The following is a 144,179-nucleotide window of genomic DNA, read 5'->3' as shown; positions in this document are numbered from 1 at the left end:
TGAAAGCTATATACTTAATAATACCAGCAGGATTTCTAGATAAACTGACACTCTATATGATTACCTAACTTTTAGAAATGAAAGGAACAGGAAACTAAAGCAATGCCACAGCTCCAACTTCCAGAAAGGATAAGAAACAAAAATGAGTTGGTATCCACTAGTTACTGCATACTGTTGAAGCTTACTGGCTGCTAGAGTGCAAGCAGAGTAATTTCAAAATGTAACCACATTCAACAGACTCCATATTTAATGAAGAGTTACATTTACACATACTAGAGAGGAGCGCCTGGATGGCTCAGTCGGTTAAGTGTCTGACTCTTGAATTCAGCTCTGATCATGATCTCCGGTCGTGGGATCAAGCCCCACAGCGGGCTCTGTACTCAGCCGGGAGCCTGCTTGAGGATTCTCTCTCTTTCTTGCTCTCTCTCTCTCTCCCTCCACCCCTCCCCCCCACTCACGCAGGCACATGCACGTGTGCTCTCTCTCTCCATCTAGAATAAATAAATCTTTAATAAATAAATACACTATACTAGTGAAATGGTAGATGTGAGTCAAAACATATAGTAATAAATGAAGTTTTTAGAGGTGTACGAGAGTGCCAAAAAATTTTTTTCACCTTTACTACATAAGCCCTTTTATGATAATATACAGCTTAAGGCTGATCTTCATTCTTTCATAAACAACATGATAGAGCAATGTCTTCAAGGAAATGTCCACTTTCTCTAGATTATAATTTAAATCGTTCAAGATATCATCTCATAAATGCAAATTTTATCATGCTTTATGTGAAGATACCACCTAATCCTATCTTTCCCCCCACTTATTCCTATTTTGTGCCTTGAATCTGGTCTATATTTTTTCCCCACTTATTCCCATTTTATGCCTTGAAATAGTCTATTTCTTCCTACTCTTAGAAGGATTCTTTCCCATGCCTAAGCATTATATAATTTGAACAGTATTTATGAGTCATAAAAAAAGAAAAAATTAAACATTACATATTACACTGATAGCATAAAAATGAGGTTTACCACAGAAAAATGAGGTTCCTTACCTTTAACTCGTTCTATTACTTTTGGTCTCTGTGGTTTAGACTTAGGAGATGGAGAATTAAATCGGAGATATGGTCCTTTTTTAAGAGTGCTGCGATGGCCTTGATAAATTGGTTTTCCATAAATTTGTAACAAATAATCCTCATCTTGTACCACTGTGGTTGCTTTTAAAAATCCCTAGGTACACAAAGTTATTCAACTCACCAAAGAAATAGTCATCGAACACACCTCAATTTTCTAAAGCCTTCTTTTGCCAGCTTAAGTAATATAATAAGAATTATCAGGTCAGAAAAGTCCTCTATTTTAAATGACTCTTAAATTCTAGATATAATTTTCAAACCGTAGCTTTAATGTTTTATGGTTTTCAAAAACATGAAAGATAAATGCAAAAATCATCCACTCAAAAAACATAAAGGTTCTTATACTACTAAGCATATTTTCAGCACCAAAAAGTAAGGCTTAAACACATTTTATATACCTATTATATTCAATCACAGTAATATAACATAAATCAAGTCTTTAAATGATTTTCTACATTCCTGATCTCACCTTCAATCATAGTCTAAATGCTACAATAAGGTAGCGTTTATTGACAATTACTAAGTGCTCAGCACTGAATTAGATACTTTATTAATGTGCCCAACAATTGTTATTATTATTAAGAAAGTTATTAAGAAAGTTACAGCCTAATTATGGCACCCAAAAACATACCCTCCACAGCATCTAGTACCAAACCTCACAATCACTAGGCACTAGATGTATTTGTTAAACAGAAAAATAAACAAAAAATATGTATATTCACATATATACATACAAAGATGAAATACAATTTGAGTAGCACAAACTAGAGAATCTAATTTTTGGACTAGACGATCTCTAGATATACCTACTATAACTAAAATATTATAATTCTAAGTGTAGAGATCTCAGAAGAAAGAAATTATGTATTTTGTGCACTGCTTTCCACATTATGAATTCCCAAAACTCTAAATATCAATAGTTTAAAGATAGTTTACATTTATATAGTCCTTCATATTTTAAAACATTTTCATATTCACTTCATTATTTATAGCTTAAAGGAAATGAAATAATTAATTATAATGCAACCTTCATGTCACAAAACCACAGTAGGCTCTTACTTCTTTTCTCTCTTTCTGTAGGTTTGAAGTAGGCATGCTCCTCATGGGTGGATTTCTAAAATGCTCCTCTTTTTGTTTTTGAGAATGTTTTCTTTGAATTACTGAATTATTGACTGTTTTGTCTTGCATGTTAGTTTTAATATCTTTACTCATATTCTGAGCTTTCTTGGTCCTTTGATTCTTTTGATCAAATCTCTTTTGTTCGTAATCTTTTCTTGCCAGTTCATCCTTAACATAATCAAAATTTAAATTACTTAAAACATATCCAAGTAATGCTTTCATATCTAAAGTATTAGAATTTATTTTCTGCTATTATAGAAATATACTTTAGCAGTCTTAAATGCTTTGTAAATAAATTATATTGGCTTACATATGAATAAAAACTCCCTGGAAGAATAAACAATAACTAAAAAGATTAGTGCCTTATGGAACAGGGTGAATAAGAAATAGTTGACGAGGTACAAGAGTAGGGGGGCAATTTTTCATTATAAATCTTACATTTTTTGAATGTTTGAATCATAGGACTAGAGTAAATATTCAAAAAGTTAAATTAAAAAAATAAATTTCAAAAAGTAAACAATTTTGTAATAAAACTCTGTAATAAATATTTATAAATTAAAACAGCTTGAAGATTTAAACAAACATACTTTGTAATGAATTCACAGTAATAGAGTAACATAGAGTGCCAGTTGTCTGCAGAGGCAAAACTAATCTCCAAGTCTTCTGACTATTTAATTTTTTTTTTTTTTTGGTGCATCACATTGTAGATAATAACATTTCTTCATAACATTAGAGCTATATATTCTTAAACAACAAAGTTTAAAAATACATTTTAGTGTTTATTGCTGTGGAAAGCGAACTGACACACTGTCTTGCTACCATTGTGAGGAAGCACATACACACAACTTATAGTCAGAAAAAATTGGTTTTCATCTTTGCACCCAAAGATGAAAATACCAGGCTTACTTTGTCAAGTTCTACTCCCACAAATGTATACATTTTAAGAATTTCTTTAAACTACTGACCCTCGAATAACAACTCTCCTAGATTTTTGCAATGCTAATTTCTGAAGATCCACCATGAGCTTTGGGATGTGAGAAAGTGGTACTTTTTCCATCTGGATCTATAAACTTAGTAACCTTAGAAATCCTGTGGGGTATTTTCCCCTTTAAATAACTTTGGTGTTTTTACTTTGGCAAGCCAATGCTTCTAAAGCTGCAGTCTTGAAATGTTTTTTAGGTATATTTTTTTCTTCTCTAAATGCTTTGGCTAAATTTTCTTTCAAATTACTCATATTTTAGTTATTGTCCAACAATTTGCCACATAAGACCATGATTATGAGAAGAAGCACTTGCTACGTAGAATGAAACCCATTACTAAGTAAAGAGTAACAAAATAAAATGAAAAATTCTAAGTAGACTTATACATAAGGGATATTTTAAGAGTAAGTATGACACTTAGAAATTATCTCTTGAGAATTCTCTTAATTCTGTTTTTTCCAACACCTACCTGAATTTCTGCAGAAATAGTTTTAATCCACTCATCCACTGTCTTTCTGATCCGGATCTTCTCTGACATCTCTCTACAAAAGAGAGAAAAAGAATTGTCTTGAATTAGTATTTAATGTTCTGAGAATAGGACCTAGATCAGGACTCTTATCTAGTTTTGAACCTACTGTGTAACCCAACGGCCTTCATCTGAAAAGGAAAAACCAATATTACTAGTTTTCATCAAATGCTTGAAGGATGTTTGAATAGATCCCAGAAGATATATACCAAAGAGAGAAAAAAAATTTTTTTAAATTTAAACCCGTAAAAAGTAACAGCAACATATATATTTAAATTCTAACTTTATAGTGAGTTCACATTGTCATAGGAAATAAACTTTTCAAAACACTGAAACACATTAAGCAAAATGAAGCATACAGAAAAACAATTAAGAAAGCGTATCCTGTGGCACCTGGGTGGCACAGTTGTTAAGCGTCTGCCTTCGGCTCAGGGCATGATCCCAGTGTTCTGGGATCGAGCCCCGCATCAGGCTCCCCTGCTGGGAGCCTGCTTCTTCCTCTCCCACTCCCCCTGCTTGTGTTCCCTCTCTCACTGGCTGTCTCTCTCTGTGTCAAATAAACAAATAAAATCTTTAAAAAAAAAAAAAAAAAGAAAGCCTATCCAACTGGCAGTTTCATAAATAACCTTGGGATGCCAACATCCTCTCTTACCTGTTAGTAGACAGAGCATTGATAAACGAATACATGGCAGCTCCATCTTTTGCACGAATAATAGCTTCCAAGTTTTCTTCAAGGACTTTTTTATTGTTTTGTACTCCTCTCAAAATCTTCTCAGCATCTTTTAAGATGGATCTTTTATTAGTTGTTTGAAGCTTAATGGAATTCTGTGGAAGATCAGCAAGCCTTGACATAATCAGAGATTCTTTTGGCTTAAAAGAAAAAAAGGCAAGAACGTTACCATGTACAGTTCATACTAATTATTTTAATGCAAACAAGAGCTATTACTATAGTTGGGGCCATATACTATGCCAGTATGTTCTAAAGACTCAATTTGTCAAATTGAAGAGCTATAAAACAGTACTTGGCTGATGGTAACTACACTTATTATGGTCAGCATTTCATAATGTGTATTTGTTGAACCTATGTTGTACACCTGAAACTAATATAATATTGTATGTCAACTATACTTCAATTAAAAATTAAAATTAAAAAATAAAGTTGGCAATTAAGGTTTCTTCCCATTTAGAAGTACTAATGTGAATGTTAAGTGAAATAGGGCTGGGAAGTCCATAGAAGTGCTGGGCAGTCCAGTGGCCAATAAACGTTATTATCTGGGAAAGAAAGCTAAAACAATATAAGAGCAAGTTGGCTCTAGGTAGGCATGACAGACATTTTGGACAGATAAACAGGGTCATTCATAGTTCTCTTTCCCCTTTTTCTCCTCTCCAATAGAAACTGGAGAGCTAACAGTGACCAAGGAGCCATGAGTAGAGATCACTTAGTGAGGGCTTCTGGAAAAGTTTTGTAAAGAGAACAGACTAGGTTGACATGTCTTTTTTAGTATTTTGTCTTCATCCTTCTGCTTGCTTTCTGTCCTGATAACTCCATATTTCTTCATAATTTTTACCTTTACTAATCATCATCAATTTTAATATCCTATTTCCACTTTACCTGGAGTATGCCATTTGTTTCTTTCCTCTTTTGGCCAGGGTCATGAAGAAAATCATCAGATCTCTGTACAGTAAGTTTAGCTGCTCCTAGTTCTTCACAGGAAGGAAATCTTTGAGAGGATAAAGTGTCAATGCTATGAAAGATTTAAAAATAAAGTTTCTTAAATTGTCATAAATTCAGTAAACATTTCAATACATAAATCTGATACCTTCTTAGTTATACAGTACTAAATGGTGTATTATTAAACTGTACAATGAAATTAATCAGTTAACATAGTACTAGAAGTACTAGCCTCAGCAATCAGACAACAAAAAGAAACATGCGAATTGGCAAAGAAGAAGTCAAATTCTCACTCTTTGCAGATGCTATGATACTTTATGTGGAAAATCCAAAAGACTCCACCCCAAAACTGCTAGAACTCCTACATGAATTGAGCAAAGTGGCAGGATATAAAATCAATGCACAGAAATCAGTTGCATTTCTATACACAAACAACAAGACAGAAAAAAGAGAAATTAAGGAGTCAATCCCATTTACAATTGCCCCCAAACCATAAGATACCTAGGAATAAACCAACCAAAGAGGCAAATGATCTGTACTCAGAAAACTATAGAATGCTCATGAAAGAAATTGAGGAAGACACAAAGAAATGGAAAAACGTTCCATGTTCACAGACTGGAAGAACAAATACTGTTAAAATGTCTATGCTACCTAGAGCAACCTACACATTTAATGCAATCCCTACCAAAATACCATCAACTTTTTTCACAGAAATGGAACAAAAAATCCTAAAATTTGTATGGAACCAAAAAAGACCCCGAATAGCCAAAGGAATGTTAGAAATGAAAACCAAAGCTGGTGGCATCACAGTGCTGGACTTCAAGCTCTATTACAAAGCTGTAATCATTAAGACAGTATGGTACTGGCATAAAAACAGACACATAGATAAATGGAACAGAACAGAGAACCCAGAAATGGACCCTCAACTGTATGGTCAACTAATCTTCGACAAAGCAGGAAAGAATATCTAATGGAAAAAAGACAGTCTCTTCAACAAATGGTGCTGGGAAAATTGGACAGACACATGCAGAAGAATGAAACTGAACCATTTCCTTACACCATACACCTGAAAGACCTAAATGTTAGACAGAAATCCATCAAAATCCTGGAGGAGAACACATGCAGCAATCTTTTTGACCTCGGCCACAGCAACTTTTTCCTAGACACATTGCCAAAGTCAAGGGAAGCTAGGACAAAAATGAACTATTGGGACTTCATCAAGATAAAAAGCTTTTGCACAGCAAAGGAAACAGTGAACAAAACCAAAAGACAATCAACAGAATGGGAGAAGATATTTGCAAATGACATATCAGATAAAGGGCTAGTATTCAAAATCTATAAAGAACGTATTAAACTCAACACCCAAGGAACAAATAATCCAATCAAGAAATGGGCAGAAGACGTGAACAGACATTTCGGCAAAGAAGACATCCAAATGGCCAAGAGACACATGAAAAAGTGCTCAACAACACTTGGCATCAGGGAAATACAAATCAAAACCACAATGAGATACCACCTCACACCAGTCAGAATGGCTAAAATTAACAAATCAGGAAATGAAAGCTGTTGGTGAGGATGCAGAGAGGGGGAACCCTCCTACACTGCTGGTGGGATTGCAAGTTGGTGCAGCCACTCTGGAAAGCAGTATGGAGGTTCTTCAAAAAGTTGAAAATAGAGCTACCCCATGGCCCAGCAATTGCACTACTGGGTATTTACCCCAAAGATACAAACAGAGTGATCCGAAGGGGCAACTGCACCCTAATGTTTATAGCAGCAATGTCCACAATAGCCAAACTATGGAAATAGCCCAGCTGTCCATCGACAGATTAATGGACAAAGAAGATGTGGTACATATATACAATGGAATATTATGCAGCCATCAAAAAATTGAAATCTTGCCATTTGCAACGACGTGGATGGAACTAGAGGGTATTATGCTAAGCGAAATAAGTCAATCAGAGAAAGACAACTATCATATGACCTCACTGATATGTGGAATTTGAGAAACAGGGCAGAGGATGATAGAGAAAGAGAGGAAAAATGAAGCAAGATGAAACCAGAGAGGGAGACAAACCATAAGAAACTCTTTTTTTTTTTTTTTAAAGATTTTATTTATTTACTTGACAGAGATAGAGACAGCCAGCGAGAGAGGGAACACAAGCAGGGGGAGTGGGAGAGGAAGAAGCAGGCCCATAGCGGAGGAGCCTGATGTGGGGCTCGATCCCATAACGCCGGGATCACGCCCTGAGCCGAAGGCAGACGCTTAACCGCTGTGCCACCCAGGCGCCCCAAACCATAAGAAACTCTTAATCTCAGGAAACAAACTGAGGGTTGCTGGAGTGGAGGGGCGGTGTGAGGGATGGGGTGACTGGGTGATGGACATTGGGGAGGGTATGTGTTGTCGTGAGCACTGTGTATTGTTTAAGACTGAAGAATCACAGATCTGTACCCCTGAAACAATACATTTACATGTTAATTTAAAAAATAAAAAATAAAAAAATTAAATAAACAATGGAAGAAAAAATTGAGTGTAGGAAAAAAAAGAAATTAATCAGGTAAGTGATTAAATACATCTAACACAGAAAATTACAAGATACAAAATTATTCTAACCAGACTAGGTTAGGCATAGTAGGAAAAGAGCAGAAAAAGGTTTTGTTTTCAAGAAGAGAACACCCAGAAGCTCTTCTAGAAGAGTGGAGTAAGAACCTCTAAAAATCCACTCCTCCATAAAAGCAAAGAGAACACTAGCAAAAATGGTCAAAATCAGCTTTTTCAGAACTCTGGAAATGAAAGGCTTCCAACAACTCAAGGGATATCAAATCAAGAAAATGACTGACTTTCAGTAAGAACAGCATGCTTTATGGCATTTTTAATTTGCCTCACTCCAAGAACCCTTTTCCCAACTCCGTGGCAACCTTGAAAATTACCACCTTCACAACCCTTGTAGCTATGAAAACCAAGAGCCTGACAACTGCTCGAAAGGGCAGAACAGGTTTGGAGCTCCTCAAAAAGTCCCATTCACAGGGTCTCTCTTCATTTGACCTGACTCAGAGCTAGCTCAGTGAGAAACCCTAACCACTGGTCAATTTTTGTAAATAGCAGCAAGTGTTTAACATCGCAGTTGCCTATAGCAGTTGAGGCAAACAAGAGGGATGCCAATAAACTAAAACTCGGGGGAATGAGATGTCCATGGTGGAGCTTTGAAAAGCCCTAACACATTAGTGGGGATCTAGAATGCCATGTGCATGTACAGGGTTCTGTGAATGCCCAAGCAAGATCTGAGAAAAGCCTAATCTCTCATGTCTGGCTGACATTGAGGCTCTGTGCAAGTTGGAAGTTAAGATTAAGACAGACGTATAGGGGCACCTGGGTGGCTCAGTCGTTAAGCGTCTGCCTTCGGCTCAGGGCGTGATCCCGGCATTCTGGGATCGAGCCCCACATCAGGCTCCTCCGCTGGAAGCCTGCTTCTTCCTCTCCCACTCCCCGTGCTTGTGTTCCCTCTCTCGCTGGCTGTCTCTACCTCTGTCAAATAAATAAAAACTCTTTAAAAAAAAAAAAAAGAGAGACTTATAAAGTGCCAGAGCACTGAAGGTGTGCCCCAATACCATACATCCATTCATGCACACGCGTGTGCTCACACACACGTGCACACACACACACACAGCCCCTTGACACTCAGAGAGAGACTTACAGGTTCAAGGTAGTTAAGCTCTTTCTAATCATTAGCAGACTTAGCTCACCAAATAGAGACCTACCACACATGACAAAGAACACACACTTTACAGAACTCGTCCAGGGAAGTCACTAAACAAACAGCAACAACACATCCTAGGGGATAGAAGAATCTGATTTCCAGAGTTGCTCAGCAGGGAGTCTGCTTCTCCCTCTTTCTCTGCCCTTCCCCCTGCTCATGTTCTCTCTCTTGCTCACCCTCTTTCTCTCTGAATAAATAAAATCTTTAAAAAAAAAAAGAATGACAAGCAAAAAAAAAAAATTATATATTTGAGAGAGAGAAGCAGAGGAAGAGGAATCTCCAACAGTCCATACTGAGTGCAGAGCCTGACATGAGGCTTGATCTCACAACCCTGAGATCATGACATGAGCAGAAACCAAGAGCCAGATGCTCAACAAACTAAGCCACCCAGATGCCCCTCAAAAATTCTATATCCAGCAAAACTACCCTTTAAAAGTAGAAATAGACACATAGATCAATAGAATAGAGAGTCCAGAAATAAGCCCACACTTATATAGTCAATTAATCTATGATAAAAGAGGGCACTTGGGTGGCTCAGTTGGTTAAAGGTCTTCCTTCAGCTCAGGTTGTGATCTCAGGGTCCTGGGATCAAGCCCTACATCCAGCTCCCTGCTCAGCAGGGAGCCTGCTTCTCCTTCTGCCCCTCCCCCTGCTCATGCTTTCCCTCTCTCTCTCTCAACTAAATAAATTTTTTTTAAAAAGCATAAGAATATTCAATGGGGAAAAGACAGTCTTCAACAAATAGTGCTGGGAAAATTGGACAGCTACATGCAAAAAAACGAAACTGCACCACTTCTTATACCATACACAAAAATAAACTCAAGATGGATTAAAGACCTAAATATGAGACCTAAAACCATAAAGCCCCTAAAAGAAAACATAGGCAGTAATCTGTCTGATATTGGCTTTAGCAACGTTTTTCTAGATATGTCTCCTGAAGCGAGGGAAACAACAGCAAAAAAATACTACTGGGACTATACTAAAATAAAAAGCTTTTGCACAGTGAAGGAAACCATCAACAAAATGAAAAGGCAACCTACTGAACGGGAGAAGATATTTGCAAATGATATATAAGTGGTTAATAGCCAAAATGTAAGAATTTATACAACTGTCAAAAGAAAAAGAAAAAAAGAACTTATGCAACTCAACGCTTTAAAAAATGGGCAGAGGACCTAAACAGACATTTTTCCAAGGAAGACATACAGATGGCCAACAGACACATGAAAAGATGCTCAACATGACTAATCATTAGGGAAATGCAAACCAAAACCACAATGAGATTATCATGTTACACCAGTCAAAATGGCTTGTATCAAAAAGACAGGAAATAACAAAAGTTGGTGAGGACATGGAGAAAAAGGGACTCTTATACACCGTTGCTAGCAAAGTAAACTGGTGCAGTCACTGTGGAAAACAGTATGAAAGTTCTTCAAAAACTTAAAAGTAGAAATACCATACAATCCAAATTTACTCAAAGGGGAAAAAACCTCTAATTTGAAGATATGTGCACCCCTATGTTTACTGCAGCATTATTTACAATAGCCAAGATGTGGAAGCAACCTAAGAGTCCATCAATAGATGAATGGATAAAGAAGATATGAGATACATACACACACACACACACAATGGAATACTGCTGAGCCATAAAAGAGAATGAAATCTTGCCATTTGCAACAACATGGATGGACCTACAGGGTACTCTGCTAAGTGAAATGAGTCAGACAGAGAAAAACAAATACCATACGATTTCACTTATATGTGGAATCTAAAAAACAAAACAAATCAGCAAATCAACAAAGCAGAAACAGACCCATCAATACAGGGAACAAACTGGTGATTGCCAGAGGGGAGGGAAGCGGGGGGATGGGCAAAAAGGGGTGAATGGGAGAGAAAGGTACAGGTTTCCAATTACGGAATGAATAAATCATGGGGATGAAAGGTATAGCTCAAGGATGGAGTCAATAGTATTGTAGCAGCATAGTATGGTGACAGACTATAGTTACACTTGTGCTTAGGAGAATATAACATATAGAACTGCTGAATCACTACGCTGTACACCTAAAACTCATATAACACTGTGTTTCCACATTACTTAAAAATTTTAAAAAAAAGTAAAGGATGAATTAAAACAGTCCTCGGTAAACAAAATAGAGAATTCATCACTAGCAGAAATACCCTGAAGGAAATACCAAAGGGAATCCCTGGGTGGGGGGGGGTTGATGGAGGAAGGTGGCTGGGGGATGGGCTAAATCGGTGATGGGGATTAAGGAGGCCACTTGTTATGATGAGCACTGGGTGTTATATGTAAGGGATGAATTCTGAATTCTACTCCTGAAACCAATATTACACTGTATGTTAACAGCTAGAATTTAAATAAAAATTTGGGGGGGGAGGGAGGAGTCCTTCAAGGTTAAATAAAAGGATACTAGAAGTTAACTTGAATACATATGAAAAAATAAAGAGTACTGGTAAAGGTTAACTATATATAGGTCAATATAAAAACAGTCTAAAATGTATTTTTGTTTATAACTCTTTTCTTCTCCTATCTGATTTAAAAGACAACTGCATATAGCGATAATTACCAAGCTGTATAGATGGGCTTATAATATATAACAATAGAATATGTATTATAATAACAGAAAGAAAGGGGAAGGGAAGAAGCTATATCGGAACAAAGTTTGTGAATCTTATTGAAATTAAATTGGTATCAATCCAAACTAGATTATTTTAAATTAAGATATTAATTATAATCCCTAGGGAATCACTCAGAAAACAACTCAAAAAGTATAGTAAAAGAAACAAGAAGATTAATGTCTACTTAATATAAAAGAAGACAAAATGGAGAAATAGTGGAATAAAAAAATACCTAAGACATATAGAAAACATATAGCAACAAGGCAGACATAAATCTTTTATCAGTAATTAAAGTCAAATGGCCTGAAACTGTAGTCTTCACATGAAAATACTAAAAATGTGGCTTACTTTTAGTTTTTATTGTCAAACTTTCCATGCCATTCAAGACAGATAAAAGTATTATGACCTAGATGTACTTGATTTTTTAAAAACTATGAATGTAAAATTTCAGGCATACACAAAAGTAGAAAGAATAGTATGATGAGCTCCATATACTCCTATTTACATTAATCATTAACTTGTGGCTATCCTCATTCCATCCCTACTCTCAACACAGTTTCCTCTATCCTGCATTGGATTATTTTTGAAGCAAATCTCAAATATCATTTCAGCAGAAATAAATAATCCGGGAGCGCCTGGATGGCTCAGTTGGTTAAGCGTCCAACTCTTAATTTTGGCTCAGGTCAGGATCTCAGGGGCATGAGATGGAGCCCCTCTGTGGGATCCATGCTGGGGGTGGAGCCTGCTTAAGATTTTCTCTCTCCCTCTGTCCATCCCCTCCCCCCACCTCACACACACCTTCTCTCTCTCTAAAAAAATAAATAAAAATAAAAATAAATAATCTGCATTCATGAGAAATAATCTGCATTTTGAAAAATTAAGATACAGTCATTCTATAATTACAGTAAAGGGGTAGATATATTAGCAGCAGAAAATAGTAAATCTAGGATAACTTTTTTTTTTAAAGATTTTATTTATTTATTTGAGAGTGACAGAGAGCAAGAGAGAGAGAGAGTGTGTGTGCACACAAGTGGCGGTGAGGGGCAGAGGGAGAGGGAGAAGCAAACTCCCTCTGAGCAGGCAGCTGGATGCGGGGCTTGATCCCAGGACTCTGAGATCATGACCTGAGCAGAAGATGCCTAACCGACTAAGCCACGCAGGCGCCCTCTAAGATAACTTTTAAAAGCAATGCTATACATTTATCAAAATTCCTAAAGATATTTTAGAAATGTAAACAAAGCTCTTTCTTTTTTTTTTTTTTTTTTTTAAGATTTATTTGAGAGAGAGAGAGAGAGGGAGTGAGAGAGACAGCACGAGTTCAGGGGGAGGCAGGGAGAAAAAGGCTCCTGGCTGAGCAGGGAGCCAGAAACAGAACTCCATCCCAGGACCCCGGGATCATGACCTGAGCAGAAGGCAGACGCTTAACTGACTGAGGCACCCAGGCGGCCCTAAACAAAGCTCTTTTCAATATAGCTTTTATTCCAATCTCTTGTTTTTTACCTGTCTCTCTCCTCAGGATTCCATCCTACTTTTGACCAACTTAGTAAGGTTTTATCTGAAGGTTCACTTTTTCTTGTCAAAGATTCATGGTTATTCAAAATCTGTTCCAATAGTCTTACATTTCCTGCAATAAAAGAAATATAGTACCATTTTTCAAGCACTAATTCATTTCTTTTTTATATAATAGCTCACATATATTAGTCGATTAGCTTCCTGGGATAATTATCTATCTACTCAATTCAATCTGTAATGTAAGTTTTAAATACACTCACCAAATAAAACCAGATATTTATAACTCATGAAAACTATACTAGTAAAATTTTAGGCCTGAATTTATTTCCATCACGTAAAAAAGGAATTTGATGAGACATGTCATCATCACAAAGCCCAGTAAATTGCATGATTTTTATCAATAGTTAAAGGGAAGTTTGTTTCTTTACAGCAACTGTTAGTTAAATCTCCCCTTTAACCTCGTCTTTAACGAGGTTACATAATAACCTTTATCTTTAGGTGAGGTTGGTTTGTTTATTAAAGATTTTAGTATCCTTAAAACTCTTTAAATGCATACAAAATAAGACTCAAATGCATTTAAGTGATTCCAAGAATAAAAGCTTATATTAGGGGCGCCTGGGTAGTGCAGTCGTTAAGCATCTGCCTTCGGCTCAGGGCGTGATCCTGGTGATCTGGGATCGAGTCCCACATCAGGCTCCTCCGCTGGGAGCCTGTTTCTTCCTCTCCCACTCCCCCTGCTGTGTTCCCTCTCTCGCTGGCTGTCTCTCTGTCACATAAATAAATAAAAAAAATCTTTAAAAAAAAGAAAGCTTATATTTAACACTTTCACTTACTTTTACTAGAAGGGCTTTAAGGGTCTGTAACAAATTATTACTTCAGGTCACTTATAAAAATTCTTGTTCCCTATTAAACAGCTAATACTGTAACACTTTTTTCCAACTGAACACAATAATAAATGTTAAATTTCTCTGAGTTTTACTACTGAAATTCATACCTAAAAACAATATAAGGAAACATGCTCTAAAATGATCAGTCTTGGGGCGCCTGGGTGGCACAGCGGTTAAGCGTCTGCCTTAGGCTCAGGGCGTGATCCTGGCGTTATGGGATCGAGCCCCACATCAGGCTCCTCCGCTAGGAGCCTGCTTCTTCCTCTCCCACTCCCCCTGCTTGTGTTCCCTCTCTCGCTGGCTGTCTCTATCTCTGTCGAATAAATAAATAAAATCTTTAAAAAAAAATAAATAAAATGATCAGTCTTACCTTTAGCAAAGCATTATTTTTTATTAATAACAAAACTTGTTCATTAAAGGCTTAAGTAATAACCTATAGAAAATAATCAGAATAATTATATCTATACCTCCACCTCTTTCTGCAAAGAACCTAAACAAGCTTGATTTGCCCAGTAAGTATCATTTAAAGAAAAATACTAAAAACAGAGATCCTACGTTAGTTACTACTAGGCACAGAAGAGAATAATAAATCAGGAGTATGGAAATCTGTTCCTAATTTGAGGTAGTCCTAATAAAAGTAGTAGATGCTAGTTATGATTGCTCTATTACCTGTATGACCTGACATCTCCATATTTTCTTTTTCTTCTTTAGGATTTTCCCTCTTTGATATTTTATCATCCTTTGAAACAGGTATAGGAGCAAACCTGCGAGGTGCTGGTGTCTCCAACGGAGATTTCTGTTTATCAAAACCCGTATCTTCAACCTCTCTAGAAGGTGCTTTAACAGAAAACAAAAAAAATAAATAAATTCAATTTATTTAAAAAAAAAAAACTAATTTGTAGAGTGTTACTCTTCCCTATATTTTAGAAATAAAACTAAAATTATATAGGATATACAAATTAACAAGTACATAGAAATAACTCTACCCTCACCAGAAATCAAAATATAGGCTATAAAAATTTTACACTTACAGCTAATAAACAAGAAAGAAAATCAACATGACAATATTCAGTGCTATTTAAGCTGTGGTGAAAATGGTATAGCCAGACACTACTCATGGCAATGAAAACCAATAAAACCATTTGGCACTAAGTATAGGAAGTCTTAAAATCTTTATATATTTTGATCTAGTCATCTTACTCTTGGGAATTTATCCTAAGGAAATAACCTAGAAGAAAGAAAACATTAAATATATGATGATTTTATCACAGTATTATTTATAAAGAAAAAACCCTAAAATCTGCCTAAATGCCCAACACTAGGATAAATGCCTAACAAGTAAATTGTGACTATCCTTTCATCATTAAAAATTAATATTATGGGGGCACCTGGGTGGCTCAGTCAGTTAAGCGTCTGCCTTCAGCTCAGGTCATGATCCCAGAGTCCTGGGATCGAGCACTGCATCTGCTTGGAGGGGAGTCTGCTTGTCTGCCTCTCCCCTCTCCCCTCACTTATGCTTTCTTGCTCACTCTCTCTCAAATAAATAAAATCTTTTAAAAATTGATATTATGAAGATAATTATGTAGAACATGGGAAATACTTTTGATATGCTAGTAAACAAGCAGTACAAAATTATATTTATGCTAAATTGCAGTACATAAAAATAATATATGCCCAAGAAAAAGTATTCAAAAATAAAAAGTTTAACTGGTGGAAGTTTAAATTTACTCATTTTTCCCTTTTATTTCTTTTACTGTCACTAAGACATACAAGGAAACCAATTCGGTATACAACCAATAAAACATACATTTTTTTCCCTTAAAATTCAAATCTAAAAAACAAAATTATGAGCAAATAAGTCTTCGGAACTGAGTATGAAATAAGTGTCCACTTCTATTGAAAGCATATGGCTGGGTCATACTGAACCCTGAGTTGTGGCTGCAGCTCTGACAAACTCATCCTCAAGTCAGGTAACCCAGAGCAGACAAGTCATAACTTTCCTGTGCTTCATCTTCCTCCCTTTTCAACTTAAAAATTGATTCATGCCACTTTCACAGCAGTTTTGTAAGTACCACTCATTTGTGGAAAGACATAAAGCAACTTACAAGTATAAGGACGCTTCAATATGTCTATAATACAACAATGGTCTAACAAATCAAACGTTGGAGATATTGTACCACATGGATCTGGATATCATTAAAGGGATAGCCCTTGATTTTCATTAATTCATTCAATAATTTGGAAACACATTTATTCATTTGGGTTTTTTGCTTTTTTTTTTTTTAAGTAGGCTCCACACCCAGCGTGGAGCCCAGTGTGGGGCTTGAACTTACAACCCTGAGATCAAGACCTGAGCTGAGGTCAAGAGTTGGACACTCAACTGACTGAGTCACCAGGTGCTCCATTTATTCATTCATTTTAAATTCCGGAGGTTTAATACAAATACATTACGCATTCCTTTGTTACTATAAACAAAGATTTTAAGAATTCTATTAAAATAGGTAAACTTACATTACTAACTAAAAATAATTAAAAAGTTTATTACTGTACTCAGGCCATTTCTCTCCTCACAGAATCAAGAAGAGTGGAAAATACACAGTTTGTCAGAGAATTGGAAAATTGATTACAAGCATTGATACTAAGATGAGTAAAATTTTTCTAAACTTGTAAGTGCTTCTGACAATTTATGAAGGTTATTTATTAAAACCATAAAGTGGGACATGATCCCTAACTAGACTTAACAAGTCTTGAAACGACCTAAAAATTACTTAACCCAAAAGAAGAACTAATTTTATAAAAACAAAGACTTAGTCTTCTACTACCTAGTAAATAACTTTTGGCTGACATACTGTAAAGACAATTCATAGCTAACATTTTTCATTCACAGAGAACTACATATTTTTACCTTGTTTGGAAGCAAATGTGTTCTGTGAAGATAGATTACTGCTACCAAGATTAGAGAAGTCTGGTTTTACAGAATACTTTTCCATCGCTCTAGAAGGGGGTGGAGGAACAGGCTGAAAACCACTGGTCTTGAGCGCAGCACTAATGAAATGAGTCTGGAAGACATACAATTATTTTATTAATTTCAAATAACATTTAAAAGAGTTAGATGACAAACTACATTGAAATTTATTAGAAGACTTGAAAACAACGTATTAGATTTAATACATACATACATTACATGTAATTATCCACTGTACCAGTGATGCCACTGGGTTAAGCCTGGCTTAGTGGTGTGCCCTTGATCATTTTATTTAGCCATTCTAAACCTTGGTTTTTTCCTTTCTACTTCAGAGATGGCTTGGGGACTAGTGAGGCATGCTAGGAGATGACCAAAAAGAAGGGGTCCTACTCCTAGACCTCTACTTCAACCAGAGAACTTCAAACCAAAACTTCTCCTCTTTTACATCCTGGATGATTTTGTTTGAAGGAAAGCATTAAAAAACATTGCTAAGAGGCACTCAACTTTGTAGCAGCAATAATATATATGCATTTAGATACAAATGAGAGCTAAAATGACAACAATTTTCAGCACCATTTATTAAAGTATCTGGAATGTATATGTATCTTACCTAATAAAACTGATTTCAAAAGAGAATCTTATACGAGGTTAAAGGAAAACCTAAAAATATTCACAGTTTTACAGAAGTTTTAAAAATGTGTAGAGATCTCTCTACATAAAACAGATGGGACAGACTCAAACAAATTTCATTTCATTAATCATTTATTGAACTTCTAATATACCTAATATGTCACTAAAATTTCAACTTTCCCTGTAATCATAAGCTTTATAAGATGTCTACATTAGAAAAGATTCCGTTCTTCCAAACTCAGAAAGACAATAAATAATGGGTTTATTTATGAAAAAAAATGGATAAATGGCAGGCAGGCATATAGGACAAATAGGATCCTCTCCTGAAGAAATCAATGTGCTTTTCAAATGTGTCATCTCCTTTTACCCTGAAGAAAAAATAAATAAAATGTTTTCTAGATAAAGAAATCAAGGCTTAGGGGTGCCTGGGCGGCACAGCGGTTAAGCGTCTGCCTTCGGCTCAGGGCGTGATACCGGCGTTGTGGGAGCGAGCCCCACATCAGGATCTTCCGCTGTGGGCCTGCTTCTTCCTCTCCCACTCCCCCTGCTTGTGTTCCCTCTCTCGCTGGCTGTCTCTATCTCTGTCGAATAAATAAATAAAATCTTTAAAAAAAAAAAAAGAAATCAAGGCTCAGAAAAGCGTAGTTATTTGTAGACTGGGGACCTGCACTCTGACAGACCCACTTCTAGCTTCTCACGAGATACCATTCTGCACGCTGTATTTCAGTTGTGCATGGAGTACCTACTAAAACCTTACTTTGTGTGGCCATAACCATTCCAATAAAAATACTAACCTCAACCACATGGAAAGCTCAAGCCAAGCTCTATTAAGAGAGTTTTGAGAATTACAGAATATTAGTGTTCGCTCTGTGATAACATACTGAGCTATAATAAGCTCATTTTTATGTATTCTTCTGAACGTTATATTTTAATTTTTTAAAGTTTTAAAGTTGCACATTAATTAGAAAAAAATAAAAGCAAATTAAAATCTATGCATTTATAATGCTGGTCACTCACTCATTCCAAAAAAAGAAAAAAAAAAGTATATTGAGTACCTGAGTGCTGGCTACTCTCCCAGGACTTGGAAATTCCAAAATAAGTAAGAAACTGTACTACCAGTTCCTTCTAAAGGTAACTTTTCTTTTTATAATAGCCCAGTGCCTCATATTCAAAAGGCAATTAAAAGTGTTTATGCTTCTAATTAACTAAATGCAGAAGCACTATGTATGCCAAATGGTTCTCATCTCATCAGAATCATTAGAGCTTTCTATTCCCAGGCCGCATCTCAGACCTGCTGTCTGAATCTCTGAGAGGTACAAGCGTGTGTATTTTTATAAGGCTCTTCATGTGATTGTGATGCACGTTCTCAGGCTAACAACCACTGATATAAACAAGTCACTACAATGCAATATTAGCCCTTTCAAAATGGTATGAACAGAAATACCACAAAGAAGGAAAAGCTAACTCCATGGAAATGGCTTATAGAACTAATGGTATGTGAACTAGAATGTGCAGGGAGCGGTCTCCACATGCAGAGGAAGAATAATGAACTCAAAAATCATTATTTAAGGACAAAAACTGTTACAATGTAATGAGCTACTGCAATTGTCAACGAATATTAGCTTAGGGATTCAAGTGATAAAAGACCATGGGATGTGTCCTGGCTTTATTATAGATACCTGAATATCTATTTGTTGCTGTTGTAATTTTTCAAGATGCCTAATGTGCTGCTCCATAAACACATTCATTTGCTTTTCATGATCATGACAGTGTAGTTTCTCATGTTTATTCTGAATGCTTGTTTGCTGCTCTGTAACACGTTGTAACTGTTTATCAGCCTCCTGTAACTTATTGAGTAATTCTGTAACAGAATTAACTTTTGCTTCCAAATCACTCTGCACCTAAAACAATAAAATACCAAAAGACATAAAAAATATGCTCAATTACTACAAAGGTTGTTTAAAATGAATGATGATAAAAATGATCAAATTAGATTTTTATCCTCTAAATCTCTGATGATTTTATACTTTTTAGAATCACAGAAATAAAAAGCAGAAGATAGTTATCCTTAGATTTGCTTCTCTCATTAATAACACATTTGCAACAAAGAATTGTTATAATGCAGAAACATAAGACTTCATTGGTAATTAAAAAGAAGTAAATAACAAAACAAATTAGCTTTTGATACTCCATTAATCTCAGACTGAATTAGATCAGCAGCCTGGAGTCCCAGTCTTAGGTTGGCCACTTATTAGCTCTGGGACCTGTGCCTACTTTGAACCTGTTTCTCAGTTTTCCAACTGCAAACTGAGGGGTGGCACAGACGATCTCTGAGTTCCTTTCTAGTTCTAAAATAAAGACGACCCGTTGTCCCAGGTTGCCCGGGACTCAGGGTTCCCTGGATGCAATATTTTCAGGGCTGAAACCAGGCAGTCCTAGGTTCTCTAGCATTATCACAGCAGGAAGGGGGTACATCTCAACTCCTGAGAGGTAATATACAAGCACGAACAGGAAAACTCTTTCAAATTGAGAGCAACTAGAATGACCCTAGTCTACAGTTGGATACAACCATTTATAGACTCAGTTCCTAATAAGTATTTTTACATTTTACAAAGAAACTGCAAATATCTGGGGAGAAAATTGTACTTTTATCAGCGGGGCTGCCGTAGCAATGGCAGCTGCAGTTGCTGCAGCCACAGTTGTAGCTGAATCAACTCCACTGGGTGAAATTCTCGTCTCCTCCGTAGCAGCGTCCTTTTCTGGGCCTGCGTCTTCTAAAAGCTGCACCTTTACTTCCTTAAAAACAGGCATGTTTTGAGCTCTGTAAATAAAAAAGGAACACAAATACATTCAGTAAGCCACACTGAGCCATTTCAAGAAGCACCTGCAGTGATAATCTGCTGATGGTGGGTTTTCTTGATTTTTTAAAATATTAAATCACTTGGTTTTCCATATCAGGATCTAATCAGTCATTTGGTTAATGAAATCTATGAAAGGTCACTAGCCACTACAGAAATAAGAAGATAATTCCTGGAAGGCTGTGACATTTCAGAAAGTAAGACTCGCACATATGAAAAAGACGTGGGCACAATTACAAAGACATATAATCAAGAAGTACAAATGTAAAACTTGCAGAAAATGTTCTAAGAACGCAAGTACCAAGTTTCACTTCCAAAGGAAGACAACCTAAGAGAAATTGTTAAAACTGCTAAAACATTATGTGTTTTTAAATTCTAGCTCATTTAGATTTAATAAATGTCACAGAGTTTGTTAAAACAGGGCATAAAACACAGGTTGAAGCAGCCTGGATTAAAAATGAGAGCAAATGCATACATACTTACAATGAGGAGTTTAAGTAAATACTAAGAAAAAAGGGGAAAATAGATTCAGTTTTGTTATATATTTGCCCTAAAACAAAACAGAACAACAACAAAAAAAAAACCACCACTAACAAAAACAATGAAAGGAAGCAGATACAACTGCAGAGTCCCTAGGTAAGTCTAAGTAAGATCTGATGGAATACCCTCCATGTCTAGCTGCTGGATTTCTAAGACCCAGAGCAGCTCTTAAACTTACTCCTCTTTGATATTTCCTCATTTCTACTAAGAGCATCATTTTTCTCTGTCTCAAAATTTTGAAGTTATCTTGAATGACTTTTCCATTCTCCACTTCTCACACCTAACTGAGTCACCAGGTTTTGTCAATTATTTCATCACAATTGCAGGAATGGTGTCACAGAACTACAGAGGCAAGGGGAACCCAAGAGGCCACCTATCCTAACTTCCTAATTTGATGGATGAAGACACTGAGGTCCACAGAGATAACAGGATTTTTACTTGACCAAAGTCACAGACCCAGTAAGGCACAGTTGGCTTATGATTCCTAGAGATCGTCCCACAACACCTAGCTCTCTCAGAATAGTACTTTTCCCTTCATGCTTCTGCCTCGAAAGGAAAGGAAAGGAAAGGAAAGGAAAGGAAAGGAAAGGAAAGGAAAGGAAAGGAAAGGAAAGGAAGAAGGAAGGAAGGAAGGAAGGAAGGAAGGAAGGAAGGAAGGAAAAAGAAAGAAAAGAAGGAAAAGAAAGAAAGAAAATTTCACCATCTCTCTCTTTTTTTTTAAGATTTTATTTATTTATTTGATAGAGACACAGTGAAAGAGGGAACACAAGCAGGGGTAGTGGGAGAGGAAGAAGCAACCTCCCAGCAGAGGAGCCTGATGCGGGACTCGATCCCAGGGATCCAGGATCACACCCTGAGCCGAAGGCAGACGCTTAACGACTGAGCCACCCAGGCACCCCAAACTTCACCATCACTTGCCAACTATTTCATTCTTGCAGATTTTACTCGTTCAGAAACTTTCCAAACACATTTCTCCACCATTCAAAAATCTAAAATTGTTCCTTCGAGACAACTGAGTAAGCTAAGTTCTTGTTTGACCGTGCACACACACCGTCCTCTGTCCTTGCCCTAGCTTCCTATGTACACCGATTACTTCACAGACAGGTTCTCAGGAGTCACACTCCTACTCACTGGCTACACCACACCCTTCCAACAGCTGACTCCAGGCTTTTTCTCATTGTTCTCTCAACCTTCTTCCACTCAACTTACTATATATCCTTCTTCTTTAAGATCCAACACAAGCCTTTTTCAATAAATCTATCTTTAAACACTTCCAATTGATCTCTCCCTTCAATGACTCCTTTTGCTTTTACTGCCTATAATACACAACTGAGGTTTAGAAGCAGCCCCCTCCCATGGTTTAAATGTCTGTACAGAACAGCTTCATAATATACTAAATGCAATGTTGCTTCCTATCACAGTTCTAATCACTCATTCTTCCATATATGTCCATATTCTCTCCCCAACTAAGCTCTAAGCAACCTGGGTTGGTGGGTAAGGGGCAGGGAAGGGGGATTTCTTTTATGCCAAACAGCAACTAAGGAAGAATTAAGCACAGCAGGCACTCATTATATATCTAACTGATTAAGTGGCATATTAAGAAAATATAATTCAGATATTCCTATCTTGCAGTATTCCTCTCCAAAGTCTGAATGTGAGTTACCCTCTAAGATCGATCATTCTACATTAATACACTAAGTTGACCAACAAGAGAAATAACATTGTAAGACTAGACATCAACTTAATAGGCTTTAAAATTTTTTTTTCCAATTATCAAATTAAATGCTCAATGTAACAAATATTATATATATAAATGCTCAATATAACAAATATACACTTAGAAGTGTAAAGAACTGGGAAAATATGCAACTCTCTCATTCAGAAAAATTATTTCTTCTATTTTTTTTTTTTTTAGAATTGTTTCTTATTCTTAAATCCTCTGAAACTGGCAATTAGACCAACACTATGCAGAAACTGCCCTCACCAAGGCCAGTAATAATTTTTGCTTAATTCAATGGATATTTTTCAGTCCTTATCTTTCTTTACCTCTGAGCAGCCTATCAAACTTAGAACTTCATTCCCCTTGGCTTTGTTAACACGAAACCTCTCCATCTCCGGATAAACTGAGTAGCATTTAGAAGCTTGCTTGCTTTTCTGCATAGTTCTTAAAGGTTTGGTTTTCTTAATGTCCTACTCTATGCCATCTTTCTTTTCACTCTCACTGAGTCACTTCAACTGTTCCCAGAGGTCAGACTACCATTTATATACTACTTCTAAACATCTAGATTCCTAGCTTAGACTTTTTGTGAATTTGACCTTTACATTCAATTTCCTACTGGACATTTTTTACCTTGATATCTCATAGATACCTCAAACCCCTGTATATGTCCAAAATGAAATTTATTCCAAGAATTCTTTCCCAAGGATTTCCTTTCTCAGCGAATACTACAACTGACCATGCATTTATACAAGCCAAAAATCTGGGATTCATCTTTAGCTCCTTCTTCTCTCAGACCAAATCACCAGTTCTGTCAATTCTATCTCTATCTTCCAAAACCGTCTACTCCTCTCCAAACCAGCATGTTTCCCACCCTCATTCCACCACCCTCCAATGTACTGAGGACCAACTGAATTCCTCTCAAAGAGATCACCCCCAAACTTGTAGCCAGTTGGTTTCCTGGACTATAGGCCAGTCCTCTTCCAATTCGTCTTTTGAGATTGCTATCTGAATGAGCCCTTTAAGAAATATATATCATACTTTAACATTTTAAGATGATTTGCCCTTTCTCTCCTTTAAAGAAGTTTGTAACCTAGCCCCTTGCTTCCTCTCCATCCACATGTAAGGATATCCTACCCTCTTTTAGACACTCTGGCCAGATTCTTCATTACTCAGACTCTGGTCTATTACTTTTTATTACTATAGCTTTAGAGCATATTATATCAAATAGGACAAATTCTCCATCATTCTAGTTTTTCCCCCAAAATTAGCTATTCTGTGTGTATTCTCTAAGTATGTATTCTTAACATTATATATATATACCCCCCCCCAACTGTATGTCCTTCCAGGTGAATTTTAGAATCACTTTGCCAAATTCCATCTACCATTCTCTAAAACCAATAAATTCAAGTGACACTGACTACAGCAAAATCTCTTGAGACATAGACTGTCTTTTAACCCAACATGAGAGTCATTTTCATGTTTCTGATTCAATTATTCTCTACACTGCAATCACCTTCTCAAGACCCTTCCTAGTTTGTTTTTAATTCTGTTCATTCATGCTGAAATGGGGAAAGAGGGGTAGTTTCACAGTTACCTCTCACTGTCCATTTGTTTATGAACAACTTCTCCCTCCCTGATCTGAGAGTTCTGAGAGGTCTCAGAGATTTCCATTCAGAGAGTTCTGCCTTGAAGGCAAGTTGGTAAGCAGGTCACCTGCATGGAAGTGGTACTCATTTTCGGTCCAAATGAGTCAGATGTAATCTGCAATTTTTGGTTCAACTGCAGAATTTGAGAGACTGCGCCACTCCTCATGTCATTACTTTTGCTTTCTTTTATATATTTATAAAACCCAGCATACAATTTACCATCCAAATTCCTCTCCTAACTGCCATATCACATATTGGGAATTGTAGGCTGAACAAAGGTAAAAAAGAAAAATATGATGAGGCCAAACAACCAGCTCTTAAACTCTAGCTGGCTCAGATCACACCCTTGTGATTTAGAGACAGTATTTATTTTTGTTAGTCCAATGCTTCCCAGAGTGTAATATGTTTGTCACAGACAATTGTACGTGGAAAAATAATTTTTGTATTTTAATAGCTGTATATTATTTTAATTGTTTTATTTACAAAATGATTTTCCATTTACTGAAGTAATATAAAATTTCCTTTTTGAATATAATGAGAGTTCAAGATTAAGTAAAAATTTTACTTATTTTCTAAGGGGCCTTCCAGACTGCTCAAGTTTGGGAGCAGAATACATTTAGTCTAAGAATGATCTCATCCCATCTCTGCTAATGATAAAAATAATAAAAATTGCCTCCAGAGTAGTGGAGACACATGCTTATCATAGTGCTGTTGTTAGGGTTTTGTATTTCATTGGTACTTAAGATAAACTTGGGAGGGACAATTTAGATAGAGCAGCAGCCATGGTCTCCCTTCATTACACCCAGATGCTAATCTTGTCCCTTTCTTAAATCTCGACCAGGAAAAGTCAAAATGTCCTTAGATAGTAAATAATAAGTATTATGTATTTGGAACTACTTGACCATTGTTACAGGTAGCATAGTGAAGTGATTAAGAGAGGAAACTCTAAAGGCAAACTGCCTAGGTCTGAATCCCAGCCCAGTGAATACTTGCTAAATGACCTTGGGAAAATCAATCTCTGTGTGCCTCAATTTCCTCATCTATAAAATGGGGATTCTATAAAATTGGGATGTGATGGAATCTACTTCATTGGATTTTATGAGTATTAAATGAGTTAATACATATGAAATCCTGAGAACAGTACCTCTTCTATAATAATTGTTCACAGCTATTGAGTATTTTATACATATCCAGCACTATGAAAAATGCTTTACACATATTTCACACATTGAAAAGAAGGTTTTTCCTATGTCCAAAGTGTAAGTGAAGCTAATTTTAGAGAACCATATAAAAACATAAGCAATGGCCCCCTATTTTCTGTAAATGAAACTTACTTTTGCTTTAAAACTGCTCTTAGAGCATCCTTCTGTCCCATGGTGTACCGAGAAATAAAGATGTCATTTGCTGCAAAATTAAGACACAAAATATGTATCAGATTCCTAAAAATTTTGTTAAATTTTAATAAGCTATCCCAAAACAGCTTTTTAAACTAAGAGAATGTTTAGGAATTCAGCAATAAGATTTCTCAATTTAAAAAAAAATGCAAGGAACTGGGGCACTAGGGTGGCTCAGTGAGTTAAGCATCCAACTCTTGATTTCAGCTCAGGTCATGATCTCAGGGTTGTGAGATCGAGTCTTGTGACACGCTCTGCACTGGGCATAGAGCCTGCTTGAAGTTCTCTCTCTCCCTCTCCCTCTGCCCTTCCCCCTCCTCCCTCTCTTTAAAAAAAAAGTGCAAGGAACAAATTAAATGATCAAATAATTGTCATAACCCTAGACCCTAGGGGGAAAAAATGTATCAAAAACACCTGGGGCTAAATTGGAGACATTCTGCTCAAACTCAAAAGAGAAAATTGCTTAGATAAAAATAAAACTACATTAAAAAGTCACTAAGTAAATTTCCTCAAAGCATATTTTTAATCTATTATCTTACCAAAGACCACTCAAAACTTGAATTCAGAGTTTATGAATTTTTTTATAAATATTTAACACCAAACTTATGGAACAGGTTAGTAATAATAAAATTACTTTTATGATTGCAAATCTTTTTCTGGATTTTAAAGATTCCATTAATAGCTTAATTTGGAAGGAAAAACTAATTAAAATAAAATAATCAAAATAATAAGAAAAAAGCTATGTCTGTTTAATAAATGTCTTTTAAAAAAATCAGTGAATGTCTTAAAATGTAAAAATCTAAAATCCTATCCTTACAAAGAAAACCGTGACACATAAAACATAAATGAACCACGAAGACATGTTAAGTGAAATAAGTCAATCATAAAACTAGACTTGGGGGGAAATGGAGAGTTAGTATTTAATGAGTATAGAGTTCCGACTGGGGAAGATAAAAAAGGTCTGGAAATGGATGGTGGTGATACCTGCATAATGTGAATATACTAATACCACAGAACTATGCACTTAAAGTGGTAAATTTCCTTATGTATATTTTACCACAGTAAAAAAAAACAAAACTATTCTTTTACCTTTTTTTCTGTTGCTATCTTCCAGTTTATCCAAAGGCAATCCTTGCACTGCAACATCTTTAGAAAAATCCTTTGGGATATGAAAGGAAAAATGAAAGGCTAAAAAACCTTTATGATTTATTACTTACCAAGTACCATTTACTACCTATGTGACTGTTGTGTTCCACGAGGGCAGTCCTGTGTGCTTTTACATCCTTAATTCCCAGAACCACTACAATGCTTAGGTATCTTGAAGGTACTCAAAGATTTGTTGAATGAGTGAGTAAATGAACAAGCAAACAATTGTGGCCCTAAATTCAAACTCAAATCTCAATTTGCCACTTCTAGCACAACAAGTCATATAACAGAGTCATGTAACAATACAGTTGCTACAGTTTAGTGTGAAAATGTGATTCATTTTGAATCAAGTGGAGTGCATAAGGATGGTCAACACATGGCACAACAACACAAACAGAGCATTCTTTATTCCTGAGCTCAAAATATAGTCTCAGATGGCTTCTCTATAGGCAAACAGCTTTCTGCTCACATGTGTAACCCTAGATTTCATTTCTAAGATTCTATTCAGTGCTAAGACACTATGACGTTTTAAGTACTAGGTTCATTCAACACTGCTCTTCACCTTCCTTAGACACATCTCTTTTTTTTTTCCCCTAAATCAGAAAAGGGTAAAGAGAAAATCATAAAAGGAAGGTGATCAGGCTATCCCCTGACAAACAAGTGTTAACTTCCTAAAAACAGTCCATGAGACTAACAATACAATAAAATGCATTTGGGACATTAATACAAAGACTTCCTACAAATGAGTAAGAAAAAATACAGCATATAAATATGTAACTCACAAAAGAATAAAGATGGCAATATACATGGAAAAAATGTTCCCCTCAGTAATAATACAATACAAAATAAAACAAGATGCTTTCTTTACCTATCAAAATGGCAAAGTGGTTTTTTTGTTGTTGTTGTTGTTGTTTTGTCTAATTCTAATGTCTTGTATTGGTAAAGTTAGGAGAAAATAATACCACTAATTCTGCTCATGATCTTGCTGAAGAATGTATACTGAAATAGTCTTTCCAGAAGTAATCATATAATAGCATAACCATCTGGGAAATTATTTAGATAGTGGAATCCAAATACCATTAATTATTAAATAAGGCATACCCAAAAAAGAAACAAAAACACCAACCCAAAGGCTAAGCATTTACGCAAGGACCAAGTACAGCATGTAATTACAAATTTTTATTGTGAATTTTTTGCAAAGTTGGTAAGTGAACAGTTTTCATTCTTAGTTTACCAGCTTCAATTTTCAAGATATTATATTATGAAACTCTCTTAAGACTTGTTAAGTTGACAATCTATAGTCAACATTACGATTAGTGGTCAAAATCTAATTAGACTGCATGAACGAAATGTATTTTTTCATCAAATATTTTCAGCATTATAAAGATCTAGATGAGAATTTCATGTTACTATTTCTTAAAGACCCCTCAAAAAAACCACACAAAAGACCTTACAATAGCTTGAATGACATATAATCACACCTCACTTTTTAAAAATGATGTTGTTACTGTTTCTTTACCTTTCCCTAACAGTATGTTAAGTCTCTGGTCTAGAACACCATTTCCTTAGGCAACAGCAGAGTTTCTTTTCCATAACAATATTTCTCTCAGTGTTCAACATCTTAGTAATAAGTATTTTTGATTCTACAGAAGACTTTTTATTTAGTGTCTCAAATACTGTTCACGTCACAATTGTATGTAAAATATTTCTCTTGAAAAGTGAAATTTAAGCAAAAATAAGGCCTGTCGTTCATCAAACATAATTTAAGAACATATTACTCAACAATACTGAAAAGTTTAACATGAACATAATTAAGAATTCTTTTGCTTACACTTTCTGACACAATAGAATTTTCCAGTGGAGGCTGCCGATAGTTTCTAGCAGAAGTCAAGTCTGATGAACCTAACAAAACAAAGGCATCAATTTTAGTGATTTTAAAATCAGAACCGTATTTTTGGAAACTGTACAGGCATGACTCAAGAACTATAAACTCCATATTAATGCAAAACCTAACCTAAACTAGAAGCCACTTTTCATGCAAAAAACTTAAACTGTAATTAAAATATATCCTGATGAAGGTTTTACAGCTGGTATTTTGGAAAATAAGGATCAACACTGACAAACGAGATAAATGTTTTAAAGTAAATCATTAAAATGTTGGATTTGGACAAACTACGGACAGAATCATTTGCCAGGAATAAAATATGTACATGATATAAAAGCAGGCCTTTACTATGCCGCACCCCCCCCCAAAAGCAGTGTTATATACTCATTTTTTTGCTTTTGCACATATATTCATTAATTTGATGCTTCTGATCATTAACGAAATGGGCAAAGCATATGTTTTCTTCATTTTTACTGGAGAGACAGGTTAAGTGAATTGGAACATACTATGCCAAACTGAATAACACTATCCGAACAGAAGGTAGAGCGTTTGGTAAAAAGCCCTACTGATGTACTATAAACACATCATACTAGTTAAGTGCATCCATCACAGATGTGAACAAGAACAATGTGCAAAAACCACACAAAGAAAAAGCACAGAAGTGTTTCATTCATTCCACCTATTCGATATGATTCGATTAGACTGTGCTAGCCATTTTCCCAGGGAAAAGTGTCAGCTTTCAAACATCTATACAAACTAGATGTATCTTATGTTTGAGAATTTAAACATTAAAAATCCTCTAAATTTTGAAACGCAAAAACCGAAATGAAAATAAAGACTAAAGATTTACAAGTGAAAGCTATTCAGAGTCACATACCACGTAACTTTCCATTCAAGCTAGCCTCGGTTCTAACAGGAAGACGTTTATTTGCAGACAACGCTGAAGGAACACAGGGCAACTCATCTTTCAGCAAAGTCAAATTACCTCCCTGATTTGGAGAAACTACCTCACGAAGTCTCCTCGCTGGTATTTTAACCCTTTTTTTCTTCTCCGGGCTAAACTCAGAGCCTTTCATATTATTGGTAACAAAATTAGTCCCACAGTTCTGAATAGAAGAATTTCTTCTGGGTCCATTAAACTTCAGAACAAAATTTTCACCGCTTTGAGGACTTGAGGGAGAAAGAACGAGGGAGTACAATAAAGAAAATGTGAATTTCAAGTGATTTTAAAACATACAGTCATCAACCTTTAAATAAAACAATGTCTAAACAGACTATCCACAAAGCTAGAAATTTCAATTTGGTATTTAATCCAAAACTAGAGACAACTTGAACATCATATTTACCCATTAATCCCACTCAGTCCATTAACGCACACGCCAATGAATCTGAGAATGGGGATGACAAAAGAATGGCCGCATGAGCAATAATAACCTTAACACAGAGCACCCCCAAAGCCAAGAGCTGGCAGTGCAAAACCAAACAGATGTGGAGGCGGGGTTAAGATCTGTTGAGAAGCAGGAGTCAAGCACGTAAAACTGAAATGCTTTTTTTTTTTAATCACCCATATAAGAAGCTTAATAGCTTTCTTCAGCCAAAGAGTCTTACACACCCCTCCAGACGCAACCATCGGACACCTAAATTCACCCCTCTGCGTCTCCCGAACGCTCGGCAACCCCGCAGTCACAGGTATAACCTGACAACAGCTTCGGTTGCCCGCGGGTCAACACCCACTTCTCTTTAAGTCGGCCCTTGAGACACAACACGCATGCGCGCCGAGAAAATCATCCAAAACAACCAACCACACAGCTGAACGCCCTCTGGTGTTCTTCCATCCCTCTCCGGGTGGAAACAAACTCCCAATGTAAAACGTTTAAAACGTGCGAATCTGGTTTTATTTTTTTTAAGTAGTACATTGCCCCACAAGACCTCAACATTGAATGAAACTGGAAATTCTCATCGGAGGCCCGCATAGGTCCCGACCTAACTGGCAATACCACTCCTGTTGACTAGGGACTGTTTACAGTGTAGCTCCTGAAGACCGTTAGGGACCTGGGATTAAGTAAATTAGTTTTAGAAAAACTCTCGACAGATTCGGGTGGATGGTAGTGTAGAAGTCAAGAATAGAGACGACTAAGCATGCAATTACAAAACTTAATCCTTAGAGAATTTTAGAATTCACTGAAGATAGCGGTTTTTCCTCCAGAGTTCCTTGCGTTGTAACGAATCCGCGTCTTAAAGTCTAAGGGCTATGTGACATAGCCTCTCCCACGTGTTCTCTCCCATCCAGCGGCTGCGGCGCCCGCCCTGACCCAGACCCTCCGCCCCTAGGCTCGACTGGCAGCGCAGCCCCCCCAGCCTCGCACTGGTGTCGGATGCGAGAGCCTGTGTTTAAGTATGGTTTCTTTTCTCTGCCCTTAGAATCCCGGGTTCCCAGGCGGGGGGCAACAGGTTACGCTCCGGGAAGGTGGCGGGATCTCTGGGGGGGGGAGTTGCGGAGACCGGCAGCGCGTCCCAGAGAGGGTTTGGGAGCTGCCCAGGGACCGCATCACTGGGGCGAGGGTCGGAATTTGAACCTCTGAGCCATCCCCAATCCGGGTTTGGGGAGTCGGGGTCTTGTTTTGGGAAACTGAGTTAAATGTAAAGCATCCACGCGGTGACCTTGAGCTGACAGGAGACCCGCCTTTAACTGAAAAATCTTTAGACAATACCATGACCCCACACCCCTTATCTGATTTGCTGATTTTTGAGGACGCACTATTTAAACGTTTCCCTTCACGCATTACTAACGGTTTTTTTTTAATTAATCAAAACAAAAAATGTAATCTGCTGTTAAAGTTAAATAACAGTTTATTTCTGCATCTTATCTGTCTACTTTCATAGAAAAATTTTAAAAAGGACCTTAGGGGCTTAGCTTTGGAGAACCTTTTAATTATTCTTGATAACATTTCTGTCATTATTTCTTATGTCAGTTACATTTCTCTCTTCATTATTGGGCTCCTAGGTACCTGTTTGTTCACAATTTGTTTTATAATGTAGGTGAATTAAAAGATACAACAATGTCAGAGACTTTGAAGATAGCTTAACTCCCTTATTTTCTAGCTGAAACTTAAATATGAAAGAAAAGTGACCTTCCGTCTGTAGTCTGTAAGGTGTGAGGGTAGGCATAGAAACTTATTAAAATGACTTAAATAAATGATTTGATTTGGATCTTACAAACCCCTTTCATATCAGACCTGGGGTTAAAACCCAAGTAGTCTTGCCCCCATCTAGTCCAGTGCTCAGAGGCTCACCCTTCAGGCCTGGAAGCCATGCTTTAAAACCAAAAGCAGTAATCTTTCACAAATATTTTTTGCCCTGATTAGTAGTAAGCTGAGTTGGGGTTGCCAGTTAATCAGACATAATTCATTAAACCTGCTGCAGATAATCTAAAGCAAAGGGACATGTGCCAGAGCCCTATTTTGTATCAGACAAGTTCAGATCAATTTAGACATCTGACCTATCAAAGACAATGATAGCCCTGAAACAAAAAATATGGCTCACAAAATTTTCTTACATTTCTTTTGTGTTGCTGTTAACATCTTATTTACTTCCTCTTTCCCACTCTCATATCTCCATATATACATATATAAATAGATACTTTTTTTGCTGACTGGTTTGCAAGTAAGTTTCAGACATGACCTTTAACCCTAATTTCTTCAGCATGTATCTTCTTAAGAACAATCTATTACATAGCCACAGTAAGATTATCATACCTAATAAGGTAACATTCAGATTTCTCCAATTATCCCAAAAATGTCTTTATTTTTAACTCAGAAAAATTTTTTTTGATTCAAGGTCCAGAGTTCACACATTGTTTAGTTGTCATGACTCTTAGTCACTTAATCCAGAACAGCCTTTCTATCCCTTTCCTTTATGACTAACTTTTTAAAAAGACTAGTCTAGTTGTCTTACCAATTGTTCCACATTGTGGATTTTCCTAGTTATTCCTCATGATCAGAATCAGATCAGACACTTTTGGCAAGAATACTACATAGTTGATACTGTGTCTCTATTGGTTATGGTGATGATTGCCTATCTTTTCAATGTAAAGGGACTGTTTTCCTTTGGTAGTAACCTATGGAGATACTTTAAGACCATGGATATATCCTAATCCCCAACTACCTTTCACCCCGTAGTTTTATCATTCATTCATGATCCTTGCCTGAATCACAAGATTACCAATTACCAGTACCAGTCATGCAGAGACTAGGGTCGATTACTGTGATAATGGCCAAGGACATCAGAAAAATCACTTATTGTAAACTAAGTTTGAACAGTATTAGAAATTTGGCTCCAGACCTGGTACAAATCTGCATGTGATTCCAAAAAAGAAATGGAGGGCATCTCCCTTGTCACATCCTAGTCCTTTGGTTGTTTTGTTTTCAGAAATTTCTGGGAATTGTTTGTCCTTGTGTGTTTACCTAAACATACTACCTGGAAAGATTAGGATGTTAAGTACTTCTTAATACATATAACACATATGCTAAGGAATTGTAACCTCAGAATAGATTGAGGAAACTAATTTCATTAATTGAAAACAATTTAGCCAACAAGTTTAGATTTCATCAAATAGACTTAGAGCTTGAAGAGGCCTCTCAGTAGTTATATTGTAATCCCCTCATTTTTCAGGTAAGAAATCAGTCATTGGAGACATTGAAGCAAAGGTCGGACAACTAATTTTCCAGAACAAAAGGAAACTCATGCATCAGAAAAGGTTTGAATTGATGACTGATAAGATTTCTCTTTACTCTTAAGTTCACTAGTTTTATTATATATTTTGTTTGACACAAAAATAACTTAGCATTGTTATGATCATTCCCAAGACCTAAGCCAAAGATTCTAGAACTTTCTTACCCTTTCCTTCCCTCTGCAGGTTTCAGGGATATAACCATAAGATAACCTCTGATAGGATATTTGCTTCTACAATAACAAACATTTGCTGTAATAGCTGAAAACTAGGACTAAATCAAAGGGCAGCCACATTGCTTCTACCTGTTTTCACCATCAGGTGGTTTGTGTGGCTATTGGACTTTGTCAGTCAGCACAATTTAGTATTAAATAACTGTAAAATACAATGCCCCAAGACTTAAAAGACCCCAAACTAGCAACTAAATATGAAAATCATTCACTCAGTTATCTCCAATATTTTCTAGAAACAAGTGCTTATAATTAAGTATACCATAATCTTGATATTGGTGACTACAGAGAAGAGCTTTGGAGACTTAGACGGACTTGAGAAAACTGAATCAGTTGTAGGTCTGGGAAGATATTTGAAAAAAAAAAAACATATATATATATATATAATTGAATGACTAGAGAAAATCATAATGTTAACATAGGGGTATGGAATAGAACTATTTTTTTTCCAATTCTTAAATAGATTAGTCATAATATGATAAACTTTAAAGGAAGAGATATATACTATTAATGACTGTATATTAAAAATACCAAGAAAATATATATATATATTTTTTAGAGATTTTATTTATCCATTTATTTGAGAGAGAGAGAGAGAGAGCATGCACACAAGTGGGGGTAGGGGCAGAGGGAGGGAGAATCTGAAGCAGACTCCACACTCAGCACAGAGCCAGATACGGGGCTTGATCTCACAACCCTGAGATCATGACCTGAGCCAAAACCAAGAGTCTTAACACTCAACTGACTGAGCCACCCAGGCGCCCCCCCCCCAAGAAAATAATTTTTAAATAGAATTCATACCAAGAACATTTGGGGCACTTCTCATTTATTTGTTGTCAAAGACTTCCCAATAACAACCGTCATTTGTCACCATGAGTTGTATACTAAGGGGCAGGTGGGGTAGAGTCAGTACAGCGTTACCAGTCTCTGAAACTTAACATTTAAAGATTTCATACCTTCTGCCTTTCTGAACTCTAGTTAAAAAGTGATTATATATGAATTTTAACCTGAAGAAATAAAAGGATAGGAATAGGAAAAAGAACAGGATTTTGACACCACAATCAGTGAACATGCAAATTTCTAAGGTTTTTATAAGTAAGAAAATCAGATCTGTTTTCGTTTTTGGTGTAAGGTGTACAAACACCAGTATCCTGAAGTACAGTGAATGTACTATACAATTCAATAATTCAGAAGGCTCATGATCTTATGGATGAACTTTTGTCATTTCAGCTAGAGGCCTATTGTTCCGTAATATAGGTTTTATTGCCCTTGTATTTTTTTAATTTTACTTATTGTTACTTACTTAAATTCAGTTAATTAACATATAATAGTATTATTTGTTTCAGGGGTAGGGACTGTGATTCATCAATCTTACATAATACCCAATGCTCATTACAACACATACCCTCCCCAATGTCTATTACACAGTTACCCTATCCCTGGGCCCCCCCTCCTCTCCAGTAACCCTCAGTTTGTTTCCTATGATAAGAGTCTCTTATGGTTTGTCTCCCTCTCTGGTTTCTTTTTTTTTTTTTTTTTTTTTTTGGAGGGCATCCTGAAATTTATTTTTATTAACATATAATGTATTGTTTCAGGGGTACAGGTCTGTAATTCATCAGTCTTTCACAATACACAGCACTCACCACAACACATACCCTCCCCACTGTCCATCACCTAGCCACCCCATCCCTCCAACCCCCCCTCCACTCCAGCAACCCTCAGTTTGTTTCCTGAGGTTAAGAGTCTCCTTATGGTTTGTCTCTCTCTCTGGTTTCTTCTTGTTTCCTTTTTTTCCTGTGTTCCCCTATGATCCTTTGCCTTGTTTATTAAATTCCACATACCAGTGAGATCATATGATAATTCATTCTCTAATTGACTTATTTCACTTAGCATAATACCCTTTACTTCCATCTACATCATTGCAGATGGCAGTATTTCATTTTTTGATGGCTGCATAATATTCCATTGTATATATATATACACCACATCTAATTTATCCATTAATCTGTCTTTGGACATCTGGGCTCTTTCCATAGTTTGGCTATTGTCAACATTGCTGCTATAAACATTGGGGTGTGGGTGCCCCTTCAGATCGCTACATTTGTATCTTCAGGGTAACTGCCCTTGTATTTTTTAAGTTCCCACAAAACAGTGTTTCATTTAACACCTATTTTCACAAGTATTTGACCAGTTCTTGGATCTTTTCAGGCTGTTTTTTGAATGAGAAGCCAAAAGAACTCTAGTTCTGAGCGTTTGCTAACACTTAACTATACTGCCCACTGCATCTTGTTTTTCAGCAGGGATTAGACAGCTGGACAACTTCATTTTTTTTATATTAAACTTTTTATTTTGAAATTGTTATAGATTCACATTCAGTTGTAGGAAAAAATGTAGACATACCTTGTGCCTTTACCGAGTTTTCCACAGTGGTAACATATTACAAAACATCATACTATCACAATCCGGGTATTGATGATACAGTCAAGATACAGAACATTTCCATTACAGAAGTCTTTCATTTTGCCTTTTTATAGCAATACTCACTTCCCTCCTACCTATATCCCCTCCTTAACCCCTGACAATCACTAATATTCTCCATTTCTTTAATTTTGTCATTTCATGAATGTAATATAAATTATATAGTGTATAACATTTTGGAATTGCCTTTTTTTCACTCAGCATAATTCTCTAGAGATTTATCCAATTTTCATGCATCAATAACTCCTTCCTTTTTTATGGCTGAGTAGTATTCCATGGTACTGGTGTACCAGTTTCCATTCACCTACTGAAGAACATTTGGGTGGTTTCCAGTTTTTGACTGTTACAAAGAAAGCTTCCACATACATTCACGTACAGGTTTTTGTGTGACTATAAGTTTTCATTTCTCTGATAAATGCCAAGGAATACAATTACCGGGTCATATGGTAGTTACATATTTAACTTTCTAAGACACTGCCCAACTGTTTACTGGAGTAGCTATACGATTTTACATTACTACTAGGAATATCTGAGTGATCCAGTTTTTCCACATACTCACCAGCATTTGGTGTTGTCACTATAAATTGTAGTATTTTATGTTTACATTTAAGTTCCTGATCCATTTTGAGTTAATTTTTATATAAGTCATACATAAATGAGAGACTCAGTTTGAGGTTAAATTTTTTCTTTTGGATATACAATTGTTCTAGTACCATTTGATGAAAAGGCTATCCTTCATTTCATTGCTTTTGTCCCTTTACTAAAAATCAGTTGGGCATATTTGAATTCTGGGTTCTCTGTTCTTTTCCATTGATCTATGTGTCTGCTACTCCACCCATAGCACACAATACTGATTACTGTAGCTCTGTAATAAGTCTTTAAATCAGGTAGACTGATTTCCCTCATTTTATTATTCTTTTTTTAAAATTTGTTTTAGCTATTTTAGTCCCTTTGCTTTCTAATATAAATTTTAAAATAATCTCATCTATATTTACAAGAAGTCTTCCTGGGACCTTGATAGGAATTGCATTAAGCAATTAATTTTTTGTTATTTTTGGGAAACTGGACATCCTTTCTATGTTGAATTTTTCTGTCCATGAACACAGTAAGTCTCTCCGTTTATTTAGGTCTTTGATTTTTTTCATCAGCATTTTGTAGTTTTCAGCAGATAAGTCTTGTACATGCTTTGTTTGATTTATCCCTAAATTTTTTTTGAGTGATTAATGGTACTGTACTTTTCAGTGTCTTCAGTGTTCACTGCAAGTATATAGAGATAGAATTGATTTTTTGCATGCTTATCTTGTATCCTGTGACTTTCCTGAACTTACTAGTTCTAAGAGTTTCTTTGTAGATCCCTTGGGATTTTCTATGTTCACAATTATGTCATCTGCAAAGAGATACAATTTTATTTTCTTCCTTTACAGTCTGTGTGTCTTATTTCCTTTTCTTGCTTTACTGCACTGGGTAGAACTTCCAGCAGTATATTAAGAGTGGTAAGAGCAGATACCCTGCCTTGCTCATAATCTTAGGGGAAAATAGTGTTTCACCATTAACTACAGTTTTTTGTAGATGCTCATTATCAAGTTGAAGTTCTCTTTTCCTTATTTTCAGAGAGTTTTTATCATGAATGGGTGTTGAATTTGTCAAATGCTGTTTCCGTATCAATTGACATGATCTCATGATTTTTCTCCAAATACTTCACCAGTCCTCCATCTCTGGAGTAAACTCCACTTATTCAAGGTGTATAATTATTTTTATATATTGCTGAATTACATTTGCTATTATTTTGTCAAGGATTTTTATGTCTAATTTATGAGGATATTTTCTATAATTTTCTTCTGTGTACTGTGGTTTTGAGATTTAGATAATACTAAATTCATAAATAAGTTGTTATATTTCTATATATTGGAGTTGTTGTGCTATTATCCTTTTGATGTCTGCAGGGTCTATGGTGATATGTCGTGTTTCATTCCTTTAAATGATAATGTGATTTTTTTTTATTACTCTTGCTAGAGGTTTGTCTGTTATAATCTTTTCAAAGAACCAGCTCGTTGTTTTATTGACTTTTGTTGCACTTGTTTTCATTTTCATTAACTTCTGCTCTTTATAATTTCCTTCCTTCTACATGCTTTGGGTTTATTCTGTTCTTTTTCTAGGTGCTTGAAGTGAAAGTTTAGATTGTGAATTTGAGACCTTTATTTTTCTCTATTATATGCATTTAGTTGTCAGTTTTCCTCTTCACTCTGATTTAGCTGTGTCCCACCAATTTTGATGTGTTGTATTTGCAGTTTCATTCAGTTCAATAATTTTTTTTTCTTTGAGACTTCCTCTTTGACCCATGGATTACTTAGAAGTAGTTTATTTCCCAAATATTTGGAGATTTTCCTGTTATCTTTCTGTTAGGAGTTCCAGTTTGATTTTATTGTGGCCAGAGAACACATTCTGTATAATTTCAGTTCTTTTAAATTTGTTGAGGCTAGTTTTATGGCCCAGGATATATGGTTTATCCTGGTCTGTGTTCCATGGGCACTTGATAAAAATGTGTAATCTGTGCTGTTGGGTTAAATGTGGATTGTGGGTTGATAGTGGGTTTTTTTCTGTATCCTTGTAAATTTTCTTTCTAGTTCTATTGATTGTTGAGAGAAGAATGTTGAAGTCCTCAACTATATCTGTCTCTTTCTCCTTTCAGTTCTGCTCTGTGTATTTTGCAACTCTCTTGTGTTTGGTGCATATCCATTTAGGATTGCTATGTTTTCTTGGTAGATTAATCCTTAAAGTCCCTTTCTGTCTTGTAATTTCCTTTGCTCTGACATCTACTTTGTCTGGTATTAATATATCCACTATTTTCTTTTGATTGTTTGCATGATAGATCTTTTTCTCTCATTTTCAACCTGTCTGTATCATTATATTTGAAGTAAATTTCCTAGAGACATCATATAGTTGGTAATGTTTTTTAACCCATTCCACCAGTCTTTTTTAATTGATTATTGAGACCACTTATATTTAATGTAATTATTTATTAGGGCTTAAATTTGATATTTTTTATTTTCTGTTCTGTTTTTCTCTTTTTCTTGCCTCTCCATGGATTTCATGAATATATTTTGGAATTTCGATTTATCTATAGTATTTTTGAGTATGTTTCCTTATGTATCCTTTTTAGTGATTGTTCTAGGTACTATATGATACTTAAATACCTTATCACAGTCTAAAGGTGTCAACACCAGTTTCAGTGAAGTGTAGAAACCTTACCTCCTTGTACCTTCACCATATTTATTAATATACATTTAAAACAACATTAGACAGTTTTATTTTATAATTTTTGCTTCAACTGTCAAACAGGACACTTAAGAAGAGAAGGAAAGTGTATTGTACTTACTCATATTTGTTATTACTCTGTTTTTCCTCCTTCTTGATGTTCCAAGTCTCGTATTATCATTTCCTTTCTGTTTAGAACTTTAATTCTTCTTTTAGGGTAGGTCAGCTGGCAGCAAATTCTAGTTTCCTTCATTTGAGAATGTCTTGATTTCCCCTTCATTCCTGAAGTGTATTTTTTCTAGATACAGGTACTGGCTTGACTGACGTCATCCTAATTGTCTTCCCCCTGTAGGTAAGATGTCACTTTTTCACTTGCTACTTTCAAAAATTTTTGTCTTTAGTTTTTAGATGCTTGGCTGTGCTTTATCTTGATGTAGATTTCTTTGTGTTTATGCTCTTTGGCATTCATTCAGCTTCTCTTGGATCTATAAATTTATCTCTTTTGCCAAATTTGGGGAGTTTTCAGCCATTATTTCTTCAGTACTTTTACAGCCCTGCTCTTTTCTCCTCTTCTTCCAGGACTCTGTTGGAACAAATATTTGATCTTTTGTTACATTCATATAGGTTCCTGGTACTCTGTTCATTTTTTTCATTATATTTTTCTGTTACTCAATTCTATTTTCTATCTTCTGGTTTGTGGATTGCTTCCTCTGTCCCCCATTCTGCTATTGATGCTATCTGTTCAGTTTATTTTGGTTATTTAATTTTTCAGTTCTTAAGCTTTCCATTTGGTTCTTCTAATATCTTGTTTGTTTCAGGCATATTCGTAACTGCTCCTTGGGGTATTTTTTATAATAGCCGTTTTAAAATCTTTGTCAGATAATTCTGAATCTGTCATCTCAGTATTGGGTATATATTGTCTTTTTTCATTCAGTTTAAGATTTTCTTAGTCTTTGGTATGATGATTGATTTTTTTATTGGAACTTGGACATTTTGTGTATTGTGTTATGAGGCTCTAGATCTTGTTTAAATCTTCTTTTCTAGCTGGCGCCTTTTGCCACTGCTTCATTAGCAGAAGTAGCGGAGGGGGCATGCTACCTCATTACTACTAGGTGTAGGATAGAAGTCCAGGTGCCTCACCCTGTCACTTAAGGTGTATGGGAGGTGGTGTGCTCCTCATACTGCTGGGCAGGAGTAGGAATTACGGCTCTCTAGCAGGCCTCCATTAGTATCACCCTGGCTGAGAGGGACTGGAGTGCCTCATTACTGCTCCCCACGTGGTCTCCATTGACACCAGAAGAAGGTAGGTGAACTAATTACCATGGAACAGTAATGCAAGCCTTGAATCTCAAAGAGGCCTCCTTTGATACCACCCAGAGGGGAGAAAGAAAGGTACCTCATTACTGCCAATTGAGGTAGAAGTCCAGGCTCCTCATGCTGTTCCCACTGATGGTTGTTGGGGTGGGGGAGCCCTCATGAATGCCCACTAAGGATGAAAAGTCCCTGCTTCCTAATCTCCCTTCTCTGAATTGTGGGGGACTGAAAGTCTAGGCTCCTAACTTGGCTTATGTTGATGTGGGTGGATGGGGGGTGCAGGTCGCAGTGTTTTTGTTTGCCTGAAGTACACAGTCACTGTTTGAAAGTTTTCTATCTTATAGGCTTCCCTTTCCTGGCCCTTTGGCTAAAGAGGGCCAGCTTTGGGGAGATGGGGGGTTTTGACTGTGCCCATTGGCAACTGCAGATTGCTGGCTTCCTCAGCTCCAACTCTGTGATATAGAAGACAAAAAAGAGAGAAAAAGAGAAACTCCCCACTGTTTTGTTTCTCAGGTCCCAAGGGCCCTGGCCAATACACTTCCTTCTCTCCACCTTTTAGAGTCTTACAGGTATTTTATGTGTCATGTCCAGGGTTTTTAGTTGTACTTAGTTTGAAGAACAGGGAAAAACACATCTCTTGTTCCATCTTTCCAGAAGCACAAGTCCTAAAGTGCACTGTATAATATAGAATCTTCTGTCTCTTTGGTTAGTGGTATTTTTTTTTAAAGATTTTATTTATTCATTTGACAGAGAGAGAAACAGCCAGTGAGAGAGGGAACACAAGCAGGGGGAGTGGGAGCGGAAGAAGCAGGCTCCCAGCAAGGAGCCTGATGTGGGGCTCGATCCCAGAATGCCGGGATCACGCCCTGAGCCGAAGGCAGACGCTTAACGACTGCGCCACCCAGGTACCCCTGGTTAGTGGTATTTTATAACAGCACAGCAATACTTGAAAAATTGAGAGCTTCAGTTAATTGTTGGTATTTTTCAGGTAGTTTGTATGGTAAAAACATATGCAGTTGACCCTTAAACAACAACACAGGTTTGAACTATACCGGTCTACTTAAATGCAGATTTTTTACAGTACTGTACTAATGTCTTTTTCTTATGTGTATTTTTTTGTTTTTTTTGAGAGAGAGCGCATTATGGGGGGGGGCAGAGGGAGGGAGAATCTTAAGGAGACTCCCCACTGAGCATGGAGCTCCATGTGGGGCTCGATCCCACAGCCCATGAGATCATGACCTGAGCCGAAATCACAAGTCTGAGCTTAACCGACTGAGCCACCCAGGCGCCCCACATCAATGGTGTTTATTAACAATTAATAGAAACTTTGTATTTATGTAGAGATAGTAAAAGAATCATTATTATCACAGGTCAAAGTTACATTAGCAACCAGTGGAATAGTTAAACTTAAGTACTTGCAGGAAGACACCAGAGATCTCTTGGTTTCCCTTAGAACTCCACTAGGAATGAGGCTTTAGCAAGTAACCTTACAAGATAACAGAGCAAGCTGTCTTAAAACTGGAGACTTAGAGGGGGCCTTTGGGGCCCATAGCCAGCATTAAAAAATCTAATTCTGTAAACTGTAGGGTTCTTCGATGCCATTAATGACCCTGGGGGATTGTGAGGGGAGGGGGGAATATAATTACATACTCTGTTAGAAATTTATAAAAGAAGAACAGTAATTTCAGGTAAACTTTTCTTTTCATGAACTATTCTTGTTTTAATTACCTAACTCTTTACCTAGCCTAAAAATATTTGTTCATGGACTGACAAACTTTTTCTTAATTTTTAAATCAGGTGACTAATAAACATACCAATAGAATATGGCTGCACAAATACCAGAATCTGATCAGATAAAACAGGTAAGGTATTACAATTAACAAAAAAGAATTTTGCAAAAAATTTAAGGCATAACTGGGTGCAACCATGTCAGTCATTGATCTCACAAAATAACTTCATATTTCATTTCTAAAAATGAGCTTTAAATGATATGAAACATATTTATTTTTCAGATAATTTGACAGATACCCAGGAACGAATAAATATTCAGCTAGAAAACTGGACTATATTTTGTAGATCATACCATACAGGTCATATTATGCCCAACTGAGTCAGTGAAAGAACTGTTGATTTCAAGTATTACAGGGTATTTTCCCCAAATATAAAACATCAGTAATTAAAGTCTCAAAACATCTTTGTTTTAAAAAACCAAATATTAAAGTATGTTCTGATTTGTTCATAGTTTAAGGAATTTCTTGGAACCTACAATAAACTTACAGAAACCTGCTTTTTGGATTGCGTTAAAGACTTCACAACAAGAGAAGTGAAACCTGAAGAGGTATGAAAAGCGTTGCCCACTAAAAATTCTCTAAGCTTGTGGTAAACAATAGAAATGGGATGCCTCTAACCATTTTCCTTGTTCCTAGTTATTACAGGAGTTTGGGTTACTTAGTATGTTCCATTGCTCAGAGGAACTGAAGCAGTCAGGGACCCATGGGATTGAATTTAATGATCCCAAATTTAATAAGACAGTCATTTTTACTGTAACATGGCAGATTTTATTTTTATTTTATTTTTATTTTTTTGATCAGATGCCTAGGGCTTGCTGAATTACCATTCCGTAGCAAGGATTCTTGCTAAGTAGCTTTCAGTCAAGATGGCCTGGCTAGAGAAACTTGATATGGCTCTTCTATCTGATGCTGACAACTCAAGTTAATTTTGGAAAAAGCAGAGCTTGAATATAGGTGGACTCTGAAAACTCAATCCTATGAGAAATCTTAACTTTCAGTAGCCTCATCAAAACATCTATATATTGGCTAAAAGTGACATAAACTTCCTCCATTGTAAGATGTTGATCAACATTCATGCCAAGAACATATAACCAGCAATCAACAAGTCCTTGTTAAATAAATGACAAAGCTTGAAAAATGCTAAGTATAATATTGTTAAAAAGAAATGTTGAAAGTTAAGAACGTGTGGAATGGAGTTTCTCATAAAAAGGAACAAACTTACTCCTGGGCCTCTGTTTTAACAATCAGAATGAGGGCTGGAAAAGGCAGGGACATACCATTGTTTTTAGTGCTTACAAACTGGTAGGCATTCAGTATATATTAATTCTTATAAGTGGATAAAACTAAGAATTGAAAGCTATGGTCACTTGCTACTCATTCATACCATTTAGTTCTCATGTATGCAAAGAAAAGAAAAATACCCGTTGGTTGTTCATTTAGAATACGTGCACTTTTTAAAAATTAATAGTTCTTTGTTGCCTCTTGGATCTTCTCTTTTTATTTCTAGACCACCTGTTCCGAACATTGCTTACAGAAGTATTTAAAAATGACACAAAGAATATCCATGAGATTTCAGGAATATCATATTCAGCAGAATGAAGCCCTGGCAGCCAAAGCAGGACTTCTTGGACAACCACGATAGAGAAGTCCTGATGGATGGACTTTTGATGAAAGATTGCCAGCAGCTGTTGTGATGGAAATGAGGATTCGTCTGATAGAATCCCCTGAAAGCAGTAGCCACCACATTAAACTGTCTGTCATGATTTTGGCAAATGGAAACAACTGGAGAAACAAAATTGCTATTTACCGAGAATAATCAAAATAGGAGGTCTTATTGTTCAATGAAAATAATAAGATGCAACATTTGTTGAGGCCTTAAGATTCAGCAGCTTGGTAATTTCATTAGAAAAATAAACCATTGTTTCTTCAATTGTGACTGTTAATTTTAAAGCAAAATATGTGTCAATCATGTATGAGATAGAAACAATTTTTTATTACTAAAAGTTAAATAAATGGAAATACCACTGAGCAGTTGTTTATATTATATATAAAGTACCATAGTGTTCTGACTGGACTGTGGATACGTTGAAATGTTTTTCAATCACGATCATCCTCCAAGTATTCCTGTTCATTCATGTCTGCCTCAAATTGCTGGTAAATACATAAAATAGTTACTTGCTAATCATTTCAACGCACGATAGTTTCTTGCCTCCCTTCTTGTGTCAGGGTGGGCATTATACATTTGTGTCCTAGCCATATTTTTCATATGTCTACAGGAAACATCCCATCTGAGACTACCTGGGGAATGTGTAAGAGTTGACTATTATGCTCTAGTGGAGACTGTGTTTTGTTCAAAAGCTGAGTCCAATATGAATGACTCTGAGCCAGTCCAACATTATACAGTGTATTCTCAGCCGTGACATGTGATCAGTGCAATAAAAAGTGAACCGAAGTTAAAGTAGTGTCTTATGGCTAAATGAATCCTAAACAAATCCAAGCATCTGCAGGAAATTCTAGTTGATATAAAAATATACCAAGAAATTGGTAAATGTTAAGTAGACTAACACCCACTAGTAAATTGGCTTATGAGTGGATTTCATTTGGTATCAATCTAAACTTGCACTTAAGAGAACACTAATTTAAATTAGCCTATGTTTCCATTACCAAAGTGATTTCTATGTTTTGTCATATTTGAAGCCAAAAGAATTATTCTGCTTTGATAAATTATAGTTTTCTGTATTACATCTAATTTTTAAGGTATTACATCATTTAACTAACAATATCATTTAACTTACAGGCCTCTGTTTACATTGCAGTCAGTAATCATTATGTCTTAGAAGGTACAAAAACAAAATATTAACAATTAACAACTTTAAAGTTGAAATGTTGAAACATCTATAAGACTCAACAAAATATACAATTCACTGTACTTGTTTCATCACAAGGCAAGAAAAGCAACCAAAAATTCAGAAATTGTACTCCTTTAACTCCCAACCGTACACAAACTTGGCTATTTTTATGTAATCAAGCCTAACATCGCTATTTACTGTGTTCAGTTAGCAAAGACAATTAAGTATGTGCTCACCTGGCAAATAAGGGGAATTTTGTGCAACAGCATCTCAAATACCTGTGGAGGGAGTGTGTGTTTGAAAACCTTCAGAAGTTCCTGTGGTTGTCCACACACTAAAAGGGCATTGCTGAGGTGTTCAACCCCCAGCTGATGCTCTCCTGAAACAGATTGATAAGGTTTAAAGCAAAATGTTAATGTCCTTCCAAATAAACATTCCACAAATTACCAAGAAAGCACCAAGTATTAAAATGAAAAAAAAGCATATCAAACTAGAGACTCCGTAAACAAGTCTTAACAAGAGTAAAGACTATAAAATGTTGAACTGCCCATTAGATTCACTGTGATCAACCTGCAAGATGAATAATTTTATGACCCAAATTACTATTAAAAAGTGCACTCTTGCTTTAGAAATGTTTGTGTTCTACAATGTGGGTTCACAAGAGGGGGTTATTAAGTGTTTTTTAAAGGTTGTCTTCTGCTGTTACCGATAGGAGATAAGTTATCTGTAACTCTACATGTGTAATTGAAGAAATACAAAGGAAACACCTGATGTTCTGGCTAAATGAGACTTAAGAAATAGATTGTATTATCAAAGTTTGAAACGGTTTAGTGTAACAAATTACATACGTAGGGGAAGAAAAGATTTATGAACTTTGATTTCTAAGTAGTTTTAAGATGAATTTTAGGATGATGGGCTATGAAGAATGAAAATTTATGTAGTATGGAACTTAATCACAGAATTTCTGTTTATAACATGGAATCACTTAGTCTCACTACTTCATTCCAGGCAAAGGTCAGTGAAATGATTTAAATATTCAGAACTAATTAATGCCAAAATTAGTAATTGAACCTAATTTTCTGAACCTTGAGACCACAGTGTGCTGCCTCTCTTCAGCTGTTACATAATTTCCCATTTATTGGTTGAAATACATGGTCATCTGAAAAGTGCATGGTGGACAGAAAATATTGCTTCCCAGATCTGTATTAAGTTTAAACTGAAAAACCATGAGAAGGACATTTCTTAGATGAAATGCTGTGCTAGCGTTTCACTAAAAGTTTTATTTTATTAAAGATTATTTTAGGGGCGCCTGGGTGGCTCAGTTGGTTGAGCATCTGCCTTCGGCTTGGGTCATGATCTCAGGGTCCTGGGACCGGGCCCTGCATTGGGCTCCCTGCTCAGTGGGGAGCCCGCTTCTCCCTCTCCCCTCTGCCCCTCCCCTGCTTGTGTTCTTTCTCCGTCAAATAAATAAATAAAATCTTAAAAAAAAAAATATTTATTTTAGAGCACGCAAGCCGGGGGATAGGGGGCAGAGGGAGAGAGAGTCTCAAGCAGACTCCCTGCTGAGCACAGAGTCTGATGCAGGGCTCCAACTCACTACCCTGAGATCATGACCTGAGCTGAAACCAAGAGTCAGACACAACCGACTGAGCCACCCGGGTGGCCCTAAAAGGTTTATTTTAAATTATAAAATTACAGCTTTGTGGAGATGACACAGGTCAAAATACTCGGTTGTATTAAACCTTTTAAAGAAAGATAAGATAGTGCCTCCTGTTGGGGCACCTGGGTGGCTCAGTCAGTTAAGTGTCTGCCCTCGGCTCAGGTCATGATCTCAGGGTCCTGGTCCCGAGCCCTCCATCGGGCTCCCTGCTCAGTGGCAGGGGGTCTCCTTCTCCTTCTTCTGACCCTCCCCACTGCTCATGCTCTCCCGTTCTCTCTCAAATTTTTTTTAAAAATTAAAAAAAAATAGTGCCTCCTCTCAAGTTGATAGAGCTAATGTGACACAAAAACAATATTCAATTTGATCAAGTAAGTCAAACAACTAATAAATTCAATCAAATCAGCTAATCAGAAATTTCAATCAAAATTATTGGCTCTATGGTCCTATGTAGACATAACGACATGAGATGGCTATAGGACTAAACTACTTGACAGCAAAGTAATGAAAATTGGGGGTGTGCAGAGAGGAGTGGAGAAAATTGAAGGGATTACAGAAAACTAGATGAAAAATTACTGCATTAGAACACTAGTTCTCAAACAGTGTATTTTAATAACCTAGAGAGTTTTAAAAAATACTAACACCTGGGTTCCATCCCCAAGATTCTGATTTAACTGGTTTGGGGTTTGGTGGGGATTTAAACAAGCAACCAAGATGAGAACTCCATTAGAAGTAAAATATGGACATACATAACCCTTAAAGAGCTAATTCATCGATTTAGGGTTCCACAGAAATAGTGTTATCACCGTTAAGAGGTAAAAATTCTATTTTTTTGAAAGATTTTATTTATTTATTTGAGAGACAGAACACAAGCAGGGAGGAGGGGCAGAGAGACAGGGAGAAGAAGACACACACACACACCTACCCACCCACCAGGGAGCCGGATTCAGGCCTCAATCCCAGGACCCTGGGATCATGACCTGAGCCGAAGACAGACCCTTAACCAACTGGGCCACCCAGGCGCTCCAGAGAGAAAAATGTTAAAAACCAATTTTTGTTTTAATTGTCTCAATATTTGTAACATCTTCACCTCTAAGTCTAACCGAACTATTACATGAAAGCTTTTAAACATAAAGTGAATAAGAATATATCATATAAGTTTTTTTATTTATAATTCCTACTCTTTCTCTCCAAATATTTTACTATCCCAATTCAAAAAATGTTAAAGGCGAAAGGGTTTAACTATTTTAATTGCCTGTATGTCCAAGCAGTATTCACAGTTAGGAATTAATCCAGAGGAATTAATTCTGTGAGGCCCCCAGTTTTTTTTTTCAAGATTTGATTGATTGATTGATTGCGAGAGAGAGAGAGAGAGAGAGAGAGAGCGAGCACACACACAAGCAGGAGAGAGAGAATCTGAAGCTGACTCTGTGCTGAGAGATGCTGAGATCATGACCTAAGGGGAAACCAACAGTCAGACCTCAATCAATGAGCTACCCAGGTGCCCTGTGAGGTGTCTAGTTTATATAATTGGGGAGGGCACTTTTTTTTTTTAAGATTTTATTTTTTTTTTCAGTAATCTCTACCCCCAATGTGGGTTCAAATTTACAACCCCGAGATCAAGAGTCACATGCTCTACTGACTGAGACAGTCATTCTGTCTCATTCAAAAAAAAAAAGACATTTCTTTTTTTAAGAAAAAGAATATAAAATTATGAATACAAAATTGCTAGGACTCTTCCCAGAAACTTCAAGAAGCTTGTGCAAATGAAGGTCCTTGAAGTTTATGCTTTACTATCTTGTATAAAATCACTCCTTTTTATATCATTTAAGTCATTTCTAACTATTCATTTGTCATTTTTAAGATATTTTTAGCCTTGGTGCGCCTGGGTGGCTCAGTTGTTAAGCATCGGCCTTCGGCTCAGGGCGTGATCCTGGAGTTCTGGGATTGAGCCCCACGTCGGGCTCTTCTGCTGGGAGCCTGCTTCTTCCTCTCCCACTCCCCCTGTTTCTGTTCCCTCTCTCACTGGCTGTCTCTCTCTGTCAAATGAATAAATAAAATCTTTAAAAAAAAAAAAAAAGATATTTTTAGCCTGTTTATAAAACTTCCCAGAAGAAAAGATTAGTACTGAATAAAATACTAAAACATCCAATTATAATGATTAATGTGCAAGGACTTATTTTTTTCATTTCTCAAAACCTTTATTATGGTATTAAGTCACTGAATTAAAGTAAAAATCTTGGGTATTGCTATGAGTTGTCCAGGATTTTGACTTTGTTTTCATAAATTCTGGAGGACGCTACCTCTTAAATGCAGGGTGAAAAAATCTTTTCAAAAAAGACAAAAGAGCAAAAACAGCTAAGGCACTGTGATGAGAGGAGATTTGCAACACTTGAAAAAAAGATACAAAAATGAGTGTCATGCTGATTTATCCAGCAACATCATTCATCCCTTACAAAAGAAGCCTGAAAACAAATTATTGTTCTTTCCAGGATTTATTTTTTTTTTTTTTAAAGATTTTATTTATTTATTCGACAGAGATAGAGACAGCCAGCGAGAGAGGGAACACAAGCAGGGGGAGTGGGAGAGGAAGAAGCAGGCTCATAGCGGAAGAGCCCGATGTGGGGCTCGATCCCGGATCACCAGGATCACGCCCTGAGCCGAAGGCAGACGCCCACCGCTGTGCCACCCAGGCGCCCCTCTTTCCAGGATTTAACACCAGAACAAAGGTATGATTATTACATACAGCATTTACAAAATATTTATATTATCTACCATCATTTTACCTAACAATATTGGGAAGCCTTCTCAAAACTGTGTGGAATTAGGTGGCAATAAATTATAACCCGAAATACAGTTTATGGCCATTTAAGTCCAAGGTAGCCCCTACATACATCACTACATTAAACGCAGTACAAGAATGGTCATCTATAATGATTTCATCATCAAAAATAAGTAATCGTGTTAAGTATACTCTAAGAATGCAGGAAAATTTTTATAAAACAGTTCAAAATTTTTTAAGTTTTAATTCATAAAACATTTGGTCATTTGTAAAAGTCATTTACTTAGAATTTTACCTGACAATAAATGTAGTGTTACTGTATTTGGCTTTTGCTTCTCCATCTGCCCATTTCCAAGACTGCCACATAAACCTGAATGTTATGTATAATACAGTGAGATGAACAATGTGACCAAGTGAAAATCTCCCTACCTAAAGCAAGTTGGTTAACACATCTAGTTTTTTTTTTTTTCCTTTGAGAGAGAGAGAGAGAGAGCAGGGGTGAGTAGGGGCAGAGGGAGAGAATTTTAAGCAGGCTCCACACTCAGCTCGGAGCCTGACATGAGGCTCAATCTCACAACTCTGAGATCATATCTGAGCCGAAATCAAGAGTGGGCTTAACTGACTGAGCCACCCAGGTGCCCCAAGTTTTTTGACATACAAATATCAAATATTTTTTCAACATATATTATCGTAAGTAACCGCTTACAAAAGAATATTTACATTCTCACCTCTGGATAACCAAAGTTGTCCCATTTGTACCTCTTGCAGAAAAAGTTCTTGCAATTTTTCATTCTTTGCTGGATCCCACAACTAAAAGATTCACAAAATTTTTAACAATGAATAAAGAATGTAAGGTATAGGGGGTTACTGATCAAAATTATTTAATTTTTATTTAAAAAGCATATCTTGAACCTAATCTCTTAAATCCGAGGTATGATAAACACAGTTGTTCTTTATAATATTTAAAACAACTACTTAAGATGGAATTACAATTTTAGGCAATTAAAAAAAAATCCGTGGCATACTGAAATTAGGTCGAGATGCTTGTAATAACTCTCATGTGCATTTTACCCAGCTTCCTAAGTACACATAGCAGAAATCCTTCTGTAATTAACTACAACACACCTAGTTCTGTAGGTTGCAAAACTGTTTTCTTGCCTAGGGTTGTAACAGTGTGTGTCGATTTGGCAAAGGGCATGGCGAGGGGTTGGCAGGGCGGTTGGTGGTGTTCAGAATCACGCTGTGGTTTGCTTCAGCCTGGCCCAGGACGGTGACCGGAGTCACAGGATGGTGTCACCACTGGTACCCTGCCCAGGGCTGGTCTTTAAACGTAGGTAAAGTGGACAACCCTTGACCCAAAATATCAACTCCCCTGCCAGTCACTTAAGCTTGTTTTGTGTTTGCTGTCCCCAAGAATTCTCTTTTTAAAATGGGATGAGCCATTTCATAAACTCAAAGGGTTCTTCCTTCCTCCTCTTTTGTAAGCACACAATCAAAAGGACTCCTAGGCCGAATGTAAGCGGGGCGGGGCGGGGCGCGGGTGGGCAGAGAGGCGGCGGGAAATGCCTGCTCCCAGGCCAGCCCGGGACCCTGAGGCCCGGCCACAATCTGCACGGGCGGGAGCTTACTCGCTGTAACGCCACCTCGGCGTCGCTAAGCACTTCACCTGGGCGCCCCGTCTCTCAGCCTTCTGCTGCTGGGCTCTTCTTTCTGCAAACACAACGTGGCACGTGCTGCTCTGGAGCCATCCCGACGCCCGCGTGCGCTCCGCGGAGCCCTCGCCCCGTGGGCCGGCCCGCCGCCCGCCCGGCCACGCCGCCGCCGCCGCGGTCGCACTCACTGTCCCGCAGGCGGCGCCTGAACGCGGGATCCCCACGCCGCTTCCGGTCGAAGTAAACACAGTAGCCGAGGAAGGCGACGGCGCCGCAGGCCGCCAGAGCCGCCAGGAGGCCGAGGACGGTGCGGACGCAGGGCATCCGGCCGCGGGCGTCTAGGAGCCGAGCGTTGGGCGCGGGCGGGCGAGCGCGCGGAGCCAGCCGGCCGGCCGGCAGGGGGCGTCGGCGCGGCGCCCATGCGCGCCTCGGGGCTTCCCGTGCGCCCGGCCGCAGGCGTGCGGAGCGGCGCGTCGACGCCTAGTCCCGCGGCCGGCGGAGCTAGGAGGAAACCGCGGGTCCGAGAGGACGTGTGGACGAGGCCTCACGGCCACCGAGTAGCAGAGCTCTGTTCGAATCAGGTCTGTCGCACTCCAAGTTCTGAACCCTTTTCCCAAACGCGCTCCTCTCCCTGTGTCGGCGACACCCATTCTGGCAAATCACAGTGTGTCAGGAATCTGGTTAGCTGGAACCGGATCCTCCGTAAGCCCCTGTTCCCTCCTGCAAACTGAAGTCGACTCATAACTTCGGTCTTCTCCTAGCTCGCAGCACTGCCCACTGAGCACCCGAACACTGCTAGCCAGTGCTCCCCAACCTGGTCTGCCTTGTCACCTGAAAAGAACCCAGTCATCCAAAGTCCCCAACCACCTTAGCTCAATAGCGAGAGAAAACGGGAATTGGGAAGCAATAACATTAGCCCGGGGGGAGGGCGGGGTGTGAATTTGTTGGCCTGGGCCTGACAGCCAAAGGTCCCAGAGCAAAATCAACTCTGACAGACCCATGACGCTCACTAGTCTAGATGCGTTTCTTTCTAATATTTGCTTTATTCAGACACAGCAGGAAGAATGGGGGTAAGACTGACCCCAAATACAGAGTTTTGATTTTTCTACTAAGCCGTAGAGAAGGCATAAGCTGGGCAAGGACCTAAAGAACTAAATAATTTCTCTTTTATTGGGCTATTCAACTGGTCTTTACAATTTACCGATATTAGTGTGTGCTAGCAAGGTGCTCATTACTGCTTGATTGCCATCAGGGCCCAGAAGCAGCCCAGGCCCTCACAAGAGCTAACAGGTGTAAGTTACATATCATTGTTTTCTTGAGTACTGTATGTTCCTTCCCCAGTCTTCTATATGGCAACTGGGTCTAGGTCAAAACCCAGTTGTAATCATGAACAGAAGAGAGAACAGCATCAGCATCCAGTGTTACTGTGATCTGGGAATGGTTTTTGGTTCAGAATCTTAGTAATGGGTTTAGTCCAGCTCCAAATGATCTTTTTTAGGCTGGTTGCTCTTATTTTCTGATGAAACCTCTCTGCCAGCCCCCCTTCCCATCCTTCACTTCCACTGAACTCATAGTTAGTCCCTGAGGTACATGGGAAAGGTTGGGGCCAGGGAAACTGTGGAGATTGGCTGGGTGTTCAAGGACACAGTAAACAGCGACATATAAAGGTAGGAGAATTATTATAGCAGTTAGAAATAAACATTACTGTAGTTGAAATTATCACAGAAACCATATGGGAAAAAAATTAAAAATTTTCAAGCAAATTTCTGTGGTAAATGTAGATTTTTCTTAAATGTAGACACCATTCTTGCTATGGGGATCAGAATTCCTACAATGCTTTGGTCATTTTCCAAATTGAGATAGCATTAATAATTGTCCCCAAACCATGGTTCTATGCTAGGTGTTAGCTCTCTCTTCCAGACAGCTTTATTGAGGTATAATTGGGATACAATAAGTTGCATATATTTAAAGTGTACCATTTGATACATTTTGACACGTATACATCCATAAAACCATCGCCAAAAATCAAGATAGTAATAATATACATCATCCCCAAATTTCCTTGGGTCATATAGTAGGAGTATGTTTAATTTTTTAAGAAACAGCCAAACATTTTTCCAAAATGGTTATACATTTTGCATTCCCACCAATAGTATATGAGACTTCCAATTACTTCATATAGTCACCCACCCACATTTGGTTGGCCAGCCTTGTTACTTTTAGCATTCTAGTAGACATGTAGTAGATTTTCGCTGTAGTTTTATCTTGTATTTCCCTAATGTCTCATGATATCCAACACCTTTTAAAAAACAGTTTTTTAGAGAAGTTTTAGATTCGCAGCAAAATTGAGTGGAAAGTACCGAGGGTTCCTGTATACTCCCTGATCCAACATGTGCACAACCTCCCCCAGTATCAACCAGAGTGCCACATTTGTTACAATTGATGAACCTACATTCACACATCATTATCACTCCAAGTTTCTAGTTTACACGAGGGTATGGCTTGATGTACAAATGTATAGTGTTTTGACAAATGTATAATATCCATCATTAAAGTAACACGCAGAATAATTTCACACCCTAAAAATCCTCTGTGTTTTACCTATCCATCCTTCCCCTTACATCTCCAACCGGTGGCAACTACTGGATCTTTTTATGGTCTCTATGGTGTTACCTTTTCCAGAATGTCATATACTTGGAATCATACAATATGCAGCCTTTGACAGATTGATTTCTTTCACTTAGTAATACGCATTTAAAGTTCCTTCATGTCTCTTTGTGGCTTGATAGCTAATTTCAATTAGCGCTAAATAATTTCCCACTATCTGGATATACCACATTTACCCATTCACCCACTGAAGGGCATCTTGGTGGCTTCCAAGTTTTGGCAATTATGAATAAAGCTGCTATTAACATTTGTGTGCAGATTTCTGTGAAGACATAAGTTTTCAACTCATTTCAATGTATATACTAAGGAGCATGATTGCTGGATTATATGGTAAGACTATGTGTAGTTTTGTAAGAAACTAAAGGCAGCCAAACTGTCTTCCAAGGTGGCTGTACCATTTTGGCATTCCCACCAGCAACAAATGAGAGTTTTTGTTGTTTCGCATTCTTGCCAGCATTTGGTGGTGTTGGGGTTTTGAATTTTTGTATTCTAATAGAGCTGATTGTTGTTTTAATTTGTATTTCCCTGGTGACATATGATGTGGAGCATCTTTTCATATGCTTATTAGCCACCTGTACATCTTTTTTGAAGTGTCTGTTAAGGTCTTTGTCCCACTTTTAAATCTGGTCGTTTGTTGTCTCATTGTTGAGTTTTAAAGACTAGTTGTTTATTTTGGAAAATAGTCTGCTTTGATCTGAATGTGTACCACCAAAATTCATATTGCTGAAACCCTAATCTCTAATGATGGTATTGGGAGGTGAGGGTTTGGGGAGGTGACTAGTCATGAGAGAGAACCCTCACGATTGAGATTACTGCCCTTACAAAAGCGGCCCCCAGAGCTCCTTAGCCATGCTGGCACCTTTCTTGGACTCCCCAGCCTCCAGAACTGTGAGAAATTAATGTTTGTTTATAAGCCACCGAATTTATGGTGTTTTTATAATAGCCTGAATGTTCTAAAGCAGTCCTTTATCAGATACATCTTTTATAAGTATTTTCTAGCTTGTGGCTTGTCTCCTCATTCTCTTGATGAACACTATTTACATCTGCTTATTGGCCAGTCATGTATCTTCTCTGATGAAGTGTGTGTTCAAATCTTTAGTCTATTTCTTTGCATTGCATCTTTTTTAATTGTTGAGTTTGAGAGTTCTTTATATGTGCTCTGGATACCAGTCCTTTATCTGATATATGCTTTGCAAATATTTTCTCCCAGGTTGTTTCTTGTCTTTATTCTTTTAATAATAAGTTTTTTGTTTTGATGAAGTACAGTTTATCAATTTGTTCCTTTATGTACTGTGCTTTTGATATTGTATCTAAGAAATCTTTGCGGGGTCACCTGCCTGCCTAAGTCGGGTAAGCGTCTGCTTTCAGCTCAGGTCATGATCTCAGGGTCCTGGGATGGAGCCTCACATTGGGCTCCCTGCTCAGCAGAGGGTCTGCTTCTCCCTCACTCTTTGCCCCTTCTCCTGCTCGTGCTCGCTCTCTGTCTCTCAAATAAATAAAATCTTTTTTTAAAAAAAAAATCTTTGCCTCACCCAATTAGGCATAAGGTGACAAACATCTCCTATTTTCTTTTAAAAGTTTATGGTTTTAGGTTTTGTGATTGTTTTTAATTTTTGATGTGGTGTTAGGTATGGTTCCAAGTTCTTTTTTGTTGTTGTTTTGCATATGGTTGTCCAATTGTTCCAGCATCGTTTTTTTAGAAGGCTATCCTCTTTTCATTATATTGTCTTTGTGCCTTTATCAAAAACCAATTATCCACATATGTGGAGGCTTATTGCTGGACTCTGTTCTGTTTTATTGCTCTATTTGTACAAAATGCTGTATTTTTTCCCTCTCATTAAACTTTTGTTTTAATGGGTCTCAAAATTCTGTGACAGATTTTTGGTCAAGTTGTTTCCATTAAAAAGTACTGATTTTAAAAACTAATAACTTAAAACTGCGACACACAAAAAAGCAAATGGTCCACAAAACATTCTCCTTTCCTTCTGAAGTTTTTATGCCTTATTATCATTGACCAGTCTTTTACTATTAAACTTAATTGGCCAATTGACACAAACAGTTCTGAGACCGTTCTTCCACCACTGATTAAGACTGGGGCGGCAGGTATTGGGGGTAATATTCATTTAGCCTTCTGAGCTTTCTGCGCAGACTTGGTGACCTCGGCAGCTCCAGCTGCCTTCTCGTCCACTGCTTTGATGACACCCACAGCAAGCGTCTGTCTCATGTCACAGCAGAACGGAGGAGGGTAGTCAGAAAAGCTCTCAACATACATAGGCTTGCCCAGATCCATATCAACAATGGCAGCATGAGCAGATTTCAAGAACTTGGGACCATCTTCCAGCTTTTTTCCAGAACGACAATCTGTCCTCTCCTTCAGCTCAGCTAACTTGCAAACAGTGTGAGCTGTGTGACAGTCCGGCACAAGGGTATATCCAGCACTGATCTGGCCTGGATGGTTCATGATAATCACCTGAGCTGTGAAGCCAGCTGCTTCCATTGGTGGGTCATTTTTGCCCTCATCAGCCACATTGCCACGACAAACATCTTTGACAGATACATTCTTGACATCGAAGACCACATTGTCCCCAGGCAGAGCCTCACTCAAAGCTTCATGGTGCATTTCAGCAGACTTTACTTCAGTTGTAACATTGGCTGGAGCAAAGGTGACCACCATGCCAGGCTTAAGAACACCGGTCTCCTCTCGGCCCGCAGGGACAGTACCAACACCACCAATTTTGTAGACGTCCCGGAGAGGCAGACGCAAGGGCTTGTCAGTTGGATGAGCTGGTGGCAGAATGCAATCCGGAGCTTCAGGCAGTGTGGTTCCACTGGCGTTCCCATCTTTACAGGTGACTCCATCCCTTGAACTGAGGCACGTTAGCACTTGACTCCAGCATGTTGTCACTTTTCCAGCCAGAAACTGGTACAAAATGCTACTGTGTCGGGGTTATAGTCAATTTTGTTGATGTAGGTGCTGACTTCCTTAATGATTTCCTCGTGTCTCTTCGTGCTGTATGGTGGCTCAGTGGAATCCATTTTGTTAATACCAACAATTAGTTGTTTTACACCCAGTGTGTAAGCAGAAGGGCATGCTCACGGGTCTGCCCTTTCCTGGAGACACCTGCTTCAAATTCACCAACACAGCAGCAACAATCAGGACAGCACAGTCAGCCAGAGACGTGCCTGGAATCATGTTTTTGATAAAGTCTCTGCGTCCTGGGGCATCAATGATGGTCATGTAACACTTGGGGGTCTCAAATTTCCACAGGGAGATATCAGTGGTGATACCACGTTCATGCTCAGCTTTCAGTCGATCCAAGACCCAGGTGCACTTGAAGTAGCCCTTTTCCCATCTCAGCAGCCTCCTTCTGAAATTTTTCAGTAGTTCTTTTGTCGATCCCACCACATTTATAGATCAGATCGGGTAGATTTGCCCGAATCAATGTGTCCAATGACAATGATGTTGACGGGAGTCTTTTCCTTTCCCATTTTGGTTTAGGTTGAGTGGTGGTTTTCGTGACAACTGTGTTCTGGCAGCAAACCTGTTGCGAAAAAGCCAAAATGCTGTTTTTATTGCTGTTAGCTTCATAATAATTCTTGAAACGAGGTAGAGTTAGGCCTCCAGCTTTGTTCTTATTCAGAGTTGTTTGGGATATTCTGCATCCTTTACCTTTCCATTGGAATTTTATAATTAGTTTCTCAATTTCTACGAAAAATAAAACCACCTGGGATTTTATGATTGCATGAAATTTGAGATGCAAAGAAAATCTTAACAATGTTGAGTTTTATGATGCATGAACGAGGTGTATCTCCTTATTTGCTTAGACTGTCTTTATTTGGTCTTAGCAATATTTTGTAGTTTCTAGTGTTAGTGGTCTTTCCCATCCTTTGTTAGATTTATCCCAACATATTTCATATTTTTGATGCAATTGTAAATGGCATTTTTAAAATTTCAATTTCTCATTATGTATTGCTAGTACATAGAAATAGGATTGATTTTTGTATAATGATATGGAATCCTGCATTCTCTTTTTAAGATTTTATTTTTAAGCAATCTCTGTACCCAACATGGGACTTGAACTTACAACCCTGAGATCTAGAGTTGCCTGCTCTACAGACTGAGCCAACCAGGTATCCTTGAATCCTACATTCTTGCTAAACTCACCAGTTTAGATGTCCATGATCTTTTGCTTTTTTTTTTTTTTCTTTTGCCTGAATGCTATGGCTAGAACCTTCAATAAAATGTTGAATAGAAGCAGTAAGAGTGGATATCCCTGTCTTAATCTTAGGGAATTCAGTTTTTCCTCTCTAAATATGATGTTAACTGATGCTTTTCCCGCATCAGGTTGAGGAACTGTCCTTCTGAAACACTGATGCTATTAAGTTGAAATTTTTACTGAAATGTCCTTCTCTTTGCTGAGAGTGTTTTTCAGGAATGCACGTTTAATTTTGTCAGATGCTTTTTCTTTTTCAATCTGTTAATATGATTAATTACATTGATTTTTTAATATTAAACCAACCCAGCTTTCCTGGGATAAACCCCACGAGACCCATGTTGTGTTTCCCCTTTAATATGTTGTTGGATTTCAGTTGCTAAAATTTTGAGAATTTTTGGATATATCTTCATGAAGGATACTGGTCTGGTGTCAGAGTCCTGCTGGCTTCATTGCGTGGGTTGGAAGATAACCTCCTCTTCAATTTTTTGAGGAGTTTAAGTAGAATTAGTATTATTTCTTCCTTAAACATTTAGTAGTACTATGTCTTTCCTTAAACTTAAAAGTGAAGGTAGCTGGACCTGGAGTTTTCTTTGGGGGAAGTTCTATAACTACAATTCCATTTCTTTAATAGATACAGGGTTATTTGAGTTATATATTTTTTTCTTTAGTGAGCTTTGTTACTGTGTCTTTTAGTGCATTTTCCCATTTCACCTAAGTTGTTGAATTCACTGGCATAAAGATGTTTGTGATAGTCCCTTTATTATCCCTTTAATAGGTATAGATACAATCTGTAGTGACGTCACCTCTCTCATCCTGATATTGGTAATTTGTGTCTTTTCTATTTCTTAATCAGTCTGGCTAGAGGCTTGTCAATTTTATTGATCTTCTCAAAGAACTAGAGAGTTCTTTATTTTTGAAGACTCTTACTGTCAAATTGAATCTATTGTGCTAAAATCCTACTCCACTAGAGCCGTACATACCCTGGAAGCACTCTATTGATATCTGTTGAATGAACCAATGAATGAAAAAAAAAAGCAGCATTGATTTCAGCATGTAAGGTTATTGTAATATTACCACTATTTTAGATACCAGCCATTTCCTTATCTCTTATGTCAGTACTTTAGTACTGGTAAGATATAACTGAGCAGAATCTCCAGCAGCCAGATTAAATGCTTTGACCCAAGTGAAGGCTAATAAAGGGAGGTGAGGCAGGCAGCTAGCATCGAGAAGGGAGAGAATCTTGAGACAATAAGGAAAATAGATAGAGGCTGAAGACACAGTGGAAGTATAATAAGACTGTAAGTCAGGAATTTTGGGATACTAAACTAGCGATTTGGGATGAAAGAGTATAAATTCCGACAATAGGAAGTGAAGGTCAGATAAAGTGTAATCCAAGAATGATTACCCATGTCATTTCAGTAAAAATTTCAACTTAATAGCATCAGTGTTTCAGAAGGATATTTGAGAAATACTCAGATGTTAGAGGAAAAAAGACATATAAATCAACTTAGGTAAATTATGAAAAACAGTATTTCTATTTATACTCCCCACTTAAAAAATAATACATTGGACTTATTATATCTACATTAGCAGGAAGATCTTAAGATATCTGGTCAAAAGAACCACAGAAAGGTCATGACATACCTCAGTGGGAAAAAGCAGAAGTCTCTCATTGCTTTTACCAGGCTGCAAAAGCAACACTGACCTCACTAAACTTGAGTTCGTCTCTGTACTAGCTGGCCACCGTGACCTTGGGCTTGCATGATCCCTGTGCTTTTTTTGTTTTAGACGTTTTGGGGTTTTTTAATGTTCAAACTGCACACATTTAAAGTGCACACTTATATTTATATTTAATACACACATAAAACCATCACCACAACCAAATTAATGAACACATCCATAACTGCCAAAAGTTTACTTGGGCTCCTTTGTAATCTCTCACTCCCACCCTATCCCCTACATACTCCTCACCAAGTTTCCAGGAAACTGATTTGCTTTCTGTCACTATACATCGTAACGTATTTCCTAGAATTTTATATAAATGGAATCATAAAGTGTTTGTACTTTGCCTTGCTTCTTTCACTCAGCATAATTATTTTGAAATTCATCTGTTTTGTTGTCCGTATCATCATATGTTCTTCTTCTTGTTGGGCTGTATTCCTTTCTGTGGATATGGAACAGTTTATCCATTCACCAGTTGATAGACATTTGTGTTGTTTGAAGTTTTTGCTGCTGCCATGTGTGGAACATTCTTTCATTTCTCTTGGCTAAGAATCAATGGGTGGAATGGCTGGGTCATATAAGTTTAACTTTTTAAGAAATTGCCAAAATTTTTCCAAAGTAGTTGTACCATTTTGTACTCTTACCAGTACGGTGTGAAAGTTCTAGTTCTACCACATTCTCTCCAACACTTTCATGGTGGACAATTTTGCAGTATCTATTGAGATTAAAAATGCACATATACTTTGATCCAGTAATTCCACTTCTAGGAATTTATCCTACAGGTATTCTCACACATGTGTGAAAGGACATATATGTATAAGGCTATTAGTTGCAGCATTGTTTGTAATAAAAATTAGAACTAACCAAAATGTCCCATCATTATGGGGCTAGATAAACAAATTGTGGTATATTGGTATAACAGAATACTATGTAGCTGCAAAAATAATCAGGAAGCAAAGATGTTTTTGGAAGGATAACCCTAACCCTAACACTGCTTTTCTCTGGGAAGGGGAAAGTAAGGCACAGAGGTGGGAGATTGTCATATAGTCTTGCGTCTTTTCTGTTTTGAACCATATGGATGTATTACCCACCGAAAAAATAGATTTAAAACTTTTTAAATGTCTCTGAAATTAAAACAGTCATTAAAAGCAGAATTTTAGAATCGGAAACCTTTCACTTTATAGGTAATAATAACTGACACTTAGGAAGGTCAAGTGCTTTGCCATGTTCAAATAGTTAGCTGGTATACAATGAGTGCTTATAAGTCTTATTAGGGAGAATCCCAGACCCGTAAGTTCTCCTTGTAGTCATTTAAAATGATGTCTTTGTTAAAAATGCAACCATTATTCTCAGGGAGCAGAAGCTTCATAAGACAGCACTAATGTAATGAAACAAATACTGGACTTGGAAGCCAGGAGAAATGGGCTGGTGTCCTAATTCTAATTCTGCTATTTATTATTACCTTGACCATTTGGAACTGGTTTCCTTATGTGTCAAAACAAAATAGCAATGCTTTTCTCATAGGGCTGAGATAATATGCATGGACCTTGACTCACTGATAACGGTACTGAGTTCCATCAGTTATCTTCACCTTACTGGGCAGTAGTTCATTAGCTGTTTTTTTCCAAATTATAAAATATGTCAAATATAGTAAAGGATTGAGAATAATATGATAAACACTGAGGTTATCAAATCTTAGCATTTTGTCATATTTGCTTTACATCTTTTTGGAGGAGGGAATAAACGCCCCTGTATACCCTCCCCTGTTCCTTTCCCTATTCTCCAGAGAAAACCATTCCTGAATTTGGGTATTCATCATTCACGTTCATGTTTTTATACTTACGGCTACATAAACAAAATCAATGTATTGTTTTGCATCCTTAAATTTTGTAAAGATGTATGTATTATTTGGCAACTTGCTTTTTTCACTCGTTTTTGAGATTTATTCATGTTGATATATTTAACTCAGTCCATCTATTTTAACCGCTCTGTAGTACTGCAGTTAATTAGTTAGCCGTAATTTATTTATCCATTGTTCTATTCATGGGCATTTAAGATGTTTGGTCAACACAAATCATGCTCCAAAGAATAGTCTAATACAGATCTCCTCGAGCATATGCAGATTTTCTCTAGGATATACGAACTGTTGGGTCAAAGGGGGTGTTCCCCTACATCTTTACTAGGTAACGTCAAATCCAAATAGACATATTAATTTACACTTGCATGCAGTACATGGGTGTTCCCATTTCTTTACATACTTTCTAATGCTTGGGATTGCTAGACAATAAAAAATCTGTGTGACATCATTAATCATTAAGGAAATGCAAATTAAAAGCACAATGAAATACCACTACGCACCTGTTAGAATGGTTAAAAAAAAAAAAAAAGGCCCAGTATATCTAGTGCTGACAAGGATGTAGTACAACTTAATTCTTGTGTATCACTGCTGGGAATGCAAAAATCATACAGCATACAATTCCACAACCTTACTCCTAGGTGTTTACCCAAGGGAAATGAAAACATATGTCTACACAAAAGCCTTTATGTGTATATTTATAGTGGCTTTATTAATAATTATTAAATGCCTTAGAAAGCTTTTAATTTCAAGAGAGATTTAGTTTAGGTTTTGAGAGCAGGTCTGGATAGGGATCCAAGACCAAGAAAATTTCAGAGAGCAGTTACCACTTGGTGGGCAAAGTGCCCCATCAAAGGAAAACCACCAGTGAAGTCTGAGTGCATTCAAAACTGTTTTGTCAAAGCTTAGTTATTACAGGGCCGGTCTTGGAGATAATGACTACATCAAGGAAATGGTTAATTCTAAAAATCACTTATGGACAGCCAAGGCACATTCATCCTTGGAAACCAGGAGAAACTTCAGCAGTTTCTTATCCTCCATAAAAACATTTGGGGACCGAAAAAATCTTCTCTGGATGATAATAAATTCGTCTCGGAATATAGTGGAAGAGAAACTAGTTGTAAGATTTGCAGGCAAAGTACAGGATGCCTAGTTAAATTTCAATTTCAGGTAAATAATTTTTATATAGGACATACTTATACTAAAAAATTATTGGTCTGAAATTCAAATTTAGCTGGGTGTCCTGCATTTTTATTTGCTAAATCTGGCAACTTGAAGTGGTGAGACTCTTGAATCAGACTGTCTTGTTTAATATAACTTAGCCTTGAGAAGAAATCCAATTAACTGTGCAGAATAATCATTTATTATATTTACATGGAAGTTTTAAGTTTTTCACAATAGAACTTTTCAAAATGAATTTTAGTGATACAGGTTACAAAATGAAGATAGTTTCATAATTATGTTCACTGTAAATTCCAAAATTATAAACACTGCCCCTGTAATTGTTTAAAAAGATAAAATGGGTCTAACATGAATATATGAAAAGGATTTTTTGTGCTTAACAAGAAAAACATCATTTGGTTTTGTAATAAAATGTAAATAACTAAAAAAAAATTTCTGCGTGAAAACACTAAGCATATATTAGAAATTCTCCCATTAGCGCAGACCTCATCTGAAGAGTCCTTCAACCTTCACTAATGATGAATGCCATCACATTCTGTAGTCTTCCTGGAACAGGATAAAAAAATCTGTGTGTAACTACATGGAGTAATGGAAGAGTGAAGAAGAAATGAGGAGGGGAAAAAAACTCATCAGTTTAAGAATACTCTGAGTTAGGGATTAGACAGTTTAACAGGTCTACTTTACACTTTTTAAATGATATTTTACCGTTATCACCTTGTGAAAAGAACCACAAAGGTAATTTATAAAGTCTGGCTTATACATAAGAATCACTGGTAAAAAACAGAAACAATAGCATTTCAAAAGTAACTTAAACATAGTTTTGACCATCTTACTGTGTATTACTAGAGGCTGGATCAGGCACTTTGTGGGCTACAAGTATGACTAAGTACTTAAAGAGCTAACATCTAGTAAAGTAGAAAGACAATGCGTAAGTAAACATGATACAGGGTAAGTTGTCAAGTAAAATAATAGATTGAAAATGCTATGAGAGCATAAAAGGAGGAGGTGGTGGTGGTAAGTCTGCAAAAGCTTCATGGAAAGTGGCTCCGGAGATAGCTCTGGACAAGTAGAGATAGAGTGGTGGGGGAAACAGAGGAACAAGAGGCAGAGGTGGGCAGGTGCAGTGTTTGGGTTTAAGGAAGCGAAACTGCTTTGAATACATGATTTGGGAAGAATTATTTACAAAATGAATGGCTCTGCATGACCTGGCTCCTGCCTTTCCTACCTCAAGTCTATTCCTGCCCTGGCTCATTACCTCTTAGCCCCATGTGCCTGGAGCGCTTTACTCTCCCATCTCTCTTCTCCCATTTGCTTAGCCAATTCATTATGTTCACTGGGGCTCGGTTTTACTGCTGCTTTCTCTGCCAAGCCTTCATTGACCACCCTTGCCTTCCAAGTTCCTCGCTGGGCTCCTAGATCGTATGTCATGGCCCCTGTGCGTAATCTACCACATTAGATTATACATTGCTCAGAGACAGGGACCTTTTTCTGTCTTGTTCACTGTTGTAACTTCTGGGCCTTATTAGCACAGTGCCTGGCACTTAGCAGATAACCGATAAATTGCTGATGAATAAATTCTGGTAATAGTTTTTATATGTGTTTGAATATAGCTTCAAATGCTTTCACAGTGTTGACAGGTCAAATTACAGGGCTTATAAGAAAGGTATATTTTAGGACTTATAAGAAAGATATATAAACAAATTAATAGTTTAACTCATATGGATTTCCATAATTTAAAGCAATTTTATGGAAGACATAATATGTATATGCTAAGTACAAACATGTTTCTTAGTGAAGGACAGGAAAACTAGAAACACAATAAACAATGAAAGCACACAGTGGAATAGTGAAACAAATCTCCATAATCTTCAAGAACTTAACTTTATAGATAGCACCTTCTACTTTAGATATTAAAGACTGTCTTTATACTTTCACTTTTTTAGTCACATGCAAGCACTATCCAAAATTTTAGCTAAACTCAAAATATGCCTAGTTTTGAATTTAATACTTAATATTCACTTACTTTCATAATCCTCTCCAGCTCCAAAATAAAAGGATTTTAACAGTGTCCATATACCCATTGAATGAATACATAATTTTGTTCTCTGGAGCAAGGTCCCAATACTTCATTACCAGATTTATACTGATTAGAAGGGATGGTATTCAAGCTGATAACTAGTTCTCTCACTTACTGAATTGCTACTCGAAGGAAATCATTAAAATATCTAACACATGAATCTAAGGTTGCCTCCTAATTCCAACTGAAATGATTTGAATGACATTTTTCACTTTTATAATTAAGTACTAGAAATATTTTATTGTAAAGACTGACAAATATATCGAATATGCTCTGTTTTGCAAAGTCTGATTTTCCAACTGTTAAGTTACTGGCACTTGGGGAAAAAAACAATCACTTAAATGAAAACTAAAAATATAAAGCCTATGTTTAAAACATGGCGTTTATTAATACTGCCCACTGAGCTCCATTTTTATTTTACATTGAAATACTTCTGCTTTGCAAAGAAAAGACAGAAAAGTGCATTTTACAAGAGTACTTTTTTCTTTTTAATTCTCTGCGAAAATGGAAGGAATCTGAATCACAAGTTCACAATGTGGTAAAATGAAATAAAGAAACAATGATTTCGGTAATGCTATGCCATCACTAGTGTTTGGCTCTGGCTTGGTTCTCGTAAATCAGATCCTGATATACAGTCTAGAGCATCTAGGTTTTTACTCTACAGCATATTAAACACAGAAAAGGAGGTTTAAAAAAAACCCCTTTCAATGTACAAACATGAATTTAAAAACTGATTTTAAAAAATCACCTTTTTACATAATGTATATGGCAAAAATGCTTTAAATACATGATTTTGGAATTATTTACAAAATGTATCAGTCTGTGGAACAATTCACAGACAAAGCATACATAGTTGCTTTACTTAGTTGTTGCATCTCAACTTTGGGAGATAGAAATTTATTCGGCAGTATAGCAAACATAAAAACTATGACAAAGTATCTTAAGGGCAACCAAACATTTGATCCTCAAAACAGTTTAAATACTAGGACTGCCAAAGTTCCTAAACGAGGACATGCTTTAATGATCCAGATGCCCATGTATTGTTCTATACTGTTTGAAGGACTGAGACAGACGCCCTTCAATACAGGCAAAGCTACTGGATGCAACCTCCTGTAAAAGGGACAGCTGAGAGCTATTGTCATCCAAAGAGTGAATTAACCTAGAATTTTCTTTTTTTCAATTTTATTAATATTTTAAAAAATACATAAAAATACAACATCCAATGTCTGAATAAATATATTTAACAAGTTGCAAGATAATACCTTATTTTACACAAAATTTTCAGCTTTAGAAATCTTGTTAAATAACTTCATTGTTGTTATATATTTCATTTTTGTCTTTTTGTAACAAAATAAAAACTCTGAAATTACATAGAAAAAAGACAAAATATTTTTGTCAAGGGATAAGATAGTCCACTGAAAACTTATTCACAATTCCACTGTAAACATTAATAAACATTAAAATATTTGCATAATTGTGTGCTCAAAAATCCTATAAAAAGTGGAAGACTTATTACAACTGTAGTTTTCAGTCAACTACACTTCCTTTCACAATTTATTTTGTCCCATTTACACCTTTAAACCTGGGCACACTGCTGAACATATACTTTGGCAGTTCTAAATAGCAAGTGCTTCCACAAAAATAAAAAAACAACAACAATAAAAAAAAAAAAACACAACATAAACCCCCTACTCACCAAGTGTTCAAATACATCTTAGTGAAAGTGCAGCAGTCACTATTCAGCTGGATAATATTTTGATGTTTATCATGTGCACTTGCTTGTCTATGATTTCTATAACATTTGAAAGCTTTATTATACAAATTGAATTTGCTAAGTGCCCTTTTTTTATCTTCACAAAAAATGAAAAAAATTAAAGAGGAAAAATTATGACAAATATGGCAGGCTGCCTAACCTTCAATTATTAATCAGCTTATTTTTTTGCAACAGAAAAAAAGAAAAGAGAGGGAATAGATACAATCCAGCCTGGAAAAGTATACAGGATATACTTAGCAATGTCAAACCAGTTGAGTGCTTTCTGTGGTTGTATTTCAGGATTTTGGGATTTATGTCCATGGCAGCAAACTGCTGGGAAGGCAGAGAAAACGTGTATCACCTGCATTCTACAGCGAGTACATTTTGTGGGGGAGATGAGGATGAGGGGCTCATTCCAGTGTCTGACGAAGCAGATGACATGGAGGCTCCTGCATGAGACACTGTGGAATCAAAATAACCACATTAGACCTAAAACCTATCACACAAAGATACCTAGCCACTGGCAAGTTAGAAATACATTTCTTAGCATTCATTTCAATTACAGTCCTCTTAAATGGTCCCTGAATTTAGGAATAACAAACTGTCAGCAAAAATTGTTTGGCTCAATTGAGTGGAATCAGTCTCTGGTCAGTTAAATAACTCAGTTCCAAAAAGGCATCTTAAAATGTAAAGATTAAAGAGATAATAAACTCTTAAACCCTAACTTGAAAGATAGCTGGAAGGAACTCATCTTGCCCCAAAACCAAAAACAAGGTCAACCTGGGTTAAATTTTCAGTATAGAAAATTCTTCCTTAGTCTCCAGGTTCTAGGACCGTAAGAGAATTCACTCAACCAAGAATTTCCTACAGGCAGATAACCACTGGCATCGTACCTTTATCCTGCCCTGGTACACCTAATGGACACAGCACCCTATAAGCAACAGCAGTTATCTAGGTCAGGTATCAGAATCATGATGGAATCAGGATCAGGATGGAAGTGTGGGGGTATGATTAGAAAAATGTCCTCACGGGGTGCTCGCATGGCTCAGAGGGCAGATGTGCAACTCTTGATTTCGGGGTTTGTGAGTTCGAGCCCCACATTGGGTGTAGAGATTACTTAAAAAAAAAAAAAAACCCAGAATCTTAAAAAAAAAAAAAAAAGAAAGAGTCCTTATATGACTTTAACAGAACTCTCTAGGAAGACATAACACAGATTAAGGATCTATGCATTTGGTACTTTGCCATTTTTTTTGGGGGGGGTGTTTTTTTTTTTCTTTGCAAAGCTCCCTTGTCTCCTGCCAAACTTTGCCTAATTGTTCCTATTTAAATTTTTAATTTTTAAGTATATCTCTCTCAGTGTGTACGAGTGCTGTCAATGTGACATGTAACTCGTTACTACAAATTCTAATATTCCAGAAATCACTCAGGGTCTCACTTTAATAACTCCATGCTACAAAAAATTAAGAAAACAAAAAAGGGAAGACTGTAATAAAAGAATCTTTTTAGTTGTCTGAAACTCCCATCACCCTCAGGAAACTTAAAGCAGTTTAGGGTGCTCTGAAGAAATTTCAACTTGTTAATTTCCTCCTCTTTTCGTGTTTAAAAGTTCTGTAAAGACTTCTTATTCTTGCTATTTACAGTTGTTAAAGAAAAGGACAAACATGGAAAGCCTGATCTTCCATTTGCTCCATCTTCTGGGAATTAACACTGCTGGACTTGGACTAGAATGATTCAAGATCACATATGATACAGGTCATTTTATCAGAAATTAGTCCCCTAACTGCCACAGACAGAAAACTCCTCTCAATATAGGCAAGCCTATCATGTAATTTACCCGTTTTTTTAAGAGACAGACCTCCTGGAGCCCTCCCCTCCCACCCATCCTATTCCTGGAATAGTTGGCTCTCTAGGCCTGCTGTGCAGTGGTCAAATCCTATCGCTTTCATTCATCACCTTGACATTTTCTTTACTGTTTTCCTAAGTGGGATTCCTTGTTTGCTGAATCCTGTGTTGTCTTAGCTTTCTAGTTCTGCTTCTGGTTTCTAGTGCACTGAGAAATCTGACATGAGAAATCTGATGCTATTCTGAGACCCATTTTTTAGATATACCTTTATGTGGTAAACCAAAGGGTTCTGAAATGTCACGGTGTGCTTTAGGTGTGATTTTTTCTCTTTTACAGATGTTACGGTGAGTCATTTCAATCTTCTAATTCATATCCTTTGGTTCTGGAAATTTTTCTTGTAATACTTCTTTGATGACAGCTTCCTCCTGTGTTTTATTCAGTGCTCTTTTTCTAGAAATTCTGTGATTCAGAAGTTGGATCTCTTGGCCAGAACCTTTACTTCTCTTAGTTCTTTTCTCCTATTGTCTGACCATCTACTAGGATTTCTTTAGCTTTGCTATCTATCTCTTCTATTACATTTTTTAAAGTCCTATCGTATTTTTAATTTTTGAGAGATCCGTCTTGGTCTCTGAATTGTATTAATACTATCATATTTTGGGGGTGCACTGGTGGCTTAGTCAGTTAAGTGTCTGCCTTCGGCTCAGGTCTTGATCCCAAAATCCTGGGATCAAGCCCTGTGTCAGGCTCTCTGCTTGGCAGGGAGCCTGCTTCTCCCTCTCTCATCTGCCGCTCCGCCTGCTTGTGCTCGCTCGCTCTCTGTCAAGTAAATAAATAAAATCTTAAAAAGAAAAATACTATCATATTCTTGTTTCAAGACTAGAGTATCTATCCTGTATTTCTGTATAGGTTATAGTTTGGTGTTTTCTATGGTACATTGTTTTTTACAACTTCCTTTTATTCTCATTTTCTACTTTGGTTTCTACCTTTATGTAGAAGCTTTCCTATCTGGTCTTGTGGCTCCCATATTTAAGAGGGGGGCATTAAAAAACTAACTGGAAGCTGTGTGCGAGCAGGCGGAGCTTTTCAATGATGGGCAGTGCACATATAGTGATTGGCAAGGATCTTGCTTTTTGGTTCAGGAACCTCTAAATGTTGGTATCTGAGTTAGTTTGTTCCTCTTGGGTTGACCAGCTTCTCCAGAAGAATCCTTCAGTCTCCTCCCAAGATTGAGCATAAGCTTAGTTGCCAGCTTTCAGTTTCAGTCGGAAAAGGGATGGGGTCTCATCATTCAGTATTGTAAACTTTTGCTCAGGCTCACTATTTCTGGTTTTGCACTTACCCCTCACCTTCAGCTATGGCTGGTGTCCCTGAGTCTACAGGCCATTTACCCTCCATACAATAAGTTAATTTCCTATTTTCTGCTACAGCTGCAGAAGAAGGTAGTTTGTATCACAGGATGGGACAAAAGGATCCAATTTCTCCTTCTATTTTCAACCAATCTCCATTTTTAGTCTCACCTATATCCCTGCTTTCAGACCTGGGGTGATGTGGTATGGACTGGCTTGTATCTTGTTTTGCCTCACCGCAAGGATAACAAGCTTTAGGTTTTAGCATTCTGCTAAAGCAGTCCATGTGCTTCACAGCTTCCAAGAGAGAAGTTGTTAACATTCCTTATCTACTGTGGTCTGCTATCCTATTATCTTGTTCTTGTGGGTACAGAGCTTTTCATTTTCTTTACTGTTATTTTAGTCGGGTTTGGGGATGGACAGATGTGAACCTATCAATATTTAGAAGTCAGTCCCACACAGTTTTACGGTCTAAGTCAGATAGTACTCTCTCTCCATGATTAATCCAAAGTAATCTCTCGTTCCACCAACTCCTATACTTGGTGATATCTCTCTTGGGGCCCTCATCACACACCCTTCCTGCCAGAAGTTAAGATCTCTGAGATCAAAGTCTGTATCTCATTCATCTCTGCACTTCCACCACCCGGAAGAGGGCCTGGCACACAGCGTGAACACATTAACATTGAGCTGAACGATTTCAACTAATGTTGTTGAGCTCCTCAGGAAATAACTTAGGATCGCAAAAAGATAATTTCTTTGAGGATCAGCCCTATGCCCACTACTTTTGGTGAACCTCATAATAACAAATATAGTGCCTATTTATAGGTAGCCAGTAAATATTTGTTGAGCAAAGTGTGAATTTCAGAATAACTACCTCTTCTTGAGAACCCACCACATTTAATAAAATCACACATTTTGTAAAATAGTTCATAGTCCTTTTCAAGAGTCTCGTCCTGATTAATTCAGTTGTTGACCCACTCATTTCAATAATATCACAAAGAAGATAAAACTAGGAGTCTAAAAACAATAATTAATAAATGTGTACTATATTCAAAGAGTAACTTATGTAAATCTTCTAAAATGACAGGATATATTTGAAAAACACAGGAAGAAAAATTATAATCAAATTACCTTCTCTGTCTTTCTTTTTTAATCTTTTCCTCCTCCTGTCTATGGTTGCAACTTCAGACTTCAAAGACATGTAGTATTTTCTGATTTCCTGTAATTTTTCTTGGAGAAAAGAGATTCGCTCTGTACTGTTCATATTATCTAATTCATCTAAAGGGGAAAAAAAGTTTAATTTGGTTTTTAAAATAATTATCTGAGAAAAGAAGATGGCAGTTCTATCAAAACTCAACTTCTAAATCATCAAAAGCTTTAGTTTATTAAAACTTTCCATAATAATAGCTAAATAAGGCTCTATAAACAGGGATGACAATTAAATTTATGAATAAGATTTCTGTATATATCCCAAATTTTTTATACCAAATATGTATTACTTGGTGATATATTACTTAAACGATCAGATAAACACAAGAAAACATAAACACGCAGCAACCCTGATGTATAATTGTTGTTATTCATCCAGTTTCTTTGTATTGATATTTTCATTCACTGCTTATTTCCAGTTGTCAGTACTAGAAAGGGTATTTCAGTTTCATCGATAAATACAAATCACACATCTTATTACTGGAGATCTTTCTCTAATATTTATCAGATTATTATTATGAAAAGGCATGGATTTGTATTTAAGATACATGGTGATTACTGATAAGACAATATTTGGAAACCTACATAAATGAATTTGGTAACCACTATTTCTTATTTTGACATTTTAAGATAAATACTTTACAAAATACATTCAGGTTTTCTAAAGCTTCTTACTGAGTTGAAAGCTCCATTTATATGTTCTAGGGGATGAATTCGGATGTTTTTCCCTGTGTTTATCTTTTTCTCCATCTTTGATGTGAGGGGAAATTCTTGCAGGAGATCGTGCAAGCTTCTGTGGCTTAGACACACTAAGATGCTTTACTGGTGTACATTTATTTGAATTGTCCAGGACAGGAAGATCTTCACTATCACTGCTTTGTCCTATAATAAGAAAAAATTGATTCAGAGATTATAAATGATGAAAATATCAAATCTCAAAATGCAGCAGACCCAGCAATCATAGTTTTTGGTGTCCTACAGAAATAAGTGTACAAATGCACAAATTCTTAACAGTAAAGAAATGGAAATCTACATGCCCACCGATAGGAAAAATGTTAAAAATTACATATACTTGATTCTTGAACAACTGGTTGGGGTTAGGGGGACTGACCCCCATGCAGTCAAAAATCTGCATTTACTTTTGATTCCCCAGAAACTTAATTAATAATAGCCTACTGTTGACCGGAAGCCTTACTGATACCATAAAGTTGATTAACACATATTGTGTACGTTATATGCAACATTATATAGTGTATTCTTACAAAAGTAAGCTACAGAAAATGTTAGAAAATCGTAAGGAGGAGAAAATACATTTACAGTACTCTAAAAAATCTGTAGATCTGCACAATTAAAACCCATGTTGTTCAAGGGTCAAATATACTATTGAATACTTAAAGTTGTTAAAAAGAATGAGCTAAAGTTTATAAAAACAAAAATGGCAAAATATCCCATATATACTGTTAAATAAAAAAGCAAAGTTATAAAACAATATGTATAGTATTGCCCCATTTATGTTTAAAACAAGATATAAAACCACCGAAACTGCATAAATGAAAAAGCACAAAAAAATACTTGACGTGTGCACATCCTTTAACATATGTATAATAAAATGTGAGCAGATACTTGTTTGCAAATCTGTCCCTCCTCACCAGACATGCTTTTGCTTTTCACTTCATAACAAATTAGAATACTCTCAGTTTTACCCTTTTCCCCCCCAATCTTATACCCTACTACTTCCACGCTACTCTCAAAAGCCAACTTTGCCTTCTACCAAAAAGGCAAAGTTGAATGTTACACACTCAATTTCCCAGCCCCTCCTCTACCTGTATCTGTCTTTATTAACTTTTGAGGGGAGCTCAGAAAGAGAAGAATGTTTTTGAAGACTAATCTCTTCAGCTATAATCTTAAAACCATCCACTCACAGCTCCTCTGGCATATCCCAACAGCAATTATCCATCTTCTTTTATCTTCAGCTTCTTTTCCCAGTCTACCAACATGCTTAAATCTTTCCCACCCTGCAAGAGGGAGGGAAAAGAAAACTTCCCCTTTTAGCTGGCACCTCTTTCCTTCTCCTTAAAGTCAAATTTCTTGAAAGAAATTCTTTGTTACCCTGATTTCCACACCTTCTAATCACATTCCCATGTTCTTGTTAGGGTCCCAACATTTACAATTCACCAAATTCAATGAATGTATTTTAATCCTATTGCATATCCTATAGCATTCAAAACGTCTTTCTTATTCAAACCCACTAGTGTTTAGTGATTTGCATTTGTCTCTGATCAGTGCCCATATAAAGAGATAGCCCACTGAATTCTATTCTTGGTTCTTTTTCTTTTCATTTTACAACTCTCCCGTAGCAATCTCATGATCTTGCAATCCTTCACACAACCATCTTCTAAAAACAGACTCTTTTTTTTTTTTTTAAAGATTTTTATTTATTTATTTGATAGAGAGAGAGACAGCCAGCGACAGAGGGAACACAAGCAGGGGGAGTGGGAGAGGAAGAAGCAGGCTCCCAGCAGAGGAGCCTGACATGGGGCTCGATCCCAGAACACCGGGATCACGCCCTGAGCTGAAGGCAGACGCTTAACAACTAAGCCAGCCAGGCGTCCCTAAAAACAGACTCTTCTAAGCTCCAGACTCCTACACTTCCCGAACACTGGGTACCTCTAACTCAACATTCCCTAAATTACTCTTCCAAAAACCTGCTGCAACTTCTGTATTCCATATGTTCGTTAACCAGCCCCTCATATGTAACTAATAATAACTGAATCCTAATGATTTCACGTCCCATCTCTTTAATTCATTTCTTCCTGCCAAATATTAAGTTCCAAAAGTAAAACTGATGATCTCCTTTTTTTTAAATCTTTTTAACTTTTTAGACAATCTTCAAACTTAAACAAAATTATAAGAACAGTTACCAAAAAATGTTTTCCTGACCCATTTGAAGGTTAAGTTGCCCAGCCATACTTGAGTACTTCAGTGTTTTTTTTCTTACAAACAAGGACATTCTCCTTGTGTTAGTTATCTGCAAACTGGCCCTAAACTTAGCAGTTTAAAACTACAAATGGTTAATATCTCACAGTGTCTGAGAGCTGGAATCTGGAAGCAGCTTGGCTGTGTGGTATGGCTCAGGGAATCTTGTGATGTTGCAGTGAAGCTTTTAGCTGAAGCTGTGGTCTCTGAAGACTTGACTGGAGCTGAAGAGTATGTTTCCAAGATGGTTCACTCACGTGGCTTTTGGCAGGAGGCCTCAGTTCCTTACTTGATGTTGGCAGGATGTGCTCAGTTCACCATGTGGACCTCCCCATAGGCTGCTGTGTCCTCAGGACATGGCAACTAACTTTTCCCAGACCAAGTGATCCAAGGGAGAGCGAGGAGGAATCTGCAGTGCCTTTTATGACTTATTCTCTGAAGTCATACTCTATCACTTCATTCAGCCCACATTCAAGGGAAGGGAATTAGGCTTTGTCTCTTGAAGGGGAGAGTATCAACAGATTTGTAGATATGTTTTTAAAACCACCATACACTTAGAGAACCATAAAACAACAATCGAAATCAGGAAATGAACACAAACATATTATCACCTAATCCTCAGATCCCATACAAGTTTCTCTACTTGACCCAATAATGTCTTTTGTAGCAATAGGATCCAGGTGAGAATCATCCGCTGCTTTTAATTGTCATGTCTCATAAGGGTCCTTTAAATCTGCAACAGTTCCTCTTTCTTTGACTTTCATGACCTTTGCAATTTCTTAAATTACAGACCAGTTATTTTACAGAAGATCCTTCAGTTGGAATTTGGTGATGGTTCCTCATGATTATACTTAGGTTATGCATCTTTGACAGGAGTGTCACAGATGTGCTGCTGTGTTCCTGTCACATCCTGCCAGGTACTATGTGATTCCCATTTGTCCCGTTACTGGTGATGTTCACTTTGATCATTTGACAAGCGTATCTGCCAGGCACTAGGACATTATTCAGTTACCCTCTGTAATTCCTGCTGCCACTCTCTTCTCATTTCCCGTCACTCCTCCTCTCTACATCTGTATTGTCCAGCCACACGTGGCTCTGAGAACTTCAAATATGGTTCAAAAGTTTTCCTTTGAAATGCCTTTTATCTTGTATAAATTATATGCTCCCTCCATGGGATATGTATCTACTGTAACCTAGAATTTTCCTTTGAGACTTGTATGAAGGCATGTTTTGGACATAAAACTTTAATTTGTCAAAATCAACCATGTTTATTTCTACTATATTCTACAACTTAGAAGTCTTTCTCAAGTATTCTATTTATACTGATTTACTAATTTCCTTGTTTGTTTCCATAAGAATCTTATTATCTTCTTGTTTTAAAAATACCATGCTACTATTTAGAAATCAGCTTTTCTAGATTAAAGTAAACCATTCCATTCAGAAATGTAAACTTAATCTGCTTTTACCACTAGAGCAAATATTACTTTCCTATTATTTAAGATCCTCAAATACATTCAATATTAAACCACTTTACATAAGAAATACAAATGAAATAAGCATAAAAAATAATCACAGCTATCCCAGCTCTAAATAAAATTGTAAGCCCCTTCAGCTTAAAAATTAGTGGAGGGGCGCCTGGGTGGCACAGCGGTTAAGCGTCTGCCTTCGGCTCAGGGCGTGATCCCAGCGTTGTGGGATCGAGCCCCACATCGGGCTCCTCTGCTATGAGCCTGCTTCTTCCTCTCCCACTCCCCCTGCTTGTGTTCCCTCTCTCGCTGGCTGTCTCTATCTCTGTCAAATAAATAAATAAAATCTTTAAAAAAAAAATAAATAAAAAATAAATAAAAATAAATAAATAAAAATTAGTGGAAAAATTGCTATTTCCAGAACATAATAAACCAAACATTAAAAACATTTTTTTTATTAAGTAAATTCTACCCCCAACATGGGGCTTGAACTCACAACTCTGAGATCAAGAGTCACGTCCTCTACCAAGTGAGGCAGCTAGCCACGCCTAAACCAAATTTATTTTTAAATTGACACAAATGATCAAACCAACAAAATGCTGGAAATATGAACACTGTGCTAAGGCCAGCACTGGAAAGCACCAACCTGTTCCATTCTTTTCACTTTTGGCTACAGCACTTGTTCGCTTTGGGGTACGCTTTTGCTTTTTTGCCAGTAATCCACTATTTCCATCACTTGGCCTTTTCTGACCTGAAATAAGGGGAAAGAGACAATTGAAAAAAATATGTATCTACTTGGGATACCATTAGTTTATTATAAAAGAGAGACGTGGAAATTATTTACATGATGAAAGATTTCACAACTTCAGTGGAATGGGCAGCTTCACATGATGCCATTTTCAATAATGATTTATTCAGTCTACAAGCTTTCCAAGAATGTCACCCTCTCTAAATAAAAAACAATCCTTGTCATCTAGAATGACTTTGGCGCCTCCATATTCTGGGAGAAGAACTTTATCTCCAACTTTCATGCTAACTGGTTGGATCTCTCCACCCTTTCCTTTAGAGCCCGATCCAACAGCTACTACTGTTGCTTGCAGTACATCTCCATGAGATTTTTCTGGAAGCATAATGCCTCCTTTGGTTACAGTTTCAGCTGCACTCCTTTCAACTAAAAGTCAGAGAGGGGAAGAAACTTTCTAAATGCCTGTCCTGTCCTGCCGTGACTCTGGCTACCACAGTTCATGCCCCACTCTCTAGCCGCTGCCATGGCAAGAGCCGCTATAATTATTCACTTGTCTACTCCATGTAAATTTCTACATAAACTTTTTTTTTTTTTTTTTTTTTAGGGGTGCCTGGGTGGCTCAGTCGTTAAGCGTCTGCCTTTGGTTGACCGCGTGATCCCAGGGTCCTGGGATCGAGCCCCGCACTGGGCTCCCTGCTCTGCTGGGAGCCTGCTTCTTCCTCTCCCACTCCCCCCTGCTCTTGTTCCCTCTCTCGCTGGCTGTCTGTCAAAAAACACATTTTTTTTTTTAAAGGCAGGGGAAGGGAGAGGAGGAGGTAGGAGGGAGAGAATGAATAGGAGGGAGGAAGGGAACTTTACCGCTCAAGAGTTCCTAAAACTCTTAACTTACTAATGTGGGGGTTGAACATAAAGGCTGATATTCTCCCTAGAAATTCCTTACCTTTCTCTCTGTTTTCTCTTTCTTGAACAATTATACTACAGGTACCAGAGGCAACACTGGCTTCAAATCCATTTGCTGATTCCCTCTCACAGAGACCTTCTTGAGATTCTTCAGCAATGCTATCAACTTCAATGGTTATGTCACTCTCGCTTTTTATACTTCGAGACTCATCCTGACTGAGAGTAAGTGGTGAAGCTACTGAAAAGTTATGCTGTACTACCGGAGGTAGGGCAGGTGGGATAGAAACAAGAGAGTTAGACTCAGAGCTTTCAACCACCACATCTTCAATACTGGTCTTATCTTTCTCATCCAAATCATCCAAATCGACTTCATGGCAAACCAAAGTCTCAGGCCCAATCAGAGGCATTGCATCCTCTTCTTCCTTCAGTGGAGTACTTACAGTTTCTTCAGCTGGACTGTCAAATTTTTCACTAGTTAACTCTTGAATGCGTTGGTTTGACTCTGCAATTAATGATGGCATTCCTTCATTTTCTATTTCAAAATGTTGTTCAAAATTTAAGTTTTTCATTCCCTCAGATCCAACACAGTCACTGGTCTTTTCTTGAGATACGCTATTTGTCATTTCCATTCCATTCTCAATTCTTATTTTTTTCTCTGGTGATGACTGTCCCAGTATTTTCCGTTTCAACTTTTTTTCTTTTGCACATTGGTCAGTTTCATCTTCGGTAGAAGAAAAGTTTTTACTGTCTAATGAAGAAAATTCCAGACTCTGAGCTTCTATATGAGGTTCACTTCCTGCTTCGTCCTGGCTAAATGATGAAATCTTTATAATTTCTAAAGAAAGATCTTTTGTCTTGCTTCGTCTTCCCTTTCCCTTAGGAGATTTTTCGGCCTCTTTCTTAACTTCTTCTACGTGTTCCACTTTATTTCCAAAAATCTGTACTATTTGTTCATTTTCTCCAACTTCTAACTTCAGTGTTTCTAAAGGCTGCATTTGAGTCCTTTCGTTTTCTTTTAATATATGTGCAGCAATCTTTGGATTTTCTTCATCTAGTTTATCATTTAAATTTTCATTTTTTTCTAGTTCTTTAATATCAGGAGAAAGTTCTTCATTCATCAAATTCTTTTCTAAAAGGTCTTCTGTTTCACTATCAGATGAACAAGAGTCTGTAAAAGGAAATATTATATTACAAAGGTTTCTATCTTAATTACCAATGTAACTTTAGAATAAAAATTCTACCAAAAAAACTCTTAATCATGTATCTCTGAATACCTCCCTGTAGAAATTTCTGATAAACCATACATTTGTGCCAAAAATGAGGGTATTTCCAGTTAAACTCCATGTAAAAAACACAATACATTGAAAATATTACTATCTCAATTCTATAAAAGAACTATTTTGCATTTTTCACTAGTATCCTGTTTAGGCTGTGTTAATCCTTAGAAAAATCAAAGGACTAGGGGGTCCTGAATGGCTTAGTCGGTTGAGCATTCCAACCGATTGGATCATGATTTTGGGGTCGTAAGATTGAGCCCCACGTCAGGCTCCACACTCAGCAGGGAGTCTGCTTGGGATTCTCTCTCTCCCTCTGCCCTTCCCCCCTGCACGCACTCTCTAAAATAAATAAATCTTAAAAAAAAAAAAATCAAAGGACTAGTACTGAGATTATATTAAGTTAATACATTAAGTGGTTTGATTTGAAATCTAGTAGTGATTAATAATTATCTGATTAATAAATGTGACAGGGCATTTTGTATCCCTAGAATTATTTAAAATAACTCTGGAAAGAAGAGATGTACAAAATGAGCAATATGAATTCCCAAAACGTTAAATGTTCTTCTGATTAAGACATAAAAGTACAGGCAAACTACCTTTTTTTTTTTTTAAAGATTTTATTTATTTATTTGACATAGAGAAGGAGAGAGAGAGCACAAGCAGGGGGATCGGCAGGCAGAGGAAGAAGCAGGCTCCCTGCTGAGCAGAGAGACCAACACAGGGCTGGATCCCAGGACTCTGGGATCATGACCTGAGCCAAAGACTCAGGTTAAGTGTCTACTTAACCAACTGAGCCACCCAGGTGCCTCTAGTCTAAGCGAACTTCTTGCAAAATAAATCATTCTCTTTAAGTTTAAAGAATTTTTAAAATAATAAAGTAGGGCTGTAAGATTGTACAGCAGCTATAAAATATAAAAATTCTTCCCTCGTGGCGATCATATTGTAAACAAGTTCAAAAAGGCAAACTTAAATGTATTTTTTTAAGCGAAAAGGTATATGGTTTTGTGGTTTTATCATATTCAAAATTTAGAATCCAGTTGTTCTCATGTTAAAAAAAGAACTTTTATCTGGAAGTTGAGTGAGACTAAGACTACTATGTATAGTTTTGTAGGCTGTACACTGCACAAGAACATGCTATCTAAGGACACCTTTCACTTTGTGGGCATCTTCCATTTGTGTATTATGACAACTTTCCAGCAGATGGCAGTAATGAGGTAGGAGCGTGCCCTTTTCTAATTTACACACAAAACACCATATGGACAAATGGCAGTCTTGTAGTTCAGAATAGGTTTTTTCTTGAAGTGAGGGAAAATTTTATATAAGACCACTATTTAACATTTAAAGGTAAAGTGGGGGGAAAGTTAAAAGCAACACAGTATATGTTAACCTATACTCATCACAAAATGCCTCTACCACATTAGTTTATGCTTTTGAACACTTTGGTCTCAGCTTTGTTGAAATATCCTAGGTGAACAGCACTGAATTACAAGAAACACTGGTGCATGCTTTGAAAGACAGGTGCAGCACACAGTAGGATGCATGACTTGCCAACCCATCTTCTTTTAAAATAGACTATTCCTACAATACTGACAAGAAAAGTATTCCCAAATTAAAGTAAAACATCACTAAATTTTAAGTAACATGTACTAAAATATTTTCTTCAAATCAAATTTTGTAGTTTATATGAGATTTAAAACTTAGATGACTTTCTATGACTATCTCACACAAGTGAAGTTTTATTATTTATATTATTGATTTTTAAAAAATCAACGATCCTCAAAATTGAGCACCTTCCAATCCATTTGACAGAGGTGAGCTGTCTGGCATATTGCTGCGAGCACTTCTGGTACCTGATTTTCCTTCACTGTTTGGAGTCTTAGACAAACCATATGGCATGTTTGATGAAAGTGTAGATTTTAAAGGAGGTCGTCCTCGTTTTGACTTTTGCCTCTCCTCATCCTTCTTTTCATCCTTTTCACTGTCTTCTTTATTCTGGGCAACAACAAGAAAATGTATGAGAAGGGCCAGTGCCTTAGAAAAAATAAACATTCTACTTCTCCAAGGAGAACCGTAACTCAAAAAGATATATATTTTATATGTCAACTCTTAATTTGTGCTTATAGAAACATTAAAAGCAAGTAGTTTTCTAACACAGTTTGTATGTATATGCATATGATAGTCTACAGTTTGCAACACTGCAATTACATTGTGAAAGCCAGAGTCCATGCATTAGAGAGATGTACAGCTACTCAGCACTCTCCCCTCATTCCTTATTACTCCCTGAGCACCAGAAAGATATCTACCATTAAACAGACAAAACACTAGGAGAATCTCTACAGCAAAAGCTGAAAATCAAGGGTGTGGATGTGAGTACAACTCGTCAGTAGGTATGTGTTTTAAAATCTAGTATTAGCTTTCAAGACAGTGGACTTAAAAAAAGCCTAAAATCTGGCAACGCTGAGTCTGCGTCCCACAGGAGACTGGTGAGTTCCACCCTCTCTTGATGAGGAATGTGTCCTCTTTTAGGTCACTATCAATCCCGCTTTACCCTTTTTCTGTATAGCCCCTATAGACATTTGAGTTTGAAGCCTATATCCTAAGGGGTCCCTGGTTTTTATCTTTCCTGAAACAGTGTGATAATGTGTTTACATTTTTTACTTTTTTAGCTTCTGGTTTATAAGAGAAAATCACAACTACCTTTTTAATCAAGATGATTATTACAAAGAGAAAACGAGATTTATAAAAAACAGTACAATATAAATAATACCTATACTTATCATAAGGATATGACTCTATATACATACTTTTGCTTTTTTCTTCTGTTTTTTCTTTGGTCCACCTTTGTCCAAAGGCCAGATTATCCTGTCAGCCTTCACCCATTCATCATACCTTAAAACAAAGAAAAAAGTTTAAACTTCAGAATACCTTATTTGAATGTATGCACCAAATAAAACAACAGTGAGAAAACTAAAGAGTTTGGTTCTAGTGTTGGCAGAAACGTGAAGAGCACGGGGCTGGCTTGCTGATAACATGTGCCAGCTTGTACTAGGTGCTTTGTAGACCTGCCACCAACAGGAGAAGGCAAGAGAATTTCTTAGGTTAAACAAGGTTAGAGAAAGAGCTAGGTGGGAAAACTCTATGCAGACTCATGACTGAACTGCTTTTGTTTTCTACAACTGCACTTTTGTTTCCCCCAGATCTGAGCTTAATGAAATACGCTTATGCTACACCGCCGTTAACTCTATTGACCAAATAATACAAAGAGAAGTTAGGTGAATTCATATTTGTAATATAATCAGCTCCAGGTTTATTTACAAAGTCCTTGCCACCCAGGCGCCCCTATTTACAATTCCTTGTCAACTCTCTTTTCCTCCCAGAACTCTGTAGCTTCCAGTATTTCTAGTAAAATTTTATTCTGAACTGTGTCACCTCTAAAACTCTGAAATTTTTTAGCGATATTTCATTTCCTTTATCCAAATTTATTCTGTTTAGCTCAAATTGAAAACTCATTTCCCCTATACCTTCTTCCAAAATATTAACATAACTTTAAAATTTCAACGCAGTCCAAGTTACTAATCAGGGGCAAATAAGAAATTAAACTTTCTAGAACTAAATACCAGTTCTTACATTATGTAAACATATAGGTATTTATAGAGCTCAATCAAAATCTAAAATCTGAACATTTAAGCAAAAAGCACTACAGGCAGTTCTTGTTTTGAACTGTACCATGTTAATGAAAAACACCCTCACACTTTGTACCCCAGTTACCATGGTGCTGTGCACGGTAAGGACATAGTTCCAATATCCACATTTTGGTTGACAAAGGACCATCACCATACTACGGTTTGAAAACCGTCTCTTCCTGGACTAACCCAATATTTTCATTTTGCCAGGCTTTTAAGTATCTGTACATTCTTATCTCATTTAGAAATATTCACTCATTTGGACATTTACTGAGGGCCTACTAGCATGCCAGGCACTATATGAGGAAGTATGTAGAGAATAATAGAGAAGAAGAGGAAGGTCCTTGCTCTCTGCAACTTGCAACGTGGTGTGAAAGACACAGTAAAATCAAGTATAGTCTGATAAACGCAATGAGAGGGTTACTTATGTATCTGGTCCAGGGCTAACAAAGGAGTACCTGCCCAATTCCAAAATTCCACAGGACATATCAAACAACCAGGAAGCACAGATCTAATCTAGAGTACACTCGGTCCAGGCCACACTGGCCTGGTCACCACAGTATGTCATGTAGGTATTACATTAATACTGCCAACCAAGGGTGGTACCAGAATTTCTCAACTCTAGACCAGAACTCCCCTCACAGTTGCACATGCTACCCTGTTGTACAAATCCAACTGGATTCTCTAGGAACTACAGTGATTGCTTCCATAAGCAGACCAGAATTACACTATCTTTTAAGAGTATGGAAAGACAATGAAAAACCACAAACCATGTGAGTAACTAGTTGGGAAGATAACCAACTAGGAAGAACATGAGCATATAATAAAATGACTGTTGAGAAAAGTCATTTGGTAAAACATTAAAAAGATGAGCACAAAGGATGATAGGAAGGGGACATTCTAGAAAGCAGAACAGAAGAATAGACTCACACAGAGGGTAACTAAGAGTGGACGGCAAGGAACTGAACAAAGCAGAGGAAAAATGAAGGTTATCATGTGCTACAACTGCAAAGGCAGTGACTGAGGGCTGACAAAATAGCCGCCCACCCACCCAATTCAACAATATGTGCATACAAAACAACAGAGCTCGGAGATGGACTGAAGAGTTTGCATAGAATTGTCAAATATGTTGTGTGCCTGAAACTAGTATGTCACTGTATGTCAACTATAAACATTCAATAATAAACACTGTTTTTTATTACAAAAGTTTCAGGGCGCCTGGGGGCTCAGTCGACTATGTCCAACTCTTGCTTTCGGCTCAGGTCGTGATCTCAGGGTCATGAGATCAAGGCCTCCTCCCCAGCCCCCACCAGACTCCAGGCTCAGTGGGAGTCTGCCTGAGATTCTCTCTTACCTCTGCCCTCCCCTCGCTCTTGTTCTCAACCTCTCTCTAAAATAAGTAAATAAACTCTTTTAAAAAATTTGAAAAGTTTGTTTCTAGTGTTGGCAGAACTATGAACGGCATAGGGACTGGTTTGAGAAATTTTAAAGTTTTATATGCTATTCATTAAACCCATACTCTTAAAATGATGCAAAATGAAAGAAACCTAACTCTCCCTCACTAACGAAAACAGTCAATGGGCGCCTGGGCGGCTCAGTTAGTTGAGCATCTATCTGCCTTCGGCTCAGGTCATGATCCCAGGGTCCTGGGATCAAGCCCCACGTTGGGCTCCCTGCTCAGCAGAGAGTCTGCTTCTCCTTCTCCCTCTGCTGCTCCCCCTGCTTGTGCTATCTCACTCTTTCTTTGTAAAATAAATAAATAAAATCTTTAAAAAAAAAAAAAAGGTCAACATTTATTGAGCACTTACTACGTGCCAGGCACTGTTCTAAACACTTTGTATATTAATACTGGTGTTAAGCACTATTTCTCACAACATCTCTATAAAGTAGGTACTTTATCTTCCCCAATTTGAAGGTGAAGGAATTGACACATAACAGAGCACACTTCCAGTATGTAGGGAAACCTCGAAGCACTTTGGCTCCAAGCAAATACAGGGCAAGCAGAGATAGTAAACACACAAGATTTTCCAAAAGAGAAAGAAGCAGTCCCTGACATTCAGGAACTGGCCTACTACTCTCAGCTACAGAGCTGATTCGGCTCTCATAGCTAGGTCCTGTTGTTCTCCTGTTGAACAACAACAACGTCACGGAACATCAACATCAGACAAGTCTGCTCCATGACCATGATGGATCAAGACAAAAACAAGACCACTTTGTAATAGTGTCTAAATACAGGGGAAAAAAGGAACATTAGCCAAACCACAAAAAGACCTACATCCTTTTTATCTTGAATGATTGCTGCTTCTTTACCAATTACAGCACTAATCTTGGTCTAGTCTTCTCTTCTTCTAGATAAGATTTATTAAGATAACCAAATCACAGAATTATCATCACTTCATGACCATGTCCAATCCAGAGCAAAGCCCACTTCCTTAAACCCCCAAATCACCTAACAAGCTCAAATCTGAGTCTTTTCTAATCTTTTTTAAATTAACCAATTCAGAATTATTACAATGCTTGATACAAGCTTGATTTTGAATAAATGTAATAAACAAACCACTTGCACTGCTGGGAGCTGCAGGCCTGCCTCCCTGCCCATGTCCTGCAGGATGTTTCCACAAAATCCTGGGCTATTGCTGTTCCCAAAGGAAGTGCCCTAGACTTTCATTAATTCATCTAATACCCTCTTAATGAGATGCCCCATTGTATCCCATACTGTGTGTTCTCCCTCCTGCAAATGAGTAATAAATCCAACCTATTCAACTATAGATAGGATCTTGGTGGGGTGGAAGTACTGACCTAGCTAGTAAAGCAGTGGGGATGTTGAAAGTTTTGGACAATTCAGATAAAAGGCATGCTTTGTAAATACCTATATATCATTTGCTTTAGTCGACATTAAACTGATCTTTTTGAACTATGTTAAGAAATTGCAATAGTAAGAAAATAAATTTCTTGCTTACCTGACATTCCATCCATAGTAATGTACCAAGTATAAAACTTCTCCATCATCAATTTCAGTGCTTTTAATACTAGCTTCATAGATTTTCTGCGTTTTCCCTCGACCATATTTTACTTTCACTTTGGTTCCTGTTAGGCAGGGTTCCATGTCTTCCTCATCTTCCTCCCCTTCAGAGTCACATTTGCTTTCAGTTTCTTCCCTGCGGCAAGTTATAACATTGATAATGCTACTAATAAGTTAATGGAGAACCAACTAATATATGCTAAAAGAATCCAACATGTAGAACAGTCAAAACCTAAGTATTACCTTAATAACATGTCAGTGGAGGAGGAGAAGAAGGAGGAGAAGGAGAAGATTTTTATGGACTACCTATTAAAGGAATTTATTATGTAAAGGTGCACTGTACCACAAGTAAATCTGTATTTCTTAAAGGCCAATCAATAATCACAGTTAATGATGATGTAGATTCCGATTAATCACTTTTGATAAAACAAAGTAAGATCCATATGCTTTGAAAAAGTCTTTAGGAGTCATACTCAAGTGCCACCTTATTATGTGAAAATTATCTAGCTTGTAACTTCTGCAACTAAACTGTCTTAAAATCTACGCTGCTCAATTTGGAATGGTTCTTCAAAACTGTTTTGTGGGCAGAATAATGAAGAAGGCCTATCTACCTGAGTAACTATCTTTTAAACTAGTTTGTATTTTAAAGGTTACTCTACCCTAGCAAAGAAACAATAGATATTTGAATATTAGGTCACTTGCTGAAACTGTGAGATAGCACTAGAGCAAAGCTTTGTGTATCTTGTATTGATTTCTACGTGTTTTTACTTCTCTCCCATCAGCTTTCCTTTGTTTCAAATAATCAGGTACAAAAAAGATTGGCATAGGGAGGGCCAACAGTATTTTAAACATTTTCACAGACAAAACATTCTGTATTAACCCTGGCAAGGATTCAGAAGAGATTTGCACCAAAGATCATCCTAGTGTCATCAGAGTTTTAAATGCTTCAGAGGAGGCATTGTGCTCTAAAAAACATAGGGCATTAATTTGGGGACCACTAGGGGAACCAACATGAAGAAGCTTTTTCAACCCCATTTGCCCTGGGAATGTTTTACCTCGAAGTACACCTTCCAAATTATATCCTGATAAGGTAATTTCAAAATACTAAGAAACTACTTCAAACAGAAATCTCTACAGATTAAGAAAAATCTCGTTTCCATGATTCCTGTTATATAATGAGAATACAGACTATGTTTGTCTAAATATTCAATCTTTAATAAAAGGGAATAGTGTTCTTCATATTTAAGTCTATGAAACTTTCTCTAAAATAAGTATCTGTTCCATTTACATATCAACTATGAAGGCTTTTAAAACCACATGTTACATATATAAATGTGTTATGTGTTTTATGTATTATGTACATATAACATATACTTCGATGTTTATTTTTAACAAAACTTCAAACTATGATTAAGCCCTACTTTAAGTGGTTCACCTTTGCTTAAATTTATTGTCCAAATGTTTGAAATACTACATTCACATCATTATATTCAACTCCAATGATCTCCTCCCAGGTTTCCTAATACTAATCCTACTTCACTACAGAACTTTCTTTATTCACTAATCTAATTCACATGTAATTATGATAGCTCTTGTACCTATTTGTACTGATTCATAAAATTACATCTTCCACTCACCAGTCATTCCTAATTTTCCAAATATTTTCTCAATGGTTAATTTTCAGATGGGTGTCAGCCACTAGTTGGATGCAGTAGGCTACTTTTCCCCAATTTTGCTTAACAACTCAAATTTCTAGAAAATTTATCATCATATAATGTAATAACTGAAAAGTAACTATGGAGAAGAGCTTATGTTACAAGAATGTGTTATGCTGTTGTTGCTGAATTAAAATTCATTTTTTAGCAGCATATAAAAATTAGTAAATCCATTTGACAACACAGAAATGGCCAACTAAACACAGTCGGACATTACTTTCATCTAGCTGGACTGCCTCATCTTTGGTTATTTTTAAGTCAGTTCAGTCCATAAATGTATAATACATGGAAAAAAAAAATACCAACACTCAACAGCAAACAGGATGGACATTAAAAAAACTGAAATTTATTGGTGTGATGTGGGGCAAGAATGTATTGTCCAAACTAGAATCAGGGGTGCATGCCACTTATTCCAATACGATAACTTGAAAAAGAAAAATGTCTTAGATCAAGCTAACACACAGAAACATCTGCTAGTACTGTGCACCCATGTGTTTGTTAGCTTTCCCACATTGTACCTTTTTTAAAATGGAATTTTTGCTGTCGCTGTTTCCTCTTGTCCACTTCCTCCATTTTTCTCCAGCTCCCTTCCCTGCTGTCAACTGCAGGACCTTTCTTTTGACTGGGTGGCGCAGCCTTCTTTGAGGCCACTGTTTAGGGCACAAGTGCTATTAAAATGGTGCGACCAGTATATTCTCCAATTCCGAAAGGCGATACACATCATCTTCACAATGTGTCTCACCTTCACTAGACAAGAGGAACGGAAGTCCCAATAAGAAAACATTCCCTCAAACCTGAATCTCTAGGCAGGAACAGAGCACTGCTGTACCCCAGACAGGTGCTTCTGGAGAACAAATATAAGATAATGTACCTCTCTTGGCTTTTCTCTTCCTCTTCATCTGAGTCTTTATCAGAATCCTCCTGCTTTTTAATTTTCTTCTCCTTTTGCTTTGGTGTGTTTTTTCTCCCTAGTAGTAGCTCATTTTCTTTTTTCTCTGCAGTTTCATAGTCATCAACGACATCCTTATTTTCTGTATCATTGTCTTTTAATTTGTCTTCTGTTTTCTCTTCTTCAATTTCCTTTTTAATAGAATGTGCATCTCGAGCTATTCTCCTTCGTCCCTGGTAGAAGGGATAAAAGCTTTAAAATAGCTATCACTACAAACAAACGGGGAAAAAGGCAGAAAATGCTTCTTTTTCTTAAACCTTCACAGCAATGACTAGTTTGGCTTGAGACAGGACAATGACAGTCCATCGACCCTTGTGTACTTTTCTTTTCAACCCATGTAAATTACTTAATTATGTCCATGTCTACTATGATCCTTGGCTACAAACTACAGAAAAAATAAAAATTTCCTCCTTTGTTCACTATGTTATTTTATCTCACTTTTTTCTTGACTACAATAATTTTTTTTAATTGAAGTGTAGTTGACATGCAATCTTGATTTCAGGTGTACAAAACAGTGATTTGACAATTATATACATTATGCAGTGCTCACCATGGTAAAGTGTGGTTACCATGTGTCACCAGTCATCACAGTATTATTGACTATACTCCCTATGCTGTACTTGTCAACCCTGTGATTTATAACTGCTAGTTTGTGCCTCTTAATCCCCTTTACTTATTTTGCCTATCCCCACACTCCTTCCCCTCTGGCAACTACCAATTTGCTCTTTGTATTCATGAGTCTGTTTCTATTTGTTCATTTGTTTTTAGATTTCACATATATGTGAAATCATACAGTATTTATCTTTGTAGACTTATTTCACCTGGCATTATTTTATCCCACCTTTAATATTTCTTGACTATACTGAAAGTTCTAAAATAATTCACTAAATATCAATGACACAAGTTAGTAATTATTTAAAAAATAATAAATCAGCCCCCTAAATTATAGACTCTTTAATAGCTCTGTGATCTCTAATTCTATCATTTTTAAGATAAAATTTACACTATCATTTCCTGTGTGACTACATCTTAAAAGGACTGAACTGGGGCACCTGGATGGCTCAGTCAGTTGGGTGTCCAGCTCTTGATTTTGGCTCGGGTCATGATCTCAGGGTTGTGAGATTGAGCCCCTGCATCAGACTCTGCACTGGGTGTGCAGCCTGCTTGAGAGTCTCTCTCCCTTTCCCTCTGCCCACCCCCCAACCCCCGCACTCTTGCTCTCTAAAGAAAATAAAAATAAAATAAATTTTAAAAATAAAAAATGAAAGGACTAAATTGCATCAGTGGCCAACAAGTGAGCTGATTTCTTTGAATGAGTATCTGGAGAGCTCACTGGGCCGGCAGTAACTTGTTCTTCCCCCAGAAGCTTTCATCTAGCCTCCTGCATGCTCAACTGACCATGAAACTGGTGAGCCATTTCATTCTCTCCTAAAGTCTCCCTCAAGTCCACCTCCTCACACTGGCAGAGTTCCCCTGTACTTGGAATAAAGTGAGGATAGAAAAGGAACCAACAACTTAGGGAGCACTAGAACGCATTACAATTAATATCTCAGTATAACAAATGTTTTCCCTGGTTCCTGACTATGTGCTATTTAAACTTCAAAGTTAGAAAAAAACATGTATTTTTCTTTTTTTTTTTTTTTTTTAATTTTATTTATTTATGTGACAGAGACAGACAGCGAGAGAGGGAACACAGCACGGAGAGTGGGAGAGGAAGAAGCAGGCTCCCAGCAGAGGAGCCCGATGTGGGACTCGATCCCGGAACGCCGGGATCACGCCCTGAGCCGAAGGCAGACACTTTAACGACTGCGCCACCCAGGAGCCCCTGAAAAAAACATGTATTTTTCTTATCATGAAGAACTAGAATGTAAGTTCCATAAGGGTAGAGACTCTCTTTCTTCTGTATCCCATGCGCAGAGCAGCTGTTCTTTAAATACTTGTAGATAAATGAATGAAAACAACTGCTATCTATCAGACTTTAGGCCTATATACCTTTGTCCCAGAAATCCCACTTTTACTTTATTTTTTTAAGTTTATTTATTTAAGTAATCTCAAAACGTGGGGACTGAACTCACAACCCCGAGATCAAGAGTTGTATTCTCTTCCGACTGAGACAGCCAGGCACCCTAGAAATTCCATTCTTAGAAGTCTGCCTTCTATATTCAGACAAATGAAGAGGAATTTTTACAAGGATATTTACCGCAGCACTTTTGTAATCGTAAAAAATTGGAGAAAATCTAAGGTAATAAATTTATAGCACATCCATACTATGCAGTATTCTGCAGATATTTTCCATAAGATGAGGAACATCTTTAATAACAAGAATGTATGTCCAAAATACACATAATGGGGGATATTATTCAGTCTTAAAAAGGAAGGAAATTGTGACACAGACATGGATTGAACCTGGGACACATTATACTAAGTGAAATAAGCCAGTCAAAAAAGGACGAAATTGTAAGATTCCACTTATCTGAGATACCTAGAGTAGTCAAATTCATAGAGACAGAAAGTAGAATGGTGGTTGTCACAAGCTGGGGTAGAGAGGAATGGGAAGTTACTGTTTAATGCCTAGTTGCAGTTTTGTAAGACGAGAAAGGTACTGGAGATGGACAGTGGTGATGAGAGCACAACACGTGAATGTAGTTAATGCCACTGAATTGAACATTTAAAAATGGTCAAGATGATACATAATATGTGTATTTACAATTTTTTAAATTAAAAATAAAAATTAAAGACATGAAACAAACCAATTTGAATGTTTCATGAAATTCACTAAAAGATTCTACTTACTGGATATGGTTAAAATGGACAGTTTTAGAAAATAGTTTCTGAACAGCTAAAAGAGGTAATTTCATCTCCTCTTTCACTCAAAAATAAATGTAACAGTAACTGAACTCCTTTGGTAGTGTGATAATATTTTTCCTCCTAAAATTTGACAAATCCTACCATGTAGACACCATTCAACAATGATCAAAATAGTGGGTAACAATCTCTACAAAGGACTTATATACTAATGGAGAAGAAAAGCAGAGTTAGAAGATAAAAGCATGTGTGCACGTGACTAGAAAATAAGATGAAGCATAAAAAACTGCCACAAGAGGGGCGCCTGGGTGGCGCAGTCGTTAAGCGTCTGCTTTTGGCTCAGGGCGTGATCCCGGAGTTAAGGGATCGAGCCCCACATCAGGCTCCTCCGCTATGGGCCTGCTTCTTCCTCTCCCACTCCCCCTGCTTGTGTTCCCTCTCTCGCTGGCTGTCTCTCTCTCTCTGTCAAATAAATAAATAAATAAAATCTTTAAAAAAAAAAAAAAAAAAACTGCCACAAGAAATGTATGTGGAGTGTGCTGTAGGGTAACAGAGAGAAAAGATCCCACCCAGCTGGAGGCACAAGTATTACAAGAAGGAGATTCATTCACTCAACAACTATTTAGTAAGTCCTTACTTGTAGAAAAAGCACTGTACTCAATGCCTGGGATCTGTCAATGAACAGAATAAACATAAGCTCCTGCCCTTGTGGAGTGTGAGTCTAGTGCAGACCAGGGTAAAAGAAACAAATATAATAAAAAAATATAAAGTAAATTACAGATAAAAAGAGCATCATTAGAGGGATTGCAAATAACAAAGAGAGGAGGTAGGTTACAATTTTAGATAAGGTGACCAGGATAAGCTTCAGTGAGGTGACTTTTTAGCAAGACTTGAAGGAAGTAAATACGTGAGAATGACCCCGGATGAGAATGACTTGAACAGACATAAATAGAAAACAATAGGAGGAATGTTTTTCGGCTAGAAGAAATAATATGTGCTATATTTAGAAAAAAAAAGCCAGACTAGTCTGCCTAAAGCACAACTCAATACTGGAAAATAACCTAGGTTCACTGGACTATTTTTGTGTATATCTGAAAATGTCCGTAATAAAAAATTATAAGTAATGTTTAAAATAAAACAGATAACTACTATTAACCACTTACTCTTGGAGATTTTAATTCTATTTCTTCTCTTTCACTTTCACTGTTTGAATCAATATTTTCCTCAGGTTCACTCTTCACTTCTACTAAAGGCATTTCTTGATCTACTTTTAGAGCCTCTTCCATTGATTCTTCTAAGTCTTTTTTTTCCTCTTTTACTTTTGGTTCATGGTGGTGAACAGTTCTGAACTGAATATTTGCAGAACGGCAGTATTCCTCAAAACCATAGAGATACCTAAACAAACAATATTTCATTTTAGAAAATCTCAGTCTTTATATTTAACTTGAATACTATATTATTAAACACACAGATTTTTTAAAAGTAAAACTTTTTTTTTCCAAGTACTTTTTCTATGTTACTAATTTCTCAGTGTTTTATACAGGATTATCAACAGAAATATTCTAAAAGTTCTTCCTGAAAAATCTGCACCTGCGATAACTGAACATAGCTATCAGAGTTTTGATATGAAGGATATTCACCATAAGCGATATAGCTCTGTAACATGTATCATCATTTCAGACTATTAACACTGCTGCATCCCTGACTTTGAAAAGGAAATCAGGGCAACATGAAAAATGGAGTAAAGCAGACTTGGTGCAATGAAATAACGTTCAATCACACGTATCTATTAACCTAAACCTTTTTATACACTTTCTCTAACTTCAGTGTTCTTTGAGGTGTTCTTGTTAAATTGTTAACAAATTAAATGGAAAATATTCCTGTAATATGTGTTCTTTGATGAATAAACTATACTACTTACTTTCTATAAGCAGTTTTTACATTGTAGGAAGCAGCTGAATTCAAAATAGGAATGCCAAGGTCCATATAAACTTGCTTCCATACAGCACCACTATCAATCTGGAAAATTAAGTTGTTATTTGTTAACATTTACAAAGGGAAATAATCTTTACACTAATATTCTAGGTTCATTAAGAAAATGTGTTTATTACCTACAGTGCATATAACAGTGCAACATTAGATAATTTAACTTTTCATTACGTCCTTACTTACATTGTCACATCCGCCTTGATGATAAACCAGTCTAAAGAGTTTGAAGAGATTGAGATCTTTATAGCCCAAAACAGGTGGTTTGTTGATTGGAGTACCTTTTTAACATGAAGGGAGAAATAAAATTTTTATTCAAATGGAAAATGCTGTTACAAGGCTATCAATACAAACCTTTCCAATTTCTAATTTCCCAAGTTTTATTAATTAGAAGCATATATTTAAACAACCTTAAATTTTGTAAGAGAACATAAAATATTCTCTATATTCTTTATACAGCATTGTGATGGTCTTTAGATTTATATCTATGACTAATAAAATCACGTCTCTCACAACTAAAAAAATCACCAGTCACTGAATTGGGCAGAACTAAAACCTACAACTGCAAGGCGTAGCCAACAATGTTGCTGGTTCAAGAAGCTTGGGCAAGAACACACACAATGGAAACAGTACAGTTTAGGGCACGGATTCATTTTCACTGCTTGAACACAAAGGTTAAGACTGTTAGCAGTAATCTGAAGGATGATTTCTCAAAGTCACAGAATTCCTGGGACCAATTTACTAGAGGATTTTCCAGGACTTATCTAAAGTCAAAATGTAGAATAATTTATAAAGGCTGTATTTCTTTTAACTCTATTGAAATCCTATTTTAGAAGCACCTGGGTGGCTCAGTTGGTTCAGCCTCTGCCTTCAGCTCAGGTCATGATCTGGGGTCCTGGGATGGAGCCCTGAGTTGGGCTCCCTGATCAGCAGGGAGTCTGCTCCTTCTCCCTGCTCATTCTCTCTCTCAAATAAATAATCTTCAAAAAAAAAAAAAAGAAATCCTATTCTATTTAGATAGGAATTGATCTATTTTTTTTCATTTGTTGAGACCAAAGATCACGCTAGTTTACTTGCTGCTAAAATAGCATTAGTAACTAATGGGTATGTAGATTAATATTACAACTGTTCCCTTTCCATTACGGAAATATTATTATAACAGTTTTTGGTTTTGTAAGTCCCAAGTATAATTATACCCATACAATTTTCCTATATATTTCTGTTCAAAATAAATATTAATATTTGTTTTTATTCCAAATACTTATTTTCAACTGTCACTGATTCTTAGCCTTTCCTTAAAATCCAAATCCATATACCCATGATTCTAATAAAAATAATGCATAAACCTAGAATGTAAAATTGTAAAAGAAATGACTATTTTTAAACAATGAGCATGAAATACCTCTGTCTTCCATAAACTTATAAAGCTGTTGGAGGAAGTTGTCCCTCTCTTCAGGATCAAGTTCTTCCTCAGGCTGTAAAGGTAAAGTATATAAATACATAGAACAATGAATAGGGTGAGATATAGTCTTCTTTTTTAATTTGTCATTGTTGTTGTTTTATGAACCCAACACAGAGGAATTTTAATAAAGCCGAAAATATGAATTTCCTCCAAATTCTACAATGCTAGACTTTAAGTCATATTTTTACAGAGTTGATTTGATACAACTGTCAAAATACACAATCTCTACCCTTCACTCATCTATCACTCCAACCTACCCTTGAATATCAATATAGGGATTAGGACTAGCCATGAGGAAAAGGTTCAGGAATCAGGTAAGAATATTTTCACCTCATTTGGTTTAGTTTTTTTAAAAATCCATCAAAATAGCATGTGGCCACACAAATGTATTGACAGATAAGCACAATAATTACAAACATATTTATTATTTAAAAATAACCCACATACAAATGTTAAAAATTGTTATTGTTGAATGAATATAAACTAGAGGTTGCAAAGTCACATGGCAAAGATTTATTCATTTTGATAGCACAGTGGTTTAAAGAAATTTATATATATTTAAGTGATTCACAGAATTTCACTTTGTCTCAGGCCCCACCATCCCTTTTGTATTACATTAGCCTCCTTTCCTCAGTTGCTCTTCTTGCAGAGCCTCTGTAAATAAGACTTTGCAACCCCTGAAAAGAAAATGAAAACTATTTCTTAAGGAAGGAAACTAAATACATAACTACAAATTAGTTCCTGGGGGTGGGGAATCAATGGAAACATTCATTTAAAAAAAAAAAAAAAAACTCCTGCAAGTACCTATTTAAGTGTTAATTTTACTAATTACATAAATCTCATAAATCTAACAATTTCTTCTTATAATGTCCAAGTCTTGGCTCTAGTCAAACAAATAATTATGGGTTTTAATAAAATATTCCCTTCCCTGATAGACTACTTATAAGCTAATACTTGGGAAAATTCTTATTTAAAATATAACAATACTATGGAGAAACAAAAAAACACTAGTATCTTTCGTCCACATAAATTATTACAATTTAATTTCAGAGTACTGTTTTTCTGCATTCTAAAAGAAGAATTTAGATTTTTGTGTTTCAAAGCCATAATCAAAGCAAAAGCAGCTATCAGCCAATAGAGTATTTACGGCCCAGAGGGCAAGAGGTCCTTTAAAACTATGTATTCATTAAGAATTTTAATCGCTAAAATGTAGCAGCCAGAATCAATGAACATGCAACTGATTAAAATATATAATAAAAAACCATGAGGCAATCAAGGGAAAGAGAATAAAATCTTTTAGTACATTCATGCAGAATGATTTACAGCACTGAAGTACTTCGAGTTTTAACAAATACGAAGAAACTAAGTCAAAGTTCTAAGCCTCATAAATTAGCAATACAGAGTTAACAATCAGTACAGAGTTAATAGGGGTCATTACTAAATGTTCCAATCAAAAGATGGCAGTTTTTTTCCCCATGTGAATTTAAAAACTCTTGCTTTTGCAAGGTAATTAGAACAACTACCAATGAGTTAACTCAAAAAAGAAAAAAAAAGTAATCCATTAGCCCAACAACCATTTCAAGTATTATTTTTAAAGACTTCTGGGTATGGGTGAAAAGAAAAAAACACCTTATGCCTAGACTGCCCCTATGCTTTGCTTCTCCCTCATAATCACAATATTTTCCCCTCAGACCAATACCTCATTTCCAGTAGTTACGATCTTGCAGAATTCAAATAAGACCACTGTATCCAATATACATAAAAAGTATTTTTTCAAAAGGCACTGACTCGAAATCAAAATTTTTTCCAAAAACAAGTAAAAAAAAAAAATGAACCCATCAACTGCAAATTAGGTATTTATTAAGGTTGTACCAAACATTTTATAAATTCTTACTAAGTTTTATAGATTAAAAATTTGTGTTTTAAATACATTTGATTTAAAAGTTAGTGCATGTCCAGGGCACCTGGGTGGCTCAGTTAGCTAAGCATCCAACTCCTGATTTCGGCTCAGGTTATGAACTCAGTGGAGAGTCTGTCTAAGATCCCCCGCCCCCCGCCGCCACTGCACACTCGTGCGCTCGTGGTCTCTAATAAATAATCTTTAAAAATAAAATAAAAGTTAGTGGATGTCCAAGACTGTATTAAGTTCCCTAAGAAATTATGGCTATAAAATTCTAAGTTCAGTTGCAGTTATCAGGTGTAAAAGCAAAACATAAATGAAGAATTCTGCCTATAAATAAATATCTGCTTAAGAAGAAATTTATTTTCCACAAGAAAAAAGATGAGGCTAGAAACACAGTTTAAAATTTACCTGATGGTCTTTGCAAAAATTAAAAATGTTTAATTTCTTACAATAAGTAATTCTTCACAATCTTTTTTTTTGGCAAACAGCTGTATTAGTCACCTTGGACTAAAACTGCGTATGCTAGAAAACACCTCCAACTAGAAGAATCTGCCTTTTTGGCTTTTGTATGGGGGCTAATATTTGCTCTCATGGTGTGCTTTCTCTGTTCATGGTATTTTTTAATGTGAAGTTCTTTTTTTTTTTTTTAAGCTTTATTTATTTAAGTAATCTCTATCCCCAATATGGGGCTCAAACTCACAATCCAAGATCAAGAGTTGCATGCTCTGCTGACTGAGCCAGCCAGGTGCCCCCCTGTTCATGGCACCTTCATATCTATAGTATCTCTCTCCTGGTCAATAACCAGAAGGTGTTGCATTCTTAAAGGGTTTTAGAGTAGAAGCTTGTAATAATGGGAGGTAAAGTCCACTAGACTGCTGATATGCCTTCTTCCCTTCATTCAGTCAAGCATGTGAAGAGGAATTATGTACCCAGTAAAATGTCAGAATGGAGAAAAGGGTTAAGGATATGGAAGAAGGATGAACACGATCATAATTTCAAGAAATGTATAATTTTATTTAGCATCAATATATACTACCTAGTATTATATATGTAGTTGTGCATCTATCTACATACACTAGTAAATTATGAATTTTCTCATTTTGGAAACTGTATCTTCAAATTCAGTTCAGACATTTATTGATGGCTACCATGAGTCAGAGAGGGATATGCAAAAGTACTGTGATTAAAATGAGAAGACATGGTACTTTCTACTTTTGACCCTGAGTCTAACAGAGGGTGTAGCAATGAAAAACAAGCCAATGTACGTAATACAACATTAAAAATGTTGCAAAATACATAAAAGAATACAGAAGTGGGTCAGTGGTCCTGCTGGGGATGGAGTGATAGTGATTATACCAGGGAAAGCGTCAAAATGTGAAGAGTGGAGAGCCCAGGAGCTAGAGCAAACAGCATAAACATGAGGCCGGCAAAGGCAGGCTGTGATTACGAAAGCACTTTTTAATGATATGCTAGAGAATAAGAACTGGAATCTGACAGAGCTGAAGAGGAATTATATCAGATTTGTGTTTTTAAAAGCTCTCTGCCAAGAATGAGTTTGATGGGGGCACCTGGGTGGCACAGCGGTTAAGCGTCTGCCTTCGGCTCAGGGCGTGATCCCGGCATTATGGGATCGAGCCCCACATCAGGCTCCTCTGCTAGGAGCCTGCTTCTTCCTCTCCCACTCCCCCTGCTGTGTTCCCTCTCTCACTGGCTGTCTCTATCTCTGTCAAATAAATAAATAAAATCTTTAAAAAAAAAAAAAAGAATGAGTTTGATGGATTGGAAGGGAAAGGGAAGCTATTACAACAGTCCACAAGGAGGAGAATCAATGCTTGAATTAGTCTTGCTCTCTGATGATGGAAAGATGATCCCCTACTCCAGAAGGAGAAAGAGAGAGGGGTAAATGCCGAGATTCTTTTTAGTTTAAGTCTTAAGTTATTCATGTTTACAATCCTGAAGGTTCCCACACATTGTAAGGGCTCCAAAGGTTAAAGACATGCCTATTTTACCCACAATTTTATCACCAGGGATTGGCATTTAGCTAAGACACTCTGTTATTATGCGATTGAAAATAAACTGGGGAGATTTTCTTCGATTATTTCCCATTCGCTGAGCTTCAGAGCTAGCATTAATGATAATATAAATGCAACAGGAGTCAGATAAAAGAAAAAATAAGAATGGCTGAGGATGGGGGCACCTGGGTGGCTCAGCTGGTTAAGCGCCTGCCTTGGGCTCAGGTCATGATCTCAGGGTCCTGGGATGGAGCCCAGCAATGGGCTGCCTGCTCAGCGGGGAGCCTGTTGCTCCCTCTACTTCTGCCCCTCCCTCACTCATGCTCAGTCTCTCAAATAAGTAAAATAAAATCTTAAAAAAAAAAAAAAAAAGAATGGCTGAGGATGTTCTAAAGTCACAGGTCACTGTGGCACAATCACTTGTTAGCATTCACTTCATTCTTATCCTAAATACATGAATCAGAAAATGATTATTCATTCAGAAATGGTGTGAATTCTAGTAAAAGATGGACTTTCTGCATTTTCCTGGGATAAGAGATAAATAAAGGCCTGTTTTTGCTGAGCTATTAACTTACCTAGCTAGCAACTCTATTCCCCAGAACACAAATTAGGAAAATACACAGCAAGCATCCAAATTGTGAAAACATGTCAGTCAAAGATGATGCACTTTACACAAAGCCCCTCACACCCATGTAACTTATACACAGTTCTAAGGAGTTTCTTAGCACATAACAGATTAAAGCCACAAACGCCGACATTTTGAGAGTGCGAAAGGGTGGAACTAAACTTGATTTTTGTGGTTTCACTGTACTGTACTGCATTGTATGGGAAGTACACCTCTTCATTTGATGGGTATCTCATTGCTCACGAAACCCTACCGGTATCCTTAATAAATTATTGATTATATAGCACCTTCTTCCTTTCTTAAAAAATATATTCCAGTATGCTGTGCTTATTATTCCATACCAAGATCTTGTTTTTGTGAGTTAATGTTATTTTGGACAGAAGCAGCTTCATTCAGCCTGCACGCTGCTGCTACAGCCCGTCCTCTGGCCCTCTTCACTGGCTCCCCTTCTCACCCCATCCCACCAGTACATGTCTTCTCAGCTCTTCAGTTCTTACAATCCCTTGACCTTCCATCCCCCACCCCACCTACTCCAAAACAAAGAGGCTGAACTTGAAAGTCCTCTGCAGCAGGCAGATTCTGTTGGAAAACGAGGTAATAAGACAGTGCCCTGGAAAGCTCCACTCTGGAGAACTAAGCACTGCAAGAAACACAACGGAAGTAGCAGCTCTGCAGCTGCCCCTGGGCTGGAGGACGGACATGAAAGAGCAGTGATACCAGTAGCCGCTTGTGCTTTTATTGTAGAAAATTTGAAGTTTGAAACATATCAAATAGCCACGCTGATTTTTAAAAACTGTGCAAAAAATGCCAGAACAATCTATTACTGGGGTGAATGCACAGAACATTTATAGGTCATACTCAACCTTAACTCAAGTAGAGCTGCTAGTTGTTCCTACACAGAAGTCTTGGATTCTATGTAGATTCTTGTTGGATTCTTTAAATCTCAGCTATTGTTTATCATTGTCTGAGTTTTTTCAACTTTCCTTTTATTTTCCCTACTATATTTAGTACTGATTAAAGCAAGGGGCAACAGAAAAAGTGATACTCAACGTAATATACCTGAAAACTCAACAAGCAGCTTCTGAGCAAAATTTAAATGTATGTATATGGAGACGCAGGGTATTAAAAAAAAGTTACGTATTGCTAGAGAATGGTGGCAGGGAGAATAGAAAAGTGGGCACAGGTCAAATTATGAAGGGCCAAACTTGTAAAGGGCTATGATAAAAGACCTAATCTTCATCCCACTGGTGCTGAGACCATTAAAGGGTTTCTAGCAGGAACCCTTTATATGTTAGAAAGAGGTCTATGAAGAATGGATTGGAGGGGAAAAGACCTATCAGAAGACACCTGAAATAAGTGGGACAAGATACAAAGGAAGAGGAGTATCAGTAGAACCTTTACTGCAAGTGGGAGAAAAGTATCCCGAACTAGCTTAAGCCAAAAAGAATTAATTTATAAACTCACAAAATTATGTAAGGAAATGAGATTGCCTACAGAGTGCACTGCCTAAAAAAAACAAAGCATATATTATGAAGGGAAGGTAGATACCTTTATCCCATGGTTTCTTCCAAAGTGAACTTTCTGGAACCTTACAACAAATCTTCCAACACTTTGTTTCAAATAGCGGTATGTTAGGATAATTGCATGGCCCATACTTGTTCATTTATTCAGAAACTATTTAATGAAGGTTTAATATTAGCCAAGTTCTGTGGTAGTTGATGGATACGCATATTGGTGGGAAAAGGAAAAAACTACAACAAAAAAACCTGACATCCACCACTGTTTCCATAGACCTTACGATGGAGAGAAGAGAAAAATTTTTTAAAAGTCTGTGAAAACTTCTGTAATGTCTCTACACCTCTGTTTCCTCACTCATATAAAATCCTGTTGTGAAGATTCAATAAACAATCTTTAAAAGTCACTAAGTCTCCAAAACTAAACTAAGAACGTTATTCGGTGTGGGCATCTTTACCTGATTCTATCTCCTACAAAAGCTAAATATTTTAATTGTGGTATAAGGAAAGCTACATCTTACTGATGATGTATGCTGTGGTATAACAGATATATTTTGTTGTCATAACACCTCAGTGAAATATAACAAATGAAAACCTAAGTTTAAAAAGAAAACTTAGGGGTGCCTGGGTGGCCCAGTCAGTTAAGCGTCTGCCTTCAGCTGAGGTCATGATCCCAGGGTCCTGGGACTGAGCCCCATGTGGGGTTCCCTGTTCAGTGGGGAGTCTGCTTCTCCCTCCCTCTCCCCGTACTTCTTCTGCTCTCTCTCCACCTCTGTCAAATAAATTTTTAAAATTTTTAAAAAAAGAAAAAGAAAACTGAAAATTCAAATTAAAAAAAAAAAAAAAGAAAGAAAAAAACCCCCATAACATTAAGTCTGGTAACTCTGGTGATCCATTAGTCAAAATGACTTCCCCTAGGCTACCAGTAAAGCCCTGCGCCACAAGTAGAATTCTGAACTGTCCAGAAAGTTATCATATGTAAAAACTATCAGTTGACAATACAGATTTTATAGGAAAGGAAACAGAAAATTCACAATTTTAACAGGCATTGATCATTTAGGATAAGGGCTAAAAGCCATGATAGGACTGTATTAAAAGAATACAATAATTAAATCTTGAGTAAATATGAAGGTAAGTAATGTCCAGTATACTACTTTTAGAAAGAGGTGACATTATGTAATGTTTTAGAAGTATTTCAATGTAAAAGAATAAATACAACTATTTCTGTGCCCTAAAATCAATTTATACCAAGAGGAATCACACCGAGATTTCTCATTTTAAAAAATCTGCTTAAATTCAGTGCAGAGAATAGACTGGAGAAGGCCAGCAGGACATGGAAAGGTTACTACTGCATTCGTGTCGGTAAAGGAGAATACTGGCTTGGACTAGGGTGGCAGAGAGTAGAAACAGGGAAGTGGGCAAACCTGAAAGCCATCAAGTAGGCAGAAGAAAGAAGATTTGGTTCTCATTGGTTAGAGGGGCAAGAGTGGAAGGATTAAGGTGACTGCCATGTATCTGGTTTGCATAATTGGTGGATCATGCTTCTATTCAAATAAATCAGGGACAACCATGAGAATGGCCAGTTTGGGGGGAAAAATGAAAACAGTTCTTGTACATATTGAGTTTGAGTACTTACAAAATAAGCCTCGATGGCAGTTTAATATAAATGTCTGGGGCTAAGAAGAGACATCTTTGATGTACATACAGATTTGGAGTCATTATATCATTTAGTTAGGAAGTAAACTAGAAAAAAAATGTAATGTCATGGATGTCAGGTGACTGAAAAAGGTAGGCATGTCAAAATGCTGAATGCTGCTAAGGAGTCAAATGAGATCATGACAAAAATTTTTTGGATTTAGTACAGAAAATTTGTTGAAGGTCACTGGTTGTTCTGGCTGTGGTGGGAGTACAAGACACACTACAACGAATTAAGAGTGAACAGGAGGTCAGGAAATAGAACACTGGATGTAACTGAGTAATCTGGTCATAAGGGTGAGGAGAGAGGACAGTATCTGGAGGGGGTGTCAGAAGGCTGGGAGAGATGGAAGCATGTTTTTAAAAACTGATGAGAAGGAAGCAACAGAACAGGTTATAAAGATCCTGGAAAGAAGTGATAGTTCATAATTTAAGATAAGAAAAAGGGGAATGAGATCCAGAGCATAAACTGAGGGACTCATCATATAGAAAGAGCAACATATTATCAATTGTACTTAAGGGAAGGAGAGCAGGCAAGTGAAGTGTAGTGTATGCTCCCAATCTGATATTCCTAGTTTCTTTCTGAAGTTGGAGTGGAGTGGGGCAGGGGTGGAAGACACAGTGATTTGATTATAAAACTGGGAATTGACTAATGGTATTGAAGGCCCAGCAAAAGTTGGTAGCCATAAAATTCAGAGTGGTATCATTCTTCCCTGTTGTGTACACTGAAACAGAAAATTTCAGGGAACACATAAGATGTCATGATATGTTCATTATGTGGTAAGACACTTTGATAATTTCAGAAAACAGTTCAACAACAATCTGCTTAAAACAAATTATTATAGGACTCTTGTATTATATCAGACTTGACTGAGACTAATCATTTCTTCCCCCTACTTGAAAAGGTACACACTTTCTACTTTTAATCATCAAGCTGCGGTTTGGATACTATCATATCTAAGGCTTTATATTCCGTCAACCCTCTTTCATGCTACCACACTATGAAATAATTTGAGAAGTGACTTTTTGTAAATACATAAAAATGCAGTTATTTGTGTGTACAAATGTGCAATCCTCATTAATCTGATTAGGTGAACCTAATTTGGTTAGTCTTACACTAATTCTATGAGGAAAGGTCTTGCTAAACACATTAGGACATTTTGTTTGCTTGTTCAATAGGCTAAACTTCAAGACTTTTGCAAATAAGTTATTATATTTGAGTGCAATAAAGTCTCAATTATTCATTGAAAATTAATTTTATAGAATCTGCTTAGAAACACTTGATTGACACCTGGAGTTACTAGATATACCTAAAATGCTAATATTACCTGTAAATTTTTCTTTAAATTCTATTGACTTAGCATAATTTCCCTGTGTTATCAAGCATTTACTGTAGGTTTATACCCAAGTGATCCTGAAAGATTACTAACAAATGCCTTTACAAGACAACATAAATACAAATAACATTTAATTTACACATAAGAAAAAAATTCCACTTTCCATAAATAAAAAAACACAAGCACTTTGATTTTTATAATAGTGGAATATAATCCTAGGCAACAGATATAATAGTGATCCCTAGAAAATTCAAAGGCTGGAAAAATGGAGGTCAGTACTTGTAAACAAAAAAAGAGCATCTTTTAAAAATTCACTAAATTCTTATTTTCATTCCTAAATTTGAAATTAGAAGAGGTTTTTGTAAGGGCCCAACACATAAGGCTACATATAGCAAACTAAAGGATAAAAGAGCTGCAACTAGTCAAATCCCCCTTGATGTCTTCACCTATTCACTTTATCCTTAGACAACTCTCCTACATTCATGCAAAGTGAATATATGGAATAAATGAATAACTTATGAATAAACACCATTACTTATGTTTACATGGACTTTTCAATCAATTTCAAAGCTCTAAAGGAAATCAGTGTATCTTTTCTAATATAAAATTTTCTTAACAAAAGACATTTAGGTAATACCTACAAAAATATTCTCCAGAACTTTTTTCAATATAATTACCAATAGGTTAAAATTTACAGTCATTAACATAGATTGGACCTACTTCCTGTCAGACTCTCAAGTCTTTTCCTACCCAGTAACAGTATGAAACATATTTCCTGTATTCCAATCCTGAACTACAAATGCTTAGGAATTCGAAATAATATTAAGTAAAAAAGATGCTCCTCCATGGTAAAGTCATGAATCTCAAATCTTATTTAGGCCACTTTAGGGTACTCAAAGCATCAAATATGAAAACAACGTCCACTGTCCATTAACACTGCAGGAGTATCTAACACTTGTATGATTCTACTGCATAAAATTTACAAACACCAAATGACAAGCTAAAGTACTGTTACAGTGGTTTATAGAATACTAAAGATCTTTTTTATCATTATAAAGCAACGTTAAATTTTCATGAAAAGCATAGCATTACTACGTTTCAGGAAGTATATGATTTACAATGTATTACAACAGCTTAGCCTCACCTATGTAGTAAAGGCCTGTAATGACTAAGCCAGGTAGGCCCTGGCTTATCAGACTTTAATTAATTTTATACCATACCCACTTTTTTTCCTTTGTTATATATAGACTAAACTGCTTTTCAGTTTATCAATACATTAAAATTTTAAAAATTACTGTTCAAGACAAATTAGAATGATTCAGCAACTAAATCTTAAATCCAAGACAAGAAAAGCAGCTGATTTTTTTTTTCTAAAGCAACCAAAATCTCACTCAAGAAATCTACCTCTATGGCCAGAAAAAAAGAGGAATCAGTTCCTGTCAAGTAATTCCATAAAGTATATGCTATGAAATTGACCATCTGGAAAATAATTTAAATTAACAGACAACTCAGTGCCTAAATGTTGTAATTTTGCTTTTATTTTTCAGTAGATGAAAAGCATTCTTTTTCACTTAATTTTAATAGGTTCGTAATTTAAGTAACACATTTTAAGAAGATACTATCCCTTACAAAGGTCCTTACATTTTTAAATTTCTTTACTTATTACCTGCAAACAATAGGTAACAGAGCTTGCCTCTGCTCTTCATTCCTTTTTACTAACATTTACTAACAGCTTGAATAAAATGCTGTGATTTTTATGAAATTAACAGCTGTAATAAGAACACTATTTACTATTTACGATTTTATAGCCATCTTTTCCAACCTTACTACAAAGCTCTTTTTACTCTCTTTGTTTAAAATTTCAGGATTTGCTTTTTGGGGGGTGGGGAGTAAAGAAAATGCATTCTAAAAAGGACACCAATTAAAAGTATTAGCAAAAATAAACTAATCTTTTTTCAACATTTGGCAATATCAGATCCTAACTAATGCTAATTCTTAAAAAAAAAAAAAAGCAAAACCAGACTGCAACAGTTCACACCCTGAAAATGTGGCCTATTTACCCTGAAAACATATAATCTATAAATAAATACAGATAAAATACAAAAATCACATTTAATATTTAGACTTTAAATCCTGAATTTTGCCAAACTGTCTCATTATCATTTCCACTTCAAAATCTATCTTATGTTTCAGAAAAATAGCCTTCATCCTCTGATATTCTAAAAATAGACTCCTACTGTCTCTTTTACAAGAAACAATTACGCTTGGTTATGAGCCCTACCATTATTAGCCACATCATCAACACCTAAAATTCTTATTTAACCCCGTTTTTGGCAATCAAAATGGTAACTAAATACATTTTAGAAAAAAAATCTTACCTATATGCTGCATTTTCTTTCAAATGCAAAATGGTTAGATTCCCCTTCTACTTAATCAGTACAGTGTCTGAACATTTTTCAGTCTGACTTGCAAATATTTGCTTTCCCTCTTAGGGCACAGCATCCGCAGGGTTATACAGCACTACTTACATTCTCTTCCACATAAAAATCAGACATTACATGAAAGGAAAAGAAAGACAGCCCATTTCAAAGCATCTGGCAAACCTCCATTGGCAACCTGCCAAGCCTCTGCTAAACCTTCCTGTCTTTCCGAGCATGCTCACTTAAAACCAACAGCACGTTACTATGGCAACTCTGTAGGCAGCCTGTAAGTATGAACCGCCATTCTGATTTCAGAGTGCAAAAAACCAAATACTGCAGGGGAAGTAAAAGGAAAGAAATATCACATGCCCTTCATCACATACAAGTATACTCATTTTATTTCATAAATTCATATTTGTATATGTAAAATAGAAACAAGCATTCCACGTTTTCCAAGGAAATATTTTTCATGCTCAAATAGATCTTCTTTTTGGTAAACTCATTCTCTTTGTCTGCCCCTAGGTCTCTTTACCTCATATCAACCAAAAATATACTACCAGTTTATCCCACTTGACAAAACATTGCTGAATAAGTAGACAACAACATTCGTATAAGCTATTATGTGGTAGTCCATGAGTAATTTCCTACATTTATAGATATATATCCTAAATGACATAATATTACCAAAAAAACCCATTAGCACTTATAAAAACAATCTCTTTTCTACGATTTATCAAACTGCCAAATGAAATATTCTTTTAGTTTGGATAGGTTTTTTAATTCCCACTATTCTTGAGACACTGAAATATCTGAAAGAGGTAAAGTTTCTAAATTCAGACAGATCAGATCTGGGTTCAAATCCCTAATCTCCACATTCAAACTGTGTAACCTTGGGAAAGTTACTTAACCTTTGTGACCCTCACTTTCCCCACCTTTAAAGTAGGATAATACTAGTTATTCCACATGGTAACAATTTAAATGAGTTAACACATGTAATATACCTAAAAGTTACATTTCTCTTCTCCATGGTTGTTTGGAAAGTTTGTACTTGATTATTTCACCTGAAAAGTTCTCTGTATGCTAGAAAAAATTAGTTCTGATTTACCCACTGTGTTAGAATCCAAAAAATCACCAAACTGATTTAACCTAGAAAAAGGCAGAAACAAATAATATAGCACATCTAAATGAGGGAAAGTATAGAAAGGCAGCAATTTTTACTTTAAAGTATTAAAATGTCTTTAAGTTACAAACATAAAATTTCACCTACCACCTCTTCTTCTTCCTTTTTGGCCTCCTTTTCCTTCTCTTCATCATTTTCTTCGGCTGGACCATCTTCATCATCACTACTGGATGATTCAAGGATTTCACTTATATCCATTTTCCAATTATCAGGAACAATTCTAGTTTTTAAGAAGATGCTTGCTTTCTGTAGCCCTAAGAATAAACAGTTGTTATGGAATTAGCAACATAGAATAATAGAATAAAATTCAGAGTCAGAAGATTTGGACTCATATTTAGCTGTCCCTTATAAAATGATACAGCAGACTTCAATATATCTAAGTCATAATGTTATATTAATGTTTATTATTACTCTAAAAAATACTGTTAAATATATTAATGGCAAAACATGAAAAGTTAAATTTACTTAAAAATTACAAATAAAATATTTTATCTAGCCATTAAAAAAATAGCCATCAAATAAGAGTAGATATTAACCCTAAACAATTAAAATGGCACCAGAGAATATTCAGTCTTGGTTTAGTCACTATTTGCCATTTAGAGACACATGATGAAATAATGGATGGATTCATTCGTATTTTACCTGGTTTAGCAGAGAGCTCAGATTCAGGTAGACTAAGAATATCTACTTCCTTGATATCCTTTCTTGCTATAGAATAACTAATTATAGAGAAGAATAAAGGGAAGGGAAACCATTATTAAATAAAAATTATCACTTAAATAATATTAACACAAAGAAAAATATAAACCTCAAAATCAAAATTATTTTGCCTATGTTTTAAAAAGACCATGTATGTCCTAATCCTTAATAAAGGGCAAGAGGTAATATAGGCAGAGCTAGTACCTTAATTCTTAAGATTCACACACTCAAAATACACTAATCTGAAAGCCTCACGTTTGTAACAGTTTAATCTATGCAATCTTTCCTACACACGGTATGGGGTAGTTTATATCAGCATGATATTTTCCTTATAGAAGACACAATGTCTATTTTGATCTTTATTATTTCTTAAATTTACTATTCAGTTTAGTAAAAAAAAAAAATAAGGTAATATTAAAATATTTTTATCACTGTAAGATATACTAAACTTTCCACAGAGAATTCCATCTCTACACACACACACACACACACACACACACACACATGCATATAATTTTTTTACATCCTTTTTGGAAAACAAAGCAAAGCTGAGATTAAAGTTTCTAAAAATGTGACTTAATCAGAAAAAAAAGTCAAAATAATTACTTTAGTAATATTCTAAGAAAATTCTATGAAAAGTAAATTTCATAGTTCATAATATGAAATAGTACACATAATAAAAATACCAAATGTTTACAATTGAAGAGAAAACCAATACCATGCTTTATAAAACTTTTTATTATTCTCACATACTGTTCAGTTTTTATATAAACTTCTTAGAAAAAATACATTACAAAAAGTAAAGCATATTATGTAATGACTTCTCAGTTCATGAAATGATAAGACTTTTAAAAATAAAGCCCGGACTGTGGAAGAGTATCACTGTTATTTCATTTTCTTTCTCCCAATGTAACACTATTAAGTGACTCACAATTTAGAATCGAGAAATGATCGAACTAAACACTGGTCTTTTTTCACCGTGATGTCATCATTACAGCTGGGAGATATTACCTGAAATATAAAAAAAGAACAGATTGGTTCCTAATTCCCTTGCTCAAAAAACATACAATTTTTTGTAAAGAATAATTCTGAAAAAAAAAAAAAAAGAATAATTCTGGATCCCCCTCACTTCTCAAATGGATTATATTTTGTAAGAAATAGTTTCACGGTCAGTAATTTCCATTATTAATTCATTTATAATATAAATATAAATATATAATATAAAAAAGAAGGCTGCCTTGTAATTTTTATTTAGCACATCGATTTTCTAGGTGTTAAATTTATTTAGTCATTAGATTATACAATGAGTAGTTAATACAATATAAATTACAATGTGACCACCACTTCAAAAAATTAGGATATATTCTAAGCTACAAATTTACTGTCCAAAAAGTAAAACATATGATCCGTGATGAAAATTTGGCGTATTATAATTTTTTTAAAGATTTTATTTATTTATTTAGAGAGAGAGTGTGTGTGAATTGGGGCAGGGCCACAGGGAGAGAGGGAGACAGAATCTCAGGCAGACTCCACACTGAGCACAAAGCCCAACTCGAGGCTCGATCTCAGGACCCTGAGATCATGACCTGAGCCAAAACCAAGAGTCTGAATGAGCCACCCAGGCACTCCAACATATTAAAATTTTTTAAAAATACACTTCAATCAAGATCTATTTTGAAATCCGCTGTTTGTTCAGAATAAACACCTAGGTTCTAAAATAAACACCTAAGTTCCCTTTCTTACCAGACATTTCAAGTTTTAATAATGAAAACAAATCAAAGAAAATATGAGTAAGAACTTTTTAATTTAACTTCTAAAAATAACAAATGTCTTAACATTAGTAAATAATCTCTATACATTCTTTATAGCACTTAATATTTAAAAAAAATTAAAGTCTACTAATAAACTGCTGAAATCTATCTGCTCATTATCATCCCTAACACCAGCCCCTCTGCTACAACCTAGCACCACCCCAGTACTTTATGCCATGATGGAAATGTTCTGTAGCTGCACTGCTAAGCACTTGAAATGTGGCTAGTGCAACTGAGAGACTGAATTTTTAATTCTATTCAATTTTAATTAAGTTACACTTAAATGTAAACAGTCACTGAGGACTCTGGCTATCGTATTAAACAGTATCTATCCAGATAATTAAAAATTCTTGGCAGTCATATCAGCTGTCTTAACATCAGATGGCAGTAATGTTTGTCTGTTTGTTAGGTGCTGGTCATTATTAGACTACTAATAGAGTTTTGTCTGTCCTCAAGGAGCTAACAGCATAATGGAGAGGTAAACACAAAAAGAACACCAGGGAGGGTAAGGATGGAGATATGAAAACACCTAGGAGGAAGACTTAACCGAACTGGGGGAAGGAAAAGGTATGGCAGCAAAGGAAGATGAGTAGGCACAGCCCAGGGCTTAATTACCTCACCTGTGAACCACTAAATTGGCCTCCAAATTGATTCCTGCCATTTCTAGTCTTTCCAACAATCTACTCACCATACTACTGCCTCATTAATATTCCAAAATATGCAGCTCAAATAATGTTACTCTTCTGCAAAATTCTACGCAGAATTATGGCCACCCTTCTGCCCTAGATCCAAATTATCTTCCCAGTCTTACTTCCTATGATTCCCTTATTTGTGTCTAATATTTAGCCAAAATGGATTCCCAGAGCAAACAGTACCGTGAACAAACCCCTTGCTTCTCTGCTTTTACTTGTTTCCCTAAGAAAGTCCTCTAGAGAAGCTTTGTTTAACTAACTTTAAATCCATCAAGGCTCGGTTCAAAAGCAACAGCCTCATGAAGGCTTTCTGGATCTCCTTTATATAAATGTAATCTCTCAGAACAAGAAGTCCTAATGTTGAACATATACTATTGTATATATACTTACTTGAATTATTCTCTGCATTAAATTATAAAATTATCAAACGTGAGATTGGTGTCTTACTTATCTTTTACTTTATACATCACCTGGCAAACAATAAGTCTGTTAAGTAAATGAAGGAATTAAAAAATCTCTTGACACATTATGACCTAAATATTCTGAATCCAAACCCACTTACCTTCCTGTACAACTGAAAGGCTCAAAGGATGTTCAGACTTTTCTGATGTAAAGTAAATCTATTATATATAGCAATTAAATAATGTATTTACATGCACATAAAAACCTTGGCACAAAAAAAAATGGCCTTGGTTCTTTAAAGGATCTAATTTGGGACATGTTTTGTGCCAACATTGTTGTTGGAGATATGTGTGATATCAAAATCCAAAATTCAAAAAATAAAATTCAGAGAAGGGGCAGAGTTACGTTAGAGTGGTTAGGGGAGACTCTATAAAAAAGGTAGGACTTGAGCTAAACCTTAAGACATTTCAGAAGAGAGGAGTAGAAAAAGGAGAAAATGGAGACAGGTGTTACCAAGTATTATTGATTCCTCTCATGAAATAATGCTCTTGCGCATCCTTTCTTCTCATTCCTTTCCCAAGTAAGCAAAGATTAGATTTCCCTGCCAACCCATCAAGACTCGCCATTTCCAAAGCCTCAGTGTACCCTTCCTTTCCCCAATACTTCCTGTCCTACTCCAGTGTCTGTACCAAGTTTTAAAAATGATGATAGAGTGGGATGCCTGGGTGGCTCAGTCGGTTAAGCATCTGCGTCCAGCTCAGGTCATGATCCCAGGTTCCTGGGATGGAGTCCTGCATCGGGCTCCTTGCTCAGCTGGGAGCCTGCTTCTCCTTCTGCCTGCCACTCCCCCTGCTTGTGCTCTTTCTCTCTCTCCCTCTCTCTCTCTGGCAAATAAATAAATAAAATCTTAAAAAAAAAAACAAACTGATGATGATAGAGGGGCTCCTGGGTGGCTCAGTCTGTTAAGTGTCCAACTCTTAAGCCCAGGTCAGGTCTTGATCTTAGGATCGTGAGTTCAAGCCCTGCATTAGGCTACATGCTCATCATGGAGCCTACTTAAAAAAAAAAAAAAAAAAAAAAAAAAAGGACTATTTAGTCTTTAATTGCTATGTAATCTTCTTAGATGTATATAAGATTCTTGAGAGCAATGTGTTACAAGATTCATATCTCTCTCTTTTCTAAGGAATTTAGAGCTGAACTCACTGCATATCCTCAGTAAATACTCATTAATTTAAGGCAAGGGTAAAGTTTTAGAAGAGTGAAGTTAAGAAGAGGGAGCAGTTAAGAAAGAACCCAAGTACAGAGCTTACGCTGAAAATGGGAAACAAACTAAGAGCTGGATGGCCTCAGATATCCATCTAAAGAATGCAGAATTGATCCATTAGGCAGTCAGTGAAAGTTCTGTGGGGTTTTTTGGAGAATGGGACTATCATGATTAAATCAGTATTTTAAAACTATTTCTCTATAAAAATTGCTTCTAGAAAAATAGTCTGAATTTAGCAAAAAGCTCAGGAATCAAGTTAAGGGAACTTGGAGGTGAATACCACAAATTGAGTGTAAAATGGTAACAGGAATAAAAAGAGACCACTGGACATATTTTGAAAGAAGAGCTGAAAAATCCCAAAAAATGACTGATTATAGAAAATTAAAGAAAGAAAATAACAAGAGAAGACACTGAAATATGTGGGACCTAAGTAGGATTGCTCAACTCTGCAATAAAGTCCAAATTAAATTTGTGCAATACTTTCAAAATATTGTAAATGCTTTTTAAAAATCCATGTTAAACATTTGTTTACTTATTTAAATTTTCATCATCTCCACACCCAACGTGGGGCTTGAACTCACAACCCTGAGATCAAGAAGTGCATACTCTACCTACTGAGCCAGCCACGCACACCCTTAAACAAATTTTTTTTTTTTTTTTAAAGATTTTATTTATTTATGTGACAGAGAGACAGCCAGCGAGAGAGGGAACACAGCAGGGGGAGTGGGAGAGGAAGAAGCAGGCTCACAGCGGAGGAGCCTGATGTGGGACTCGATCCAGGAACGCCAGGATCACGCCCTGAGCCGAAGGCAGACGCTTTAACGACTGCGCCACCCAGGCGCCCCTAAACAAATATTTTAAATGGCTGATTAATTCTGCAAATAAATCTGACTTACCAACGCAGGATCCCAATCAGTCTTCTCAGATGTAGATGCCACAGTTACAACTTTTCCTAATAATTCATCATTGAGACGTCGCTTATCTTCATCTTCTTCCTCACTACTTTCTTCTTCCTTTTCATCTTCATTACTAAAAGTCAGAATAACTTCATCAGGATCTTCACATAAGCCATTGTTGAGACAGTCAGAGTGGTGTGAATTTAACATGTACAATTCAATTTCTAATGTGGATTACTCCAGAGTAGTAGTTTCTTCACTCTTATTGAAATTGAAGAGATAGATACTTCCCTAGTCCCAAAGCAGTCCTGAGCTATCCATGGTAACTCTGAGTCCATGTCACTAGATGAATGAGGATTTGGATTTAGCTCTTATGCCAACCACCAGCTGGGACAGAAAAGCCTAATTATGTCACCACGAAGTATTTACTGTGCCAGTTACATTTTTTTAAAAAAGGCTGTCCTTCTACTTTTTATGTATGCCAGATGCCAGATAATGTAACTCTAATTTCCTAACAGGTTATGAAAAGATCTCATTAAGAAACATGTGAAGGTTTAAGTTAACTTACCTAGAGAATAAAATAATCAGACAAACCCATAGTGAGGAAAAGTCTACAAAATTGGCCTGTACTCTTCAAAAATGTCAAGGTCATGAAAAGACCAAAAAAAAAAAAAAAAAGCTGAAGAATTTTTCCAGATTAAAGGAGATTTAAGAACCATATAAACTAGGGATGCCAGGGTGGCTCAGTCGGTTAAGCATCTGCCTTTGGCTCAGGTCATAATCTCAGGGTCCTGGGATCAAGCCCCATGTCAGGCTCCCTGCTCAGCGAGGAGTCTGCTTTTCCCTCTCCCTCTGCCTCTCACCCCTGCTTATGCTCACTCACTCTTACTCTGCCTCTCTCTCTCAAATAAATAAATAAAATCTTAAAAAAAAAATAAAAAGAAGAACCATATAAACTAAATGTAATGCATGGTTTTGGATTAGATCCTGGATTCAGGGGATGCTTATAAAAGCTTTTATTGGCCAAGTAGCAAAATCTGAAATATGGATTATATATTATTAGACAATAGCATTCTACTAATGTTAAATTTTCTGAATTTGATAATCATACTTTGACTATGTTGGAGAATTTCCTTATTCTTGAAGTGTTTAAAGGTGGGTCTGATGCTTGCAATATTCTCTCAGATGGTCTGACCAAGTAAAATTATCATTAAATAAAAAATAATTATAATATTCACCTACAGAGTGAATGATAAAGCAAATGTGCCAACAAATTTTAATTTAGTGAATCTAGATGATGAGTATATGAAAGTTTACTGTAGCTTTTTTGTAAAGATTTATTTATTTTTAGACAGTGAAAGGGAGAGAGAGAGAGAGTGAACAAATGGGGGGAGGGGAAGAGGAGAGGAAGAGAATCTCAAGGAGACACCCTGCTGAGCGCAGAGCTCAATCTCATGGAGCTAATCTCACAACCCTGAGATCCTGACATGAGCTGAAACCAAGAGTCACTCGACTAACTGAGCTGCCCAGGAGCCCTGAAAGTTTATGTGTAATTTTTAAGTTTGAAATGTTTTTGATATAAAAAGACTAAAAAACACATATACTCACTTAAAATAGAAAAAAAATTATATCAATTAAGGAATTTGGCAAAGTAACTCAAGACAAAATTAGCCTTTTTAAAAAAGGTGTTGTGATAAATCTTGGACAAAATAATGAGAATAATTAAGAACAAGATCTGCTCAAGGTAAAATGTCTCACATAAGGATATGAGATACTATGGGAAAGTTACCTGAACAATTTTAGCCATCCTAGAAAATCATTTGTTTAATGTAATAATTCTAACGTTACTGTACATAAAAACACTCACACAGGAAGAGAGGACCTCCTTCCTCTGTTTGTCTTTTTCGCAATTACTGGAGTTCCAAAATGCTCTGGATTTGTTAAGGGCAGCTGGTCAAGTGTCTAGGTAAGAAACAACAGACAAATTAAATCATATTTTGCCTTGATGTTAGAAGTTATAGAACCCAAAAAGCCCATCCATAGCACCCTACCTCACTCTCAGCAAAATGCCTCTCTCCTTTTAGGCAAAGTGAAGTACGTCTCAGTGTTCTCTCATCACCATCATCAAACACTACAGTAAGCAAGAGATATCGGAGAATTTATGCACACTAAATAAAAATTTCACTGCAGAGAATGCTATTATTGCTATTTATCTAAGGCTTAATATTTGTAAAAACCATTATTTGTTATTTATTTTTCAGAACCTTTAAAAATATACATTATACATTTTTCATTCTGTAGCTGCCAAACAGACATAGGTTAAATGGTTGCCCCCAACTGCTTAGGTGTCTCCATTCACTTGTTCAATTTCTATCACTACAGAACCACCTTCTTGAAACCATTAGCAACCCAGTCAAAGCACAGATTATTAAATTATCTTTAATCCTAGAAGAAATGAGCAAAAACCTGGTTTAAAAAAAAAGTATTATGGGTTTGCTCCCAACAGTTATCCATGAAGTATCTCTAACTTCCAGAAACTGTTTGCCTTGTGGTAATGCTCTTGGATTACTGGACTCTTCTTCTTATTTGCATGATAACTTAGTATAGTAGAAGTACTGGCTGCCAAATTCTAAAGTCATAAGATCCAACATTTTTCTTTTGCTAGAGGAGGATGTAAGAAGTTTGGAAATAGGGTGCCCAGGTGGTTCAGTGGGTTAAGCATCTGCCTTCAGCTCAGGTCATGATCCCAGGGTCCTGGGATAGAGCCCTACATCGGGCTCCCTCTCTCAAGTAAATAAATAAAACCTTTAAAAAAAAAAAGTTTAGAAATAAAAGTTGAAAGAAGGAAATATCAGAAAGATGGAAAGTTTTTTTTTAATTCAAAAAAGTCAGTCATAATCGCACAGAAGCTTCCTTAAAAGCTTTTACTACATTTTTAAAAAATCATACTACATGGAAACTATGTTTAAATATTTTAGGGAAATGAGGGTAAGGAATTTAACACTTTATCACTTTTATTCTCCATATAACTAGCTATATTATTTTTATAGGTTTAATTTTTCAGAAATGCACTCTTATTTTAACATCTAACATTTACAAAGTTTATTAAAAAGAAAATGCTCTCAGAAAACACCTGGACTGCCCAGCATTATGAAGAAATAAAATATAAAAGGATGGAATCCTCATCTCAGATACTTATAATGCAAACATCAATAAATGTTTGTATATCTTATGAAAATAACATACACAGAAGAAGGCATATATACACAAAAATAATTACTTTTAAGATTTAATCCTAATATAATTCTAGAGGTTTTTCCATTCTAACAGAATAAATTAGTGTTAATAAAGGAAAATTCTACATTACTTTGCTTTAATAATATTTAATCATAAACTTATTTTTTTCATGCTAAGAACTTATGTAAGAGCACTCAACTTCTTCAGTATTTATTTACCTCAGTCAGTTCTTCTCTTAGACTAAAGACATCTAGTTTAAATTCTCTTACATGCAGGAGACAATGCAGAGAAAATGAAAAGTTCCTGAAGCACATACTCAAAGAACCATAATGTTTCCACAAAAGGAGCTGTGTTATACACTGTCAACGATGCAGAAATTAATGACCACCTGCAGACACAATGACAGGATAAAACACAACATCCTCCAACAATCACATTACTAATCTACACCTGATTAACAGTGCTCTAAACACTTGTAACAAAACTATGATTCATATGGTGTCAAGTCTAATAAATAAACCACTGTTCCTTTAAAAATTCAAGATCATAAAATTATTGTACCAAACTTAAAATAATTCATGTTAGTATTAATATCCCTAAATATATTAAAGAATAAAACCTTAAAAGTTCCAACTTTCCTTAATGCCTACGATGCGAAAGATGGTGACAATGGAAACACACATACATACTCATATGCACTCACGTTTAAGTGGAGGTACGAGGAAGAAAAATGAGACTATAAGACTAATCAATAATATCAAATTTATGCAACAGAATGTTTTCCACAGTGTTTCATCATTAATCAATGGCAGCCCCAAATCAAATGTTCTGATGAAAAATTTCCAAATTTTTTTAAAGATTTTATTTATTTGAGAGTGAGAGAGAGCAGGAGCAGAGGGAGAGGGAGAAGCAGACTCCTCACTGAGCAGGGAGCCCAACATGGGACTTGAGCCCAGGGTCCTGGGATCATGACATGAGCCAAAGGCAGACGCTTAACCAACTGAGCCACCCAGGCGCCCCTCTGATGAAAAATTTCAATAATATCTTTCGTTCTTGCTTTTTTAAAATAACCACTTCGAAATAAATCAGATTTTGAAGGAACACATGCATTTCACTTCAACATACTTTATCATGGGTAGAAATAACGTAAGAACAAAAAGAACTTCTCTAAAGGGAACTGTGGTACCAGTAACAATTCTACAGTTTTACGCAGGAACACTTACAGCTTTGAATGAACAAAGAGAAACAGTTTAAATTTATTTTTAACTCCTAAAACTATACAAAGGCATGTACTTAAGTACTCATCAAAGTTTGAAAAGCTACATAACCATTCAAGATTTTCTGAAAGACAGAAAAACCAAACAACGCGGTGAACCTATTAGTCATGGCATCCCTGATTATCAAAATCATGAGGAAGTTCCATCTATAAAAAGCTTCCTCTATAACTTTCATGTTAGAAGTATCCTCTAAAGAACACCAAATTTGTAGGCATTAAAGAGTGACTCTGGCATTTTGGTTAAGAGTGAAATAATTAACTGGCATAGATAGTAAATTTAGCTCTTTTTAGTTCAAGATGTATACTACAGTATGCCAAGAGGAAAAAGTCAGACTATAAGGACTTAGTAATTCTGTTAAATGTTTTATACTTGCCCAAACTGGCATCTGAATAGACTGCTGAGCACAGAAGAGTATAAAAGCGGTATCTCTGGGGGCACCTGGGTGGCCCAGTCAGTTAGGTGTCTGCCTTCAGCTCAGGTCATGATCTCGGGGTCCTGGGATTGTCCCAAGTCAGGCCTCCTGCTCAGCAGGGAATCTCCTTCTCCCTCTTCCTCTGCCCCTCCCTACCACTCATGCTAATTTTTTTAAAGGTGATAGCTCTATTACTATATTACATATAAATACTAAAACATAATTTGAGGAAAATGACAAAGCTAAGTCTCTCTCAATAATGTTGATCATACTAGACAAAACAATGCCTATGCAAACAAATATACAAAGCCTAACTCTAAACTGTTAAAATTAAAAGAAACAAAAGCAACAGGGATCTATCTACTAACTACGAAAGCTCTACCTGTGATCATAGCACTGTTAGATGCTGGAGGATAGTTAAGATAACAATAGTAAATTAACTTTCTCTCCCCAAAGATATAATTAGCTATCACTTATTAAGCTTCTATCATGTACTAATGCTCACAACAGCCTCTGCAAGGTAGAAATCACTATTCTCCTTTCATAAAGAAATTGAGAATCACAAAGCTAGTTTTGTTAAGGGGGGTCAAAATGAGTAATAAATAGGTATGAAGCAGAGGCATAAAATGAACACAGGAGAGAAAGTCAAGAATTCTGACTTTACAAAAATAAAATATTATTCTTATATTGTGTATAGCAGTTACAATTAATAAAATATATATATATACATTTATATATTAATTAAAATATTTCACATAATGGAATAAAAACTTTAAAATTATATACCTTAGGTATAACCAATAGTTCTGTTACAAAAACTCATCTGTGATACAGAAGTCCCTCTGCCAGCCAAGGTCAAAAACTTCAGAAATCAAGAAACTTAAGAAATTAGCACTCAAATGTATAATGAAATTGACAAAACATCATGGGAATGTTAATTCTTGTGGAAGACCATTTAAATAATAGGTTAAAGCGTATCACAAGAATGCACAGATTTCTTTTGGCTTAGTACTTTTTTTCTTAATGATTTTCTAGTCAGTGGAATAACCACCTGGTTTTGAAAACATCTGTGGTCGATTTTGGTTATAGAAAAACGTGTCCTAAGAGGTTTTAACTAAATTAAAAACCCTTATAACCTGCAGCACATTCTACAACAGTCCATTCACCAGCTTAATCTAAACCTCCTCTCCTCCATCAACTAGAACTTCCATGAGATCTGACCCAACTGCTGTGCAAAATAGTAATTATAAGGCATGAAAAAATCCTGAGTCTTAAAAACCATTTGTCACAAAAATATATAAATAAGCAAATAGATTTCGGGGTTTTTTTTTTAAAGATTTTATTTATTTTAGAGAGCGCGCGCACGCAAGAGCATGAAGGGGGAGGAAGGGAGAGAATCTCAAGCAGGCTCCATGCTGAGTGCAGAGCCTGATATGGAACTCGATCTCAGGACCCTGAGAGCATGACCTGAGCTGAAACCAAGAGTGAGATGCTTAACCGAGTGACCCACCCAGGCGCCCAATAATCAAATAGATTTTAGTGTAAAATTTGATAGATTATGTAATGTGTGTATATGCATTTTATATGTAAATTACTAAAATTAATAACAATTCTGTCCATTACATTTTCCTATTTTTCAAGTACAATATGTTATTTTTACATTCCAAAAAGGTGAAAGAATAGTTTTAGAATGTCTTATTGCCAGCTGCATTTACCAGGAGTTAATGGCAACATTCAAGTGAAGATACAAATTCCAATCCTAATTTTGATACCTTTTCAGTGACGAGACGGATAACAATATATTTCCATATATTACACACTCCTTACCTTCCATGCAAAGATAAGAACTGCCAAATGAATAAATTATGCTAGGAAGCATTATTTTATGATAGGAGGAAGGAACTATTTCTGAAGCTCAAAGAAACAAAAAAATCCATAAACTGGACCTACTTATTATTCAAGATCAGAGGGCAAGGTATTATTAGATTTGTAAAAATTAGGTTATATTAGATCTGTAATCTTTCAAAATTGGTTATTCAGCTATCACAGAAAAAAATACCTATATTATATAAGTTATTATCAGATTCATTAAATAATTTTTGATCACCGATGATCATAACTTTTATTTGATCCAAATCAGTAGTATGGTATCCTCTTTTCTTTCGTTTTTAATAATCAAATTTTGAGACCACTTAAAATAAAGAAATGATATGGAGATCATTAATACTTTCTGTAACTTTCTGATTCTACTTATAGAATACTTCACTAAGAATTAGAAATCAAGAAAAACTCAGAAAAAAAGGAATTAAACCCAACAGGTAATAGTCACTCAATTAAAGAAAAATATAGAACATTCATGACCTGTGAGAGAGGACACATTTTATTTTGCCATCTTTTAGGCTCATTATACTCTAATCATTCTTTATATGGGCTACATCCTTCAATACCTAAATATTCTTTATAGCAGAGTGCTATATTAAACATACTTAAGTCAATAGTGCTTTTTAACATCTTAAATTTTTTAGGTCACTTGCTGTCATTACACGGATACAAAAAACTTAAATATTTTGAATTTTTCTCCTGAATAAGTCTCTTGTGTCTCCAAGTATTCACTATTTTACTAAATGTATACTACCTGCATTAAGTTCACCCAATGTAATTATAAAAAGAAAGATTCTTGGGTTGCCATCCCCAGACCTAGTAAATTGAAGAGATTTGAAGTCCTCAAATCCTCATTTTTTTAAAACAAGCACCAAGTGATTCTTATGTACACTAACGCTTGATACACGAATTACATGCAATTAAGATTCGAAGCTTTTTCAGAACAAGAATTATACAATTTCTTCTGTAATTACCCATCACAGAAAATCACCATAGAGAATGCTCAGTAGCAAATAGCTTTTAGAAATGCTAAAATGCCATTCATATAGAGGATAAAGATCTGCTATTCTGGAGGGCAGAAGCCCAAAATGTGAAAACCTGAAAAGTATCGCTTCTGCAGAAGCGTAAGAATCATATCAGTAAAACTTCACAAGTACTGTCAATGCAACCTTGATATTAAGTACCAAATAGGATGCAATATTGGTATTTGAATATGCATCATATAATCTTGCATAATTTTGCATATATGAATGCCTATAATTTTTACCACTGGTTTAAAATAGCAAAATTGTATTAATTTGACCTCTAAGAGTTAACATTAAACTTAGTTTTTAAATCCCTAACAACTATCAACAGCCACAACCAAGCTTCCTAAAAATATGTAGTTCAGAATAACACCACTATTGTGAACCAACACCAATTTCTAGAAGGTCCAAGAAGAATAAAAATGGTTAGAAAACAGTTACATAGAACAATCTGGTATTACTAATAGAAGCCTCAGAGTTAAGACACAGGAAGTACAATTTTTAACCAAAGCATACTCTTCATAGCTTTGAGCATCACCTGAAGATGAATATTTTTACCTAAAGCAATAAACCAAGTAAACTAAAAGTAAACCTATAAGATCATTTCTTTTTCTTCTTTAAGGAAACCACACCATAATTACATCACTTAAACCAAGACATAAATGTAAAAACCAAACAGTATAGATGTTCAGTGTAAAACAAAAGATTGGATGTTATCCACAGGACTGTGTAGTGTGAATGTACTGAGAAAATATTTGGAAATGTTAATCATTGCTATTCTCATCAACATAATGACAGCAACTACGTAACTACTACATTTAGGTTTTAGTTTACATGTACTGAGACACTTGTTGCTACTCAGGACAATAAAGTTTTTTAAAGCCAGTACAAGCTTATGCATGGAACGTTAGTATGCATTCACATCAGTAGCACATGTATCTTTACTGAAAAGTGTTACGGAGATCAAAAAATCAAAAATTAAGCTATGATCATCTAGACTTGAATCTACTCTGGTCAAAATTTTTTTAGCCTTTAAATTCTGTGGTAACATCTGTATTACCCTTATGTAAAACAGGCAGCAATATAATAAAAGATTGCAACTGCACAATCTTAATTGTAATTACAGGAAAAGTAAAAAAAGTCTGATTACTTACAATACTAACTTGTATCAACTTTCTAATGGAAGAAAATAACCATATAATTTAACTTTCTTGAAAAGAAATAATCTAGGTGGCTTAAAAAAGAAGTACATTCTTGGATGAAATAGCCACAAGTGACCAAAAAGGTAATTATTTTTGTTACCAGCAGGTGTCATTAAAATTTTAGCCAATTATATCAAGTAAATTGACAGTACAGTATACATATTTCCCTGCCAACACAATTCAGTGTATTTACAAAATAGAGGTATATGCAACCCCAAATTAAATCCTATGTATTAAATTAACTACTCACCCACAGTATACCAACTAGCATCTGTCAACTTGCTGATAATAGCCTCCTGAAAGGATCCATCAGATGTCCTTGTTTCAACAATAGCTCCAACCTAAAACCCAGTATCAAAATTTCATTACCAAATTTAAACAAACCAAATCACTCCCACCAACTATATGACCTGGGTTAAAAAGAAAAAATACCTATGATAATGCTACTTTACACTGACTTAGATCTTTATCATTTATAGTGCTCACATATTTATCATGCAATTTGAACCCCAAAATGCTCTGGCACAAGTAAGGTTATTATTACCCTTATTTTACACATTGAATATTATGGCTCAGATGAGACGATGAGAACCCAGTCTCTTAAGTCTTACTTCAGAGCTTTTGTACTACATCACACTGCCTTCAAGGAAACTGTGGAATCTAAGAACCAGAAAACCATAAGATAGCAAAAGTAGCTTCAATTTTCTTTCATAGAAATATTGAATATTGGATTCAGCATTCATATTTAAGGGACCTTTTAGATAAAGGTTCACCTGGAGAGAGAGGGATGGACCAGTTGACCTTCTTTCAGCTTCCAGACCTTTGTATATCAGATATTAACTGAAGTGGTACTCTGACATAACAAAGATTCATTACATAAACAAATGGCCAGAAACGGATGGAAAACACAATATAGGTACCCACTAAATTGAATTATGAAGTCAACATACTTTACTTGGTAGTTAGAACAACAACAGATTCAAATTTATGATAGTAATATACTACTTAGCAGGTTAAATATCTCTGACAACAATGTAAAAAAAAAAAAAAATGAGGTATTCAATCCAAGAGTTGAAAACAAAAAGTGTCTGAAAACTCATGTTTATATATACTAAATTACCTCTGTAAGATGATTTATCTTTCTAAACTAAGGATACAGCCAGTGTAATATAATTTATACTAACTCGGTAACACTTCATTTGTATTTTTGTTTTCTGATTAACATTCTTATAAATTTTAAAACTATCTACAAACGTAAAATGCAATAATTTACCATATGTATTTGTGATTTATCATTACAGATTTTAAACTGCAGAACATACGTACTCTTAAAGGACCCTTTACTTGGTCATCTTGCACCAACTGTGTAGTATTATCCTGTTTCAGGAGTACCTGGAAAATATTTTTTGCACAATAATTTGCACATTACTTTTAAAACAACATGTTTATGAAGTCTTTAATCTATGTGTTCTTAGCATCCTGTGCTTACTTCTATTTTAATACTTATTACATTGTCTTATATTTATGTTTATTGTCTCTCTTTTTAACTGTGAACTCCTTGAGGGCTAGAATCCTCCTTCATCATTATATCCCCAGCAGTTAGCAAATGTCAAGGCATATTACAGCCACTTCATAAATGTTTGCTGAATTAATGAACTATACAAGATTTATAATTTGTAGTGATTATTGTAAAAGTTTAAAACTGCCTTGTTTTTTATCAACAAGTTATAAAAGGTTCTGTCACAAAGTATATAAAAAAAGTATCAAATTTTTATTGCCCACATATAAGGTAAACAAATTAAAACCAGAACACTGTTGGTCCTTTATAAAGTAAACCTAAATATTCAGGATATGGAGTTCAGTTACAAATAAGTACTCCTTTTTGCTACAAATCCTCTCAAATATACAGTGTAATCATTCACACAGAACAAGTACCCAAATATGAAAACTGAAATTCTATATAATTTATAAGATCTCCCCAATCACTGTACTTATTTTAAATAAATATATCAAGAGCCACAATATTAACAAGAAGTTTAAGTTCTCAAAGAAATCCAGGTAAATATTTAATAATCAAATCCCATATAGCTGATATGGTAAAAAGGGCAAATGAAAAAAAGAAATAAATGTCAAATGATATTGTAACAATACCTGAAGAAAAATTTCATCAGCAGATCAAAATTTAAATAGAAATCTTATAATTATCACAGACAAATCTATTTATCTACCACACAAATCATACTCTTCTAGTTCAGTGATTCTCAAACTTCAACATGCAGCAGAAACACTTGAAGGGCTTGTTAAATTATAATCACTGGACCCTACTCACAGAGTCTCTGACTCAGTAGGTCTGCGGTCTGGGCCTGAAAATTTGCACTTCCAATAAGTTCCCAGATAAGGCTGATGCTGTGGTCCAGGGCCACACTTTGAGAAAAACTACTCCAAGTCATTTACTCATTCAACATATTTGGAGTGCCTACTATGTATCGAGTACCACTCTAGGTGCTGGGGATAGAACAATTCTAACATTTCCTCCTTTTATGGTGCTTAATTCTTGGAGGAAAAGATCAGATATGGAAGTGAAAAGCAAACTGCAAAACTGAAAGTCCAACATGATCCAATAACAACAACAACAACAACAATACTGTTATGGCAGGCACTGCACAGTATCAGACAGACCATATCAAATCTCTCTGGTGTAGTATCAAAGAGGACATTCATGAACTTTATTATATAGCTCTGTAATGTTACAGATGTTTATAACAAACATGGATTACACTTATAATTTAAGATTATTAAAAACATTTACATAGGAAAACTACCAGACAGAAACACAAAAAACTTAATAGTAGTTTCTAAGAGGTAAGCTATGGGTATTATGCCTTTGGTACTTTTCTGTATTTCTACATATTGTACAGGAATAATGTGGTGGCTTTTTTTCTGGTCATAAAAGCATCTTAAAAATAAAATCATTTTTTAACACTGTCTTGAAGAAGACAATTTCCACTATATTATTTTTCCTAATCACTTGAAATCATCTCCACCTAATTTGTGAAAGGGAAGAAAACAGATCACAGCCTAAGTAAGCATGGCACAACAGCAGAAAGCCATATAAAAGGAAGTCTCATAAATGCGGTATTTTCAGAGAAGCACTTTGGAATAACTTCTCATTCTAAGTTATTTCTTAACTCTTAATGTGCTTTTCCTACAGTTTTGTATATAACAGTGCTTTCACGTAATAACAATTCAGTAAGTCAAGTAATGATTCAATAAAATGTTGATTTGCAGTGTCCCTCTCCCCAATTCTTTTCAATCCAGGTTGCATTAAAAAAAAAAAAAAATTACCTTAACTTTTACCAGCCTTTTCACAGTCTTAATTTTTGCCTCACAGAAGGCACCTCGGTACTTGGCACTGACATCAGTTCCCACTGTCAGATAGGCAGGCTCATCCGCCGCCTGATGAAAGAACATAAAATGTGAATGTCACTACTATTCTCCCTATTCCAACCTCAAGCCTCATTAAAAGGTTCTATAGTTAAAGTAGTAAGAACATTAATATTGTTTACTAATGTCATTAATAATTTGGAAAATACCCCTAAAGCAAGCAATTACATTCCTTTACTACATAAACTATATCTTGACAACAGAAAACATTTTAAGTTTTAACTGAGAAGTATCAGTAAGGACATAGGATAATGTTTTTTCCTCCAGACACAAAACGTTTCAACAATTCAATAATTTATTTAAAAGTGAACACATTAAAAAAAAAAAGAAGAAAGAAAGAAAGAAAGGAAGAAAGAAACAAAAAGCAGGGGCGCCTGGATAGCTCAGTCGGTAGAGCATGAGACTCTTGATTTCTGGGTGGTGAGTTCAAGCCCCATGGTGGGCCTAGAGCCTACTTTAAAAAATACAATAATAATAAAATACAAAAACAAAAAACAAAACAAAAAAACAAAAACCCTCCAAAACCAGAAAAGGTATATTCATGGTAGGTGTCTCATAACACTTTAAGTTATTTAATTATGGCCTGAAAATTTTGTTTTCAAATTAGAAGAAATATTGCTATTAAGATTAATGCTAACAATATGTAGTTAAATGTTTATTAATGTAACTACAGTAAAGCAATATCTTTTTTGGATACAGTATAACTGCAATAGACAAAAAATGAAGCCAATCCTTTCGATAAGGAGACCATTATTTGGGGGAAACACTGCCTAAAAGCTACATTTAGGAAAAAATCTAAGTCTAAATTCAGCTGATGAATGCAGAGATATGAACTAATGGCTCAAAACTTGGTGCTGTACCTAGTTTATCACACTAATCTTCCTGGTATATTAAAAAAATAAGCTTTACTTTAAAAAGTCTACTTTTAGCAAATAGCCATGATCAGAATGATACACTGAAAGATGTGGGAAATTTCATTCTATCATTCATTTTAATCTCGATAGGAACAGAATGCTTGTTATTCTAAGTCTGTCATTTTACCTATTTCTTTTCAAAAGTTAAATGTATTCATAGAGGCTCGATTTAACATTGCTAAGTGCAAAGGTAACAGTGTACACTTCAGAAATAACACTTTTAAGTAGAAAATGGTTTTTCCTTTTCCAGTAAGTTTTCCCAAGTAACATTAAAGAAGTTAATGTGTCATTTCTAGGAGATAGGAAGAGAAAGTTTGGGGAAATGCTATATTTCAGATTTTAATACGCTGAAACAGTATATGAGTGAGGAATCAAATACATTTTAAAGTTAGTGCATTTACAAATAATGCAAATTGAAAAGGAACACTTTGGCAAATAAATATCTGACCTCAAGTATTCAATGCCACTGCACTACACAATGCTATAACTTCCTCTCCCTTTAAATATCACATACGCTGTGTGCACTATTAGCTATCTTAAGAAGAATATGTTTTTTTAGGTTGTATGTAGGTTTTAAAATATTTACTACAATGCCTGAACTAAAACAAAACATTAGTTTCAGTTCACCTTCGAGTATTTTAGCTACAGAATTTTTCGAAGAAATGATCTCTCCCTTACACAATGCACATATCCCTTCCTTAGAAAATCATACTGGCACTGAGGAAGAAAAAACATTTCAAAAAATCCCCCAAAGAACCAAAACAGGACAAAAGCTTTACTTCTGCAAAGGTTGCTGCCAACACAGGAAGTGTTTAAAAATACTAGCCCAATGGACAACAATGGAAAGGCTGCAGCAGCCTTTCCAAAGTGCTAACTGCTTCAGAGAGGGGCCGGACTGACTGCATTAGACACAATGATCATTTCTCACCCTTTCAACACGTCCTCATTTTCAGAAAGCGCTGCTTAGCAGAGGAATCAATTTTGAGTAGGAAAAAAAAATGACATTCCACAGCACCAGCCTCACGACAAGCAGTGTCCAGGGCACGAGGCTCAGAGCAGCGCTGACTCCACTTACCTTCATTTTTACTGGTGATCTGTGGGGTTCCAGCTCAACGAGCTATCTTCTCCTTCGCTAAAACCATGGGGAGGGGAAAGACAGGAACAGAATCAGTCAACAGAGGGGAGCGACCCAAGGAAAGAAAGTAAACAAACGCCAGCGGGGAGGGGCAGAACCCTCACCAGCGAAGGGATAAGATCCCCCGGAGGGCAGCCAGGACGCAGGAGCTGAGGAAGCAGCGAGAACCCCTCGGGCGCCAAAGGGCAGCCTTTTTCTCCCCGGAGTTCGCCAGCGGCCCACCGCGCCCCCGCCTCGCTCGTCACTTTGACCCGAAATGCTCAACTCGGAGCCCCAGGACCGAGGGCTCCGGAAAAGGGCAGGGCGCAGTTTGGGCTCCCCCAGGTCCCCCCCGAGGCGGGGTCGCCGAGCTTTCGCTCAGCCGCCCCCCAGATACCCCGACTTCGGCCCGCGCCCCGCCTCCACCGCTCGGCCCCCTCGGCCCGCCCCGGGCCCGCGGTGGCGGCAGCGGAGTGTCACGGCGCCATTGCTCTCCTTCCTCCGCTCTGCACCATGTCAGAAAGGAGAAGCGCTTCTTCACCGATGGGGCAGGGGCCGCGGCCTTCAGCCCGGAGCCGCGAGAGTGAGGGGAGACCCGCGCGAGGGAGGGGGCTGAGGGGGGGCGGAGAGGAGGAGGGGAGGTGGCCGGGAGAGGGTGTGGGAGGGGAGGGGAGCCGCACAGCGGCAGCCGCCGCCTCCTCCCCGCGCCCGCCTCAACTTTTTGTACAGCCCAGAGAGGTACCTGCCCCCGGCCCCTCGGTCCTGCCACGGACTCCACAGGGGAGGACGCGCCGCGGAGTTAGGGACCGGCTCCCCCAAGCAGCCCGCTCCTCACCGCGCGGAAGCAAACTTAGCGGCGCGGCCAGCCCCACAGCCATTTTCCCGGGGAAGCTGCCGAGGAGGCGGCTGCGGCGGCGGTTCCTGCAGTTGATGCCGCTGCTCCACGACTTGTCCCTTAGCCTGCGCTCGCCGCACCGCCTGCCCAGCACCCCCTCCCCACCCCCGAAGCTTCCAACTGCACCGGGACCCCGGGCAGCAGCACGAGCTGCTACTGCCGCTTCGTCCACTCAGTATCCCCCACTCCCCTTCTCCCCACCTACCAACTGCGGGTGAAGTGCGCGCTGTCAGCTCCCGAGTCCTCCGCCCCACTGACCCCCGTGGGCCCCCGTCCGGGCAGCACCACTCCCGGCCGCGGCGGCAGTTCCTGCGCCCGGTTCCCCACTCGCCCGATTTACTGCCACAATCCACCAAATAACAAGCTGTTGAGCAGACTCGCTTCTACACGAACTCCTATTGGCTGCTCATGACGCCGAAGAGCTTCGGATTGGAGCTCGCTACCTGCCGTCCTCATTGGATGTAGCTATGAAACTTCACGGATTGGTGCGAAAAACAGCAGGTAGGACATCTTCTACTTATGATTGGCTGTCTCCGAAGGCTAACGTTACTGGAGAATCGGGTATTGAGTAAGCAGGTCCTGAAAAATGATTGGTCGAGGAGACTCCGGATGTGCTTGACTGAGCACTGATTGGTAAATTGAGGGGTCAGGAAGAGCAGTTCGGCACGAGGATTGGCGGCGAAGTGTCCCATGGAAACCGAACCCGGAGCTGCGGCCAGGATTTGCACGGGGGCGGGGCAGGGTCTTTCCAAAGCGCCTGCGCTAAACCGGCTTCTCGGCGCCATTTTGTCTGAGCGGTGGTGGTCGCAGCTCTATCGCATTTTATGTTTCTGTCGAGAGGAGAGCCGAGGCTTTATCTCGTAGATTCATTTTAGTGCGGCACCTGTCTGCTGTTCACTCTAGGACAGCACGTAGTGAAGGTCGGAGGAGTCGCGGACCTGTCAAAAAGGTCGGTTAGAAGCTGTGGTTGTCCTAGTGACTGGGGGATGGCGCAGCTTTAGCGGCACCGGCACCGGAAGTGGCGGGTTGAAAGGGGGCGAGGCTTTCTCTCCCGCCGCGAGAGAGAAAGGGGCGGAGGAGAGGTGCAGGTCTTTTTCTCCGGGCGGGTCCTTTGCATGCCTCTCCAGAGATTCTGGCGTCTCCTCTCTGATTAGTTCTTCCTCCCTTTGGAAGTGCGTTTCGGGAACTTGTCATATCTTCCAGCCAAGTGCCACCTGCTGTGGGCGTCTCCTTAATTAATACGGGGAAAGGCAAAGTGCTTAGACCCATCTGCGTGGGGAGAGAGTTTTCCGCGTGTTCCTCACACGATTAAGCGTTGAGGAAGCTGCAGAAAGCTGTGGGGTGTGGAATTCACTAGCTAGCCCAGACTCTGCTACTCTAACTTTAGATAGGTGGCTGTGCCATTCGGCACGAGGCTGATACTACTCTTAAAGGAAATAGTAGTGGTTTTGTAGGGACTGAACACAGCTTAAAGAAGAGGACCTCCCCGATAGGAATTTTGTTCAGGGCAGCCGGCGATTTTGTTCTTTTAGCAGACACATTTGAAATGGTGGAAATGGAGTTTGAATTGGCAAGTTGTTTTAAAGAATGAATTTTAATAATGTGAAATATCGTCGAAAATCCACGTTGACTAAATTTACTCAAAAAGAATAACCACCTAATTAAAGTTTTCATTCATAGCAGTGATTTTTCTCAAAATTACTTAAGAAATTGGAATGTAGGTATTTTTGAGAGACCTAGGCACACTGGTCCGGATTGCTGTTTATTCTCCTAATACCTCTCTTTTGAATCCTATTGCTGTATTGATGGGTCTCCAGACTAGAAACGGTTGTGTGATTTAATAATTTATTGGGGGGGTTTTTTGGCAGTTGGTCTGAAGAAAACAAGACCTTCAGTGACATATCCTAAGTACTACTGAGGTGAGTTATAATTTCTGTAAAAATCTTTAGAATTGGGCAGACTGTGGAAAAGTTATGGACCAGTGCTGTGTACCGATAGAGTCATAAATAGCAAAAATGGAAGAACAGTGGTTGAAAGGACCTAGGTTTGGCTAGTGGTTCCATTGGGTCTGTGTAAGTAGCTTCCTGATGTGATCATGTAGATTAAAATCTCAAATTTCATACATATTTATGAATTTTTTCATTCATGTAGTTCCCATTTCTGAATTTTTAAAATATTTAATATTTTTATCACAGAATAACAACATTTTCAGGATTTCTTCCTAATTAAAAAGTTTGGCATGTAGAAAAGATACGGCAGTAAAAGTTTAAAGGAGAAATGATATATTTTTCTTAATAAAATAGTAAAACAGTATAATAATGCTGAACTGCCCAGGGGGTAATCACCTATAATTCCACTGCCCAACTTAAAACTTACTATTTGATCCAAATAATGCATGTCAGTGGGCATTGGGAAATTACTGAAAAGCCCAAAGAATAAAACAAAAATCTCTTGTATTCCTTACACCAAAAGGTAATTATAGTTTATACTGTGGTTATATATAATGCAGAGGGCTTCTCTTTTTCATCAGCTTTGTTTTATAAAATAAAGGTCATTCTAGTCATGCTCATTTTGTCACTCATTTTTTTTCTTTATGGAAAATACTGGGAACATGGGAAACATTTTGCCCATAAAGCATTTTTCATGGTTGCATAGTGTGGATAGATGTACCATGCTTTATATAATCTGATACCTTAATTTTTCTATAATGGCAATGTAATGTTGGTATCCTTGTGCATTTTTACAAAAGATTTTGCCTGAGAACTATCGTCTGTGGCTAAAATATCTAGGCATCTAGATCTTCCTGTACATTCCTGATTATTTGGAGTAAATTCCTAGAAATAGAAGTATAAGGCCAAAAGGATTACACATTTAAGGCATTTGTCTTTGTACAACTTCCATCAGAAAGCTTTGTTCTATTGCACTTAAATTTTTTGTTTTTTTTCCTCTTTCCTCCTATTTTTTGTTTTTTTTCTTTACCTTTATTTTTTAATTCTGTCTCCTGGGTCTCTTTTTTTCAAGTAGAATTACAATTTTTAAGTCACACATACAGTAAAATAATTCTGAGAATTTTTATTGGGCCTTTCAAGTGATTTCTTAAATATAATGTATTTTTCATTCTAGTTCGGCATTTGTCCAGTGGAATATTTTGTTACACAGAAGTGACATTAGAGGATACTAAAAACAAATATTGTTTTTATGGTATAGTGAGTTTATTTTATGTTTCCTTGTAGTCTTCCTTAAAGTTTTCCATCTTTATGTGCATTCTCTTGGTGCTTTTGTACCCTCACAGGACGCTTTATGTTGTCTCTCATCACATTTGCTTTGCAGTTGTTAGGCTCTTCCCCAGTTTGAGACTCCACTCCCAGAGGTTTTAATCAACTGAGGTTTTAATCACTGTTGTTTCCCTACCTGATACATGATAAGTGCTTTGTCAGTGTTTGTTATGAACCTGTATGCGCTTTTGTAAAACATGTGAAAGAAACCAACTTAATGTTTTCTTTAACAGTAATACTTTTTTAAGAACTTGTAATGTTCCACAGATGATGCTATTTTAGCCTTCAAAATTTTTTTAATGATTCAAATACTTGTTTTAATATTGAATTGATTTGTAATTGCTAATGTAATACAGATTTAGAGCACCCATTGAGAATTCTTAAGGATTTTATGATATATTAATGGAAGGTGACTGTAGATGAATATTAACTGAACAGTCACTAGACCATCTCTTAGGTATTAATGAGAGAAAATTCATCATAATAGATTTGTTTTTTGTAACCTATTTCAATGAGCCCAAGCTAATAGAATAATGTTCCTTACAAAATCAAAATCACCAAAATTTCTAATGGTGTTTCAATGATGAAAAGCTATTTTGAAAGCAGAATGCTTTATTTATTTGGTCAAGGCTTCAAATGAAGCTATGTAATTAGCTTCTTAAGGTAGTTATTTTACACTGAAATCTCAAAATTAGAACATTCCTGTGGATTTGTTATCCATTCATGTGGTTCCCATTTCTGGATTTTTATAATCACAGAACGCTGAACATTTTCCTGATTTATTTTGAGCCCATGTTAAAATAGTTGACATATAGGGATCTCATTAGTGATAGTATTTAGAAGTGACATTTTTGTTTCTTTGTTTTTTAAAGGAGATTATAAAATAGTCTGTGTTCTGAGGACTGTGGCATACTCAAAACTAAAGGAAGTCTTTGTTTTTTAGAATAAACCTCGTTTTACGGGAAAATGAAGGAACATGTTCCAGTTTTAGAAGACCTGGATCTGCTGTTGAAAATTCTGTTTCTGGTATGCAGTTTTACTTACCTTTTATTTAGTAATTAAGATTGGTTATTGCTATTTTATATATGTATGTCACGTATATATGTATCTTGAAGAACGATGGAATTTGTTCCACCATACAGTTTCTGTAAATGTTTATGGTCAGAACTTGACAGATTGCTGTGTTGAATATACCTTCTTTTCTAATGGTTTTGTTATGTTTTGGAAAGTTACATAACTTGCGTATTTGTTAACAAAGCAATCTTTGCAATCCCTGATAGTCTTTTTGCCCTGTTAGGTGTCACTGATGATTTTTATGGTCATATGTTGGCATAGATGACTGAGGTTTTTCCACATATAATTCAAACTAGAGTGACATCGTATGTTAGGATTTAGATTCAAGCAGATCTAGATACCTGGTGATGTTTCTACATGGCAAGGATCTATGCTCAAAGGGCTTACTGTTAATTAAAGAAAACATAATTAAGCATGGAAAGCTAATATAGTTGTTTCAAAAGATTTAGTCTGTTCAGGTAAGTTTTTAAAGATTTAAATCATGGCTTATGAGAATAACAGATTTATCAAAGTTCAGTATACAATCAGACCTAATTGTTTTTTAAAAGCCAAATTGTGCTTTTAGTGTATTTTTGTTTGTTTGGGGTTTTTTTAGAGGGAGGGGCAGAGGGAGAGGAAGAGAGAATCTTAAGCAGGCAAGCAGGCGCCATGCCCAGTGCAGAGCCCAACATAGGTCTGTATCTCACAACCCTGAGATGTTGACCTGAACCGAAATAAGAGTCAGACAATTAACTGAGCCACCCAGGCGCCCCAAGCCAAATTGTTTTATAATGCAGAACAAAAAGAAATTTACTTAGTAATCGTTGAAGGCTTTTCAAGGTTAGTGAGATATAATTTGTAAAATTAGAAGGGAAGATCTTACACTTTCTTAGTGGATGGAAAGTTGTGATCAAGACTTCAGTTATATAAAGAAAGCTATGTTCGGGGTAGTGAGTGACTAAAGATTACTTTGGGAAAATTGTGTGAGGCCAACTTGTCAATATTTCTAGAATTAGCTGCACATCAGAATTATATGGGGTGCTTGTCCTCTATATAGGTTTGGGAACCTTGAGAGGGCCTTGAAAGCTGGGATTGAGAAGGAAATGAAAATTATTTTTTATTCTCAAATTTTACAGATCAAAATGGAACTAAACAATCCACTGTAACTTGAGATTTTTTAAATTTCTTCCTTGTCCATATGCATATTTTTTCTTTATTATTAGATTAACTTTTATTTTTCTTTGTTCCTTTAACTTTGTAATAAGCATTCAGTGTGACCGCACAGTCCCTGTTATAATTTTAATGTCTGAAGATACTCCATCAAACTGTTTGACTTTCAACTTCATTCTTTTATTGCTTGACCTTTTGGGTTTCTGGTTTTTCAGTATTTTGTTATAATTATCATCTTTGTGCATACAGTATTTTCTGTCTTTTGGAACATTCTTTGTCTCCCTCAAGTTTAGCTATCAGCATTGGGTAGCCTATAATTATAATCATTTGTGCTAATTTAATAGGTGCAAAATATGTTGAGCTCTTCTTTTCCTTGCAAGATTTTTGTTAACTAGTGTAGGACTTTTTAATTTCACTTACTGATTCATAGTAATAGACATATTCTGTCTTCAAGATCTCTGTCCATTTATGTAGGAGTCTTGATATTTTATTTCTTAATTCTTTGAGCTTATTATATATTTAGTATCATTTGCTACAGATATGTTTCCATACAGACGTCCTTTTTAATTTTAGTTATTTTTGTTGAGGATTTTTGAATAGACACAGAGGGGTACAATGTACCCAAGATGTACTATTGGAAAATCATTTGGAAACAGTGTCCAGTATGACTGAAGAAATGACAGTGGAATTGGAGGTAGGGAGACAGTTAAGATACTGTTGCAGTGGGAGCACCGCAGTTGATTAAGTGCAGTTAAGTGTTCTGTGTGGAGTCCTCTTGGGTTTCTCTCTTTCTCTCTCCCTCTCACCCTCCTGCTAGTGAGCTCTCTCTAAATCTTAAAAAAAAAAAAAAAGATACTGTTGCAGTGCATCAGCATGCTTGAAACTAAAGTAGGACCTGGAGAGAGAGGAAGGAATAGGTGAGCAAGAGTTGGGGGGGGGGGAGAAAAAGAGTTCGCAGCATTTGATCTCTACTTGATTACAGAGGTAAAGAAGAAAACAAAACATTCTAGATTTTAAAGAGGAAGGAGTAGCTCATACCATTAACAAATTTGGAAGGTCAGGAAAGGCCACAGATTTAGAAAGGAAAATGAAATCAGTTTTAAACATGCTAGTTAGAACTTGAAATGTCTGGTAAGCATTTATTCTTTGTCAAGTGCCTATGAGGTCCCTAATTGGGACAAAAGCAAATGCTCTGCCTTACAGTGTTTTCTGTTTTTTGAATTCTGATTCTTCTTCCATTAGATTTTAGTGTTTTTATCAAGGCTTTCTTATTTCTGATTTTTAAAGTACAAACCTGGCTGGCTCAGAAGAGCGTGCGGCTTTTGATCTCAGTATGGTGAGTTTGAGCCCCACGTTGGGTTTAGAGATTCCTTAAATTAATAAATGAACTTAAAAAAAAATAAAGTACAACTTGAATTGAAAAGAAAAGTTAAAGTGGATTAGTAAGTAAAATAAGTGCAGAGAAGCCAGATGATTCTCAAACTAAAGGAGAGGTCAGTTCTTCATTATGAAAAAAAATAGTTTTAAAATAACATCTTAGAAAATACATGTATGCTTTTAAATTGTTCAGATATATGGGGTGAAATATCTTTCCCTCTTTCTCAGTGGATTAAATTTTATGTGTTTTCTTTTAATTTTCTTTTAACAAAATAGAGGTAACAGATGTGTGTGGAACATGAATGTTTAGCTAAGAGTCTTTATCTAAAATGTAAGTAAAGATGTTAATTGTCTTGTTTTTGGAAACCACTTTTATTTTATCACTTATACTGATGAGGAAGGGCTTTAACAATTAGAAGTATTTTTAAAAAACAATAGAAATAACAAAACATGGATTAGGCTAATTTTTGAGTGTTTTTACAGAGGAAGAGCTTACTTTTTTACCTATTACTCTCTTGGTCCCTTTTTTCTTAGGGCTTTAGAAGATCTTATGTTTTCTGCTGTTAAGGGAAGAGTTATGATTTTGTCTTAGAAAAACAGCTTTTTAAATATCAGTTTATCAATCACAATATTAATTTTTCCCCTTTTTCTTTTTGATTTGCCTTTTTAATCCATTTTTATAAAACCTAACCCATTTGGGATATGAGCTTATGAAATTTGAGCCACTTTGTTACATATATCAAAATTGTCTTTGATCTCATTTAAATAATTAAGTATTTAAACTTTTTCCCGTCACAGTACTGGCTCTGGGTTACAAAACAATCTATTTACAGATTGAGGAAAAATTAATTAGTACATTCGGAAACATTTATGCATTATGACATTTTCAGCATTTTTAGCTTGCAGTGAGTATGTGGTTATGTGTATGTTTTCATTGCTTTCGTTTTATTAATCCCTTAACTTTGGTATGTTTTATTTTTCAAAGATTAAGTGAGTGGAGCTACTTACAGGATTTAGGTCTTCTCCATGCCCCCATTTGAATGATAGCTTTTAAAAATAGTTCAGGGATAGCAAAGAAGATACTTCCAGCTTTAGAATATGTAGGTGTGGCCAGGCTTTTTCTGAGAAGGGTGGTTTACAGCAAATTTCTTAACTTCTCTGCTCCATCTGTAAAATGGGAATAATATATGTAGAACTGGCAATGTTGGGATTAGTATTAAATGAGTTAATACATGTAAAGTGCTTAGAATGATGCCAAGTGTTTAGGAAGCAATCATACTAGGTGGTGTTAGTGTGTCTGCTGTTACATACTGTCTGTCCCTCCGCCAGCTTTTAACAAAATACGTTATATTTATATACAGAAATAAAGCTTCTAGACTCTGCCTCCCATTCTAGACCTCAGTCTAGACCTTCCATTCTGGACCTCTCTCTCCAAACTAATTTGCAGTCACACTAAAACTGTCATGGCTCCCCTATACAAACTCTCTGTTTTTCCTGGTCTTTGTTTTTATTAATACTTTTCCCACAATCAAGAATGTTCCTCTGTCACCACATATTCAAACACTGCTTTTTAAGTGAAACTTTTGTTGATAACCCCTACAGCTATAGGTAATCTGTCCATATGAATTTCATATGTTTCCTCTTAATGTGATTCCTGTCACTTTCTATCTTACATTGTAGCTTTTTATTCACTTAGATATCCTTCACTGAGTTAGGCCATCCTTATGGACAGAGAACTGTACCTTATCCAGCTTTGTAAGTTTAGAACCTGTCACAGACCTTGGCACTTAGTAGGCACTCACTTGTGGAGTGAAAGCTTATAAAATGTATAGCAATCTAAAAGGTGATATTTAATAGACAAATACATGCCAGTAAAAATATGCTTTGTCAGTATTTATACACTAGGAACATCTTGCCTGATCAGTTACTTTAGATGAGATCAGTTACTTAAAGTGAGATCACTTGAAGTTTTAGAATTAAGTCAGATTCAAGAACATTTAGGGAGTAGAGCACTAGGGGGACTATCACAGGTCTGGAGTTTTCATTTGAGTGTTTTCATGCTGTTTTTTAAAAGATAGTATATCTGATTAACCACCAGAGGGATTGGGGGTTTGGTTTGGTTTCGTTTTTTTAAGTAACTGATGTTTCACAGATCTGCCCACCCACCAATCTTCCTTATCACCAGTGGTCCAAATTTGTGAAAAGTTTGGCCAGGACTTAGAGTACATCTGCTGCCAGTGACAGAACATATAAGCCACCTAGCTCAATCAGTAATCTCACTTTACAAGTAACATTTTTCTTATCACCGTAATGCCTCTAGACTTGGAAAGTAGCGGTAATCAGAAGAGGAACTGGGTGGGATATTTCATGAGGACGGTTACTTGATCCTCCATTACTGAAATGTTGAGAGGGTCTTGGCCTCTAGATTTAGAAGAAATGGGAACAGTGGGAAATGAGGTAAGTTAAAATATCAGGCTCATATTAGGCATTCATAAAGCTGAAGTGGGAAGTATGTACTGTTTGCTCAAAAATTCTCAGAATTTCTACAATAGTTCAATGTGATGTTGAACTGAATAAGCATCTTAATATAGGAGCACTGGATTTGAAAACCGTATGTTCAGTGTTCTAATCCTAAGCCTGTTCTCCTTGGTGGTGAGCTGGGATATATTACTCAGCTTGAGTGCTTGTAGAGATAAAGGACATGGGGCTAGATACATAGCGCTTTTAATATACTGGATAGTTCCAGTCCAGCACCATATTTCAAATAAGAATTACTGAACATGCTTCTAATATTTCTGTGTCCCTGAAAGGTTAACTGATATTTAACAACCTGTGAGAATCTGAATCAGATGTATCAGGCATTGACCCAGTAATTTTATCACTTAAGGAAGTTGCTGCTATTCCTATCCCAGGGAATTCCTATCACATAGGATCAAATTCTGACAGAAGCTTCAATGTCCTACCTATCTCACTGTTTTAGTTAATAGGCATTCTGATTGCTTTCATTGTTTGGTAAAACAGCTGAAATAATAGCTAAGGAAGATCACTAATTTCATTATAGTGAAGTTTCTATTTTGTGTGTGTGTGTGTGTACTGCCCACACACAACAAATGAAAGTACAGTGTTTTCCAATATTTTCTGTGGTAGTTCACTTTTTTTAAAGCCTATTATGACTGACAGAATTGATTTCATGACTTATTGTGGATCTCAACCTGCTCTTTGGGTGGGAAAATGGACTAGATAATAATGCCTTTCATTATTTGTTCGTCTAACATTTATGAGGCACTTTGATATATACTGTTATACTCATAAGTGTGATAGCTGAAAAGTTAAGATACTATGTAAGATAGACATTGTTACCTGGAAATAATTCTAGTTTCAATAGCAGTGGAATTGAGCCATGGGGGTTGGGGGAGGATGAAGGAAGCAGCTGAAAGACATCGTGGAGGGGGGATTCATTTTCTTTTTTTCTTTTCATTGGCTTATGGTATGTTTTGTAGTGTGTTACTGAGTCTGCTCATCCTAATGGCCCACTTAGGGATTTATATTTATCTGTATTTAGGGCTACCCAATCCTGTAGAAGCACAAACAAAAATCTTTTCTCCCAAGTTGATTCCCTCAAACCAAACCAAAAATCTTATTTTTTTCTTTTTAATATTTGAGTTTCTTAGTCTTATGTGCAGTCCTAAAACTGCCTCCAGTGTTTGTATAATTTTGGTGGCTTAGATCTTGGTCAGACAGGATGGGGGGGTGGATTTGAAAGAATATAACAAAAATAAAAGCCGTCTTCCCATTTCTTGTTCCTCGTTGTACTGTGTAATGTCCTAAAGACCTTTAAATTGCCAAGGGAACCTTGGTAACCAAGGCAGATTTTTTTGTTTTCCTCTTATATGTGAAGTTCTGCATTTTATTACACAGTCACGAAAAACTAGTCTGTTACCAGTAAATACATAAGCTACAGAACTTGCTCCTATATGCTGCCAAGTACTTCTTCCTGTTTTGTCAGATTTCCATTTAGGGGAAAGAATGGATTTAGAGTAGACGAGCCTGAGTTTAATGTTTAAAGCATCTCTCCTGAATTTCAGTTTGGAAGCTGTCCAGCTATTTGGATGGGGTGGGGATGAGGGGATAGCACATCGTGTTTACAAGTGAAGTCATTTGTCAGAAAGCTTCATTTGGCTTTACATCCTGGAAGAAAGGGTTGCCAGGAAGGAAAAGAAACTTTTTGTTGTCAGAAATAATTAGTGCATGACTTGCCAACTTTGTGGCTTGCCTTTAGGCTTTCCATGTCAAATGTATTTCAGTTAGTGAATGAATCATTATATTGCCTGTGAAGGAAGGATCTATGTTCATTTCTAGGAGACTTTTCCTCTAGAAATACGGAAAAACTTCCATTCAGCCACACATTTACTCCTTTTTCAGTAGGGACAGGTGAAAGGTCAAATGGTGACTCAAATAGAAATTGGCTACATTGTGAGTATTGAATATCTTTGGAGGAAGAGTTTGCAGTAAAATGATTTTAAGAATTCTCTTGCAACTGAAGTAGTGAGTAAATAGAACATTTAGTTATACAGGATGAATTATCTGTTAAATTTAGTTATTTAAGTAATCCCTACACCCAATATGGGGCTGGAACTCACGATCCTGAGATCCAAAGTCACGTGCTCCTCCAGCCAAGCCAGCCAGGGGCCTCTGTTACTTTTTTCTTCTGTGAAATGAACTTCTAATTAGGTGTTACTAGAATGTGTCAGTGGAACATACTTTCAGTGTAAACCGGAATCCCCTCATACTGCTGGTTAGGGAATCCTGTATTAAGGTTCTTTTGCAGTGTGGAACCAAGTCCTATAAAAATTTTTTTGGCCAAATTGACCCAGTCTTCCTTAAGTCAGAGCTATGTTTCTCTTTCTTGACCTGTCAGTAAAATAAAGATGCGGTTTAATCCCTGTGTATTTATGTTCTTTGTCCACCCTTGTGTTGGAAATGTTCAGGAAAGTGATGCCAAATCATATTTGAAGCCATCTACTATAAAGTTTCTATGAGAAACTTTCCTTTTCATCATATAGATTCATGTTGCTATCTCTAAGACCTGTGTTTCTTTAAAATCCAGTGGGAAAGTTTTCATCAAGGACCATCTTGCCTTACAGCTTCATTTTCCATTTTGCTTTGTAACAGAAACTCTCATCTCTTAAAACCCTTTAACTGTCTCTGTTATGTTCTCCTTTTACTAAATCCAAATCAGTGATTCTCGAATTTTAGTGTATTCACAAGCATCACACCAGATATTCAAAATACAGATCCTGGGCCTCACTTCAGACCTTGTAAATTCAGATCTCTGGAGAATTCTTAGTTCTTTGAATTGGATGGAAAAACCGTTATGCATTCCCACTGTCATCTAGATTCTCTTCCTCATAATCTTGTATAGGTTAGCCTTTTTACTTTGTTTCAATTATTCAATTATCTCAGAAGTTTTTTCCTGCTAATTATTGACATCCATAGTTTTTCTCCTAAACTCACTGATTGGAGATCTCATCCACCAGATCTCTAGAAAACTGTCCCAGATTCCCTTCCTTGTTTGTCTGAATTTATCTTCCTCCTCCTTCCCAAAACACACATTTGTAGTTCAGTAAATATATATGTACGGTCTATGAATTCATACTAAAACATGCACCCACGGGGCACCCGACTGGCTCAGTTGGTAGAACATGCACCTCTTGATCTCAGGGTTGTAAGTTTGAGCCCCACGTTGGGTGTAGAGATTACTTAAAAATAAAATCTAAAAACAAGCCCCACAAAAGTTTGCATTATGGCACTTTTTTTTTTTTTTTTAAGATTTTATTGAGCCTGAGAAGGGGGGTTGGGGGGGCGCAGAGGGAGAGGGAGAATCAGGCTCTCTCCTCCCAACATTGGCCAATCTCAGGACCCCAGTATCATGACCTGAGCCAAAGGCAGACCCTTAACCAGTTGAGCCACCCATGCACCCCTGCACTTTTTTTACTGAAAGACCTACATTGGTACCTGTTAATGCTACCAAAAGAAGCCTGAAGAAGATTTTTACTTTTACCAAAAAAAGGCAAAAAGCAAAAATTGTTCATTGTGTTTTGCAGCAAGCCGTTAGCATGTACCCAAGGAGGGAGTGTGGCAGTGCAAGGCTCCTTCCCTGAGAACTGCGCTCTGCATCAAGCCACCATACCTTTGAACCGCTTCTGTGAGCATCTGCCTTTTATCCCAGTAATATTTTGTGCGTCTGTTAGCAAGATGCATGCTAAGGTATCAGGACGAATAAAAAAGGTTATTTTGGGGGTCTGGGAATGCTCAAAAATTTTTCAATATAAATTGTAATTTCTTCACTGTATGCCATTTTGGCTTATGAAAGGTTTCATAGGAACCTTCTACTTTCTACTTTTCTAGATGGCAGGGGAAATCTGTAACTTGCTAATGATTTTTAAATGTTTTTCCTACTGGGTAAAGAATTGTATCTTATTTAACTTGTTTATATTTAATCTTTCCTGGCAATATGATACATTTTAGGCATCCATATGTTTGCATTCAATCTTGTTATCACTTGGTTGCTACTAACTCAAGTCAGCCAATCTACTAAAGGTGATAGGTTATCGTCTTTATACCTCCAGTTCTTGTATACCATTTCACTTTCTCTAAATTACTAGTATTTCCTTGATGCTGTCTTGTTTTTCTTTTAAGATTTTATTTATTTGAGAGGGAGGGAGAATCTGAAGCAGACTCTGTGCCCTTGAGCACAGAGCCCTGGGGCTCCACCTCACGACCACAAGATCATGACATGAGCCAAGATCGTGACGTGAGCTGAGACCAAGAGTGGGACTGAGCCATCCAAGCGCCTGTTCTTGGTTATGTCTTAAGAATAATTCTCAGCATACATTGGTCTTGAAGCCTTGTCAGCTTTTCCTGGTTAAAAGTTTTTAATAATTCTCTTTCCCATATGGATTATATAGTTGAACTCCCTATTTAAATGAATTTTCCTAAAATTCTGTTTCCACATAAAATCAAAGTTCAAATCATACACTTCAAACACAAACTCAAGATGTGTAAGGACCCTTGCTCTTCAACAACCTTAACGTATTAACCACAGTACACCAGCATTTACTTTTTAAGAGTTGATGTTTGGAGCACCTGGGTGGCTCAGACGGTTAAGCGTCTGCCTTCGGCTCAGGTCATGATCCCAAGGTCCTGGGGTCGAATCCTGCATCGGGCTCCCTGCTCCTCGAGGAGCCTGTTTCTCCCTCTCCTTCTACTGTTCCACCTGCTTGTTCTCTCACTCTCTCTGTAAAATAAATAAAATCTTTTAAAAAAACATAAATAAATAAAAGTTTGTGTTTATGGAGTGGAACGATACATATAAATATGGTGGTTACCTCTTGAAAGGGGTGGTATAGTTTAAGAACATAATTTTATTTGAATTGTCTCTTCAAATATTTGCCCATTTTTATTATTTTTTTTAGAGGGAAGAGGAGACTCTTAAGTGCTGGAGCCCACACAGGGCTTGATCTCACAACCCCAAGATCATGACCTGATCTGAAATCGAGAGTGGAACACTTTGAGCCACCCAGGTGCCCCCATATTTGCCCACTTTTGGGTTGTTTTCTGCTTGTTGGAATTTTGAGAGTTCTTTATACATTCTGGACACATGTCCTGTGTCAGGTGATGTGCAGATATTTTCCCCTTACAGTTTTTTGTTTTTTTCATTCTATCAGTGTTTCTAGGAGAGTAGAAACTTTTAATTTTGGTGAAATTAAGTTTGTCAGTTTTTATTTTTACATCATGCTTTTGGTATGGTATGTGAGAACTCTTTTTTTTTTTTTTTTTTAAAGATTTTATTTATTTATTTGACAGAGACAGAGACAGCCAGCGAGAGAGGGAACACAAGCAGGGGGAGTGGGAGAGGAAGAAGCAGGCTCATAGCGGAGGAGCCTGATGTGGGGCTCGATCCCACAACGCAGGGATCACGCCCTGAGCCGAAGGCAGACGCTTAACCGCTGTGCCACCCAGGCGCCCCATGAGAACTCTTTTTTAAACCAGTCTCAGAGATCTTCTGTTTTCTTCCTAGAAAGTTCCACGTGAGGTACATTTTGGTGTCCAATCACTTTGACTTATGTATTTGGTACAAGTTATGATTTGGTTTTTGGTTTTGCATGTGGATGTCCAGTTGTCCCAACACCGCTTGTGAAAAAGCACTATCCTTCTCCACGATTTACCTTTTCACTTTTGTCAATTGACTTTTTTGTGAGTCTCTTTTTAGACTTCCTCTGTTCCACTAATAATGTTTATTACATGAACTTTATGTTTATAATAAGTCTTCAGACCAGGTGGTGTAGGCCTTGTCTTTTATTCAAAATTGGGCTATTCTAATTTTTTTCCCATATAAATTTTAGAAACAGCTTGTTGATTTCATATCTCCCCCCCCCCCCCCAAAGAGCCTCTTGCAAACTGATTGGGTTTTACATATCTAGAGATCAGGTTAGGGAGAATTGACAATACTGCGTCTTCTAGTAAGTTTATGTAGTTCATTGTTGATATCACCAGTATTTTTTAATTTTCAACATGAAGCCTTACACAAATTTAGATTTCTACTTAAGTATTCCTGTGTATGCCGTTTTAAATGGTACATAATCCTTATTTTATAGATGAGGAAATTAACTTGCCCAAGGTGACAAAATTATTTTATGGCACAGCTCCTTTGAAATCTACATGGGCTTTGAACTGCTATCCTGGTTTTAACTAGGATGTTAGTTTTCTTATTCTGAAGCTGTTGTGATTAGTTGTAGCAGAGAAGCAGCCCTTCTGTTATTAAAAAAAAATCCTATTACAGTGCTTCTATTTTAAAAAGTT

The 144,179-nt window shown here is 36.6% G+C and overlaps 4 protein-coding genes and 2 pseudogenes across 8 annotated transcripts in view; 1 reads left to right on the top strand and 5 right to left on the bottom strand.

Annotated features, from left to right (window-relative positions):
* KIAA0586 (KIAA0586 ortholog) overlaps positions 1–30,744 on the bottom strand; it is a 123,252-nt gene extending 92,508 nt beyond the window's left edge. Inside the window, exons 1-15 of one of the 3 annotated variants that reach the window (XM_008702210.2) lie at positions 30,611–30,744; positions 29,876–30,168; positions 28,945–29,015; positions 27,057–27,126; positions 25,908–25,977; positions 20,456–20,630; positions 19,489–19,710; positions 17,120–17,273; positions 14,884–15,051; positions 13,316–13,439; positions 5,367–5,499; positions 4,407–4,624; positions 3,698–3,770; positions 2,189–2,416; positions 1,052–1,226 (exon numbers count right to left, since the gene is read on the bottom strand). In XM_008702210.2, the coding sequence (XP_008700432.2) occupies positions 1,052–1,226; positions 2,189–2,416; positions 3,698–3,770; positions 4,407–4,624; positions 5,367–5,499; positions 13,316–13,439; positions 14,884–15,051; positions 17,120–17,273; positions 19,489–19,710; positions 20,456–20,630; positions 25,908–25,977; positions 27,057–27,126; positions 28,945–29,015; positions 29,876–30,074 (2,080 nt within the window). In that variant the 5' untranslated portion in view covers positions 30,075–30,168; positions 30,611–30,744. The remainder of the gene's footprint in view (positions 1–1,051; positions 1,227–2,188; positions 2,417–3,697; positions 3,771–4,406; positions 4,625–5,366; positions 5,500–13,315; positions 13,440–14,883; positions 15,052–17,119; positions 17,274–19,488; positions 19,711–20,455; positions 20,631–25,907; positions 25,978–27,056; positions 27,127–28,944; positions 29,016–29,875; positions 30,169–30,610) is intronic. The other 2 variants (XM_040641886.1, XM_040641887.1) reach the window with 2 other exon arrangements.
* A 496-nt stretch (positions 30,745–31,240) lies between these two features.
* Positions 31,241–44,822, top strand: TIMM9 (translocase of inner mitochondrial membrane 9). The gene is made up of 5 exons (XM_008702195.2): positions 31,241–31,393; positions 33,670–33,754; positions 42,802–42,866; positions 43,247–43,342; positions 44,302–44,822. Exons 3-5 carry the CDS (start codon positions 42,828–42,830, stop codon positions 44,434–44,436), a joined length of 270 nt encoding a protein of 89 aa, XP_008700417.1. The 5' UTR covers positions 31,241–31,393; positions 33,670–33,754; positions 42,802–42,827; the 3' UTR covers positions 44,437–44,822.
* A 69-nt stretch (positions 44,823–44,891) lies between these two features.
* Positions 44,892–52,058, bottom strand: TOMM20L (translocase of outer mitochondrial membrane 20 like). The gene is made up of 5 exons (XM_040641885.1): positions 51,923–52,058; positions 51,749–51,792; positions 50,811–50,892; positions 45,880–46,022; positions 44,892–44,945 (listed from the first exon to the last, which is right to left on the bottom strand). The coding sequence occupies exons 1-5, from the start codon at positions 52,056–52,058 to the stop codon at positions 44,892–44,894; spliced, it is 459 nt and encodes a 152-aa protein (XP_040497819.1).
* Positions 52,059–56,333: 4,275 nt separating this feature from the next.
* LOC103673410 lies at positions 56,334–57,890 on the bottom strand (annotated as a pseudogene).
* A 5,645-nt stretch (positions 57,891–63,535) lies between these two features.
* ARID4A (AT-rich interaction domain 4A) lies at positions 63,536–128,854 on the bottom strand. 3 transcript variants are annotated; one of them, XM_008702159.2, is made up of 24 exons: positions 128,648–128,854; positions 127,509–127,565; positions 125,421–125,531; positions 123,402–123,467; positions 122,326–122,416; positions 115,093–115,172; positions 114,909–115,003; positions 113,042–113,174; positions 108,908–108,987; positions 107,920–107,996; positions 107,365–107,531; positions 94,532–94,604; positions 93,316–93,410; positions 93,065–93,162; positions 92,307–92,538; positions 88,261–88,511; positions 85,613–85,810; positions 81,774–81,858; positions 80,760–80,961; positions 77,733–78,860; positions 76,694–76,798; positions 72,281–72,487; positions 71,528–71,674; positions 63,536–67,668 (listed from the first exon to the last, which is right to left on the bottom strand). In XM_008702159.2, exons 2-24 carry the CDS (start codon positions 127,512–127,514, stop codon positions 67,565–67,567), a joined length of 3,831 nt encoding a protein of 1,276 aa, XP_008700381.2. In that variant the 5' UTR covers positions 127,515–127,565; positions 128,648–128,854; the 3' UTR covers positions 63,536–67,564. The 3 variants fall into 3 exon arrangements, with proteins under 3 accessions (XP_008700381.2, XP_008700399.2, XP_040497818.1); XM_008702177.2 differs by having other exon boundaries at positions 80,820–80,961; XM_040641884.1 differs by lacking the exons at positions 115,093–115,172; positions 125,421–125,531; positions 127,509–127,565; positions 128,648–128,854 and having other exon boundaries at positions 123,402–123,470.
* LOC103673508 lies at positions 76,895–77,317 on the bottom strand (annotated as a pseudogene).
* Positions 128,855–144,179: the final 15,325 nt, after the last annotated feature.

This window comes from Ursus maritimus, unplaced genomic scaffold (assembly GCF_017311325.1).
Source record: "Ursus maritimus isolate PB19 unplaced genomic scaffold, ASM1731132v1 scaffold_25, whole genome shotgun sequence".
Lineage (NCBI taxonomy): Eukaryota > Metazoa > Chordata > Mammalia > Carnivora > Ursidae > Ursus > Ursus maritimus.
This window is presented reverse-complemented; position numbering and strand designations above follow the sequence as displayed.

Coding starts and splice junctions, on each gene's coding strand:
- TIMM9 (XM_008702195.2), top strand. CDS start 42,828: ATGGCTGCACAAATACCAGAATCTGATCAGATAAAACAG. Junction 42,867..43,246: donor AATCTGATCAGATAAAACAG/GTAAGGTATTAC, acceptor ATTTGTTCATAG/TTTAAGGAATTTCTTGGAAC. Junction 43,343..44,301: donor GAGAAGTGAAACCTGAAGAG/GTATGAAAAGCG, acceptor TTTTATTTCTAG/ACCACCTGTTCCGAACATTG.
- TOMM20L (XM_040641885.1), bottom strand. CDS start 52,058: ATGCCCTGCGTCCGCACCGTCCTCGGCCTCCTGGCGGCTCTGGCGGCC. Junction 46,023..50,810: donor ACAACTTTGGTTATCCAGAG/GTGAGAATGTAA, acceptor AATCTGTTTCAG/GAGAGCATCAGCTGGGGGTT. Junction 44,946..45,879: donor AAATTCCCCTTATTTGCCAG/GTGAGCACATAC, acceptor TGTATTTACCAG/CAATTTGAGGCAGACATGAA.
- ARID4A (XM_008702159.2), bottom strand. Junction 115,004..115,092: donor GGCATTTTGCTGAGAGTGAG/GTAGGGTGCTAT, acceptor TTTCTTACCTAG/ACACTTGACCAGCTGCCCTT. Junction 81,859..85,612: donor TACTATGGATGGAATGTCAG/GTAAGCAAGAAA, acceptor CTTTGTTTTAAG/GTATGATGAATGGGTGAAGG.